At 47.6% G+C, this 121,855-nt stretch overlaps 1 protein-coding gene and 1 non-coding gene across 4 annotated transcripts; both read left to right on the forward strand.

Moving 5' to 3' along the window:
- The first annotated feature begins 566 nt into the window (after positions 1-566).
- USP48 (ubiquitin specific peptidase 48) lies at positions 567-73,665 on the forward strand. Of its 3 annotated transcripts, none has more exons than XM_052659098.1 (27): positions 567-787; positions 21,878-21,998; positions 23,135-23,291; positions 26,690-26,817; positions 27,163-27,287; positions 27,777-27,885; positions 30,116-30,249; positions 30,864-30,946; positions 35,702-35,881; positions 38,969-39,097; positions 39,782-39,931; positions 43,281-43,478; positions 44,263-44,377; positions 44,916-45,046; positions 48,365-48,436; positions 55,238-55,362; positions 55,529-55,651; positions 55,951-56,012; positions 56,284-56,394; positions 57,072-57,202; positions 57,573-57,679; positions 61,468-61,572; positions 64,779-64,934; positions 68,713-68,838; positions 70,280-70,328; positions 72,388-72,414; positions 73,454-73,665. In XM_052659098.1, the coding sequence occupies exons 1-27, from the start codon at positions 654-656 to the stop codon at positions 73,474-73,476; spliced, it is 3,111 nt and encodes a 1,036-aa protein (XP_052515058.1). In that variant the 5' UTR covers positions 567-653; the 3' UTR covers positions 73,477-73,665. The 3 variants fall into 3 exon arrangements, with proteins under 3 accessions (XP_052515058.1, XP_052515064.1, XP_052515067.1); XM_052659104.1 differs by having other exon boundaries at positions 38,972-39,097; XM_052659107.1 differs by lacking the exon at positions 39,782-39,931 and having other exon boundaries at positions 38,972-39,097.
- On the forward strand, positions 36,069-36,173 carry LOC128044085 (small nucleolar RNA U13). The gene has a single exon (XR_008199061.1). It is a non-coding gene; the product is annotated as a small nucleolar RNA U13 (small nucleolar RNA).
- Positions 73,666-121,855: the final 48,190 nt, after the last annotated feature.

Below are 121,855 nucleotides of genomic sequence, written 5' to 3' on the forward strand. Positions count from 1 at the left end.
TTAAATCTTCCAGAGAGTTGACCCTGGTTTTCTTTGGTGACCCAAGTTTCAAGTCCCACCCCATAACCCAGCGGACCTATGGTGTGCCTTGAGTGGCCTCTCGCCTAACTCCTTCACGATTAAAGGAGAAGAACCAGAGGGCAAAAACAGGCAGCTTTCAAGCCTCCAGGCGCCGGCTTGTGAGACTAGTGGTGTGCAGGACGCTATTCTGGAGAGTGGTTGAGACGTCGCTTCCCCCGCGGCGCCGGTGAGGACGTGGCCAGATAGAGCCTCGAGTAGCCGCTTCCCCTTCCTCTGCCCGACAGGAGAAAAAGAGAGGGGCGCTAGAAGGGCGAGAGACAGGCGCGGGCGGCGCAAAGGCCGCTGGGAGCGCGCGCATGCGCACGCCGCAGCGGGGAGTACACCCTCAACGTCTGCGGACGCTGCGGGCGTCGGGTGTCGGCGGCGGCGGCGGCGCTTTGCGGCTGGTCGTGCGGGTCGGGCGCGGGCGGGCAGGCACGGCGGCTGAGGCGCGCACAGGTGATTGACTGGCCAGCTGGCTGAGGCACCGCCTGGTCCTCATTGCTGGCAGGTGGCGGGATCCATTTGGGCGGCGGTGGAGGCGGCGGCGGCAGCGGTGGCCGGGCTCAGGAGGCACTCCCTGGGCCAAGGCCATGGCACCGCGGCTGCAGCTGGAAAAGGCGGCCTGGCGCTGGGCGGAGACGGTGCGGCCCGAGGAGGTGTCGCAGGAGCACATCGAGACCGCCTACCGCATCTGGCTGGAGCCCTGCATCCGCGGCGTGTGCAGGTGAGGCCCGCGCAAAGGCACTCGCGCCCTTCCTCGCGCCGGACCTTGGAAAACCAGACCGTGGGGCAGTGGTGGGGGCGGGGGTGGGGGCTCCGGTTGGGGTGGGGAAGGAAGACGGCGGCCCATTGCGTGCCCCTCTCCGGCTTGGAGACAACCCGGTGGAGGGCTTCCTCCTCTCCGCCTTCTGGGCGACCCAGGAAAGGCACAGCCTTGCAGGGCTGTGCAAGGAGGTGATGATGCTGGAAGCTCTTCAGAAAAGGTTCTGAGTTCTTACCTCGAAGATGGCGGTGGGGATGGTTGAAAGCAGGAACTGGAGAGCTTCGCAGACGTTGGTGGTCGTTCCATCCTCGCCGCGGCTCGGCGTTTGGCTTTAGAAAACTGGGAACTTGGAAGTGCATTTCATCGTTGTCTTGTGTTAGTGTCGACGCTGAAGGCTGGGTCATATTTTTGGGGTAGGGCGGCTTTAGGAAAAAGTATATAGTTAGCCTGCGTCATCGGTACCCTTCATGTCCAGCTGACATCCCCTCTTTCACTAATGTAGTATTTTTTTTAGCTTTTTTTTTTTTTAACCGCCCCCCCTCCGGGGGGGAGGGGTCGTCTCTGACCCAGTACCGTTTTGCCAAGTACACAGTGTGAGCTGTGTTGGTGTTCTCCTTCACTTCTACCTAGCCTTCGAACCTTCTTTGCCTTTCCTTTTAGATCGAATCCTTAGCTGTTTTTTCCACCTTTTAACGCGGGAACTATAGTGTGTTCCGGAGTGTTGTCGAATTGACTTAGCCAAGGCGGGCATGCTCAGTAGCCTTTTAGCAAGTATTCAGTAAAGACTTTTTGGAGTTGTTATATTTCGAGGCAGGACCCCGGAGGAATGGAAGTCAAGGTCTCAGATCTGAAGCTTTAAAGTCTAGTGTGGGAAGTGAAACGAGTTAGGGATCTTCCATAAGGCAAACGAATAATTCCAAGTTCTGGGCGTCTGGCTCACGAGGAGGGCAACAGGCAGTACTGGAATGACATAGCCTGTGTAATGGGTAAGCTTCCGTCAGTTTCTTCACCTAGTTTCCAGAGTAACCAAAAAATAGAAACTGTTTCACTATAATAGTTTTGATTTTAATAGAAAGGAGTAGAAATTGGCTGAGATCACTATAAGGGAAATGTCACAGAGGTGAGTTTTAAGCTGCAACAGTAGCAAGGTTTATATCCAAGCTTTTTTTTTTCCCCTTAAACAACGTCACTCATTTAAAATGTACAATCCAGTGGTTTTTAGTTTGTATATTCACAAAGTTGTTCAGAACACAACTCAATCTGACCTCACTCCCCCACCCCCAAAAAGCCCTGTATCCATTAGTTTGGCCCTTGTAAACCACCTCCCCCACCCCAAGTATGCAAGTAATCACTGATCTACTTTCTGCCTCTAAATTGGCCTTTTCTGAACATTTCATGTAAATGAAATCATACAGTGTGTCGACTTTAGTGACTTCTTTGACAGCATACTGTTGGGGTTCTCAGTATGCTTTTGAACTGTGGTGTTGGGGAAGACTCTTGAGAGTCCCTTGGACTGCAAGGAGATCCAACCAGTCCATTCTAAAGGAGATCCGTCCTGGGTGTTCATTGGAAGGACTGATGTTAAAGCTGAAACTCCAGTACTTTGGCCACCTCATGCGAAGAGTTGACTCATTGGAAAAGACTGATGCTGGGAGGGATTGGGGGCAGGAGGAGAAGGGGACGACAGAGGATGAGATGGCTGGATGGCATCACTGAGTCGATGGCCGTGAGTCTGAGTGAACTCCGGGAGTTGGTGATGGACAGGGAGGCCTGGCGTACTGCAGTTCATGGGGTCGCAGAGAGTTGGACACGACTGAGCGGCTGAACTGAACTGGACAGCATGATGTTTTCAAGAATCACCCATGTTGTAGTGTCTGTCAGGTTTCTATTTCATTTCAAAAAATTGTAAAAGTTGTGTAAAATGCACAATGAAATTTACCGTTTTTAAAGTATACAATTCCACTGCATTAAGTTTCCTTACATATTGTACAAACATCACCATTGTCTCCTTCCAGACTTCTTCCATCACCCTAAAAGGAAACTCCACATCCCATTTTCCCTTCCTCCATCCCCTGACAAGCACTCATCTTTTTGTCTCTATAGATTTCTTTATTCTGGATATTATATATTAAGTGGAAACTTAAAATACGTGGCCTTTTTTTGTCTGGCGTTCACTTAGCATAATGTTTTCAAAGGTCATGCATGTTACACCCATGTCAGTGCTTTATTCCTTTTTGTGGTTGAATAGTATTCCATTGTTGGATATAACACATTCTGTCTGTTCATCAGTTGATAGATCTAAAAGAATTTCCCACAACTTCATGAGGGATAATTGACAAATACTGTTGTACATATCTAAAGTGTACAACACGAGGGACTTTCCTGGTGCTCCAGTGGCTAAGATTCCATGCTTCCAGTGCACGGAGCCCAGGTTTGATCCCTGTTGCGGAACTAGATCCCACATGCCCCAACTAAAGATCCCATGTGCCTCAACTAAGACCGGGTGCAGCCAAATCAATATTTAAAAACCAAAGTGGACAACATGATAATTTGATAGCCACTGTGGATTGATTACCAGAATCAAGGCAACTAACACCTCACAACATAGTTAAATTGATGGGTATTTTGGTTGTTTCCACTTTTTGGCTGTTGTGAATAGCTTTGGTATGAATATTTGTGTGCAAGTTTTTGTTGGAACACCTGTTTTTTTGTTCCTTTGAGTATTTACCTGGGAGAGGAATTGCTGGGTCATGTAATAACTGTGTTTAACATTTTGAGGAACTAATTGTTTTCCAGAGCGGCTGCAGTAGTTTGCATATAATGTATGACGATTTCGATTTCTCCTCATCCTCACAGGTTGTTTTTTTCCTTATAGCCATCCTAGTGGATGTGAATTGGTATCTCATTATGGTTTTGATTTGCATTTTCCTGATGACTAATAAGGCTGAGCATCTTTCCTTATGCTTATCGACCATTTGTAGATCTTTGGAGAGGTCTTTTCACATCCCTTGCCCAGTTTTAAAATTAGATCGTCTTTACTTTTGAGTTAGAGTTCTTCATATATTCTCAATATAAGTCCCATGTTTTTGCATGTATTTTCTCATTCTGTAAGTTCTCTATTTCCCTTTCTAGTTAGTACCCTGTGCGACAAAAAAGCTTTTACTTTAATGTACCATTAATTCTGGGGCTTCTCTGATGGCTCAGTGCTAAAGAATCCACCTGCCAGGCAGGAGTTGGGTTCAGTCCTTGGGTCGGGAAGGTCCGCTGGAGAAAGAAATGGCAACCCACTCCAGTATTCTTGTCTGGAGAATCCCATGGACAGAGGAGCCTGGTGGGCTACAGTCCATGGGGTCACAAACAGTTCGACGCAACTTAGCTCCTAAACAACAATAACAACACAGTAGTTTTATTTATGTTCTGTTTTGGTCACTTGTACTTTTGAAACCAGGCCTGATCTGAAGTCCAAGCAGTTTTTATTTAAATATCAGAAAGATTTCTCCTACCCTTTTTAAGCATTTCTTCTGACTCTTAAGATGAGATTAAATAATTAAGATATTATCAGTATCTTTTAAATACTTTACAGAAAAACTTTTAATGAGATGCCAGAGCTGAAGAAGTGTGTAGCCACAGAGACAAGATGACTCATGACTGTTTACCTTCTGAAACTGCTTAGTACAATCACAGCATGAAAGCTATCTATACTAAATCTTAGGTACAAAGAATTCTGCAAATATTTTGTCTTAATTCTTAAAAACCGGTGAGGATTGTAGTCAAATCAAGTCCCTTTCCCGTGGTTTCCCCAGTGGCTCAGACTGAATCTGCCTGCAGTGGAGGAAACCTGGGTTCGTTCCCTGGAACAGGAAGATCCCTTGGAGTAGGAAATGGCAACCCACTCCAGTAATCTTGCCTGGAGAATCCCATGGACAGAGGAGCCTGGTGGGCTACAGTCCATGGGGTCGCAGAGTCAGACACGACTGAGTAACTAACAGTTTCACTTTCAAGTTCCTTGCAGTAAAATTGTTCGGTAAGGGATATGCAGTTTTCATTTTGACCCATTTTTGCTAGATTTCCCACTAGAGTGATGGTTTCACTTTACATTCCTACTACCAGTGTGTAAGAATGTCATGTTTCCATAATCAACACAATATGTTAGTCATACTTTTTCATCTGATAGGTGGGATATGGTGTCATGTTAATTTCTTTTTGTGACAGTTAAGATCTTGATTTGAATTTTTAAAATCTGAACTTACACTTTTAGTTGTATATAGGAGTGTATTTATGTTTTGTTTTCATCAGAGAAACCAAAACATTTCAGAGATGTAATGCATTCAGGAAAGTCAGTGTTATGCCACTGATTTAACTGTGTCTCATGGCTAGTGGGATCTTAGTTCCGCAATCAGGGATGGAGCCTGGGTCCCTGCATTGAAAGCACTGAGTGTGAACCACCAACCGCCAGGGAATCCCTTGTTAGGCCAGTTTAAGAAACACTTAAGTGACTGCCCCTGGCTCTAGTCTAAACCCCTTAATAAGGACTGTTGGATCTGATGCCTAAGTTTCTGTTGAGCCTTTCCTCTTTGATGTGCTAGTGATACCTTTTCTCTGTTGGTGCACTTTCTCTCTCACGTGACCACTTTTGCCTTGCTAACCTGTCCCTGATCCTCAGAAGAGGTCAGGGAACAGATTTTTTTTTTATTAGAAAAATCTTAATTATGGCAAAATTTAATACACTGAAGTAGGATTTCCCTGCTGTTCCAGTGGTTAAGACTTTTGCACTGCATAGGGTGTGGATTCAATCCCTGGTCAGAGAACTAAGATCCGTATGCCATGTGATGTGGGGGAAAAAGCGAGACGGTATAATGACACCCCACGATCCCATACAGCTTTATCAGTTATTGACCCAAGATGATCAGTTGTTTTGTTGCTGAAAGCTCAGCTCTTTGTACACCTGTGCCAAATTGAATTTTGGAGGCAGTTTTGGGTGAAGTAGAAAAGAATAGCTGTATTACTTTGCCTGGCAAAGGGGGCCACAGCGAGCTAATGCCCTCAGAACCTCGTGTCCCAGCTTGGGGAAGATCAGTTCAGTTCAGTCACTCAGTCATGTCCGACTCTTTGCGACCTCACGGACTGCAGGACGCCAGGCTTCCCTGTCCATCACCAACTCCCAGAGCTTGCTCAAACTCAGGTTCATCGAATCGGTGATGCCGGATCTTAGTTGTGGCTCTCTCTTAAAGCGTTGTGTCTTGAGGATCTCATCCTCTGCCGTCCCCTTCTGCCTTCAATCTTTTCCAGCATCAGGGTCTTTTCCAGTGAGTCAGTTCTTCGCATCAGCTAGTAAAAGTATTGGGAGTTTCAGCTTCTTCCAGTGAATATTCAGGACTGCTTTCCTTTAGGATAGACTGGTTGCATCTCCTTGCAGTCCGAGGGACTCTCAAAAGTCTTCTCCAACACCACAGTTCGAAAGCATCAATTCTTCGGCGCTCAGCTTTCTTTATAGTTTGACTCTCACATAGTTAATTCATATAGTCAAGTCCTTATAGTCTGGCTCTTGGGGAAGATAGTGAGAAGTTTTATCGTAATTATTCAAGAAGGGCGTGCTCACCTTGTGGACAGCCTTCTGAGGGGTTAGTGGGGAGATAAGAGTCACCTTCAGGTCCAGCTGATCTGGGGTCTGCATGCTTGTGGCAGCATGCATGTCAGAGTTGTGTCTGACTCTGCGACCCCACCAGGCTCCTCTGTCGATGGAATTTTCCAGGCAAGGATACTGGAGTGGGTTGTCATTTACTACTCCAAGGGGATCTTTCCCACCCAAGTATGAAATCTCTCATCTCTCTCCAGAGTTGGCAGGTGAATTGTTTACCACTCCGCCACCTGGAAAGCCTTGTGGGCAGTATACCAAAGTTAATTGTTAGCTTCTCCCACCTGGAGGGGCTTTGGGGCTCTGCCAGATAACTCAAAGGTATTGTTGTGTGTATCCATTGACAGCCAAACAGGACCTTGCCCCAAGGCTGCTCTTGACTGTTTCTCTCACAGCCCCGCCCTTCCCTAATTAATGACTGCTCCAGTCTGCCCTTCAGAACGCAGGGAAGGTCAAGGAGACTGAAGGAAGGCTGTTTCCTGGAATCAAAGAAATGGGGGGGCACAGAAAGACCTTGTCCCCAGGAGCCCAAGAGGGCCCTGCAGCGTGTCAGTTTCCTTCTCATTGCATGATGGACTCTCATTACTTAACACAACTTTAAAAATTTCCAATGCGGTGCATGTTACTGGTTAGTAAGTGTTCTGTGTTCTATGAAACCCGTGTCTTTGTGGGGTTTTGTTCATTACGTGTCTTTCTGCTGTTCTACACTAACACTTGCGGGATCACTTAGTCTAACCAAGCTTTGAATGAAAGGAAGAAACTTCTCCTTAATCTCAGGCTCAGCTGTTATTAGAATTTTTTCATTTTCTTTCTGTGTATCTGTTAAATTCAACAAATATTTGTTATATGCCATGCAGAGTAGTCATTCTTTATTCAAAAAAATTTTTTTTCTGGCATCTGTGGTCTAGGGTGGCTCTGAAATAGAGCCAACCAAGGTTAAAGTTCCTTCATTTGCCATTTATTTTAGAGATAAGATATAAACAACATAATAATGTTACTTTCAAAGAAGGAGACAGGTGTTACATAATATACTTTTGCAAGTTGTTTCTATTTGATGGGTTGTCTTTTTCTGCATATATTGGTCCCTATAGATCTGTCTTAATTGTTTTGAATAGCAGTGTGCTATTTCACTGTGTAGAGACAGATGTGTTATAATTTAACCAGTTCTCTCGTTTTCTAAGAATTTTAATTGATGAATTTATTTTTGGCTCTGCTGGGTCTCTGTTGCTCTCAGGGTTTTCTCTAGTTGCCACTGCAGGTCTCTAGAACCTCTTCTAAAGCTTTTAATTTCCTCATCCTCCATCTGAAGATGGACCTCAGCAATGTCCTTTAGAGTCCTGGATCAGTTGGTTGTTTTTCCCCCCAGTTATGGCTAATGCCACAACTAGAAATTGCTTTAAATTTTCTTAATGTATCTTTGCTGTACGGGTCTCTGTTGCTGTGTGGCCTTTTCTGTAGCTGGCGGTTAGCAGGGCTGCTCTCTTTTTGCAGTGCGGGGCTTCTCATCGCCGTGGCTTCTTGTGGAGCTCTAGGGCTTGCAGGCTTAAGTACTTGTGGCACGAGGGTTTAGTTGCCCCATGGCATGTGGGATCTTCTGGGCCAGGGGTCGAGCCCCTGCCTCCGGCATTAGCAGATGGATTCTTAGCCACTGGACCACCAGGCAAGTCCTCCCAATTAAAAAAAAGGTGCCTCGGATCTTAGTTGTGGCTCTCAGGGTCTTAAAGCCTTGTGTCCTGAGGACCTTTCCGTTGTAGCTGATGGACTCTGTGGTTGTGGCTTGGGATCTCCAGAGTGCTTGATGCAGTAGCTGTGGCGTGTGGCTTAGTTGCTCTGCTGCACATGGGATCTTACTTCCCTAACTGGGATCAAACTCGTGTCTCCTGCACAGCAAGGCGGACTCTTAACCACCAGATGACCCAGTTGTTTGGTTTTTTTTTTTAACACTTTGTGGGTTTTTTCCCTTTTGATTCAGAGAATGAGGTACGGATCCATCTTTATTTTTGCTTTTTACTAAATGGGCACTCAGTTTTCTTAAACCATTTATTGAATAATCTAATCTTCACCACCACTAGTTGAGAGGCCGTCTTTATTTATTACTTAGTGGTCCTGCCACAGGGCATGTGGGATCTTGGTTCCCCAGCTAGGGATAGAACTCATGTACCTTCAGTGGAAGCACTAAGTCTTAACTGGTGGACCACCAGGGAAGACTAAAAGGCCACTTCTATTATATGAAAAATTACTATACATATTTGGGTTTATTTCCTGGCTCTATTCCCTTCCACTGATTCTACTCAATATACCTGTACTAGGATAACAGTTCCAGTTACTTGCCAGTACTTTTAAAATATCTGATAAGGCAGGATCCTTCTTAAATTTCTCTGTGAAGGACTTGCCCAGTGGTCGAGTGTTTTAAGACTGAGCTCCCCATGCAGGGGGCCCAGGTTCCACCTCTGACTGGGGAACTAGAGGGCCCACGTGGCAGCCCGACGGGCTCAGCTTTAAAAACTGCTCAGATTTATTCTAGTGGTTCTTATTCAACTGAAATTTATATTTTATGTACAGAAAAGTGCACAAAGTCACGAGATTGACACTGGGTGAATTATCACACGGGGGCTTCTCTGGGGGCTCGGTGGTTAAGATGCTGCGCTTGCACTGCAGGCGGTATCGGTGGTCCAGTGCTTAAGAATCCGCTCACCAGTGCAGGGGACACAGGTTTGATCCCTGGTCCAGGAAGATTCCACGTGCTGCGGTGAGAAGCCCTGATACCGCAGCTATAGAAAAGCCTGCACAGAAAGGAAGACCCAGCACAGCCAAAATTAAAATAAATAGAAAACTTAAAAAAAAAAAGACAACACACTCCCCTTACTTTGAACACCACAGATTATCTGCCTTGTTTTAAACTTCGTATACAGTTAATTTTACATTGTATTTGCTCTGTGTCTGGCCTCTTTTGCTCAGCACTGAGATTCATTCACATGGTGAGTAGCAGCAGGATCTTCATTCTTAGTCATTTGCAGAATTCCATTGTGCTATTTCATACACACGCATGAGGGATCTTAGTTCCTTGGCCAGGGATCAAACCAGAGCCCCCTGCATTGCAAGATGGATTCTTAACTGCTGGAATGCCAGGGAAGTCCCTGCATTCAATGTTTCTGTTCACAACTCTTTGGCCAGAACTTATTTCATTGGTTCTGCCAATCCAGAAAGTATCTAGAAGAAGGTTACTTGGCAAACTTCACTATAGGTTACCACTCAAGGTGTCTGTCTAGCTGTGTTTCGCATTCCTCATATGACAACTTTTCATGCTTAGGGGCCATTTGTATGCCTCTTTCAACAGCTTCTTGTGTCCTTTGCCCATTTTTATTTTGGGTTATTAGTCCTCATCAGTTTGTAGGAATTCTTTTTTTAAAATACTTACATTTTTTAACTATTCTTCCCTGCACTGAGTCTTCTCAGTGGGCTGTGCGCGGACTTTCTCTTGTTGCGGCAAGTGAGGGCTGCTCTCTAGTTGGGGGTGTGCAGGCTTCAGCTGGCAGCGGCTTCTCTTGCTGCCGAGCAGAGACTCAAGAGCGCACAGGCTCAGCAGCTGCAGCTCTCGGGATTAGTTGCTCCTTGTCCTGTGGACTCTTCCTGGATCGGGGATCAAACCCATGTCCTGTGCATTGGCAGGAGGATTCTTATCCACTGATCACCAGGGAAGTCCAGTAGGAGTTCTTTATGTATTAAGAGATTATTTCTGTGACATGAGTTGTAAAAATTTTTTTAATTGTATCATTGTCTTTTTTTTTTCCTCTTGTGGCTGTGCCGTGTGGCATGTGGAACTTCCCTTACCAGGGATTGAACCCATGCCTCCTGCAGTGGAAGCACAGAGTCTTAACTGCTGGACCACCAGAGAAGTGCCTATGCCACTGTCTTTTGACTCACGGATTGGTTTGCCGTTCGAAAAGCTTTTATGAGGTTAAATGAGTGGATATTTTGTGACTTCTAAACGTTGAGTCATCGACTCAATCCTTTTTCATACCAGTGTTTAAAAGAAATTTGCTGATTTTTTAAAAAGTGTTATTGTGGTTTTAATTAATGTTTAAATCTTTGATCCACTTGGAATTTGTACTGAAGTGATACTGTGAGATGAATCCAATTGTATCTTTTTGCAGGTAAGCTGCCTGGTTGCCCTATCCCTGTTTATTAAAGATTATGTCTTGACTCCACTGATGTGGATACCTTTGTTGCATGCTAAGTTACTGTGTTTCTGAACTTTTTATTTTATTACATTGTTTTAGTTTGGGGGTCTTCCTGATTCAGTATCTTGTAGGACTTAATCCTTCCTGATCTTTTTAGGAGTTGTTTTGTTTTGGATTTGTGTTCTGTTCCATAATTTGTCTGCTTGATTTAATAATAATAAAAAAATCTTCTAATTTTTTTTGGACAATTTATAATCCAGGAAGATAAAGACATGCCATGTTCACTCCATGGTTGAGTTTGAGCAGTGTGTCATAAAATGCTTTTTTAAAAAAACCCAAGCAGGAGTGAGTAGATTGTTTTTGTTTTTGTTTTTTTTCTGTTTGAAATCCTTCTGGTGGAAGGAGGAGGGACTCTCCTTAGGGGTCTGGTGGGGTGCCCTATGGTGACCTTTGAAAGGCTGCTTGGGCACTGAGCTGTGTTCTCTTTTTGTTTTCTTTCCTAGCACAGGACTTACTTTGCTTTGGGGATTTTTTTAAACTTGCCTCCCGTGTGTGCGCAATCTTGTCCGACTCTTTGCATCCCTATGGATTGTGGCCCACCAGGCTCCTCTGTCCGTGGGATCCCCAGGCAAGAATTCTGGAATGGGTTGCCATGCCCTTCTCTAGGGACTCTTCCCGACCCAGGGATTGAACCTGTATCTCTTACGTCTCCTGCATTGGCCGGTGGGTTCTTGACCACTAGCACCACCTGGAAAGCCAACACCAAGCCTTGAAAAATTGTAAACGTTTAGATGAAGGATAAGAGAAGCCTTTTTGGTGTTAAATGATCTAACCCTGGGACTCTTTCTCATGAAAAAGAGCAACTGCAGGGCTGGGAAACCTGCTTCAGGACAGTGGCTGCGTGTACGAACGAGGCTTCGCTAGGATCCTGATGCCTCGTCTGTCCCCTGGGCTGTGTGTTTGCTTCCTCTTGTGTCCTTTTGGTTAGAATTCAGAATTTCAAATAAAATCAGGCTGTCAGGTGAGTGTAGACTTAATGAATTTCCAGGTGTAAATATTCTGAAAGCAGCCATTGCTAGTGGTTCCCATCCTGCCTTTAATAAACATTTGAAATGAAGCCACGTGTATCCAACCCTGTTCCTGCCCTCACCCCTCCCCTCCACAAAAACAGTCAGTACCGAGTGCTGTTGGCTGAACCTCGCGTCAGCCGCTACCTTGCGCGTCAGGTCTTGGTTTCCCATCTCTCAGCTACAGCGTCTGTGTTGCTTCTCTGCTTCGCTGCCACTCCCCGCCAAGAGCCAAGATTTAGACTTTGAAAATTTCCCGTTTAAAAAAAAATTAGAAGCTTAAAACTTAGTAAAAATAGGAGGAGCTTGGTGAGAATGGCAGTGATCTGAAAAGCAAAACTTGTGAAATCTTCAGGTTTCTAAAGCCACCTTGCTTGAGAGGCGTAACTAGAGAACCTTTATTTTTTTGTCAAACGGCTGGTAATGCCTTGGTCTTTTTCTTTTCTTTTTCCTGTTAAGCTTTTTATTTTGGGGTATAACCGACATACAACGCTCTGATAGTTTCAGTTGAGCAGTGAAGGGACTTAGCCATACATACACATGTATCCATTTAGAGGATCTTTCTAAAGTTCCAGGCCAGTTCTTTTTCTTCGTAAAATTGTGTATTGGCTCCTTGTTGCTTCCGGAATAAAGTCCGAACTCTTGCCACGCATAGTGTTTGAGGGCTTCCGTGATCTGATCCAGCCCCAACTTCTCTGCGGCCGCGTGGGCTTTCCCAGCCCCCTGCCCCCAAAGCCTCCAGCTGTGGTGAACTGCGTCTGCAGGGAGACTTCCTTGTGAGCCTCTCCAGCCTCTCTCCATAGGCTCTCCTCTCACATGTAGGGGGCTCCTGTGTGCCCTTGGAGACTCCCAGCTTGGCAGCAGCCCCCTCCTGTGAGGTTCCTGCTGAGCGTCCTGTGCTTAATGCCAGCGCAGCGCTTAACTTCTCTGAAGCTGTCCTTTTACCTCGCTGTCGCATCGTGAGTTGTGAGCGCTTCTTTGATGCCTGGGACTTTGTCTTTTATTTTGGTATATCCTGGGCTGGTCGGACACAACTGAAGCGACTTAGCAGCAGCAGCAGCAGGTCCTGTAATTCTTATCCGAGCATATCAACTTGACAGAATGTGTGAACCTGTAGAGTCTGGTTTCTTTTAGAAGATGATAGGGTTTGGCTACAGAGTGACATTGTTGACTTTCACTCAGTGCACTGTGACATATCTGATGCTGATAGCATTGATTGATAGCAACTTGAAACGGTCCCCGCAGCAGCACTCTGAGCACAGATCACCCAGACTGATCACAACCACTGCCTCTTACCCAGCACCACATCTACCCTTGTTTTCATCATCTTCTCTTCCGGCTAGAGGCAGAAAGGGCAGAATAGTCTTACTGTCTCATGTACTTAAGTGTTTTTATAAACGTGGCCTTCTATGGGGATCCAAATTAAAAAGATTAGAAAATTTTAGTGTTCACCTAATCCCATCCCCCTTGTTTTATAAATGAGGAAATGGGGACTTTTTTCTCTGAGCAGAATCATGGCAGGGGGTTGGTTTTGTCTTCTTTCGACTAGCACATAGGACGCGAGGAACCAGGGAATGTTGAGTCAGCCACCAGAGTTCTGGAAAGGGCTTGAAGTTAGGCAGTGACCTGCTGTAGCCTCTCCCCTCGCCCACCTGTCAAAAGATGGGGAGGCTTCTGAATTCCTCCTTCCTTGTTGACATCTGACGAGAGACTGTTTTGTGATTATGAAATAAAATAAAAGAGGGACAAGAATGTTCTTGGTTAGAGAGGACTAGTTTGGAAGGGAGTTCCTGGACCTAACTAATCCTAAGCAACCACCATTCTGGTAAGAGTGGAGACATTCACAGTTAAGAGACGATTTGAAATTTTCAAGGACAATTCAGTCAGTGGTTATTATTGGAACCATTTCAGTAATATTTGTCTAACCTGTTCTCTGCATGTGTGTGTATGTGTACACACACACAAATCACTTTCCAGAATCTGGTGCTGTGTTAGGCAAAGCTTTAGTATGGTCAGGGGTCTTCCCCAGAAGCAGGAGAGTTGGCTTGTTCTTCATTGATTTCTCCCTGGGCTGGGCGTGAAACGAAGCCAGAGAGCCAAGAAACTAAAAGGTGTTGAGGGAGAAAAACAGCGATAATAACTCTTTAAGTGGTCACGCAGAGAGCAAGAGCTCCGCCCTCCACTCGCATCCAGATAATGAATTTTCTCTGAACTGCACAGCAACTGGGTGTTCATTGACTACTGATTTCTGTCCACTCTGCTGGAAGGTGTACTTCTAAATGACAGATGGTTGGAGACCTGTGAAAACAACCCAAACTACCACTCTTAACCTGCAGTGAGTGTAGAAGGAGCTTAAATCATTTGTACCCCTAGGTTCTTAGCCTGCTTTTGTTTGTTTGTTTTTTACCACTTTACAGTTGGTTTTTGTAAATTATATAACTCAACTTGACTTATTTTTTTACACTTTTTATTCTGTATTGGGATATAGCTGATTAAAAATATTGTGATAGTTTCAGGTAGACAGCAAAGGGATACATATACATGTATACACATACATGTATACATTCAACCATATATATGCAACGTGTCCATTCTCCTCCAAACGCCTCTGCCATCTAGGCTTGCCACAGAACATTGAGGACAGTTCCCTGTGCTGAACAGTAGATCCTTGGTTATCTGTTATGACTCTCGCAGTCTGTACATGTCTGTCCCAAACTCCCTAACTACCCCTCACAGACAGTTTGACTTGTGAGAAATTGTTTCCTTTTTTTACAGTTTTGGACATCACTACAGATGTCTCTTTTTCCTTCTTGCCTGCACCCTCTAGTCTGTTCCCAAGTCCTGTTGATTTCATTGCATTGCTATGCTTGAATTCAGCTTTCTTCCCTTGCTTGCATTGCCACCAAATAGGTTTAGGACTTCATCTCTCACCAGGAAAATCGTTGTGTTTCTCTGTTCAGCTTCAGTCCATCATTTACGTTGCTGCCAAAGTGTTTATTGGCCAAAACCACAGCAGGTGATGTCCCAGTTGCTGAGGGTATCAGACCAATCATTTGGGGAACCTGCCCCCTGCCTGCTTCTACAACCACTTGGTGTTCTTGTATCCGTAGCCCCAGGAAGAAAGTAGCTGTTAGAATTCTTCATTTTGTTTCATTGCCACAGTGTCAGACATTCTGTGGACATGTGCCTAAAAGTATTGAAACAAAATGTTGGTGTCATTTAACATTTTGAGATATTTTCTCATCTTTTCCCGAAAGGGTCATGTTTAACCACGACGGACAGTGACTCTCAGTTTACCCTGATTCATCACCAATCTTTTTTTTTTTTTTTTTGCTAATTGTATAAATGAAAACATTTTCCATGGCTGTTTTAAGTTTGCGTTTTTCCAGAGCTGAGACGATTCCCCCTGTGTTTGTTAACTGGTCTTATAGGAAAGCTTAGAGGAGGCTCTTTTTAAGAATTGGGAGATTTGGGAATTCCCTGGTGGTCCAGTGGTTAGGACTCATTTGTACTGCTGTGGCCCTAGGTTCAATCCCAGGTAGAGGAACTAAGATCCTGCAAGCTGCGTGATGTGCTTACTTTAAAAAAAGAACTAGGGGGCCTGTCAGGCTGAAATGGACATTGGCCCTTGAAGTTAATAACAGAAAAAGCTTTATTTAGTTAGTCTATATCTGTTAGGACTTTTAGATACAGGTGCCAGAAACTTGAAACTAACCTCGTGTAAGGGAAGTGCCTCAGTTAAATCTAAGGAGGTGTTTGTTTTAATTCAGGAAAGATTTGAACAAACGAATCAACGCCAGAGCAGAACAAAGCTGGTAGAGGTAATGGAATTCTAGCTGAGTTATTTCACGTCCTTAAAGATGATGTTAAATGCTGCAGTCAATATGCCAGCAAATTTGGAAAACTCAGCAGTGGCCACGGGACTGGAAAAGGTCAGCTTTCATTCCAATCCCAAAGAAAGGCAATGCCGAAGAACTGCTGTACAGTTGTGCTCCTTTCACAGGCTAGCAAGGTGGTGCTCAAAATCCTCCAAGCCAGGCTTCAACAGTAGTATGTGAACCGAGGACTTCCAGATGCACAAGCTGGATTTAGAAAAGGCAGAGGAACCAGAGCTTAGATTGCTGACATCTACTGGATCATAGAAAAAGCAAGAAAGACGTCTACTTCTGCTTCATTGACTATGCTAAAGCCTTTGTGTGGATCACAACAAACTGGGAAACTTTTAAAAAGAGATGGGGATGGGAATACCAGACCACCTTACCTGCCTCCTGAAAAATCTGTATGCAGGTCAAGAAGCAACACTTAGAACCGGACATGGAACAACAGACTGGTTCCAGATTGGGAAAGAAGTATGTCAAGGTTGCGTATTGTCACCCTGCTTATTTAACTTCTATGCAGAGTACGTCATGAGAAATGCTGAGCTGGATGAAGCACACGCTGGAATCAAGATTGCCGGGAGAAATATCAGTAACCTCAGATACACCATCCTTATGGCAGAAAGTGAAGAAGAACTAAACAGCCTTGTGATGAAAGTGAAAGAGGAGAGTGAAACAGCTAGCTTAAAATTCAACATTCAAAAAACTAAGATGATGGCATCCAGGTCCATCATGTCATGGCAAATAGGTGGGGAAAAAAGGGAAACAGTGACAGACTTTATTTTCTTGGGTTCTGAAATCACTGCAGACGGTGACGGTAGCCATGAAATTTAAAGACACTCGACCCTTGGAGAAAAAGCTATGACAAACCTAGACAGCATATTAAAAAGTAGACCTATCACTTTGCTGACAAAAATCTGTCTAGTCAAAGCTATGGTTTTTCCAGTAGTCATGTATAGATGTGAGAGGTGGACCATAGAGAAGGCTGAGCACCGAAGAACTGATGCTTTTGAACTCTGGAGCTGGAGGAGACATCTTGAGAATCCCTTGGACTGCAAGGAGATCAAACCAGTCAATCCTGAAGGAAATCAACCCTGAGTATTCATTGGAAGGGCTGATGCTGAAGCTGAAGCTCCAGTACTTTGGCCCCCTGATGTGAAGAGCTGACTCATTTGAAAAGACCCTGATGCTGGGAAAGACTGAAGGCAGGAAGATGAGGGGATGACAGAGAATGAGATGGTTGGATGGCATCACTGACTCAATGTTTGTGACTTTGAGCAAACTCTAGGAGATGGTGAAGGACAGGGAAGCCTGACTTGCTGCTGTCCATGGGGTCGCAAAGAGTCTGACATGACATAGGGACAGAACAGCAGTAAAGGGCAGGGAAACGCTTGGGCTAAAGAGCTAAGGAGGGATTCGGGAACCTCTTTCACCTATTTCTCATGCAAATCAGCATGTTGATTTCCTTCTTAATGCTGGGACAACTAAGCTTCCAAAGTCCCACGCATCCCATAAGGCCTGACACTGAAGAGGGATTGTTTTGTTTTTTTCCCTTCCCTCAGTTCTTCTTTTAAATATTTTGTGAGGTTGTTTTTAGGTTCTGGATGGGATCTGCGTCTCAGCAGCTCTTGCTGGAACCAGAGGAATGGAGGAACAGTTAGCCCCAAATTGAAAAAAAAAGGAAGGTGGGGGAAGCTGCAGACACCAGGCACACAGAGTGATAGGCATGTGCCACACAGAACAAAACCCAGCCTCGAAGCCCGCTGACAGGCGAGTACGTGAGGTGGTGGAGAGGGAAAGAGCCGGGGGGCGCCAGAGTGACTGCTCTTCGTGCTTTGTTTTTGTGATTCTCTTTTCCCTGATTCCCCTGTAGGCAAAGTGAAGGATGTCTCGGAAGAAGGATAACTGGGCATAGTTATAGAGTTGTAAGAACGTACTGTTTCAGAGAAGATGAGTGGCACTAGTCTACCTAGGTTAAATCAGAAATGCTTGTGACCTTGAAAAATTTGCTGTTTAGGCCAGCATTAGCAAATCCAGATGCTTTCTAGGGTCCTAGTAAGTTATAAACTTTGAGTCGACTGGCTAGGTTATTCACACATCAAGCATGTAAACGTGTGTGCCTAGGTCACACGCGTGTCTCAGGCTCCTTAATCTGCCTCCTGTATGCCGATAAAGAGAAGAGTGGGCTGTTTTTCTGCTATGAGACAGTTGGTACAAACAGGATGATAGATGCTACTTGACCCCCACGCCGCTTCTGCACACACGCTTAGTCGTGTCCAACTCTTGCGACCCCGTGAACAGTAGCCCGGCATGCTCCTCTGTCCATGGGATGTTTCAGGCAAGAATACTGGAGTGGGTTGCAATTTCCTTCTCCGAGGATCTTCCCAACCCAGGGATTGAACTGGCGTCTGCCTGCATATCTTTTTGTGCTTTTGTACAGTTTGTGAGGTTCTCAACGGCAAGTATACTAGGGTGGTTTGCCATTCCCTCCTCCAGCGGATCACGTTTTGTCGGAACTCTCCACTGTTACCCATCCATCTTGGGTGGTCCTGCATGGCATGGCTCATAGCTTCATCGAGTTACACAGGCCCCTGCACCACAACAAGGCCGTGATCCGTGAAGGGGATGTGCTAACCATCGGACAGTTGCATCCATCTCCCACGCTAGTAAGATCACGCTTAAAATGTTGCGTGCTAGGCTTCAGCATTATGCGAACCAAGAACTTCCAGATGTCCAAGCTGGCTTTAGAAAAGGAAGAGGAGCCAGAGGTCAAATTCCCAACATTCACTGGATCACAGAGAAAGCTAGGGAATTTTAGAAAAGCATCTAGCTCTGTTTCATTGACTACACCAAAGCCTTTGACTATGTGGATCATAATAAACTGTGTAAAGCTGTTAGAAATGGGAATACCAGACCACGTACCCGTCTCCTAAGAGATCTGTATGCGTGCAGGTCAAGGAGAAACAGAATCCTGTATGGAACAACTGGTTGGTTCAGGGTTGAAAAAGGAGTATGACAGGGCTGTCTGCTGTCACCCTGTTTGTTTAATCTATACGCTGAGCACATCATGAGAAGTGCTGGGCTGGATGAGTTACAAGCTGGAATCAAGACAGGTGGGAGAAACATCAACAACTTCCGCTATGTGGATGACACCACTCTTATGGCAGAAAGTGAAGAAGAACTAAAGAGCCTCTTGATGAGGGTGAAGGAGGAGTGTGAAAGAGCCGGCGTAAAACTAAACATTAAAAAAACTAAGATCATGGCATCCGGCCTTGTTACTTCATGGCAAATAGGGGGGAAATGTGTGAGTAGTGACAGATTTCCTCTTCTTGGGCTCTGAAATCACTGTGGAGGGAGACTGCAGCCATGAACTCAGAAGACGTTTGCTTCTTGGCAGGAAAGCTGTGACAAACTTAGTGTGTGGAAAAGCAGAGATAGTACCGTGCTGACAAAGATCTGTATACTCAACGTTATGGTCTTTGCAGTGGTCACGTACGGTTGTGAGAGTTGGACCGTAAAGAAGGTGGAGCGCCAAAGATTTGATGCTTTTGAACTGTGGTGTTGGAGAAGACTCCAGAGAGTCCCTTGAAGAGCAAGGAGATCAAACCAGTCCATCTTGGGAAATCAACCTACTCGATGGAAGGGCTGATGCTGAAGCTGAAACTCCAGTGTTTTGGTCATCCGATGGGAACAGCTGACTCATTGGAAAAGTCCGTGATGCTGGGGAAGATTGAGGGCAGAAGGGAAAGGGGATGTCAAAGGATGAGATGTCTGGATGGCATCACTGATATAATGGACATGAACTTGGGCAAACTTCTGAAGATGGTGAGGGACAGAGAGACCTGGTGTGCTGCAGCCCGTGGGGTTGGAAAGAGTCGGACACGACTGGATGACTGAATAGCAACAACGGCCTGCATACCTGTAGCCTGCAGCTGATGGGGATCAAAGGGGCTTGGGGGCACTGGAGACTGACTGGGAGAGATTTTCTGCTATAGGGGGTTTCATCCAGCCGTCTGTACTTGGCACCTGCCGCGCTGCTTGTTTCAGTTCAGTCGCTCAGTCGTGTCCGACTCTTTGCGACCCCATGGTCTGCAGCACGCCAGGCTTCCTTGTCCACCACCAACTCCTGGAGGTTCCTCAAATTCATGTCCATTGAGTCGGCGATGCCATCCAACCATTTTATCCCCTGTCGTCCCCTTCTCCTCCCACCTTCAATCTTTCCCAGCATTAGGGTCTTTTCCAGTGAGTCAGCTCTTCACATCTTGGTGGCCAAAGTATTGCAGTTTCAGCTTCAGCATCAGTCCTTCCAATGAATATTCAGGACTGATTTCCTTCAGGATGGACTGGTTGGATCTCCTTGCAGTCCAAGGGACTCTCAAGAGTCTTCTCCAACCACAGGTCAAAAGTGTCAATTCGGCACTCAGCTTTCTTTATAGTCCAACTCTCACATCCATACATGACCACTGGAAAAACCATAGCTTTGACTAGATGGATCTTTGTTGGCAAAGTAATGTCTCTGCTTTTTAATATGCTGTCTAGGCTGGTCATAGATTTTCTTCCAAGGAGCAAGCGTCTTAATTTTCATGATTGCAGTCACCATCTGCAGCGAGATGCAGTGAATTCCTGTATTACAGAGCAGATTGTAAGCCAGTCATTTTGTTGCTCAAGTTGTTCCAGACTTGGGCACTGGGAGCCCCATCCAAGCTCTTCCTTTTAACATGTCCCCCTCACTCTTTGAGTACATCCTTACTTAGGGGGCACTGCAGTATGTCCATGTATATCTTGTACTTTCCCTGCCCAGCCTTCAAATTGACTCTTTCTCCCAGGAGCCCTGGGTTCTTCCATTGGGGAATATTTAGAAGTTAAGATCTGGTTGCTGGCTGTGTTCATGTTATTGCTCTTAGGTCCTCGGCTGACAAAAAGGCTGTCTAGTTTAGGCTGCCCAATTAAATCCAAATTTCCGACAAATAAAAAATACTTTAAAAATATGAAGATATAATTTATCTGAATTCAAATCACTGCTGTCTTGTATTTGTTCTCACAGCACTAATCTACCTGTTCATACGTGTTAGGACCCATATGGATTTAGATTTAAACCTATTATTCCTAATAAACACTGTAGGGTTCATTTTACTCTCCTCTCATTTGTAACTTTCCTCTCCGAAACTTGATTCCCTTCATCCTCAATATATATTTACTTATTTGTTCAACTGCAGAATGCATAGAAAGTTTCAGATTTGTTAAGCTGTGTATCTTTGGAAAGGGTTGTTCATCGTTTTCTTCCCTGTATCTTGATCCTGACACTGCTAAATGAATTTGCTGATGACTTGAGTTCAAGTTACTTGGGTAGTGCCCCATCTTCTTCCTTTCAGTGTGTGTTACTCAACTAAAATATGTTACTGTTGGTGCTAATCTTAGAGTTCCTTCCAGCCTTCCTGATTTGTGTATAACATTCACATGGCCCCCAGAATTCAGCAATGTATGGAACAGTATGTTCAGGAAAGGATCACACACCTCTTTTTTTTTTTTCCGTCTTAATTCCTCTCATGCTCTTTAGGTAACCACTTTCACTAGTCTCTGATTTACTATTATTTTTTTAAATTGAGCTACAGTTGATATCAAATGTTGTGTTGATTATTGCTGTACAACAGAGTGATTGTTATGCATATGTGTACATTTGTGTTTTCCTTTGTGTTCCAGTGAGCAGATACATACATGTTTTAGTTCCCCATCTTTCTTACACTACAGAGCAGCGCGCTGTAGGTAACTCTTTTGCGAACGCGCTTCACTTGCTCGGTACCTGGAGGCCCTCTGCCTCGTTTCCTGGAGACCGCCACGTGGTTTTGCTGTCGTGGTTGCGCCGCCCTCCACCGTGCGGGGGTGCCGCATTGCCTGTATTTGGTCATTTAAAAGCAGTGTTGTGGTGGATAAGCTAGTGCACATGTTTCTGCACTGCTGGAGATGCGTCTTCAGGTGAATTCTTGGAAATGAAATGGACAGGACGGTGAGTAGGGGTGTGTGCAGCGCTTTGTTAGGAGCTGTGAAATTCCCCTCTGTAAGAGTCCTGCCAGTTTGCATTCTCATCAGAGTGAATGGATTCTCTTTCCCCAGAGCGTCACAAACCAGATGTGATACTATGCTTTTTCTGTTTTGCTAATCTAATAGATGAGAAATAGAATTTTTTAAAAAATAGTATCATTATAGTTTTTCTTTTTCAAATTATATAGTTTTAATTTGCATGTATCTTATCATGAAACTGTGGTATTTTTAACTATACAATTTTTTTCTCATAGACGAAACTGCAAAGGAAATCCAAATTGCTTGGTTGGGATTGGTGAACACATTTGGTTAGGAGAAATAGATGAAAATAGTTTTCATAACATTGATGACCCCAACTGTGAGAGGAGAAAAAAGGTAAGCCGGCGCTTTGTAAGAGATTTCCATATGGTATTCCTGTGTGCTTTGTTTGCGGTGCCTGTGGTCAAAAACCATTACTGATTTCAGGTAGCCTGTGCAGCTTTAAGATCAGTAGTGGAATTTTAGACTCGGAATCACTTGAATTGGAGCAGTTATTAATGATGTGCAGGTAGCTGTAGGTAATACAGTGAACTTTTAAGAATAGTTTTAGTTCAGTGCTGATTCTGTGTTTGCTTTAAGGTAGCATGTTTTCCTTAGAGCAGAGCTCTTTTTAGTCTCTTTAAAGGAGGTGGTAAGTCCAGAGAACAAGCTCCCATAGTGATATGATTTGGCCTCCTTGGGCTTATATTTTTACATGTTATACAACGGAGAGTTCTACTTTTTTTGTAATATACATTAATATTAATCATAAAGCCTGGCGTTTACAATACAGTCACCCGTATAGGTATTTTCTCTCTTAAAAAGAATGATTCTTTGTAAGTTTCAGAATTCTCAGCCTTATCTTTGAAAAAAGTTGTAACTACCTTCTTCTAGAGGCTTCCCAGGTGGCTCAGTAAAGAATCCGCCTGCAATGCCAAAGACATGGTTTGATCGCTGGGTTGGGAGGATTCCCTGGAGAAAGAAATGGCAATTCACTCCAGTATTCTTCCCTGGAAAAATCCCATGGACAGAGGAGCCTGGCAGGCTACAGTCCATGGGATCACAAGAGTCGGATACAACTCAGCGACTAAACAACAGACTTGCTCTTACCACCCCCCGCCCTCAAATCTCTCAGATCTGTAGGATACAAAATAATTTATCTGAAAGTTTCACTTCTGTCCTTCTGACCTCTTAGGAAAATCCTGTGTAACACATCTTCACACTGATGTTTCCTGGAGCTCACGGTTCCCGAGTTACAGGTTTAGGTGGCTGGAGGCTGGTGACGGGCGGTGCTGCTGTCCTGAGTCTTTCACCACTCCTGTAGTCAGCCCACGTGGGCTTTCAAGACCGCTGTCCCTTAACCTTTCCCAAGAGAGGCTTATAGGATTGAGTCAGTTCAACACATTTTAGATGAAATTTTAAAAGCATTTGGCGTTATTTTTTTATTTCAGGAGAAAGTTGATTTTATGACTGTATACTTTTCGTATCCATAGAACTCGTTTGTGGGCCTCACTAACCTTGGAGCCACTTGTTACGTCAACACTTTTCTCCAAGTGTGGTTTCTTAACCTGGAGCTTCGGCAGGCGCTCTACTTATGTCCAAGCACCTGTACTGACTACATGATGGGAGATGGCATCCAAGAAGAAAAAGGTGAGTGGGGATGGGCGTGGGCAGGCCTCACCCCTGAGCTGATTGCCAGCTAGACCACTTTGAGCCAACCATCGAGAGAGAGGAAACCTGAGCTACCAGTTTTCGCTGTAATACACTGTGATTGCAGTCCATTAAATTCTAGTGCTTGATAGAAATCAGTCAATAAAACAGACAGGGTTACTCTTCTGCCTGGTTTGAGAGGCTTAATAAATACTTCAGTGTAACCACAGCCTTTTGTTTTGATTCTCAAATAGGCTGACTTACAAAATACCCTCTAAAATTAAGATTAACCAACCTTGCCAAAGCAAGACACTAATAATGTGAGTACACTTGTTGCAAATTTAGAAACCAGTTTCAAACTGTTCCTGGAATTATTATTAGTTAGTGGAATTATTTAGTTTTTTTTTTTCCTGCATAATATGTGGATTGTTATTTCTAATTAATATGTCTATTTAGAGGTTATTCTCTGAGATGATACAGTGTAAGAGCTCCAAGTTGGGAACTTTTTTGACTCTGTAAATCTGGTACTGTCATTTATGTGATCTGATTTGGGCTCGTGGCCCTTGCCTTTGACTCTGAAAGAGAAAAAATAGAATTCCTAAGCCCCACATCTTCCTTCTTGCTGCTCTTTAGACAACAGTAATAGTTTTAGTCCTTGTTAATAGTAATCTTTGCTTCAAAACAGTGCTTAAAAATTCTTAAGTTTGTTTCCCGAAAGCTATAGTTCTGAATATGTAAATCTAGATTAATGGTACAGAAGGTAAAGGATGAGTAATGGAAAATGGATCCTTTTTAATTTTTAGCATTGTTTTTGCTGAAATATAAATTTACCAATGAGAAATTTATATTGGTAAATATAAATTTGCTAATAACAAGTGGACACTAAATTTCTCTTTTGTAGAATAATGTACCACAGACTCCTTTGGGAATTGTGGTTTTAATATGTGTCTTCGAAAGATGTGATTTTTTTTTTTTTAATTTCTAAGCACTTGTTGCTGTTTAGTGCTTCAGTCGTGTCCGACGCTTTATAGCCCCATGCGCTGCAGCACGCCAGGCTTGCCCGTCCTTCACCATCTCCCAGAGTTTGCTCATGTCCACTGAGTCAGTGATATGCCATCCAACCATCTCGTCCTCTGTGGTCCCCTTGTCCTCTTGCCTTCACTCTTTCCCAGCATCAGGGTCTTTTCCAGTGAGTCGGCTCTCCTCATCAGATGGCCGGATGACCAGTGCTTGAGCTTCAGCATCAGTCCTTCCATAAATATTCAGAGTTGATTTCCTTTAGGACTGTCTGGTTTTTTTTTTTTTTTTTTAATTTCTAAACACTTAGATTTTAATATTCCATCAAAGTCCTTAACCTTGTTCTTTGATAAGAGTGTCCATTTCTGGGTCCTGTTAACAGACTCAGTGCAATGTAGTGAGAAAGCTTTGGGTTGGAAATGATGGGACCTGAGTTCTAGTCCCATCCCCATTCTTGCCTTATTTTACAGATAGGAAAACCATCACAGGATAAGTATTTAAGATCTCAGGTAGGATATAACCTGTAAAATAGGACATTTGGAGTTGATATAGACTTACTTGAATAGCTTTTAATATCCTGTAAAGTCCCTGCACCCCCAGGAAGTAAGATTTCTATCTTTATTTTACAAATGAAATGTTGACTTACTTTTCACAATGGATGAATCACAGTCAGTAGTAAGAGACCCTTCAGACCAGTCAGGAGACAGAAACTACACAAAGACTTGAACAAAGAATTATTAACAGGAAATTACAGTAATAGGGGAATTGGTTAGCAAGAATTCAGGGTGACTTGAAAAACACAGACATAGCAGATAGGGGAGCAGCCACCAACTCTAGGGCTGAAAAAGAAAGCACAAGGAGGAGCCGTTGGGCCTGCTGACCAGCTTTGAGGTCCAGACCTCACTGGAGAAAGCGCTGCCCAAGCTCACTTTTGTTGTTCAGTTGCTAAGGCATATCTGACTCTCTGCAGCCTCATGGACTGCAGCACGCCAGGCTTCCTTATCCTTCACTATTTTTCAGAGTTTGCTCAAATTCATGCCCATCAAGTCGGTGATGCCATCCAGCCATCTCATCCTCTGTCGTCCCCTTCTTCTCCAGCCCTCAATCTTTTCCCAGGATCAGGGTCTTTTCGAATGAGTCAGCTCTTGCATCACTGGATGGCCAAAAAGAAACAGATACCTCAGTGGGTTTCCTTGCCGGAAACGGTCCTCAGGAAGTTACTGGGCCTTGGAATCCCCTGCACGGAGTGTCCGGGTCATTCACAGGGCAGTCATTCAAGAGGAAGTATCCCACCAGAGGCATCCCACTGAAACTACTAGAGGAGTTGCTGTTTAATGAATTAAGAGAGTGTTTGTTGACCACTGCTGGCTGAGTGGGCAGAGCCTGACAAGAGGCCCAGTGGAGCCCTCCAGCGCCCTCTACTGACAAGAGTCAACCTTGCACTAGCTGGCAAAGGAGGAATCTTTGCAGAGCTCATCTTTGTTGGCACAGAGCAGGCAAAGAAGGGTAGATTTGGAGCTGAAAGTCAATTAATTGATAACGGCAGCACAGAAGGGAAAATTCAGATCTTTTAGGGCTCTTGATCCATGCTTCCTATTTGCATGCTGCTGCTGCTGCTAAGTCGCTTCAGTCATGTCCAACTCTGTGCGACCCCATAGACGGCAGCCCACCAGGCTCCCCTGTCGCTGGGATTCTCCAGGCACCTTCCCCCAACTGATGACTTACCTGGTGGCTCAGATGGTAAAAGCATCTGCGTGCCATGCAGGAGACCCAGGTTCGAGACCTGGGTCAAGAAGATCCCCGGAGAAGGAAACGACAACCCACTCCGAACTGTTGCCTAGAAAATCCCATGGACGGAGAAGCCTGGTAGGCTACAATCCATGGGGTCACAAATAGTCGGACACAACTGAGTAACTTCACTTTCTTTCCGCAACTCATTAAAACGTGAAACTAAATTTTAGGATTCTTACCAGTAAATTGTTCTGTTGTTCATTCTGATTTGAATCAATGTATCATTTGCTCTGTGGCAAGTTCACATGAATGGGGGTTATATTAAAGTATTTGGCAAATAGTAAATATGGTATATGGCTTTTATTGGATTGGAAGTTTTGGTGGGCTTTGATACTCTAGAAACTGTAGTCATGATCATTATTGTTGTGACAAGGGTAGGCCCTTGCCTTTAGGGGATGTATATGGACAGCCAAGGTTGCCTCATTACTTCCAAAAGATGTGGTTACTAATTTCTTTGAAAGTTTAAAAAAAATGTAATCAAACACTAATTTAGTTTGGACATAAGGGTTTTTTAATTATGTCCTCATATGACGAGGTGTACATATTTTTTTTAAATAGCAGTTTTTTAAAAACAAACATTTCTTTAATAGATTATGAGCCTCAAACGATTTGTGAGCATCTCCAGTACTTATTTGCCTTGTTACAAAATAGTAATAGGCGATACATTGACCCGTCAGGATTTGTGAAAGCCTTGGGCTTGGACACAGGGCAACAGCAGGTAAGAACTTTTCTTTTAATTATTATTAATTTTTTAATATAAAAAGCATTCCTTTTAATCATTATAGAAAGAAATGAAGGAATTTTTAAAAATTACTTTTCCTCTGGTTTGAGTTAGAGCATTTATTTACTGCTTAGCATATTACCCATTCTCCTTGATTCCATTTCTGAAAATTCATATGTGGGCACAAAATGGATTCAACATTGCTGCAGTCCTTTTTCAGAAATTTTAAGTTCTAAGGACAGACAGCTTCTGGGTTATTCTACTCACTACTGTTTGTAGCAGAAATTGAAAAGCAAGGTATGTTTTGTTTTTTTTTTTAATTAACTCAAACCTGTATTGTAGGATGCCCAAGAATTCTCAAAGCTCTTTATGTCTCTTCTGGAAGATACTTTGTCTGAACAGAAGAACCCCGACGTGAGGAACATCGTCCAGCAGCAGTTCTGTGGGGAATCTGCTTATGTGACTGTGTAAGTGTGTCCCCACTTTTCCATGGTGCGTTTTATTCTGAGGCGGTTGCTTGCGTGCTTTGTGATTTTGACTTCAGGTCCGCGTTATGGCTTTAGTGGCTTATCATGGGACCTGAGATATTTATAGTAATATGTTTCTATGGGAGCAGGTAAACAACTGACCTGATAATTGCAATTGAACCTATGCAGGTGTTGGAAACTGTCTGGTTGAGCTCTTGCTGTTTATTTTATGGCTGTGGTGTGAGCTGACAAGAGTAAAATTGGAGCCTACTCGATACCAAAAGTAAAATGACTCTTGAACATTTTCCTAATCATAAAATGCATGGCCTCATCAATCACTTTGTTTTATTTTTTGAGTATACATAGCGTAGAAAATGTCAGTGAAAGAATTAAGGTAATGTTTCTTTCTGTATCTTCAGTTTATAGAACAGTAAAACCTTATTGCTTTTCCCACTCTGATCATAATGTTCTCGCTCTGCTTTATTATAGCTGCAACCAGTGTGGCAGAGAATCTAAGCTTTTATCAAAATTTTATGAACTGGAGTTAAATATCCAAGGCCACAAACAGTTAACAGATTGTATCTCGGAATTTTTAAAGGTATTCAGATTTTGGCATATTTGTCATTTCTGCTCCTTAACAGTTAAATACTGCTCTGAATGTCCTTTTGATTTAATGGATAAATTCATTGTTTTAACTTTTTCTCCATATGAACTGTTTATATAATGATTTAGAAGAAACTGTAAATTAAAGAAGAAACTGTAAATTTAGAAGAAATTCTTCTAATGATTTAGAAGAAACTGTAAATTAACTGTAAATTACAGAAGCACCTTAACATAATTTTTGGCTATTTCAGGTTATTTTATATGTAGAATTATGTATGTATAAAAGCTTGTGTGATTGGGGTATAGTAGAATAAGAAAGTGTAAGCTATGTTAACATAAGATTAATTTACTGTTTCACTTAATGAGAAATAGAAAGTGTTGAGTGTAATTTTTTACATCAAAATATAACCACTCTTCAGCCCCTCCACTCCATGTTTCTCTCTTTGTGTGTTCAGATTTATGTAGAGACAAGGAAATGGTTCTCTTTTGTTCAGAGTGGAAAAGTTGCTAATCAGAAACCTTTGTAATCATGTAGGAACAGGCACATGGCATAGAAGATAAGCTTATTATATAGCTTACTTTCTTGAAATATTTTTGTACTCTTCTTACCTTTTGTTTTTGGCACAGCCATCAGCAGCTCGAAGCACTCATCTATTGGATTCATTCAGCTAAATACTGACTGTTTGCAGTGTTCAGGCAGTGTTTCCGCTGTTGGGAATAACCATAGTGAATGAGGCAGACAAACATCTTTTGCCTTTAAGAAAGCTTATAATGTAGTGGTATGGGGAGCAACAAGGAACAATAAAATAAATAGAAAAATATCTAATGAGTCAACTGTAATAAGTGCGATGAAGAAAACTAAAGCAGGGCATGGAGAATGTGGAAGGGTGATAAAGTGGAGTAGTGAGTAGGCCAAGAACTGGGGAGAAGATGAAATAACAGGTTCAGAGCATAAGACAGGAATATGTCTGCAGGCTTGAGGAGCAGCAAGGAGATCAGTGTGGTTGAAATAAATAGACAAGGGGGAAATGATAGAAGACGTCATAGTAGAGATAACTAAGGGCCATATCAGAGAGGGCCTGGTAGACCTTTGTCAGAAGTTTGAGTGAAATACAGTGCCCTCAAGGGGTGTACGCTATGTAATCTGTTTCAACAGGAAAACTTTGAGTACTGTCTTAAGAAAAGGCTAACAGTGAGGCAAGGGCAGACAGAAGGAGTTGATGGTGACTTGGACCACGGGTTAACTGAAGAGAGGATAAGAAGTGTTCGGAGTTTTCAAAGTAGAGCTGAAGAAACTTGCCGACTGGATACGGAGGAAAAGAGGAGTCAAGGATTACTAAGGTTTTGTCCTTAAGAACTAGAAGAATGGAGTTGGCGTGACTGAGATGTGAAGGAGGGTGGGAGGAGCAAGTTTGGGAGAGGAAGTAGGAGTCTGCACTGGGGCATGTTAGACCTGATAGGGTTCAGGGTGAAAACGTCAGGGCATAGTAAAATCACCAGGGGCATGAGAGAGGTGAAGACCAAGACTGGACCCTGGGACATTCCGACATTAAGAGACGGGACAGGGGCGCAGCTCGTCAGAGACCCTGAGGGGGATGTGAGTGAGGAGCACGGGGCAGAGTGTCAGTGGAGCAGAGGCAGGCAGCGGCAGTGCTGGTGCTGTGTTACTGTACTGAAGCGCAGTGTGCAACAAAAAGCTGGTGCAGAAACAGGACACAGTTAACAGTAAACCACCGTTCGCTCTAGCATTGAGTTTTTCTGCACTCAGTTTTGTGTCATGAATGCGGTTTAGTAATTTTAACTGTGTGTGCATGTGAAATTTGCATATACAGTTTCATATTTGGTGCCCGTAGGTATTTTCCAACCATTTTCACTGTTTTAAAATTAATTTTGCTGCATTAAAGTACATATGATTTCTTTTTTAAACCTATTTCCTTCAATTCCCAGCAATGGCATTATCAGGAAAAAAAGACCTAAAACCCAAGCATTTTTAAAATCATACATTTCAGAAAGAAACATCAGTTTTAAATCATTGTATACAAGTTAATAATGTCATTGTTAATCTAACTTAATCTTGTGTGTCCTTCATTATTTATAATGACTTGATCTTAACAGCTTGAGTAAAAACTGTTAGCTGAAGTGAAATTGTAATTTGCATCAGAGTTTTGATCATTAAAAAAATCTTTTTTTTTTTTTTTAAACTAATGTGCCTTATTCCTGATTAGGAAGAAAAGTTAGAAGGAGACAATCGATACTTTTGTGAAAACTGTCAAAGCAAACAGAATGCAACAAGGAAGATCCGACTCCTTAGTCTTCCTTGCACTCTGAACTTGCAGCTAATGCGTTTTGTCTTTGACAGGTAAATATGTGCGAGTCGTAGTGTTTAGCTGCTCACTGTGGACTGATACGTACAGATTTTACCATAGATATGATAGTAAAATGCTTTTAATTTGAAACCTTGGATTTTGGGATGAAAGTTATAGATGGAGCCTGTCATAATTAAAAACTAGAAAAGTAGAGAATCCTTATTTTTCTGTAAAATTACTGAAAACTGCAAAGGAAAAGCAGACATTTATCAGTTACCTTAATATTTTATATTATTGTATAAGAAGTTGAGTAAATTTTCTATTCACAACAGTGCAACCCCCATTCCCATGGAAATAGATCTTTTATAATTAAAATCAGACGATTTTTTTTTAACATGTGCATTTCTTCTATATAGCTGGAACATGTATGTTTTCTTTTGTATTAAAATTAAATATCTGGAAATGTGCTGTTTGGAATTAGCTCTTTAAATTCATACTTTTTAGCTTGTTGATTATTTATTGTCCAATTCAATGACATGTTTTGAGCAAGACTGTAAAAAGAAATCTACCTAGCTACTCCCCAGTTTATTTAAAGAAGCCAGTAGAACTGACACATTGTTTTATGGTTGTTTTAAATATAATTACAATTAGCTTTCTTCTTGGTTAGGCAAACTGGACATAAGAAAAAGCTGAATACCTACATTGGCTTCTCAGAAATTTTGGATATGGAGCCGTATGTGGAACACAAAGGTAATATTTTTACCAAGCAGTGATAATTACAGCGCTCAGAGACTGTAACTTGTGATCCACTTGCGTTGAGCTCAGAATAGGAGTTCACCACTAAATTTTATTTGCCAGTCTCTGAGAACAAAGGCCTTTTAGGTGAGTTGAAAGGTTATTTTTATTTTCTATAAGTGAGTACATAACAAAGATTAGATGGTTCATCAATATCTATATAATTAAGGATATAAAAGAATAAAGAATAAATTCCTTCGCTATTCCTGAACTCACTCTTGTTGCCTTAGCCTCATTTCAGTTCAGTTCAGTTCAGTCACTCAGTCGTGTCCGACTCTTTGTGACCCCATGGACTGCAGCACGCCAGGCCTCCCTGTCCGTCACCAGCTCCCAGAGTTCACTCAGATTCACGTCCATCGAGTCAGTGATGCCATCCAACCATGTCATCCCGTCGTCCCCTTCTCCTCCCGCCTTCAATCTTTCCCAGCATCAGGGTCTTTTCCAATGAGTCGGTTTGTCGCATCAGGTGACCAAAGTATTGCAGTTTCAGTTTCAACATCAGTCCTTCCAGTGAACACCCAGGACTGATCTCCTTTAGGATGGACTGGTTGGATCTCCTTGCAGTCCAAGGGACTCTCAAGAGTCTTCTCCAACCACAGTTCAAAAGCATCAATTCTTCGGCGCTCAGCCTTCTTTATAGTCCAACTCTCACATCCGTGCATGACTCCTGGAAAAACCATAGCCTTGACTACACGGACCTTTGTTGGCAAAGTAAACCTTTGTTAGCCTCACTACTATATCTGTAATTCCTCATAAAATTAAGGGTCTCCACGTTGCCTCCATTCATGGTTCTAAAAAAGATTTTATCAGAAACGTTAGATGGCCTGGTTGCAGTATTTATGCTGTAACGTAATTACTTTCTTCTTTGGTAGTCGTCATCTTACTAAACAGGATGATCCTTGTTAGAGAAAAGAAGCATCTTGCCCTTTGTTTCTCTTCTGCCCTTACTAGATGGACCGTTTTACTTCTCTTTTAAGATTGACATTAATGTTCATGAAATTTTTAATACAGAGATTATATCATAACCTCTGTCTCCATAAAACAGTTCTGGTGCCAAGCCATAATCTAAAACCTTCCAAAGCAATGATTGGGAAGGTGGGGAAGTGATATTTAAGCCTTAAATGCATGGTACTCTCTAATCAGTATAGGGGAGGTTAAAATGTATACCTGTGGGGTTTCCCTGGTGGTCCAGTGGTTAAGAATCCGCCTTGCAATACAAGGGATATCAGTTAGATCCCGGGTCTGGGAAGATCCCACATGTTGTGGAGCAGCCAAGCCTATGTACCACAACTCCTGAAGCTTGTGTGCCCAGAACTCACGCTCCACAAGAGCGCCACTGCCGTGAGAAGCCGGCACACCAAGAGCAGCCCCCGCCCGCCACAGCCAGAGAAAGCCCGAGAGCCGCGCTGGAGGCCCGCCCCCGCGCTGCCCCCACGCCACACTCACAGCTGGGGGAGGAAAGCTGCTGCGCCCGGTGCTGTGTTACTGTTACGCTTGCCTGGTTGAGTGAACTTCACAGTCGTTCACTGCCTATAGTAGTTTGCTTCCTGCCTCCTTTGCATAGTCAGTTATTAGAAATTAGAGAAGCCTGGTTACTTAGTGGTTTCTTGGGGGTTAGGAATATAGGAAATGTACAGATTATTCCTTTCACCCCCTTTTTTTTTTTCCCTTGCTGCTTGCAGGACCTTAGTTCCCTCACAGTGAAAGCTCTGAATCCTAACCACTGGACTGTCAGGGAATTCCCATATTATTCCTTTCCTTGACTCCAGTGTATGATTTCGAGTAGTTTTTATCATGATTCAATTTATTATATATTTTTTTCCCAATTCATATCGTAAAGAATAACGCTTCCACTTTCGTATTCTTTTTTTTTCTGTATTCTTATTCCTATGTGTCAGCACACGTATATCCACACAAAACAGAAAAGATAGATCTAAAAAGGTGATCTGTTTTTAAAAGGAGAATTTATTTTTTTAAATAGTGAACCTGCAGATACACAGATGTGTAGACTGAGGGATTCTCATACCTTGAATATTTAGCAGCTTACTAACTTAACTCCTGCCATATTACTTGGGGATTTTAATATCCCTATAGACAACATGAAGTCTAAATAAAATTCATAGACTTTTGCCACTTAAATGTAGTTATCAAAATAGTAAGACAGATTTGTAATACCGTAATAGAAGTGAAGTCAGAGTCGCTCAGTCATGTCTGACTCTTTGCAACCCCATGGACTGTATAGTCCATGGAACTCTGAAGGCCACAATACTGGAGTGGGTAGCTTTTCCCTTTTTCAGGGGATCTTCCCAACCCAGGGATCGAACCAGGTCTCCCACATTGCAGGCGGATTCTCTACCAGCTGAGCCACAAGGGAAGCCCAAGAATACTGGAGTGGGTAGGCTATCCCTTCTCCAGCGCATCTTCCTGACCCAGGAGTCAAACCAGGATCTCCTGCATTGCAGGTGGATTCTTTACCAGCTGAGCTACCAGAGAAGCCCTTTAAATGGGAATAGATATACCAGACAAACATCAGTGCCTTTTCTGTTCTCATACCATACAAAAAAACTCGGAAGGAATAAATGATCTTTTAAATTGTTTGCTTGAGAAACCCACAGCGTAAGGATTTTCATAAAGTTGGAATTTTAATTCTGTACTCTTTCAGGTTATCTGCAACAGTGATAATGTGATAATAAAAACTTGTATCTATTGGTAATAGTCATAGTTACTGCTAATACTTCTGTGATTTATTGTCTTCATTAATAACTTGAGGATACTGCTAGGTGCCACTGTTGTAGACAGTCTTCAGCTGACCTGATAACGACTTCTCTCCTTCAGTGATTTTGCCTTCCACCCTCCCTCAGCCCTTCTGAAGGTCATAACCTACCTGTCTTTCTATAAATACCGTATATTTTGTTCCACTCTATTTTCCTCTTCTTTTAAAAATGATAAAATAGAAGACATCCATAAAAATAAAAATACAGAAATAAACGGTTCAGAGAATTATCACAAAGTGAATATCTTCCTGAGTACCACCCACTCCAAAGCTTCCTGTGTGACCCGCCTGGGTGCAGTCTCCTTCCTCCTGAAATAGAGCCGTTAGTCTGAGTTGCTGGCAGTCACTACTTTTTCTGTGTGTTGGCTTTAGCATTTTGCTGTATAAACTTGCACCCCTAAACATTATAGTGTCGTTCTAGTGTCGTATACTATAGTGTAGTAGTTACAGTGTAGCTCTGCCTCCTGGGATATTGCCAGGTGAAGCCTAACCCATTGTTTAATCTCAGTCTGCCTCCTCTGCTTGTTCATCTGGGCTATTGGTGGCTGGAGAAAAACATCATCGGTGTGTCTGTCTGTATTCTGAAGAATTCCAAGTTTTTATGAACAAAACCTAGTTAAATAATTTGTTCTTTTAACTGGATCAGTTAATCTGTTTACACTCTTGTTAATTTACACTCTTAAGTTTCTCTAATTAAAATTTGCACCACTTTTATTAAAGTGTCCTGTCACTTGCCTGTATTTTCAAGTTGCTCATTTCTCTAAACACAGAAGCCTAATTTTATAATCCATGACTGACATTGTTGGAGTATTATGTAAGTTTCTTTTTGCTGTCCCATTTGGTTATTTTAATGTTACCAGGTCTTCTGTACGTGGTTATCTCTGGAAAACTTTTTATGGTACTTTTGTTTTTTACTCTTGGCACTGTGTGACATGTGGGATCTTTGTTCCCCCACCAGGGGTTGAATCTGAGCGTGCATCCCCTCCCCCCCAAGCCCCCACCCCCACAGTGGAAGCAGAGTCTTAACCATTGGACCAACAGGGAAGTCCCTGTAAAATTTTTTGTGGAGATTCACTTAGGGCTGAGATGAAGCCACCTCCTCAAGAGAGACCTTAGGTTTCTTTCTGCCAGGCTCCCCGGGTCCCTACGGGTTAGGTATCATTGCAGATCAAGTTCAGTGCTTAAGGCTCCCTTGCTCACTCATGCTGTAAGAACCTGGCCAGTTTACTTTTAGTGGAGACATCCACGACTAGTTCCATGGGTTATTTCAGGGCTTTGGGGGGGCGTTGCGCTGGGGCGCTGTCGTGGGGCATGGGCTCTGTGGTTGTGGCACACGTGAGCTCAGCTGCCCCATGGCTTGTGGGACCTCCGTGCCCTGACCAGTGATCCAAACCTCACCTCTGGCAGTGAGAGCGCAGAGTCCTAACCACTGGACCGCCGGGGAATTCCCTTATCTACACCTATTTTGAAAGCACTTTTCTTTAATGATATATCTAATTTTTAAAAAAATTCTCTTTTTTTCCTAGAAGTAATAGCTTTTCGATTTTGCATTCAAATCTTACTAGTTTGTGTGTAGTTAATTTCTGTAAGAAGTTAGAAAATATGACCAGTCTGATTCTTGGTGAGCACACGGCTCAGTCCGTTGGTGCGTGAGGGGAAGTGTACTGCAGGATAACTTCGTGACCCTAAGTGCACAGAATGCTGTAGTTTTGCATCTGTACATATTGCAGAGGGAATAGAGAGTTGACAGAGAGAGGTGATAAAAACAATGACTGCCACGTTATTTTATGAGACTAAATTTTTTAAATCTAAGGTGACATGTTTGGGGTTCAACTGGATGCGTAAAGAATTGTAATCATTACAGTGCAGGCTCAGGATATAAGAAGAAATAATGTCATCTAAAATTTCTTTAACTTTTTCCCCTTCTCCTTCCCTAGGTGGGTCCTATGTGTATGAACTCAGCGCGGTCCTCATACACAGAGGAGTGAGTGCTTATTCTGGCCACTACATTGCCCATGTGAAAGATCCACAGTCTGGCGAATGGTATAAGTTTAATGATGAAGACATAGAAAAGATGGAGGGGAAGAAATTACAACTAGGGATTGAGGAAGATCTAGGTAAAACCTTTAAGTTGTGAGTGCCCTTTTAAAATATAATTTTCTTTTTTTAAACAAAAATGTCTGTGAGAAATTATTATGGCCCAAGATTGTTATGGACTATCAATGCTATTTTCATTTCTTAAACACGTGAAATCTCTGAACTTTCTTAGCAATGCTTGGATTTTTCTTTCAAAAGTGATTTTGGATCCTTTTGTAGTTCATGAGGGTGACGGTTGGGTGTTCGCGCTATTGCGTGATTTGTGCCTCCCTCCACACCTTGTCAAGACACCGGCACATTACCCATCTGACGTGACAAAAAAGAAAAAGGTGATTTTGCTCCAGGGATGGTTCCATACTGTCCTGTTTTTAGCAGTCTGAAGGCGTATGTTTCATTTTCAATTAACAGATTAATTGTGGGCAGCTAGGAAAGAAGGTGTAAGTATTAAGCTAAAAACTATGAGAAAATCCCATGGACGGAGGAGCCTGGTGGGCTTCCGTCTATGGGGTCGCACAGAGTCGGACACGACTGAAGTGACTTCCCTTTCACTTTTCACTTTCACGCATTGGAGAAGGAAATGGCAACCCACTCCAGTGTTCTTGCCTGGAGAATCCCAGGGATGGGGGAGCCTGGTGGGCTCCTGTCTGTGGGGTCGCACAGAGTCGGACACGACTGAAGCGACTTAGCAGCAGCAGTAGCAGCAGTAGATTTAATATAGTAGGATTGGGACTATGTATTTCTCTGGGTCAGGACATATATTTTTGAGAAGTAATAGTAGGGGAACTTTGTTCTCTGAACAGCATCTCCCCTTCACTGTTAAGTATCTTACCCCAACCCTAGAGTGTGGAGCCATGCCTCTGTGGGGATTACGCTGCTTATTGTTTCATGGTAATGAGGTGTGCTATAAAGGGTGCTTCCTGAAATAGTTTCTAGTATATAGTTCTCATCACCTTGGTTTTTGTGGGCTAAGTACCCGTTTATTGTCTAATGGAGTGGACAGTTCTTCCGATAGGAGCCATCTTGGCTGAAGTTTTAATCACTTTCTTACTGTTTGTCACTTGGACTATGAGATGCAAAAAGGGAAAAGGAATGGGAATAGGTGGGTGTCTCCCGCCACTGTCCTTTATGAAGGATCAATACCACTTGCCCAAGTGGAGGACCATGGCAGTGGACATTGGCTTTCAAGGAAGGCATAGGGAATTTTGCTGCAGGTACTCATGTAGTGGCTATATTGTAATTTGAAGGAAGATTTTCTTTTCATTTTCTGTACACTATTTTTGTTCATCAGTTGTACCTCCATAGAGCTTGAAAAGTGAAAGTGGGAGGGGTGAGTAGTGCTCCACCCAGGTGTGATGCTACAAGTATTTTCTAATTTTAAGTCACATTTTAGATATATAGCAATGGCGCTCCCACTTTACCTACGTAATACTCAGGCTCTTAAGCAACATTTGCTTATATTTTTTCTTATTGTGATAATAGGAACAAAATTGACATTTAGCTTTAAATTGTGAATAATTAAACTTTAGTTTTATTTAACGATTCTTTACCAAGTTTTTTTGATCTGTTTGATTTTTAGTAAGAAAATCGTAGGATTAAAAGCATTGTTAAGGCTCTCCATATAGGTAGTCTCAAATTTTAGAACATTTCAAGAGGAAGAGACTTTACCTGTTAGGATCCCAGTCCAGTATTTTAATGCCTCATTATATGCAGCTTACATTGCTGCTTTTATCTGTTTTATCAAAAATAGAAAATCCTTATTAAATTCCATTAGTCATTCATTCGTATATTCTCTTGTGAACGTTTATGAATCATTTTATATTCCACCTTACACAAGTTAATGAACATCTTAAATCTTAATAGTTTTTAGTTAGAAATGACCAACAGCTTTTCCTTTTACATGCTGAAATTTTTAATTTCCTACTACTGTAGTCTTTAAGCTTTTTTGCTCCTGATTCTCTGAGAAATATTGAACAACTTTTGTGTTTCACTGCACACTTTTAAAATCCAGGATTTTTCATTGTATATTTAAGTAGCTCCCAATAGTGTAACTTCTGACAAATTATAAATACTGAAACAAACTGCAGCATTATTACTCTTGTATCCAAATGAAATTATGTAACATAGAGATTCCATACATCGCCATCATTCTTTTCAAAGTTACATGAACTAATATTTTTTTAATGACAGTATTTTTTTTAAATATTTCCTCTTTGTCCTAAACTAGTGTTTCCATACACTGACCCTAGAGAATTTTGTTATGATGGAATATAATAAGTTTTCTATAACTGTAAAGCTCCAAAAAGTTAGAAAGTGTTCTGAGTTTTTTTTTTTTTTTTTTCATTTTAAATAAATATTCCTATATATTCCATAAAACCAATACAGGTTTTAAAAGGATTGAACGCAACAGAATTTTACTGTGAATAAATCTTTTAATGAGATAAGACTTGTCCCAGGATAGGAGCTTATATCTTTCTTTTGTCAAGTGGGAGACATGACTGAAAGGAGAAGTGGAAACCATCAGTGGAACCTCAGCAATTTTAGAAAAGTACACTGGCAGTTGAGGGTCTGGTTCTTGATTTCCTCAGAACTGCCCATGCCCTCCTCCCCATTAGAAAGTTACCCTGGGATAGTCAGACTCAATTTGAAGGTCACCTTCATGTGATATACATGCCATGTAAAACACTAACGTTTTCTCCTTCTGAATTCATAGAGGTTAGTGGCTCATCTTAGAATTTCATTTCATTTGGGGAGCGGGGAGGAAACATTTCATTTTATTTCTTTGTGCAATTAAGCCTAGATTTATTTTTGTAATTTAAGACCAACAGGAATATAAAATCTATATATTTGGTTCAGGTTAGTCATTGTGAAAAACAGTACCTTCTTTGCAGCTTTTAAAAATGGAATATGGCAGGCATTGGGGGTTAATAAACATTCAAAAACATATCCAGCCTGAAAAATTTACATTGCCTTTCAACGTATCTTTAGTTTGTATTTTAGGAATTGTTATCTATGACCACCACCATCCCCACCGCTTTCCCTACCCTACAAAAGAATGAACAAATGATAGGAATTCTAATTTAATCATCTTTTGATTTCTCTTACCTCAGCAGAACCTTCCAAGTCCCAGACACGTAAACCTAAGTGTGGCAAAGGAACTCACTGTTCTCGAAATGCATACATGTTGGTTTATAGACTACAAACTCAAGAAAGACCCAGCACGACTATTCAGGTACCAGGTACGCAATTTTTCAGTATTACTTAAGGCAAAGATTTTTGAATGCCTTGCTCCAAGACCAATGATTAGAACAGGTGACTTTTATCTATTATGATAGGTTGACTGTGTATATGGTAAGTGGTAAAAGTGCATATAATCATGAATTTGATTTAAAGTGATGAATTTTTAAAATAAAGAAGGCTTTCACAGAGCTATTCCACGGACCTCCCTAAAGAAAAACAAAAGCAATTAAAGAAATGCCTGTGGATAATAAAGACGAATTTAAAGAGCAGTTCCATTCTGTTTTGTTCAGCTTGTAAAACAGTTGTGGTTTTAGCCACTTATAAATCTTCTAGGTTTAATTTTTTTTTAAAAAGGAAAAGCCACTGCTTGCCTGAAGGCAGTCTTTAGTTGCCATCTTACCTAATCCTGTGCTGTGCTCCGTGGCACCATTTGTTGTGAATGGTGTTTCTGAGCCATTGGATGTTTCCAGTTGGCTGATATTATGGAGAACCAGGTCGAGGAACCCCCTGGTATTATTAGGGGCTGTCTTCAGCTTTGCTTCTGCCTGCAGGTTGGAGGGCAACCGCAGTATGAAGTTGCTGCCAAAATCTCAGCCAGTGTTTGCTGTAATTTAGAGTTCGGCACGGTTCTTGGTCTTTGGAAAACAGCATAAAGGTTTTTCTGTCTTTTCTGTTCTGAGTAGCCTTTCTTCAGGAGCTGGTGGATCGAGATAATTCCAAATTTGAGGAGTGGTGTGTGGAAATGGCCGAGATGCGTAAGCAGAGTGTGGATAAAGGAAAAGCAAAGCATGAAGAAGTTAAGGAGCTGTACCAAAGGTTACCTGCTGGAGCTGGTCTGTAAGATATTCTGGGACAGCTCTGTTGCCATTAAGTGCCTTGTTTCTTTTATGTCCGCAAATGTATATGAACAAACGTTCCCCTGCCCTTCCTTATTTATAACCCATTAATGCCAGCTTATGCCCTATACACTTACTATGTAAACCAGCGTTAACTTAATGTATAGCATTCCGTATAATTCTTATCATGTACTTTTAAAAATGGGAAGCTCTTAATAAATTATGAGGTTTAGGTCAGGACTCTGCGTATATAACTCTTACAGGTATTTCTAATTTGTGAGACATGAGCTTATTTTTAAAAGAAAAAATCTGATCAGGCTACAGTGGAAGCAACTTGCCTAGTCTGTTTCCTTGCATGCTTTGTGCGCCAGCAGTATTAACAGGCATTCTTTTATATGAGCGCTCTTTTTATGATACTGTTAGATTATTCTGAAATTGAATATCAAATAGTCTAAGAATAGGAAAGCTTTCTGCTGACATCTAATTTCTTAACAATTATCCCACACAGTCCAGCTGATTCTTTTACTCTGTATGTTTATTCAAGTTTATCTAATGCCTCATAAAGGGAACCTCAACTTTTTAAGGCTGGTATGCCATTTGTAATAATATGTTTTCTGTCATTTCATAGGCAATTCCCCATATCCAACTCCTACTTAAAAAAGAGACAGTTTTACTAATTTTAGAGAATAAATACTCAAGCATAATTGTACTTGTGGTTTTGTTGTTTTGATATCTCAGTTTTCCATTACTGGTATAACTTTAAGCAAAAAATGAACATCAGTTGCTACATCTGTAAAAATATCTCTCAAAAGTTCTGTCTGAACTGTACCTTAATTTGACTCTCAGCTTTCTTTGTAATTTGTTATTCTCACTCTGTTTCAAGAGTTGGGATTATCGTAAAGAACTAGACTGACCTTAATTTTATTGGAAATAGTTTGGAAGTGAACATGTAATTAAGATCTCTGAATTTATTGAAAGGAATTGGTACCTCAAAATCTATTTTCTGGACTTTGTTGATAGCTTCCTGGATTCACAGGACAGGAGAAAGGACTTTCTGGGTCTATAAACTAGAATGCTATTTTTGAGACACGCTTTAAAACCTCGTGGTCCAAAGATGTTATGTTTCAAATCTACACTGTGCTCTTGGCTGTTTTCATTCCACCTATAAGAACCTGTACTCATGCTCTCGGAGTATGTATATATGTCATCAGCATTCGCGTTATGCGCTTATTATTTTTCATATTTACAGTAACCATACGTGGTAGAAAGTCCATGTTTTCCTAAAATATTGTCGATCTCAAAATTAACGACTGTGGTTTTGTGCTGCCAATCAAATCTTACTTTTTTTCCTAAATCTTTGTGAATATATTAAAAGAAGGGTCATTTACTATAAAATATGAACCTCACCAGGAACCAGAACACTTTTGGCCCTTTTTATTTAAATTGAAATAAATTATTTTTTAATTATCCTAAATTATCTCTAGGTAAGTTCTTTCAGATATTTTTGATGCCATGGTCTTTCTAGACGTCATCCCTTTTCGAAAGAAAAGTTCCTGTTTAAAATCCAGGCATTTAAAACTGCATATAAATAACCTTGAAGCATAGTATACATTTTCCTTTGGTAAATATTTTGATAGTTTTCTCACTTCATCAGATGCTGAGATTTTTATACAGTGTGTTATCCCAACTTGACAGAGTTCTTCCTCCTGTTTGTTAGTTGATTATCCATGCTTTGGAATCCCAATAATAGAGAACATCTTTGAGAAACTGCCAGGAGTGTTTGTTTAGTGGAGACCCCAGTTGTTAAGGAGACTCTTGATAGAAATTGATACAGCTCTTTCAAGGTTTTTCTGATCTTCATATCTTATATTGATAGCCTTAAAGTTTAACCTATGGGAACTCTCCTTGGGAAAAGATTAGCTATGCTAAGACTTTTTTGCTCTTTTGGGTAGAGATCATTCATTACCATTATGTAGTGTAAAATGCCCCAGTCATGTTACCTGTCCTGAGTCTTAAGGTCTCCACTTTTATATAATTGTGCAAATATACGATTAACTTTTCTGTATCTCTTTTCCTCCAACAAAGCTCAAAATGCTTCACATATCTTATCTTTTACATTCAGCAACATCCCTGTGAGGTAGGTGGAAGGCAGGTATTATTACCTTCATTTTACAAGTAAAAGATCTGAAGCATAGAGAGTTCAAGTGACTTGCTCAAGTTCAGTTTCTTGGTGGCAGAACTTGGACTCAGCTTGTGGTCCCGGGCTCTTCCTCTGCAGCTATGTCAGAGCTGACCAATCAGTTGCGAGGCTCTCAGTTTATGATATACAGTTTTAGCACAAATAAGGGATCCAATTTTGTTTTTGTAAAAATTGAAATGTTTTACACTGAACTTAAAGTGGAAGTTAGTTTTCAGACTTGTAAATTTCAGGGAAGTATGAAATTGGTCAAAATGGGCTTTTGAGTTGAATTGTCTATCCCTCAGATCTCATCAGAAATAGTATCATAATACAAATATATAAATTCAACCTCTGTATGTTTTCTTCTATGTTTTATGCTGGGACTCACTGGAGATCTTTGTAAGTAATCAAAGCTGGCCCTTTATCTTTAATTTTGGCTTTTATGGAACTCTGGGGCTGTGTTTTCCCAAATTAAAACTCATCTTGAGGTGTCTGGCTGTATCTTAATTTTTCCAACTTTGGAATCCATACATTTGACTCTGGTGCACTTCATCCTAGAAGTTGCTTAACATAGCTTAATTTCTTAAAATACATAATATTGATTTGTGTGGGGAAATCAACTACCTTTTAATCAATGTCAGTATCATCTTGGATGAAGAAAAGTTCCGGTGTTGAAACGGACTTGTGCGGTTGTAGCTGAGTGAGGTTAATTTTTTAATTTAAGACCTAGTCAGACTTCTCATTTTAACTTTCAGTTGTGTATCACACATGGATGATAAATATTTGTGAAAATCACTATGGGAGTGAGGCTATGTGATTTGCGAGCTAGCTTCGAGTGTGGCTTGTCACCAAGCTTGGGTGTCCTGATCAGAGCTCTGCTGTGCTATCAAGCAAGACACTTCTCTCTGTGGAAGCCTCTTTTGTAGAATGTGGTTAATAATACCAGCCGATCTTACAGGGCAGTGTGCACAGCTCCTGGAACTCAGTTGAGTGGTAGTTAAATGGTGCTTTGTGCTGTACTCATCAGACATCTTCCCTGAACAATGAGTCTTCTTGGTTCTGCTAACTTTGGAAAGAGTTTGCGTTGCCTTTTGAGGAAAATGAATGTGTCATTCCGTCAAAAGGCTGTAAAAATACATAGACTCTTTCCCTTGCTTTCTTCTTCAGAGCCCTATGAATTCGTCTCTCTTGAGTGGCTGCAGAAGTGGTTGGATGAGTCAACGCCTACCAAGCCTATTGATAATCATGCTTGCCTGTGTTCCCACGACAAGCTTCATCCCGATAAAATATCGATTATGAAGAGAATATCTGAATATGCGGCTGACATTTTCTACAGTAGATACGGAGGAGGACCAAGACTAACTGGTAATTCAAGCTGTCTTCTCTGCTTTAAAAAAGGAGTGCTGCATTAAGTCATCATCATATGATCTTTTTTTTTAAGTGTTTGTTTATTTTCGGTGCTGAGTCTCAGTTGTGGCATGTGGGAACGTCACTGCTCCTCATATGGTCTCCATGATCATTTGACTCAGATTGTGCTTAGACCTCATCTTTCATGTACTTTGCAAAAAGGAACTGCTACCTCAAGTAGAAGTTAAGAAGCATTATACGTGGTATATTTACAACATTAGAAAAGAAACCGATACTGCTTATTCAGCTTTGTTTTGTTTTCTGACAAAGCAGACAAAATAGGATACATTTGAGAAAGCCATCTAGTAGTGTTTCGTTATTTTATTCAGTACCCTTCACAGTATTGGTCTGTGATACCCACATGAAGGGCTTAAACAATGAACATGGCGTTTAGAGTTGTCGGATACATTGATCACTCTCCTCTCTTTCACAGCCTCTATTATTTGATGACGGTCTGGCAGAACTTGCATCAAAATCTTGTAAAAGGTTTTACTTTGTGGCACCGACAGTCAAAGCACATTATAACGTTTTATTACCAATGGTTCCTTACGCAGGATAGCCCCATTGCTGTCTTGATGTTTATGTCACCAAAATAATTTAGGACGTATACCAGTTTGCTGAATTGTCAGCATTAGTGACTTTGGGTTAAAATTCTTCATTGCTTCATGAAGTGCTGAAAACATTTTCATCACAGAAAATCTGTCTGTGAATACAGTCTTTTCTTTCGTTTCCTCTGTCTCAGTGAAAGCCCTGTGTAAGGAATGTGTAGTAGAACGCTGTCGTGTGTTGCGTCTGAAGAACCAACTGAACGAAGATTATAAAACTGTAAATAATCTGCTTAAAGCAACAGTAAAGAGGTATGTTAACATGGTGTATATTGTTTCATAGGCTAAAAAACCAAGTAGCTTATTTATGAATAATAGAGACTTGGGATCTTCGGAAGAAAGAAGGTAATGAGTGATTAGCCATGTCAGATTAAATTTTGCAGTGATCGCCACTGAGGCAAAGATAGAGCTGAGTGGCAGCCCCCCGGCTGTATTCCATCCACTATAAAGGTGGAAGCAGAGATGTGGATCTGAGGCTTAAACAACCCGAGGCCGGGTGTGCCTGTGTCCAGGAATCGGGAAATGCTGATGTTGGAAAACCATTCTAGCAGGCCTTAGGGTGTCCCCTTGAGAGAGGCTGAAGTAAGAATGTTAACAAACTGCACGTCTGACTACCTGCAGTTTCGTAGTGAGGAGTAAAAATGGCCAAAATAGGTTAAGAAAGCATAAATGCACAGAAGCAGATATTGAACTTTTGATTCAGTTTTGTTATGATCTTTATAAGGAAAGGAGGGAGAAGGATATTAAGAATGTTGCTTGCATAGTTTTGCATTCTCTCTTTATTCCACAGCAATGATGGATTTTGGGTGGGGAAGTCCTCCTTACGCAGTTGGCGCCAGCTGGCTCTTGAACAGCTTGATGAGCAAGATGGCGATGCAGACCAAAGCAATGGGAAAATGAATGGCAACACCTTAAATAAAGGTAATATTTATCAATAAAACCTGTTTGTAGGTGGCTGTGAATTATACCACAATTGTAAGCACTTGTTTGTGGTAAAATTGTTTGGGGGCTTCCCTGATGACAGTAAAGAATATGCCTGCAATACAGGTGACCTGGGTTTGATCCCTGGGTTGGAAAGATCCCCTGGAGAAGGGAATGGCTACCCACACCAGTATTCTTGCCTGGAGAATCCCATGGACAGAGGAGCCTGGTGGACTATATAGTCCATGGGGTCGCAAAGAGTCAGACACGACTGAGCGACTAACACTTACACACCTTCAAAATTGTTTTAATTCCTTCCGTGTAATGCCTAAAGTGCTCAAAAATGTCTCAGAACAAATAAAAGATTTGTAAGCTATTGAAAGTGAGCAAGGGGCATTTCTCATAACCTGACCTGCTTTGGGCTTTGGGTCTCTCTAATTAGTCCCAAGAAAAATTATTTTAAATTTTGCTCCAGCTGAAGTTTTTAAGAAAAGTCTGTTTGTTGCAAATTGCTCAATGTATAGCTTATTAGCCATACTGAAAGACTGAGTTTGTTGAGTGAATGACCTTGAACTTCTGCATTTTTCATCCAGGAGAAAAGGCAGGTTTTGAGTAGCATTTTACTTTTAAATTCTTTGAAGATTTCTGAAGTTATGCTTGTAAATAGGAAAAGATATTCATGTCAGTCAATGACTCAGTTCAGTTTTGTAATCAGAATATTATAAGATCATGGAAAGTTAAGGCATTAAAACCTTTTAACTTTAAAATAGAAATTGAACAGTTTATTAATTGAGAGAAACAATTAGTGATCCATAAGAAATTATTTCATGTAACTTTTATCTCTAGATATTAGTATTTACCTACATATATTTTTATTATTTTAATATTCTTAACCTTCTACTGAATTATTCTGTATTTACTGCATTTGAATATTTGTATCATTTTATTTGGTATGGGACTTCTCATGTCACTGCTTTTTCGTTTTAAGAATGTAAAAACACTAGAAAGTGAAAATGACTCAGTCTTATCTGACTTTTTGCCACCCTATGGACTTCTCCAGGCCAGTGTACTAGAGTGGGTAGCCTTTCCCTTTTCCAGGGGATCTTCCCAACCCAGGGATCGAACCCAGGTCTCCCACATTGCAAGTGGATTCTTTACCAGCTGAGCCACAAGGGAAGCCCAGGAATACTGGAGTGGGTAGCCTATCCCTCCTCCAGCGGGTCTTTCCAACCCAGGAATCAAACCGGGGTCTCCCGTGTTGCAGGTGGGTTATTTACCAACTGAGCTATCAGGGAAGCCCAAAGCCACTATTAATTTTAAACTGACTTTTTTTTTTTTTAATATTTAAAAATTTGAAGAGTGTTTTTCTTTTGGTTTATGTATTTTATTGTGCTGTATACTTCATGAGATTAACATTAGTTTCAATTTTATTTTGTATTGTTTTTGAAAAGATAGTTTTAAATATAGTTAATGTGTTATAGCAATTATATATGGTATATGACTTTTACGTTTATCACTATGCTGTCTACTTGAAACTTCCATAATGTTGTACATCAACTACTTCACTAAAAACAAAGATTGAAAACATGACTTTTAATGTGTCATGTGACCTAGGGTATTAAATATCTTGTATTCTTTCATCTTTCCTTTTTTTTTTACATTAAAGTATAGTTGATTTACTGTGTTGTGTTAGTTTCTTGGGTGCAGCAAAGTGATTCAGCTATACACACATGCAACATTTCTTTTTCATATTATTTCCATTGTGGTTTATCACAGGATGTTGAATATAGTTCCCTATACTAAGCAGGAGGAACTAGTTGGTTATCCATTTCATATATATAAGTTTGGTCTGATAATCCCAGACTCCTAGTCCCATCCCTCTCCTGCCTTTCTTCCCTTTGGCAACCACCATCTATTCTCTAGGTCCCTAATTCCCTTTCTGTTTCATACATTGGTGTCCGCGTTCGGGTTCCAGCAAACCTTCATTTAAAGTTTGATGCCATAATAGAAAATGCCTTGGTGTCCTAGATTAAAAACATGCTCATGTTGCTTTCAGAGTAATAAAATGCTTCTCATCTCCCCCTTACTCCATTCAGAGATTTTAAAAGCTTGAAACTAGGTAGAAGTAACAAAGTCTTTCTACCAGATATCCCTGTAAATAGTGGGCTTTCAGAATGATGTTTCCATTGGCACAGTTGTGGATCTTCCTTAGACATTCAGTGTTTTAAAATCTAGCGACTAAATTTCATTGAATGCATATATTTAACATTGAATATATATGTGTATACATAAAATATACATTGCATGTGTATATATAATATAAATCAAATGTATACAATATATATAATATACATTCAGTATATAATATATACTGAATGTATATATAGAATATACATTGAAAGTGTATATATGTATATAGAATGTATATATTTATTTATTTAACTTATTTCAGCTTTTTACAATTAGTTTCTAAATGCAGATGCAGTACCTGCTTCTTTGCCTAATTTTCACTTTGTGTGACCCAGATTGAGAAACAGACCGGAGACAGAGTTACCTGGTCATGTGTTTTTGCCCATTTTTTCCGCTTGAACTTTTTTTCTTTATGAGCTTTTTAATGACTAATTAATAAATTTTAATTTAGATTTATTAACTTAATTTTAAGTAAATGTTCTTTATATATGTTAAGTGTATCAAAAGTGTGTTATGTGCTTAACCTGGAAAATCCGTGGATCACTATTCTAATCTGTTGGTGCTTAGGACTTACTTTATGTAATCCTGTTCCCTGGTATACACAACTACAAATTGACAGTTGTCACAGTGTAGACAAGTAGGAAAAGCAGCCTTTGTAAGAGAACTGGTAATAGGGAAAGGAGTGTTTTAATTATGTATATTTAACATTAAAGGTTGAATCTTTATTTCATTAGCCTTCTAAAGCTTTCTCTTGTTGCTCTAAAGAATCGATGGATGAAAGTAACATGACGTGTATATGATTATCCTGGTTTATGACACAGTATTCTAAGTACCTAGATTAGAATTAATGGGAAGATAGATGAACTGGTTTTCACTTTGAAAAAAAAGGCATATTTTCTTACATAACCCAAATCTTTAAAAAGTAAAACTGCCATTCAGAAATTGTTCTTTCCTTTTAAGGGAAAGATGAAACACTTCTTAGCTCAACTGTGTCAGAATCAGCTGGGTCTAATTTTTAGAATGTTTTAAAGTTTTCTGTGTTTCAAGCTATGTAGAGTAGTGTTTTTGCTCGTTTGAACTTTAAATGTAGCAGCTAGAAGAGTTACTATGTGTATATCTTTTGATTAGATGAATCAAAGGAAGAAAGAAAGGAGGACGAGGAGGAACTGAATTTCAATGAAGACATTCTGTGCCCACATGGTAAGCCAAAAGTGTCAGACTTCCCTTGTTAGTGTTTAGCATATCATAAATATTTTGTTAACAATATTTCATGCTCAGAGATTAGGCCCTAACGTGGAAGGCATGGTAGAGTAAGTGGCTTTCTGAACTGGCCGTGACCTGATGGTTCTGTTCTCTTGCTCTCTTCAGCAGCTAGCTTCTGTGGCCTGCCTTCACGCCAGTGCCTCTCAAACCTTTTCCTTTCTCCTCACAAGAAAGATTGTAAATAATACAAGATGGAATTTCCCCATATTTTAGAGGGGAAAATTTGTCACTTGTCACATTGAAGGGCTTTCTGAGCTTGAAGGAGGATTTCAGTTATTTCCCATTTCTGTGTCTATGTCATTATCCAGATTTGAACACTTTGAAGGCAGCATTTTTATATTCTCCTCAGGACTGTTTCTGGTTTAGTTTCTTAGACATTGATTGACTAGCTACTGTGTACTCTATATACTCTTAGCTTTCCAAATCTTTATTAATCCTGTGTATTTGTTCATGTGTGTTGGTTTTAGTGAGAGCTCACTTGTAATAAATGAGTTTGTTTGTTTTTTTTCCTTTGGAGAGGGACTCCTTGTATATATCGTATGGTTTCCCGTTGTCAGCACTCTGAAAGCCAGAAAGGTATCTCCTTCTCAAAGCCTTCTACTGAATAAGTTCCCCACTGACCCTGCCTTCCTTCTTTGCTCTCACCCTCCCTCCCTCCCCTGGGAAGAACTGGCCGCAGAGACACTCGGATGTCAGTGGTGGATCTCTTAACCCCTGTTGGCATTTCTGGTTGTGTGCTAACATATTGAGAATACTCAGAATTCTCTTTTTTAATTGAAGTATAGTTAATTTATTGCGTTGTGTTACTTTTATATGCACAGCAAACTGGTTCTGCATATGTGAACATGCCCATATATATTCTTTTTCAGGTGGTTTTTCATTACAGGTTACTAAAAGACATTGAGTATAGTTCCCTGTGCTTACAGTTTATCCAGTTTATGTGTAGTAGCATGTATCTGCTGGTCTGAATCTCCTTATTTATCCTCCCTCTGCCCTCCCCCTTGGTAGCCATAAGTTTTACTTCCTGTGTCTGTGTGTCTGTTTGTTACGTAAGTTCGTTCATGTAATTTTTTCTTATATTCCACATATGAGCGGTATCATGCAATATCTGTCTGACTTCCCTTAATACGATAACCTTGGGTCCGTCCGTGTTGCTACCAGTGGCCTTATTTCCCGCTTCACGTTTGGCTGTGCTGGGTCTTCACTGCGGTGCTCGGGTTCCCATTGCGGTGGCTTGTCTCCTTGGGAGCACGGGCTATGGGCACACGGGCTTCAGTAGTTGTGGCTCTTGGGCCCTAGATCACAGGCACAGTAGTTTTCACAAATGGGCTTCGTTGCTCCAGGGCTTATGGAATCTTCCCGGACCAGGGATCGAACCCACGTCTCCTGCACTGGCAGTGGGTTCTGACCCACTGCGCCATCAGGGAAGGGCCTATTTCATCTTTTTTTTTTTTTATGACTGGGATTAATGGTCTGAATTCTTGTCAGTCCTGATCAATTCCTTAGTTCTTCATTGCCTCATTAGGAACCCATACTTGATGCCTAACCCTTGCTCTCATTCACACCTTATTTTTTCTTTTTTGACTGCACTATGCAGCGTGCAGAGTCTTAGTTCCCGGACCAAGGATCAAATCCTTGCCCCCTGCGTTGGACTCACAGAGTCTTAATCAGTGGACCACCAGGGAAGTCCCTAAATCAGTGATTTTGTTAATAAAGATTCCTTGGTGATGGTGTTAGTATTGTCACATGAGTGATATTTCCATGCCTGTCTTTCCAGACACAAACTCACTGCCTGCCTGTGCAGGAGATGCAGGTTTGTTCCCTGGGTCTGGAAAATCCCCTGGAGGAAGAAATGGCAACCCACTCCAGTACTCTTGCCTGGGGAATTCCATGGACAGAGGAGCCTGACAGGTTACAGTGCATGAGGTGGCAAAGAGTCGGACACAGTTGGTGCATTACTAGAGCACAGTAGGAACACAAGTTTGAAGGCAGATGTGTAACCCGGAGTGGTAGACAGATTAAGTAAGCCCTGGAGGAAGGTGATGTGAACAGCCAGAAATAAATTAGCTTTTCTCCTGATGCTTTCATATCAACTCTCTTTTTTTTTAGCCTTTTGCTGTAGATTTGCACACAGCATAAGTGCTTCCATTTTGAGTCTTGAGGAATCTGTAGTTAAATACTAAGTTTCCGTGCTTGATGCTGCTTAGCAGGGTGAAATGGTGCCAGAACACCGATTGTCTTCCTCCCTCGCGCACTGACATTTGCTCTCAGCCCACCTCTCTCATCTTGTCATTTCAGTTTTACAGCTTTGACTAGAAAGCATGGCAGAGCTGAAAGTGATTTCAGGACTTGTGCCATGCCCCTCAGCTTGTCAGAAACGGTACATGAGCTTTTTTTTAGATCTAGCTTGATCTGCAACCCAGTGCCATTTGGTTGCTGCACCTAGTTATCTCGAGTGTAAAAAGCATCATCTCAGCTCTTGTTTTTGGGGATATCACCCCTCAGTGTACCACGCCCATGGCAGCAGGGTTTTCAGGTGCAGAGTGTGGAACCTTGCTGAAAACCCACCCCTCACTGGAGTTGCATTCAAACTTGCTTCTGAGCTGTGGCCATGGTCCTCATAGTACGGCAAGCAGTAAGATGATGGTTGGGCATTTGTTGAGTGTTGTGCCCAGGAGTTTTCTAAGTGTGTAGCTATTAACTTACTGCTGTATTATTATTATACTGATTCTGCTGATGAATAAGCAGACTGAGGCATAGAGAGGTGGGTCGTTCGCTAAAGGTCACCATACTTGATAGTTAATTTTCCCCTAGTTGTGTAATCGTCAGAAATTCTTTTTCTTTGAAAATTTGAAGGACTTCACGGATCTTTCAATGTACTGTTTGTTCAAAGCCCTTCATAGACAATTTTTGTCCCTTCCACTTTTGGCAACTAATAAGATCTCTGTTCACAGCCCTGGGACACTTCCCCCTGTGCAGGTCCCAGCGCATGTACTGTGTGAGGTGCTCTGTGGATGCCTCCCATATGTGCAGTGTGAGGGACCACAGGTTTCCTCGCTTGGTGTCCCCACGGGGCTATTTCACTGCAGAATTCTCAATTTCATTATCTCCTCTCCGGCTGCTCAGATTTCTCCATAAGAGTCTTTCCTTCTGCCTGGAAACCGCAGAGCCGACTGTCACTTCAGGGTTATAGAGAAGAGGGCTTGGAACCTCTGCCTTCTGTACAGAAGCCTTCACTTAGCTGCATGCATCTCAGCACGCTGCCTCACATCTCTGCTTTGCGTCCCCAGTCAGAGGCCCGAGGTTTTGTGTCATCAGAGCAGCTTGTGTCTTCTTTTGTGGGTAGAGGGGGGCAGGTATCTGTAAAATGTATAGAAGAGGGAGCCAGAATTTTCAGTTCAGTTCAGTTGCTCAGTCGTGTCCGACTCTTTGCAACCCCATGAATCGCAGCATGCCAGGCCTCCCTGTCCATCACCAGCTCCCGGAGTTCACTCAAACTCACATCCATCGAGTCAGTGATGCCATCCAGCCAGCTCTTCCTCTATCGTCCCCTTCTCCTCCTGCCCTCAATCCCTCCCAGCGTCAGAGTCTTTTCCAATGAGTCAACTCTTCGCATGAGGTGGCCGAAGTATTGGGAGTTTCAGCTTTAGCATCAATCCTTCCAAAGAACACCCAGGACTGATTTCCTTCAGAATGGACTGGCTGGATCTCCTTGCAGTCCAAGGGACTCTCAAGATTCTTCTCCAACACCACAGTTCAAAAGCATCAATTCTTCGGCGCTCAGCTTTCTTAACAGTCCAGCTCTCACATCCATACGTGACCACAGGAAAAACCATAGCCTTGACTAGACGGACCTTTGTTGGCAAAGTAATGTCTCTGCTTTCCAATATGCTATCTAGGTTGGTCATAACTTTCTTTCCAAGGAGTAAGCATCTTTTAATGTCATGGCTGCAGTCACCATCTGCAGTGATTGTGGAACCCCCTAGAATAAGGTCTGACACTGTTTCCCCATCTATTTTAACCATCTTTTAAACAGACTGTAATCCGTTCCCTTCCAGGTACCCCAGTTTCCTGGGTTTGTGGGGGCCGTTCTGTAGTGTAGTAAATCTGTTTGCTTCTTGACTTTTGTCGATTTAGAGTTCATTTTTCTTGCATCTCGTCTATCCACCTTCTAACCTATAAAATCTGTTGCTATTGCCTCTGTTCTTTTTTATCCTTCATTATGATTTTATGTCTTTCAGTAAAGATCCCTGTTACTGTGGTTTTAATGTCATTTTAAAACATCATTTTAATCTAGAAATCCTTGTTTGAATTTTCATGTTCTAAAGCTTGTGTATATTTATCACGGATTTTATGTGAACTAATCATGGATTACATTCTGTTAGGTAGTTTACGCTGTCACAGAGTTCAGCATTTACTGCGGTTATTCCAGATCCATCAGGCTGTCTTATCCATTTCATTCTACGTTTATTTAACAGTTAACCTTCCTTGTTAACTTATGTTGTTTATTACACTTGTTTACTAAGGAGCTGAGCAGTTTTTTAATTAATCTTTTTTTTTTTTTTTTGCAAATTCTTTGGATGTTCTGTGACCCAAAATATTAGGGTTTGAACTAGATTTTGTCAGGGAGGAGATTTATCCAGAATCTAAACTCATTGTTAACTAGATTTCTATTTTTACCCGAAGAATCTTTGGGGATTACATTATCCTGATATGTTTGGTGAATTAAATCTCTCATGACTCATTTGATCCTTATATTCAGAGATGTTGCTTACAAAATGAATTTAATTTATTGGCTTTCTCTTAAGATTTAAGAGAGCGTTACATATTCCAGGATACAAGTCTGATTTCTAAAAATTCATATGTCTTGAGTAAAAGTTCATTGTTAGGTTAAACAATATCCAGATATATTAAATCATGGTATGTTGATGTGAACCTAAATTTAGAAGCATAGCTAGGAGTAGAGCAAAGCGCTTTATTAACCAATTTCTGACTGTAGTGTATTAAAATACTTTGGTGACTTTTTAAGTAAACTTGAGTTATTTTTTTTTAATTACCTGAGAAATGTACATCCAACATTATAGCCAGTCATAAAGTAAAAGCACCCTTACCCAAAAGAGAGGCAGTGTAGACTCCAGCGCCTGTGGAATCCTGTTTCAAATATGTGTTTATATTATTATTTCCTTCATTCTCTCTCCCTTTCTTAACCAGATTTGTTTATACCACATATATGCAGAGGAAAGGTCCTTTTAATAAAAAAGAAACCACTTTGAAAAGTGTGATTGCCTTGGAATTACTTTTAAAGTAGTTATAGAAGTCTGCTTTAATCTTTTTTATAGCTGCGTTATATTTCGCCATAAAGGTGTACTGAATTGAAGCCTGATTATCCAGTTAGTGTGTAAAATTATAGTAATAAATCCCATAAAAGAAAAAAATAATAAATTAAATTTTAAGAAAATAATAAATTCTATAGTTGTGTCTGAGAGTAAGCATTTTAAAGTAAGTTTTCATAACCTCAGAGGAAGTTTGTTAACCTCCTCTTCAGAAATAAAGTATTTTTTACATTATGACCTATTTTCTCTAGTAGTAAATATATTAAAGCAATGTAATCTTTTCTTAGGATTAATCAAAGCTCACTAAGAGGAAGTGATGCATGGAAGTTAAGAAGATGAATTTTGAGGCACTAGAAACTATGGAGTTTAGATGAGACAGATCTGGTTTTTATATCCCAGCTTCGTTGTTCACCAATTGTGGTGACCCTTAGTGTATTAATTTCACTGATTCTTGATTTATTTATTATGTAAAATATATAAAGCAAAGAATTAAGATAGTACATTTAGAAAGCCCCTGGCTTTCTATCTCTTATTAAACATGTAGGTATCTTGCCAATGGCAGTAGAAACACAGTTTCTTTTGGAAACTTACAAGAATTTTTTTGGGTCATAAAGCATATAGGTCCATGTATGCACCTCGCTGTCTGCTGGGAACAGCTGAAGGAGTGGAGCTAGACCCACAGACAGAAGGAGGGATAGAGTGGGGAGAGTGGCCCTGGACTGGTGGAAGCACCCATGTGAGCAGCAGATCGAGGAGGGGCTGATGGGGCCCAGGGTCACTGCCACGCGGACGTGTCTGTGACCTGAGGAAAGGAGGGTGGTGGTGCCTAGTCCTCTGCTTATTTCTTCTCTTCTTGGGTTTCTAAAGATCCACAGGGTTCAGATGTTTGTAGTAGTAACAGCAAACCAATTGGGTATTGACTGGAGATGGTCTTCCAACTTAACAGTAGATTGCTTTACTATTTAACTATGAGGGTCACACAACATTGAAAATAGCATTTTGGTTCAGGGTGAATTTAGTAAAGTAATAAGACAAAATGGGAGAAAATGCATTCTGTAGGAAATTGTGCCGTTTGAATGTAGGTGGAGATGAAATGCTGTTGGACAACCTCCACGGTGGCACCCCAGAACCTCTGGAAGCCCTTTTATATTGCTTCCTTCACTGGCAGAAGGAAAGACCTAGATTAAGGACAAAGGAATGGCTAGCTCCTTTAGAATTAGATGAAATTTAAAATTTAGAGATTTTGAAATTGGAGAGAGAGAGAAAATTACAGCACTTTGGAACAGAAGGATAAGAAGCGCTACCAATTTGTATTAAGTAGATTTTGGCAGGGTATATATTAACTTTTTTTTTCCAAACTCTTCCCCCCCACCCCCCCACCCCATTTTTTTTCTTTTTGACCTAGGCGAATTATGCATATCAGAAAATGAAAGAAGGCTTGTTTCTAAAGAGGCTTGGAGCAAACTGCAGCAGTACTTTCCGAAGGCTCCCGAATTCCCAAGCTCCAGGGAGTGCTGTTCACAATGCAAGGTACGTGCCGCCTGCAGCCCTGGCAGCTGGGGAGCCACAGGTCTCCTCCCTGGACTGATTTGCCAGGAGGACTGGCGTTGCGCTTTGAGTGGAGGTGCAGGGAGGCGGCAGGTCCTGTGCTGGCAGCTGGCGATGGCTGATCACTTCCTGCTTGATTCTCTTTCAGATTCTAGAAAGAGAAGGGGAAGAAAACGAAGCCTTACATAAGATGATTGCAAACGAGCAGAAAACTTCTCTTCCAAATTTGTTCCAGGACAAAAACAGACCGTGTCTTAGTAACTGGCCGGAGGTATCGTGATTCCCACAAAGGGGTAGAATCCATCTCACCTTTGTAAGGCCCTTGCCAAGTTCCTGAGTGAACAGTGCTTTCAGAATAATGAGATCGTCTCTGTTTGTTACATTTGTATAGTTTTCTAATCTGGAGGATTGACTCTTGCTCATGGTTGCTTGATAGAGGGCTCTATTTCCATTTTATTTATGAGACTTGAAAGGGAAAACCCACAGTATATGGAGACATTTTCTCTATAGGATTTAGGTTAAGAATGCAGTGAATTTAAGAGATACTTTGGTCTGATTTTTCTGTTCCAGGAAACAGATGTCCTCTACATTGTGTCACAGTTCTTTGTAGAAGAGTGGCGAAAATTTGTCAGGTAAATACCAAAGGTTACCTATTTCCTTTTTTTTAAATTTTTGATTACAGTATTTTTAATTCATGAATCGTAATCATGGTACCTTACCTTTTACTATAACAGCCTATACTGAAAGCTTTTTTCCTGAGAATTTAAATGAATAATCCTAAGAAGTACATTTAGTTATTAATATCCATGAAAAATGTCTCTAATTTTTAAATAATCATAAAAAATCTTCTCTTCAGTCATGCCATAGTGAAGTATATTGATCGTCCTTTGCTCCTTTGAGTAGGAAACCTACCAGGTGCAGTCCTGTGTCATCGGTCGGAAACAGCGCTCTCCTGTGTCCCCACGGGGGCCTCATGTTTACATTTGCTTCCATGACCAAAGAAGATTCTAAACTGTGAGTTTCTTCTCTTCATGCGATGTTTGTTTCCGATGGTTGATAGAATGTGTTTAGGAAACGTCTCGTCTAACACAGTCTATTTTAAGAACCAATCTTTTCTTGAATTGTGGGATTATTTCCTCTGGTATAACCAGACGTTGGCTTGTCTTTTTTTTTTTAAAGGCTGCTTCTTGTGCTCGCTGTGGGATTATTTCCTCTGGTGTAACCAGAGGTTGGCTTGGCTTTTTTTTTTAAGACTGCTTGTTGTGCTCACTTTGGCAGCACATATACTGAAAAGAAAGGCTGCTTCTCCGTAAAAGTCAGGAGGCTGCCTGAGGCTACTTGCTCTTATTTCTCCCCTCTCCTTCCTGGAGCCCCGCTTTCTCCTTAGAAATTGCTAGTACCCAGGGCAGTGTCTCTAGGTTACGTCGTTCCCCTCTGTAGCTAATTTCTTGGCTCAATTTTGGTTTTTGAGGTTTAGCCATGTTGATTCGTGTGCCTCCAGTACATTTAGTTTCTCTGCTTTTTTTCATACAAAAGAAAGTCATAGCATTCTTTAATTTGAAAAACTACCATTCCTGTTGGTGTATCTTTTCCTTCTCAATTTTTTTGTATTAAATAGTGGTTTTGATAGTTTTGGTTTACAGATGGATTATGTCCTTGTGTCTTAAAGCATGTTGTGTTTTTTTGCACAGTATAGCTCTCATATGGCCCAGTGAGTGGCAAATGATACAAAAGCTCTTTGTCGTGGATCATGTAATTAAAATCACCAGAACTGAAGGAGGTGATGCAAGCCCTTCAGAAACACAGTATATTTCTGAGCCTAGTAAGTGTTCAAGTCGCTCTTTGTTTATGTAGTTAAAAGTTACAGTTTTAACTGGGAGGGAAAGAGTATGTCAGTATTGTATTCTTTACTTAAAGATCTCGTGGTGGTCCATTCTATATTCCTTAGCTGGAAAGTATCATATAATGACTGTACTTGTATGTTTTTTGACAGTAAAAATTTACTTATTTGCATATAATAAAATACAGCCATTAAAAAATAAGAGGAGTAGTTTGATAAATACTCTCTGGTAACTTTGAAATGTTCCTTTAGATCTTTCCTTCTTTTGGTAGTAATTCCCTAGCCACTGCTATTTTACCTTTTTTTTTTAAAAATAAATAAATAAATAAATAAATAAAACCTTTTTCCTTAGAACTCTGTCCAGAATGTCGAGAAGGCTTATTGTGTCAACAGCAGAGGGACCTGCGTGAATACACTCAAGCCACCATCTACGTCCATAAAGTTGTGGATAATAAGAAGGTACCAGTCCCTCTTGTGGCCATGACTAGTAATGATTAAGCTTGCTTTTTGACTTGTTTGATTTTCACTGAATATTGCCTGGAGCTCCTTTGAAGGGTGGAGCCATTGGACTGGAATGGAAGAGGAATAGTTACATAAATTTATGTGGGTCTGTTGTTCGGTCACTAAGTCACGTTCAACTCTCTGTGGCCCCATGGACGGCAGCATGCCAGGCTTCCCTGTCCTTCACTGTCTCCCAGAATTTGCTCAAACCCATATCTGTTGAGTCGGTGATACCAGCCAACCATCTCATCCTCTGTTGTCCCCTTCTCCTCCTGCCCTTAATCTTTCCTAGCATCAGGGTCTTTTCCAATGAGTCGGCTCTTAGCATCAGGTGGGCAAAGTATTGGAGTTTTAGCATCAGTCCTTCCAGTGAATATTCAGGATTGATTTCCTTTAGGGTTGACAGGTTTGATCTCTTTGTAGTCCAAGGGACTCTCAAGAGTCTTCTCCAGCACCACAGTTCAAAAACATCGATTCTTCTTTATGGTCCAACTCTCAAATCCATACACGACTACTGGAAAAACCATAGCTTTGACTATATGGATCTTTGTTGGCAAAGTGATGTCTCTGCTTTTTAATACAGTGTCTAGGTTTGCCATAGCTTTTCTTCCAAGGACCCAGTGTCTTTTAATTTCATGGCTGCAGTCGCCATCTGCAGTGATTCTGGAGCCCAAGAAAATAAAATCTGTCACTGTTTCCACATTTTCCCCATCTGTTTGCCATGAAGTGATGGGACCAGATGCCATGATCTTAGTTTTCTGAATGTTGAGTTTTAAGCCAGCTTTTTCATTCTCCTCTTTCATTCTCATCAAGAGGTTCTTTAGTTCCTCTTTGCTTTCTGCTTTTAGAGTGGTATCATCTGCATATCTGAGGTTGTGGTTGTTTCTCCCAGCAGTCTTGATTCCAGCTTGTGATTCATCCAGCCCAGCATTTCCATGATGTACTCTGCATATAAATTAAATAAGCAGGGTGACAGTATACAACTTTGACGTACTCTTTTCTCAATTCTGAACCCTTCGGTTGCTCCATATCCTGTTCTAACTGTTGCTTCTTGTCCTGCATACAGGTTTGTCAAGAGGTAGGTAAGGTGATCTGGTATTCCCATCTCCTGAAGAATTGTCCACAGTTTGTTGTGATCCACAAGGTCAAAGGTGTAGTCAATAAAACAGTGTGGTGTAGTCAGTAAAACAGAAGTGGATGTTTTTCTGGAAGTCTCATTTTTTATTTGATCCAGCAGATGTTGGCAATTTGATCTTTGGTTCCTCTGCCATTTCTAAATCCAGCTTGTATATCTGAAAGTTCTCAGTTCATATACTTTGAAGCCTAGCTTGAAGGATTTTGAACATTACCTTGCTAGTGTGTGAAACGAGTGCAATGTACAGTAAGTTGGACATTCTTTGTCATTACTTTTCTTTGGGAATGAAATGAAAACTGACCTTTTCCAGTCCTGTGGCCACTGCTGAAGTGAAATGAAGTGAAGTTGCTCAGTCGTGTCCAACTCTTTGTGGTCCTGTGGACTGTAGCCTACCAGGTTCCTCCCTCCATGGGATTTTCCAGGCAAGAATACTGGAGTGGGTTGCCATTTCCTTCTCCAGAGGATCTTCCCAACCCAGGGATCGAACCGAGGTCTCCCTCATTGTAGGCAGATGCTTTACCGTCTAAGCCACCATGGAAGTTTACTGGCATATTGAGTGCAGCACTTTAACAGCGTCATCTTTTAGGATTTGAAATAGCTCAGCTGGAGTTCCATCACCTTCTCTTGCTTTGTTCATAGTAATGCTTCCTAAGGTCCACTTGACTTCACACTCCAGGGTATCTGGCTCTAGGTGAGTGACCACACCATCATGGTTATCCAGAACATTAAAAAATTTTGTAAAGTTCTTCTGTGTATTCTTGCCATCTCTTCTTAATCTCTTCTGCTTCTGTTAGGTGCTTGACCTTTTGTCCCTTATTGTGGCCATCTTTGCTTGAAATGTTCCCTTGGTATCTCTAGTCTTTCCCATTCTATTGTTCTCTTCTATTTGTTTGCATTGTTCGCTTAAGAAGACTTTTCTTATGTGGGTCTGAAGTGAAGTGAAGTGAAGTGAAAGTCACTCAGCCGTGTCCAGCTCTTTGCGACCCCATGGGCACAGTCCATGGAATTCTCCAGGCCAGAATACTGGAGTGGGTAGCCATTCCCTTCTCCAGGGGATTTTCCTGACCCAGGGATCGAACCCAGGTCTCCTGCATTGTGGGCGGGTTCTTTACCAGCTGAGCCACAAGGGCAGCCTTATGTGGGTCTAGTCAGTTGTTGATTTCGATACACAATATTGATTGAATGCCAACTGTGTGCTAGGAACTGTCTTGGGATACAGTTCGTGCAGAAGACCGCTGTACCTACCTTCGAGAGTGGGGTAGATCAAGAATAAGCCATAGATGCGTAAGATGGTTTCACACAAGAACAAGCATCTTGAAGGAAATCTGCAGAGTAGAGCATTTGACTGACAGAGGTGGAGGTGTCCTGTTAAATAGGGAGGGGGTAGGCAAGACGCCTTAGAGGAGGAGTTGTTTTACCTGAGCATTAGCTGTCAGAGACCCTGCCTGTGACGTGGAGGCCAGGCGGGAGCGTAAGCCTGGTGCCCTCAAACAGTAGAGTCGGTCATCGTGTCTAGAGCAGCAGTGCCCAGTGGACACTTCTGCGGTGACGGAGGTGTTCTTGATCTGCATTGTAGCCACCAGCCACCCTTGACTGTGGAGCATCTGAAATGCAACTGGGCTGACTTGAGGAACCGGGTTTTTATGTAGTTTTGACTTCAGCAGACCTGTGTCACCTCTCACTCCCATAGTGGGCGGCATTGATCTAGAGAGAAGTTTCTCCCAAGGAGGGAGGGTGATGTGTGATGAGGGATCAAATTTTAATTGAATTTTGTACCTCATACCAGGGATTTGGGATCTTTGTTCGAAGCCTAGGTGTAAGCCACTGAAGTTTCAAGGGAGGTCATGGTGTGATCTCACTTATGGTTTCAAAAAGTCACCCTGGCCATTGTATTTGGAGTTGATATGGACAGAACAGAAGTAAGAAAGACCTCTGTAGAGCGTCTTGCATTGGTCGACCTCAAGGGTAGGAGAAACATAGATCTGGGCATATTTGGGAGCAGGGTGTCACTGTGGGCTGTTTCGGGAGCATTCTCACTATGTTAAGTGTTGTTCTTAGGTAGGTCCTGACCTGGTTCTCTGGACACCTCATTAACTTGATTCCAAGGTTTTTGGAATTGAAGACAAAATAGATGCATTATATTTGATGATATTTGCCAAACTTGACATGAATTTTAGAAGGGTACCTTACAGATTATTCTCTGATGGTGTACAGTTCTGCCTCAGAAGTTGAATTAAGGAGGCCTCATTACCTTGTTTCCTGGGGAAATGGAGGAGTAAAAATGTCTGTTTATCCGCTAGTATTTTCTTGTATCTTTTTTACCTCTTAGTACATGTATATATTGATACCTAGTGTGAAATATCCAATTTAGGAAAAGATGTCTTACTATTTTTTAAGTTTGGTAGCGGTATTTCATCCGTTCTCTTTATCCTGTGTTAGGATAAAACTAACGTGTTCACAGAGCACAGAAAACAAGGGCGCCGCCGTGTCTTGATCCTCTGTCTGGTCTGTTACCCCATCACTGATGAAGTTGTGCCGTCAAAGCTCCACCGTCTCCATAGCTCGCCTCCCTAGGGTCTGACCTACTTCTCTCTTTTCCTGGCGCATTCAGGTGATGAAGGATTCAGCTCCAGAGCTAAATGTGAGTAGTTCTGAAACAGAGGAGGATAAGGAAGAAGCTAAACTGGATGGAGAAAAAGATCCAGACTTTAATCAGGTCTGTGTTGAAGCTGCTTTTCACTGTTACACCCTCCGCTGCTCTGAAAGCAGTGGCTCCGAGCTCCTGGACGTCTCTCTGTGGCCTGTGTGCAGGGTTGGTCCTCAGGACCCTTTCCCCTTCTTTTCCTCATTGGCTATCATGCTATAGCTGTCCCGATTTCTCATGAAAAGTCATGGACTACAATACTCCAGAATTAATTGCTATTAAAGAAGAAGCGCTAAAATATACTGTAATGATTAAATTTTTACCTGGAAAAAAGTCTTAAACTAACCATAAGCCTGGTTTGCTGTTTAATCATGGCATATTTATGTATGAAAAAATTACTAACCTCAACTTCTCTCATTACAAACAAAACACATAATAGCATTTATAATACTGAAGTTTATAGAAGAGACTTTCAGGTCTCTAAAGTTTCAAGTGACTGGAAGCAACATTAGTCTTTGATTTTTCATTGTGAAGACCTTAAATTCTTCTATTAAAATTACCTATTTTGCAGATTTCTTTATGATATTTCTACCCCTCTTGTTTGGGAGTATGGTTTAATAATCAGTTTGGAATCTGTTCTTTCAGTGAACTTTGTAAATCAGTTTGTAAAAGTTTTACTTATATATATATATAATATATACAATATACTATATATATAATATAGTGTTCTTATTTATGTCATTTCAGGCTTTCCTTTTCAGCCCAAGGGTTGCTTAGAAGACTGTTAAAAATATTTTCAAGTGATTGGCTTTTTGAGAAGCTAACTTTCTTGAATGGCTAGTTGTGTCCGTTGCTGCCATAGCCGCAGCAGTTTTAAAGTTGCTTCTATACCTCAGTGGCACATGGCAACAGATCTCCCTTTAACAAATACGATAGAGAATGTTTCTTGGAGAACATTGTTTTTTATGCCATAGTTATCTTTATACTTTGAATTTTCTTTTGTCTTTCCTTTCATTCTTTGGATGTTGTAATACTCTTGACTAATGTTTTAAATATTTCACCTTGCAAAAGAAAGTGTAACCTTCCTTTTTGAAAAGAGTAGGTGGTCCCAGAAGAATGTCAAGTGTTTTCAGAATTTCAGACTCCTCAAACCTTTTCTTTGTAATACGTTGCAGTATCTCATACAAAGCTTCTGTAATTGCTGTTTTAAATCCTGTAATATAAAATGGCGCATTTGTGTTTGTCCTTAATGGACAGAAACAAATCCCCTTTCCTCTTTTCTCTAAGCTAGATCAGCCCAGTTCCTTTGACTTTGACCTTATCTACCATTTAGGTTAATAATGCACCCAGTGTTGGATGTTACTTAGGTAATTGAAAGCCTTCTAAAACCAGTGGACTGGTTTTTGTCAGATAAGTTGGATTTAAATTCTATGGGTGTTTTAAAAATATAATTCTAGGGAAGGCTTTTAGACTCATTTAAAAACATATCTTGCTTAATGCTCAGGCCTCTGTTATTTGGTTGTGTTTTATATTTCCAAAGTAAAATTGTAGGTTGTTACAGATATTTTCCCTTATATTTCTGTGAAATTTAGGTCCTATTTCACAATTGAAAAATGCTTGAGTTTTTTTTTTTTCTTTTTAATAGTTGAGCTTGAGAAAAATGTTACCAGCTCCCACATTTTTTCGTTTTTTTGAATTGTTGAGATTGAGAAAGCTGTGTCAACTCCCACATTCAGTGTTTCTTCTGTTGGAACCGCCTGTGTGCCCCTTTAGATTCACGGCGAGAGCTGAGTCAAGCCTTGTGCAGCACCAGCCAGTGGGCTCTCGCCCTCAGCAGATGCTGCTCCGTTTACTTCCTGCCCCTTTCTGCTTTGTGAATCCCTGGTGCTCCATTGATAATGACTGTGTGGCGTCTGTGTCCATAATGACCCCTAAACTGCTCTGATTATGCACGGCTGACACTCAGTGACAACTGTGGAAGCCAGAGCCGGAGCCTGGGGGTTTACCTCATCCAGATTTAATGAAACCCGGGGAAAAGAGTAGTTTAAAAATCTTGTTTCATTCATTCCATGTCTTGGTTAGCAGAAGAATCTTGTCTGGTTGTTAACCTATTGATGAGGCATTTATTAGAGTATTTTAGAGAAATATTTGGTTTTCATCTATTATTTTTTTCTTAAAACTAGTACAGTATTTATTACATATGCCTGTACTTTTTGCTGAACCATCTTTAAATTGTGCGCATCATGGCATTTCACCTCTAAGTTCTTAAACCAGTTCTTATCAAAAAAGGCAATATGCTGTTTACCTGTAATCAGATTTCTTCAGCTATCCCAAATGTGCCTTAAACAATTTTTTCTCCTCAAACCAGCATGCAACCAAGATACACATTGTTTTGTATCAGTTTAGACTTTTTTCCATAACAGTTACCTGGCCTCTGCCCCCTTTTGTTTTCCTTTTTGACGTTGACTAGAGACCAGTTCCTTTTCTTGTATTGAGTAGATTGTCTCACATTCTAGATTCAGCTGATTGCCTCCTTATGTTACTCGTTTTAACTTACTTCTCGCCCCTGTATTTTCTGTGATTTGCGAGCTAGATCTAAATATCTGATTAGTTTCAAGTCAAAACATTTTTGCAATTTCAAAGGCAAACCTTTGTAAGTTTTTTGAAGTGAAGTGAAGTTGCTCAGTCGTGTCTGACTCTTTGCGACCCCATGGACTGTAGCCTACCAGGCTCCTCAGTCCATGGGATTTTCCAGGCAGGAGTACTGGAGTGGGTTGCCATTCCCTTCTCCAGGGGATCTTCCCGACCCAGGGATCGAACCTGGGTCTCCCGCATTGTAGGCAGACGCTTTACCGTCTGAGCTACCAGGAAAGCCCTTTTTAAAGTTCTCAGCAGTTTATAGTTAGCATCTGTGTCATTCACTAAAAGAAGGAAATGTTTAATACACAGATTAGGATTCAGTGTATCATAACTGTTTTTCCGACTTAAGGTCAAACCTTCCGTTCTGCTTTTTTTCTTTTTTTTCTTTTTCTGGCCTTTTCCCCCCGCCCCACCGCTTTTAAATGTCCTTTTTATAATACATACATTTTTAAATCCTGGAGCTTGTGTGCAGTTCAAGGACTTTAATTGCCTTCTAAGAACCTTCAGTGAGTTCCTACTCACTGTTGAAACTGAATTTCAAACGGTTACATTCTGATAAACTGCTTTTCCTTGTTCTGTGACGTTTGAGCAGGGTCATGGTGTGGGTAATTTCAGTGCTTTTTTCTGGATCTTTATAGAGCAATGGAGGAACAAAGCGGCAAAAGATCTCCCATCAAAATTATATAGCCTATCAGAAGCAAGTTATTCGGCGGAGTATGCGACACAGAAAAGTTCGTGGTGAAAAAGCTCTTCTCGTTTCTGCTAATCAAACATTGAAAGAATTGAAAATCCAGGTGAGGAAAGTATAACATCTGTTTAATCATGCTCTGAACTTACGGGACCTTCATGAGTTTCTGCTTTTCACCTAAGTATTGAGCTGTTGCGAGAGGGCATTTTTGAGTTTAGAATAATACTTGTTGGGTCCCCAAATTCAAATAACTCTTCCTTTAGAAAGAGCTTCAAAGTTTTCAAAATTAGCCAAGAATCTGTGAAGAGGGAAAGTATTTGGGGGATTCTGAAACCTTGAGCCAGTTCTGAGTAGCTTTCCAATAATGAGGAGAAATATTGACAGCCATTTAATGGTTCATTTTAGATCATTCCCAGTCTCTTCCCACTCCACCCCTCTTCACACCTCATTGCTTTTGCACATCTACGCAGTGGATTAGTGATGAAAATGCCTCATGGCATTGTTTCCTGGTAGGAACGCGAAAGTACTATAAATGAGGATGCCGACGGTACATCCCAAAACCGAGGAAAGAGAGGCTGATACATGCAAGATGTCCATGAAAAAAGAAAATCTGGCGCCTTATCTGTGGTAGTCTCTGATACAGATCCCAAAAGTTGACCCAGTTTCCCTCTTTGCTACTTTCATGTGGCATAGTTTACTGGTTATGCATTTTTCCTTGTGCTGATATTTATCATTGTAATTGAGGCAAAAATATAGGCTTCCTTTGAGGGTGTTCTTTTCCAGATTGTCCCGGGAACATTATTTCCCTTGGTTGAACCCATGGCTCTGAAAATAAATGCGTTGGCGTAATATCTTTATTCTGTTATTGTAGCTTTTACATCTAAGAAAGCTTGTTTCTATCACCGGCTTTCTGCTTGCCAGTGGTAAACCTCGAAACATTCAAAACCTTTAAATTACAGAAACAGCCCCTGTGGATCAAGACATTGTCAGAGCCTGCGCTGCTTTTATTGTGGACTCGCCCTTTTAAAAGAGTAAATCAAAAGTCAGCAGAAAGAGCTTCCATCTTGGAGCATGTCACCTGCAGACAGTTGTTAGAAGGCAGCAGCTCTGGACAGGAAGCCCCCCTGATGCGCGCGCCCCAGATGGCTCCTCTGCCCTGTCCTTCCTCTCCTCTCCCTTCCTTTCGTGGAGGACCACTGTGATCCAAGCAGTCAAAAGAAAGGGTGGTGAAGCGTAATTCCCCCTCAGTGCTCCGTGGCGTGCTTTCAAAACCTCCCAGTAGATGGGTTTTTGCCACCCTGCCTGAGCACCGTGCCAGCTTGGTGGACATGCATGTGACCCTCAGCTGGTGGTGGTGGGTGAGTTTTCAAGCACGTAGTGCATGTTTTTATGTTTCACGGCGCCTCTTCCCTGGGGTAGACCACATTTCCAGGTTAATAGGATGGCCACCATACCCGTTTATAGTCGCTTAATTCATCCACCTATGAGGCCATAATGTAAATGAAGTACAAATTCATCCCTTTTCTCAAAACATGTTCAGTATTTAATTGTCTTATTCCATTTTCCCTAAGATGGATTTTGAGCAGGTGGTATTGCCTGCCTTAGGAAGGAGGAAATTTTCCTAATTTGCTTATTGCATTTCCTCATTTCAGCCAATAAATACACCTGCACACACGCACGTCATGGCAAGCAACATGAAGCTATAGGAACAGAGCTTTCATTGTTCCTGTTAGGCTTCCTAGAGTGACCGTGCTGCACTCGCTCGTCACACAGACCTGGAGAACGTTAGAATCCTTGCACTTAACGGTTTATGAATTATACTGTAGGCCATAGACTTCCATGTCCTCGGCCTGTTCTCTCACTCTGAAATATCATTTTCTCCTCACTAGGAAGCACGGTTCATCTTCGACAACATCTCTTCTGCAAAACCTGTCTTGGCCTTCAGTTACACAGCGCACTCCTCGCTTCTGTGTGCCCCGCCAGCTCTGTGTGTGCTTTCTGCCACCAGCTTCACTGCTTGTTTTTTTTCCCTCTGGACCTCTCTGGGGTGGGATTACTACTCACCTTTATAGTTCCAGTACCTAGCACAATATTCAACACACGGTGTAATAAATCTTCATTCTGTTCAGTTCAGTCGCTCAGTTGTGTCTTTGGAAGTTGTGACTCTTTGCAACCCCATGGACTGCAGCACACCAGGCTTCCCTGTCCATCACCAGCTCCCGGAGTCTATCCAAACTCATGTCCGTTGAGTCGGTGATGCCATCCAACCATCTCATCCTCTGTCAGCCCCTTCTCCTCCTGCCTTCAGTCTTTCCCAGCATCAGGGTGTTTTCATTAGTTGTTGAATAAATTGAAATGTCCTTGTCTGTGGGCTCAAAATACAAAGTATGAGCCTCCACCCCTGAGTGACGGTGCTCGTGTCTAGAGGTATTTGCTGTTCATCCGTTCTCTGCGATGGTGCAGAGACCCTGTGCATCCCATTTAGGCCCTGTGAACTAGCATTCGTGCAGTCAGGCAGCTGTGACATTGCCTTCGTTAAAGTTGATACCAGAACACCTTCTCCATCGCTGTGCTTTCTTCTTCCTGGGTCATGTTTATGAACCCAGAGCTGTTGGCTCTGCCTGATGCCCATGTGCCGGGCTGGCTTTGGTAGAACTGTCCTTTCTCACCAGAAATAGGCTCAGTTGTTCCATAGAAGGATCGGTGATGATCCCTGTTTAAGCAGACTTTGCTTGCCACTCAGGGCCTGAGGTCCTTTGGAGAAGTCCGGTTATGAATCTGGCCTAACAGGGAGGAGGCCACTGTTGTTATCCCTCTTCTTATTTACTTGTGCGCTATTATTAAAATCACTTTTCTGGTCAGGGTCTTCCCAGCTTATAAAGCTCTTGGGCCCAATTCTATACAGACGTGGTTCAGGGCTTCCTGTTTTGTTTTTCTGGATTTTTTCAAAGAGCAGAATCAAGTGCATAAAAGGGTAGAATGATTTCCCGATAGCATCATGGATATTGGTATAACAAAAGACATGTGTAGTAGAACGCATTCTATTGACTGTGTAATTCAGGTGTGCAGCATAATAAAATGAATACTCTAGAACACACCCAAATGAAGAATTAGAATGTATCGCTGAAGGTATCTATGTGTGCCTCCCTGAGCCCAACTCCTCCTTGTTTCTCTCTGGTATTTACTACCTGGATGTGATTTTAAAACTTTTTTTTTTTTTTTCATTTTTCTGATTTTGAAAATAATGTTTAATATGCACAATAGTCTTTCTGACTGTATTTAATACTTGGCTAAAACTGAGGTGGAGTACATGGTCCCTACCCTTAAGAAATTCATATTTGGCTCCTAGAGGCAAGACCCAATCTAAGAATATGTGGCAGTCCTAACTGCTCAAGTTTGTATTCCAGGCTGCTCACAGAAGGGAATCAAAGAGTCCAGGTAGCCTGCTGGTTAATTTCGAGATGGTTTCGTGAAAGAATTTAGAATTGATTTGATTATTAAAAAGATGTGGGACCTGGGCACAGTGGGAGCAACTATAACAGCCGTGCCCAAGCCTTGTAACCAGAGTGACTGTCAGCGCAGCCCCGCCTCCCACTTCTTTCGTTTCTCCGCACCCCCACCCACCGAGGGGTTGTAAGATGCAGAACAAAAGGACCTGGGGGTACAACTGTCTCCTGATTCTCTAACAGGCCTCCTAAGGATGTTCCCAGATATATTGGGATTACAGTTTCAATAGGAATGAAGCAAGTGGGCTGACTGCAAACCGTAGTATCTTTTGTATTCTGAAGTCTTTTATTTCTTCCTTAGAATTATTTATTCACACAGAGTATTAAGTCTCAGTATTTTGTTTTGTACAAACCTTTGTTTCTTTTATATTGGCACAGATCATGCATGCGTTTTCGGTTGCTCCTTTTGACCAGAACCTGTCAATTGATGGAAAGATTTTAAGTGATGACTGTGCCACCCTCGGAACCCTAGGCGTCATTCCTGAATCTGTGATTTTGTTAAAGGTGAGTAGCGGCTCTGCGCCTGCGGGATTCAGGGGGTTCTCACGTGTAGACTGGGTGCGGCGGTGGTTGAGGTTCCCAGGCCCTCGGCAGGATGTGGCAACAAGCTACTGCTGTGAGTCAGCTGCATCTCTGGATGAGCTATCGGATACTTAGAGCAGGTCAGACAGCCACTTGGTCTGTGGGCTTCTCATAATTCTTGTCTAAAATAATCTAGATTTAACCTCCTCCCTAAATTCTGGATTGGTGAATTACTTAACCGTACTTCTACCTATTAAAACATCCCCCCGCCCCCCTCAGAAGTACCAGCCAGTTAAGCTCGGAAAGAAACATAAGAATCAAGGCTTGACCACAGTAGTCAAAATACTTATGGTTGGCTTAGTGAGATTCTTATCCAGGATATGAAAATTGACCTTGGGGAGAAAAGGTTTAAAAGAAGCAGGTGTGTTTTGGAAAACCGGGGCTTCTGCGACTGTCACGGATGAAGATTGCTTGAGCCAGCCTGCTTAGCCCAGGCCTACTCTCCCTCAGGCAGGGCCTGATCTCGTCACTTTCCTCTGGCTCTTTTGTTTCTGGGTGGCCAGACGCATGCCCCCTGCGTGATGTGTTAGAGTATTCTGCAGGTTTCTGAACTGGGGAGCGTGTTGTTCATAGGCAGAGCCTCAATTCTGGCCAGATAAAAGTTAGGCCCTGGAAGTGGTGATGCAGGTCCATATCTGGCCCTTCACACGCGCACACACACGCCCCTCATCCTGCTCCCGCCCCCTCCCTCTGCTTGGTTTTCTTGGAACTGTAGGTTCTGTGGAATTAACTCTGAAAACCTGTTTGGTTTGCTGAATCAGAAGAGCCCGGTCTAAAATCCTAGAAGCAGCCCGTGTCACTGATGGGTTTGCACTTCAGGTGGGCAACTGGAGTCTGTACTGGTCGTTGTCCTCTTTGCCCTTGCAGCTAATCCTACCACAAGCTCAGACTCAGCACTCTCTTCTTGCCTTTAAAAGAACATGGGTATTTCGTTCTTGATGGTGGGGAAGATGAAAATGTATTTTTAACCTAATTGGCATTTTTCGAGGACCATCCTGATTTTACTTCTTGCAACTCACGCTGTCATCATTGGCACCTGAAATCATATCCATTAAATGAGGATATCTGAACCTTGCTACATCTAAAAAGTATCTGAGGAACAGGAAAGCAATGCCACATCCAGTGTGCAGTCTGTGCAGTTACGGGGGTGATGAGTCTTGGCCCACTTGACAGGGTGCCGTTTGTTCATCCTGGACGTTGCCAACTCTGGCTTGAACGCTGTTTTCCACTGGACAGTATTTGTGTCCGGGAGCAACATGGTGGTCAACTCCATGGCCAGCCTTTTCTGTGAGGAGGTTGGGCGCTCTCCTCGTCCTGGCTTCCATTCCCGTGCGGTTGTGAATTGTCTTCATTTGTTTTCTAGGCTGATGAACCAATTGCAGATTATGCTGCAATGGACGATGTCATGCAAGGTAAAAGACCAGTTTGTTTGGGGAATTGTTGAGGAACTTGCTCAACGATGGTGGGGTTTTAGTTATTGAATCTTTAGTCTACAGTGTCCTTACTTTTAAGCTTGAGTAAAGCTTCTACATGCCAAGGTAGAGTCTTACCGTTAGTACTCTTTTTAAAGAATGATATCTATGAAAATTGGGAAAATGGAGGAAAGTGTAGTAGTAGTAGTTTACTGTAGGAAACTGAAACAGATGTAAGCCTGCAAATAGACGAGGCCAACAAAAAGCAGAGCTAATTCAGATTGCTGAGCATGTGGCAGGCACACAGGAATTAGACGCCCCGGGTGCCTTTGAACATAGGAGTGAGGTCCCAACCTGAACCGGCTCACCACTGCACACAGCCTCACAGCCCTTCCCTTTACATCCATTCAGTGCCCCTTCTTGACCTGCAGAGTTTGTGTTCCTTTGAAGAAATTAAACTAGAAAGGTGAGACTGAGACGTGTTACCTACCAAATAGGGAGACCAGCCCTTTGTTCAAACGCTGGCAGCCCATCTCTTCCCTCCCACAGTGGAGGGAAGAGATTCTCCTCTAGGGAAACCAGAGCAATTCAAGGAAACAGCCTACAGATATTTTTAAAGTAGTTCATCTCCCAGGTGCCTTTGGGTGAAGCCAAACCAGACAGTTTTCAGACATCTTTTTAGTCCCTCACACTTCTGTGGGAAGTGGGACAGCCAGAGAACTCCAGACAGTAGGGCAGAGAACAGCATGGAACCGAAAGACATCAGTCAACAGGCTGGACAGGAGGTAGATGATGCGGGAAGCACAAGAAAGCTTTACAAGTAACTGTAAACAATACGAGAGAAAGAGCAAATCGTCTGTATGTAAGGAACATTCAGAGAACAGAAGACAATTCATGAAAATAAAAACGGGTGCGCCAAGGCCTGGGTACAATTTAGTGCAAATCTAGAGATTAAGATCCTAAAAACATCTAGAGGTATGGAAGGAAAAACCAGTCATATTCCTGAGATGAAGTCAAGGACAAACCAACAGGCCAGTGCCCACAAGAAAAAGAGGAAGTGTGAGCTTCAGTCTAGAATTCTCTGACTAGACTATTCTGTTACACGCATTTGGTTGGCTCTGTGAATATAAGGCCTCAAAAAATTTCTTTCTCACCTACCGTTTACTCTGGGAGGGTGTACTCTGTTAAACAAGAGTAAGAAGAAAGACGTCAACAGTGGAACCTGAAAACAGGGATCCAACACAGGAGCAGATGCCCTGAAGAGGGCAAGGGGGCAGTTCCAGAGCTGCCAGCACGAAGCGCTGCAGGAGGTGCTGAGCATGCCCGCTCCAGATTGGAGCACACTCCCTGGGGAAAGTGGAAGTGACAGATGACTGTCCTGAGGAGTTTACCCTTGAATCAGAGATGGTATAGAGAAAATGAAACACATAAGTAATGCAGCGGCTACCAACCCCAGAGAGACAGTCATGCCAGACAAGAACGATCACCCAGGCACCCCAGAGCGTTCAACCATGGCCGCTGCTAAGGAGTAAAAAAGGAGTGTAACACTGGAGATTGGCTTAGCGACAAAAAATACCAGTGTGTCAGGAGGATGGGCAGGAGCCATGTGTTATGTTAGAGGTGGTTCTATCTTTGAGGAAACTATTAGGTATTACCAAAAATTGTGAATTAGCAATATAAGCATCTAGAAATGCTGAGGTTAAACACCAGAAGACGTGGCCGCAAGGGCAAAAGCGGGGGACAGGAGGCGGAGGCCCCGTGGATTTCTCCAGCAGGTGCCCCCCACCCCTCCCCAGTCGTGCAGAATGTTGGCTCCAGTCACAACCCTTGTTCTTCCCAGTGTTTGTCTTTTTCAATGATGCATATGTATTGCTTTTATAAAAATGAAAACAAAGATTGCCATTTGATATTATCCGTAACTTCAAAGGTAACCTTTATAGGTGAGTAAGGTTATTAAAAGCTGTTTTAAACTTTTTATCCTTCGGCATTGAAGTGAACTTATTGCTGTCTGTAGCAACAGTCTTTTCAATTTGGAATTCTTATTTTTTTTTCCTTCCAGTGTGTATGCCAGAAGAAGGGTTTAAAGGTAAGTTACATTTGTCATGCTTTGTTCATGAGTGTCACAGTCATACTGTAATTTTCTATTAATGTGAAGCCTATAATTTGATTTTAAAATTTAATTCAATCTGAGTCTCATGACTGAAATTAATTTTAGTTAAATGCATTTTTTATTCGCGTCTTCATTATCTGTATCAGCACTCAAGCCTCAGATCGGGCCTGTGTGTTAGACATATCCACTGCCAGATGTCCACTGTGCTTTTTCTATCTCGTTTTGGGGGGAAGTTGGGCACTTAGCTAGTGGCATTTTCATTTTTATACTTAACCTTTTTCCAGTTCCTCTTATCAGTCTCATCTTAGAGCAAAACAGTTTGTAACTGATAAGAATTAGAGGAGAAGAATCTGCTGAACTACATCAGGTTCAGCGAAAAGGTTTCATTTCTCTTTGTAGGATTAAGGCGTCTCTTGGATTATCGCTTTAAATGGGTAAACGGCGATGCCTTCTCCTGCATCCTGGCCACTAGGGTTCTGCACACAGTTGAATTCAGACCTTTGACTTTCACAAATTTAACTGTTGCCATTTTGATCTTTTGTGGCCTAGTCCAGAGGTCCATGACAGGTTGTGGTTTTTGCCAGAGAATGAGTTTGAATCAAATACCAGGGTTTCCTTGCAAACAAGTGAGCCGAGCTCCTGGCCTCAATAAAGCCTCCCTCTCAGTGCAGCTTTCTGAGTACACGTTCCCACTGCAAAGACACTCCCAAAGTGGTTCAAACAAATAAAGCAGAACTTTTTTTTTTTTTTAATGAAAAACGGCCATCAAATGAAAGCTTCAATAAAATTTGATTACCTTGCGTGAAGATAATGCGTACGAGCCGTGTGGCTTTCAACAGAAACGTGCTTTAGCTGAAAGCCTGGAGACGGCGATATATTTTCTTACTTTCAATGTCAGAGGGCTTCTGTGCTTACTCACTGAGTTGAATATTCCCTGTTGGTGATGCAAATGGGATACGTGAACCCTTAACCTTGCAGCTTACAACTGTGCCTCCACATGTGTTTCTTTCCCCAGGTACTGGTCTACTTGGACATTAATCTTTTTGAACACTTGCTGACTGCTCAGAAATGACCAGAAGGGAAGAGGAGTTTGACATGTTAGGGCATTAAAGAAAAGGTGGATTTAAGAATTAAACCATTACATGACTCTTCCAAAAGGCAGAAAACCATTCAAAAAAGTGACTGTTCCAAAATGCCTTATGTCAAATAAAGCAGATTGCACTGAAGGCCATCAGACTTGAAGGAAATGTTTCAAATTTTATATTTAAGGGGGGTGGTGGGAGGGAAAGGGCAAGTAAAAGACTGAACCAGTTTAGTAGCAGTATCAGTAAATCATGTTTACATATGAGATTTATAGTCACGGGAGGGAAAAAAGTTCCATTCTATTTCCTTGCTCGAGTTTCATACCAGATGCATTGGTCCATGAAGAATTTGTATCACAGTAGATGGGACAACATTCTGCTCTGAACTAAAAGTGATTCTTTAGAGACATAACCTGCTTACCAGTACCTGTCTTTGATTCATATTTTACTTTCAATAAAGCATGAAAGTGAAGAACTTGCTGTACTTGTGGGAAAGTGTCTTCAGATCAGACTCCTGTGTCGGCCCCAGGACACCCCCCTCACACGCTGCCTGCGGTCGGTCTCGCTCAGTGTTGGGAAGAGGAGGGGGCACCTGTGTGTCCCCTGCAGTGAGCCAGGGGCTCGTGTGTCATTTTTGTCTCCCAAGGCTGTTCACTGTCATGCCTTGCAGAAGGGGTGGCAAGTGTATTGCACGAGATGGCATCCTCCAGTGCTGCTGTTACTCAGAGGAAAGTGAAAGTCGCTCAGCCGTGTCCAGCTCTTTGCCACCCCATTGACTGTACAGTCCATGGAATTCTCCAGGCCAGTATACTGGAGTGGGTAGCCTCTCCCTTCTCCAGGGGATCTTCCCAACCCAGGGAAGATCGAACCCAGGTCTCTTGCATTGCAGATGGATTCTTTACCAGCTGAGCCACCAGGGAAACCCAAGAATACTGGAGTGGGTAGCCTGTCTCTTCTCCAGGGGATCTTCCCGACCCAGGAATCAAATCAGGGTGCATTGCAGGCAGATTCTTCACCAACTGAGCTGTGAAGAAAGCCCATTATTCAGAAGTGGGAAATCAAATAACACCTTGCCGTTTGGAGAAATCTGACCACCTTATCAGAAGAGTAAAATGGCCTGAAGTCCATTTGGATGATAACACAGATTTTTATATATAAAGTTTCATCTTCCCAGCCTCCAGATCCCATCTCTTGGATCTCACTCCCCTCTCCTCTCTTTTGCCATGTTGCACAGCATGTGGGATCTTTATTCCCTGACCAGGGATGGAACCCACCACGCCCTCTGCATTGGAAGCGTGGAGTCTTAACTACTGGACAGCCAGGGAATTCCCTCACTTCCTCTCTTTTTCAAAGCATTCTTCTGAAATGCCCAGAAAAGATCTTCTACATAACATTATTTAACAAAGAAAAAATGTGTGGATGGAGTGTGCCCTGTTATCCAATTCAGGATTATTGTTGATTAGCAACATAGAAGCAAAACAGTATTCTTGAGAAAACTCGATTTTCAGATGGAATGGAAGACTGGAGCTTGTTTCTGTTTTCTCTGAGTATGTACGTACTCTATAGAGTTTTGGGCCGAGATGCTGACTCAGACATCTCCCTTGCTAACACTTTATTTAGCCTGGGGTTTTGCTAGGCTTTTTTTTTTTTTTTTTTTAAACCCCTCCCTTTTCTGAAAATTTAAGCTGAAATCCTGGATGGGGGAGGCAGGTTTCAGTTTGAGAACCAGTAACCTTGGCAGCATCCCATTGGAACAGCTCTTTTTTATCAGAGTAATTGTGGCTGTTTGGTAAAATTACAACTCCTTGCCTGTGTTTTCCCTCTGTGTTTGCAGTGTCTTTAGTCTGTGCCCCTGAGGAGGCAGGGCGTGTTTTAACGAGTCTGTTGTGTGAGAGCGTGCACGGCACACAGGATCCTCAGAAGCCATCCATCCTTGGAACCAGTGGGTCCCACCCTGAGGTCTCGAAGGGAAAAGGACTCCTGGTTTAGATCGTGAACTACTCTTCTGATGTTTAGATTCCCCTGCCCCACCCCCACCCCCACCTCATGAAGCTGAACATAAAATAACAACATGCCAAGCCCCGCTCCTTGCCCAGGGTAAAGACCTGTGTGTGGTTCACTTTGTGCTTGAGGCAGCTGCTTCCTTCTGCCTACTAAGAAGCTGGCCAGAGAAGGTTCTTTCTGAGAATTGACATAAACTTGTCAGTAGTCCCCAGAAATCTGAGACCCTTTCTCAGTTTGCTGTTAATGGCAGTTTCAAATGTGTTACTTGAGTCCTTTTCCCTTGTGCATTGGTACAAAATAACACCCTGTGATAAAAGTCTTTCAGGCTAATAAGCCAGTACCGGCTCCTTTGTTAACTCTGCAGAATGGGTGGGAGTGGGGTGGGCCCCCACAACCCAACCATGTTCCAAGCGCCCAAGTCAGAGTGATGTCTGTGGTCCCCGTAGGACCAGCAGCGCTGTGAGGCTTTATTAGAAATGCTTAGGCCCCAGAGCATGCACAGGCCACCCCTGCTGAGAAGCCTTGGGCTGGGCTCGCTCTCCCAGCCCCAGTCCCCAGAGTCTCGCAGTATTGTGTACACGAATTTGTGGCCCGCATCACCACCTCACCATTGAGTACGGGGAAAACGGGTACAGCGGGGAACCTGAAATCGCCTCTTGCCTTGTCTGAACTGATAGATCAGTTGTCTTGGCTGAGGAGTACTATAAGGCGCAGAGACTTTTCCCATCAGGTTTCTCGCGTCGTGCGTGTGTTCATTTCTGTCTTTTTTTATTACTTTAGTATGAGAGTCTTCTGTGACAGGTAAAATAAAGCTTGAAGTCACCGCCACCCCCCTGCCCCTGTTCTGTCGTTCCATTCCTCAATCCCGATCTGGTGGGTGCCACATGCCGTTCTGGTGCAGGGTTGTGACCTACCTGGAATGTAGGTCACCATTTGGATGTCCTCATCCCTAGGGGGGAATAAGTATCTGTGTATTAGTTCAGTGTATCAATGAACTTTATTGGTTAGAATTACAGTTAACCTTTCTGCCCAGTTAAAAAGAAGTGAACGTCCCTTTGTTTCTGTGATGTCAGAATCCAGGGGCAGTGTATTATTCCATTTTTAATTCCTTTTTTGAGGGGTGAGGGAACTTGCTGCAGAGCTTCTGAGACCTTAGTTCTCGGACCAGAGATTGAATTCCAGGCCCACGGCAGTGAGAGTGGACCACCAGGGAACTGGAATCTGTTAATACCCTAAATGTCCAGTTGGCTGGTCTGTGTAGTCTTGGGCTTGTTGACCAGGCCCTGGGTAATATTTGAAGTGAATGCTAGGATTTAATAACCCATTTGAAATACCCAAGAGGTGATTTATGTCTGTCTAAACAAACTGCTGAGGTGAAGTAAGCATTGGAGCCTGCCTTTCCTGTTTCAGAAGCACGAAGGAGTCTCACATCCTTTCTCTCTGGCATTTGAATGTTGGCTTACTCAGTGTTACAGGGGACTGTGACCAGAGTTCAGTCTCAAGAACAGCCAGCGCTTTCATTTTGGGAAGATTCTCACCCCTTTGCCAGTGGCATGTGTGCCACCCTGGAGTAGCCCCAAGGGCAGGGTGTGCCACCGACTGTTTATGACTGTGAAGGCTGGCAGTTTGCCACCCCCAAAACCCAGGCAATGTGCAGATAGCAATTTTGGCTGGGGATTTGATTATTAACATGAGTCCTTTATTCATTAAAATACAAGTCACAGACCTTTGTAAAAACGTGACACTTTGTCTGGCATTTCATGGAGCAACAGCTTCATGTCGAGTCCTGAGAGCCAAAGAACCCAGTAGGGAGACAGAAAACTCCTCCATCCCAGACATCTGTGGGGTTTTTCCAAGCCTAGCTTTTGAGCTAATTGGGCTGAGGAGTCTGCTAGCTGTTCAGATCGCACCTGCATGTGTAGGAGAGCATTGGAAGGGCACGTTTGTGAATTTGGGTCACCGTGCTTCAGATAGTCTCAGCATTTACCTCATAATTAAGAAAAGTTAGCTGGCTTTGCTTTGTCTTCCTTCCCGTGTTATCTCTTAGAGCAGTATTTGCCGCCTTGTTTACCCTTCCACACTGAGAAGCACAAAATAATACACTTTTGTTGGAAAAATTACTTTGTATCATTCTTTGTAAGTTGACTTTAGCCTTTGTGAGGAAATGCTATGGAACCTTCTGCAAGTCTTCAAAAAGAGGTCTTGTTAACCACAGAGCGGAGCTGGCCGAGAACTTGAGGACATTGCTTGTGCTGGAAGCTGCTGGAATTTAAATAATGGCTGGACAGGTGTGCTACATAAATATTTCCTCTTGGCCCATAAGGAAAACGAAGCTAATGGGACAGACAGTAAGGCACCTTAACTCTGTGTTTATTTGCAGAGTCAGGTTGAAAGGAATTCAAAACACGTTTAGAATGAGTGTTGACGATTTATGCCTTTGTGATAGGCAGGTTCTGCCCCAGAGCAGCAGCTTCCGGTGTCTTGTTTGTCATTGCCAAGAACATCAGTAACAGGTGCCACGAGCCTCAGAGGCAGAGCTGTGCAGGCGCGAAGCAGAGCAGAAGGCTGTGGCCAGTGCTTCAGGCTCCTTCCTGACCTGAGAGTCTTTTTTTTCATTCATTATTTAACCTCTTGAGACTTCTGGAATAATACTTGTCAAGAGTAGAGTCCAGGGAACAGGTATTTCTTGTGCTTCTGGGGGAAGTTTCCAAACAGATAAGCCCCAGGACCTGTTTTATCAAATGATTGCTGTGTTACTTGCTTACCATATTACATTCAGCACTCTTAAAAAAATGCATATGTTTCAGACAAGCTGGTGACATTTGTTCATATGGTAAGAGTTAAGTCTTTTTTCTGAGGCTCGTTAGAGTTTGGGAAGAGGTTGAATCAAGTCGCCTTTGTAACTTGCCAGGAGTTGTCTGGCCTTTTCTAGGGGATGCTGTTCTCCCTCCATCATTGAGAGCTGCACCAGCTCATTACTGGACTGAGCCACGGCTGTGCCCACCCCGACCGCAACAGAGATAAGACCACATTCCCTGACGAAGTGGAGCCTGCTACCAGATGGGCAGCAGAAACGCGGTGGCTCTTCTCATGCTGCGTTTTCACGCCTTGCCATCCCCCGAAGCTGTCTCAGTTCCCCTGAAGTTAGTTCTGAGAGCTCGTCCAACATAATTACTGTATTGATCTCAAATAGAGGGCATCATCTGTTCTCCCCTCACATGCTTTAAGAAAATTAAAAAGAAAAAAAAAACCTGCTTTCAAGGATTTGGCTGAGATTGCACAGGCCAGGGCCTTTGACGTGAGAGTGCTCTTGGTCAGGGAGGGACCCAGCCTTGTAACAGCAGCTGGAACGGCAGTTTGATTTCCAGATCGGCATTACCGCTGCCAGGAGAGGCCCTGGGCCACAGGAAGTGGGGGGGGCACACCCCGAGGAAGCCAGAAGGCCTGGGCAGCGGCCGTCTGGGCTGAAACGTTGCCGGCTGGCACACGGGCCTCTGCAGGCTTGGATCTTGGTCTCCCCTTCCCCCATTCTCTGGCGTATTTGTTTGTAACCGAGGGAACAGCGGACTGCTACCGGCCCTTTTTATGATCCTGGATAACTATGTTCCCCTTTGTGCCTGAGTGTTGGCTGTAGAAGGAAGTGGGTGTAGAAATTGTGAAGATAGTAGGGCCTCACCTCTTCACCTCCACCTCCAGCCCCACCCACTGCCTCCAGGTCCTGGGAGTGTGTTTGAGAAATTGCCCCAGTGGACCGCCTCTAAGGGACTTGTCTTGTACGTGAGTCAGTCTTGGCTTTGTGTTTGGAGTTTTTGCTGCGTCTCCCATCTGTACATGCACTGGCTCTGGGTGAAGGAGGCTTCAAGCCGTGCTAGACTGTCTAGAACTAGAGTGAGTTATTTACTTTTGTCTCAACTGGGAACCAGAGTTAGGGCTCTGCTGGATCCTGGGTCTGCACCTAAAACCAACTCCAAATCCCAGGAAATGGATCAACCTAGTTAGCGCTGGACTGCTCCAGCTCCCCGAGGGCGGGGGTCCAGTCATTTTCCTCATCCTGTACCCTACAGCGTGGCACATAGATTCCCAGCAAGGAAGAACGGACCCCTGGGAAGCTCTTGTCAGGCCACAGCAGGGTCCCCGGGGGGGGTGGGGGGGTAGCTTTCCATTACTTGGGTGTGGCCAGTGCCGTCCCCACCTTTAAGCTTGACTGTTTTTGTCCTCAAAATGAGGACTTCCTAGCTGTGATCCAAGAGTGGGTCCTCCTGGGTGGCGTCCTCTCTGCCATGCGTCCAGCATTAGCAGGGCAGCACCCCCCGACCCCACCCCAGAAACAGAGGCCTCAGAACATTTCTTGACTGACATGCCCCGGAGCTGACTCCCAGTCCTCATCCGGTTTGCTCTCACTGGAGCAGGACTTTCTTCCAGCCATCCCTGCAGCCCACCCTCTTCACCAGCCCCTCCTCAACCTGACTTGCTGCTCCACGGAGAGCACATGTCAGGGAGCCAACCGTCCGGAATTTTCTCCCTCTGTCCGCGTCCTCTTTCTGATCTGGCCAGGGAGGGGCAGGGGGCAGAGAGGAGAGTTACTTCCATTGCTGTTTTTTGACTCCCTTGTGCATTATTCCCAGCTTACTGTAGTACCACCCACGTTTTCACTCCAGCCTTCTTAGACATCAGGGGGTTTTTTCTTTTCTTGAAGCCAGCTCCCATTTTTCAGCAGCTGGGAGGGAGGGCAGGCTTGGTGGCTGGGTCGTAATGTATTAAGTGTTTGGAAGAGAGAAGGCTTGTGCCCAGAGGCAGCCATGCGTGAGTGGTCAGTCTTGAGTGGTTTGGATTGAAATAGGGCAGAGAAAGCAGAGCTCTGGGGCCTTCATCCAGTCTTCAGTACCCAGGCTCCGTGCCCAGCCCCTTACTGCACGTGCCTGCTGCCTGCTCCCCAGGGCCCCCGACAGTCTCCGCACGTGGCCCCCAGGACACAGGAGAGATCACAGGCCTCTTGCACTGAGGTTTTTCTGTAAAGAGGAAAGTGCTGTAATTGAAGAGCTCCTTGGTTATAAAGAAGAAAGGGAGGCCTGGCACAAAAGAGCCTTCGTTTTAGCAGCTACTCAGCCAGGGTTGGGTACTGTTCAGTCCCTCGGGGACCATGGGCCCTTGGAGAACATGGAGTTTGCTGGTCCAGATCACAGCTGCAGCTCCTCACTCTGTTTCCACACCTCCTCTGCTTCCGTGGGGCCCCTGGCTGCGGCTCACGTGAGGCACTGTGGCTCCATCCTGGAGCCTGGTCTGAAGCGGTTCCCTCAGCAGCCCTTTCCAGCTGGGAGCCCGTGGTCTGTGTCTCACCATACGGAGGGGAAGAGGGCTCTTTTGGAGAGCAGCTGGAGAAGCTGAACAGGCACCAGAATCTTGATGGGAATGGAATTCAAGGGTACAATTCCAGCACCATGTACAAAAAAAGAGGATGGGAAGAGGGGTGCTGCTTCGGAGAACCCTGGAGTTTGTGTGCCCTCCCCAAGAAGCCCAGCTTTGCTCTAGGCAGGTCAGCCCAGTGCATGCTGCCCGGGAAGGGCTTTAGGCTCTCAACCATTATTTCCCAAATACGACTCAGTTTGATTTCACCCAGCATCTCCCGGGACCAATGTCCTGCACAACACGCCCATCTGAGGCAATTGCTGCACTACAGAATCCCTCCTGCACTATCCCCAGAAGCGCCTTGACCAGTCTCATTCGACTCCTTCCCCCTTATTAGAGCTTTGAACCAAACTATAAAGCATCCTGGAGCATCCTGAGAAGGATCCAGGCTCAGGCCTGCAGCTTCGACAGGAAGTCAGATGGCCCCCAGGGGTTGGGGTGGGCACAGAGTGAGGAGGCGCTGCTCACAGAGCCGCTGCAGTTTTCTTTTTTCCTCGACAGCCTTCTTCTGCCAGCACTATTCAAAATGATGTCTCTGGAGACCTCCCTGGTGGTCCAGTAGTTAAGAATCCGCCTGCCGGTGCGGGTGACACAGGTTGGATCCCTGGTCCGGGAAGATCCCTCAGGCCGCAGGGCAACTAAATCTGGGTACCACAACTACAGAGTCCACATGTGCTGAAGCCCGCACGCCCTGTCTAGAGACGCCACCACAGTGAGAAGCCCACGCTCAACTAGGGCAGGCCCACGCGCAGTGAACGAAGACCCAGCACAGCCAAAACTAAATATTGAAAGAAATATAACATCTGTGGCCCTACAGCACCAGCAGTGCTGCAACGCTTTATTAGAAGTTCACCCGGTGAAGCTGGATCAGGCCACGCCTGTGCTCTTAGAAGTTCAAGGCATCCTGATCTGGGAACTCTTTCCCACCCATGGCTGGGGTGAGCCTGCAGATGAGGCCCCAAAGGACTGGAAAGAACATGGACCCATCCCTACCTCCCCTCTGCCTTTTCAGTTTTCTGGGGGTGTGGGGAGATGGGGATGAGGGTGAGGCATGGCCTGCAGTTCCCCCTTAATTCTGATCTCTCTTGGCTGAGGTGAGAGTCTTGGTGGGGAAACGGGTCCCAGCACTGTTGGTCCTCAACACTCAGGCCTGCACATGTCAGATTGTCCAGCAGCGGATGGAAGTGTGGCTGAAGGCCCTGTGTCTTGTCTGTAATGAAACGAAACCCCATAGCTGGGAAAATGTAGGTGGAAGTCATTTGTTAAGCACACAGCAGGTGCTCAATAAATACATTGAGTAAGTGAATACAAGACCTGGAGGCTTCCCTTATGGTTCAGTGGTACCGAGTCCATCTGCGAATCCGGGAGACACAGGTTCGATCCTTGACCCAGGAAGATCCCACGTGCCTCGGAGCAGCTAAGCCTCTGTGCTACAGCGACTGAGCCTGTGCTCCACAGCCTGGGAGCCAGCCACGCAGCTACTGAAGCCCGCCCCGCAGAGCCTGTTTCCACAAGAAAAGCCCGCGCACCGCAACTAGGGAGAAGCCGGGGCAGCAGGACCCAGCAGAGCCAAAAATAAATAAAAATGTTAACAATAGCAAAATGAATGCAAGACTTGAACCCTCCCTAAATCTCTGTGAAACAGGCCTCGCACACCCGCTGATCTTGGAGGGCAGAGGCCTTGCAGGTTTGTCTCCACCCCTTCCGCAACCTCGGTTTCTCCACTTACTAGAGCAGCACTGAGGTCCAGAGGTCTCAACGATCCCCGCTGAAGGTAACGTTCTGCGTGCCCCGGGCCTGCCAAGCACGCCCCCACCCATGGGCCCCCACGGCTCCAGCCTGTAGACACAGGGCCCGAGTCCTCAGTCCGCCTAGAAGGGTTGTCCCTTGGAAGCGAGTCCAGCGCGTTGTGGGCCCCGGCGCCGCTGCTGCCGCTTCTCCCGCGCTTGTGATCTTGGGCCCGGCTCTTCCCCTCTGCGCCCCGGGGGGGTCAGGTTGAGGTCATCTCGGGGCCCCTTCCTGCCCGGCTTTGCACTCCAGCCCTGAGGCCACCTGACTCCTGCTTATCCTTTCGAGCGTGCCCTGAGGGCCGCCATCCCCCCGTTTCCCGGTGAGGCTGAGAGAGGGAAGCAAGTTGCCGGGGCCAGGGAGGCTGTCGGGGGGCGGGGTGGGGCTAGCCGGCTGGGTGGAAGATGGGGGGACCAGTGCGCGGCCGCGGGCAGGACGCAGGCCAGGCGCCTGGGTGCAGAGGATGCGCGCGCGGGCACGGCTTCCTCACCCCGCTAAATCCGGGGCGCCTTCTCCTTCCACCCTGCCCCTGCAGACGCGGGCCTAAGGCGTGGGCTCCGCGTCCGCGTCGACCCCACCTGCCCCAGAAGTTGCCCCCTCTTCCCTGGGCGGGGGGCGCGGGGGGAGCAGGGACTATCGTCTGGACCGCGGGGTCCCCGCCCGGCCCTGCCAGTCGAGCCGTGGAACCTAGTCCTCCCCTTCTCGGGTTCTCAGTTTCCCGACCGGTAAAGTGGGGCGCAGAGCGCCCGCCTCCGGGACCTGTTGTCGGAGTGGGTGGGAGGGAGGCCGGGTGGGGACCTCCGCCGCGCCCGCGGCCCCGGCTCCGTCCGCAGTGAGGGGGGAGCGCGCCGGGAAGGAGGCTCCGCGGTCACGTGACGCGCCCCCCCACCCCCGCCCCGAACTGCTGCTGCGGCGGCGGCGGCGGCGATCGCGGAGCCGCGTCCGAGCAGAGCTGCAGCTGCAGCCGCGGGGACCGGAGCGCCGAGCCCAGGACGCCCCCGGCCCAGGCCCGCGGGTGAGTGCGCCGCGCTCGGCGGACGCGGCCCTGGAAAGGGGAAGGGATGGACGTGGCCCGGGCTCCTGGCGCGGGCGGGCTGGGCAGGGGGATGGGGGCCGCCGGCGAGGACCCGGGGGACGGGGGGAGCGGCCAGCGGGGAGGGGGCGCAGGCAGGGGACGGAGAGGCAGGCCTGGGGTGAGCCGGCTCTGCCCCCTTCCTCCCGGGATGCGTCCAGGCCGCGGCTAGTTGGGGGGCTCGGGTCCCACCCCCCTGCGTAAGTGGGGGGTCCGTGTTCCGCTCACCCTGGGGAGGGGGCGCGGAGAAGTAGGTGCGTTCTCTCAATCCCTAAGGAGGGGCCCGCCCAGCCCCGACAGCCCCAGGAGGAAGCGCTCCGGTCCTCAGAGGAGGGAAGTGGGGGTCCGACGGCCCCAAACTGAGGGGGCAGTGATGTCCTTGCTTCCCACCCCCTCCCCACCGCCGAACCCAACCCCGGCCTCAAGCCGCCGCGGAGCAGGGCACCCGCGTCACGCAGTCGGGCGCCCCCTCGTCGCCTCCCCTGGCTCCGCAGGATCTGAGGACTCGGTGGGAATCCACAGGGTGGGAATCCACAGGGTGGGAAGCCCCGCAGACGCTTTGGTGCCAACCGTGGGGCGCCAGGGCTTGGGGAAGATCTGTGTTCACACACGCACGCGCCCATCCAGACAGCAGCTCAGGGGGTGCGCGCCCGCCCTCTGGGCTAGCGAGACCCCGACCTGTGCATGACCCCGAGTTTTTGCCGGGGGTCCTTCCGCGAGCCAGGGGGTGGGACCGACAAGGACACGCCACCCTTCCTACGCTGGCGTCTGACCCATCCTGTATCCTCCTCCTCCTCCAAAGTCGAGGAGGGGGCTGGGAGGAGGCGGTCTGAACGGGTCAGGGAAGTGAAGGAAGGGGCAGCATCTCCTCCCCAGGCTCCTAGCCCACCCTGTGGCGGGGCTGTGGGCCCTGCTTGCCCAGGCGGCGGGGAAGAAGAAGCCAGAGAAGGTGGGTGGCCCTGAGTTTCCCAAGCTACTGAGACAGAAACCCGCCACAGGGTCCCCTGAACAGGGGGAGGGCAGCAGCTGACGGTGGTCATGCCCAGCAAGCCTGGAGACATTCCCAATTCCTGCATCTGGGACCTCAGTCCGAGGCCCCTCACCCTGGCAGTTGGAGGTTCTGGGGGAAGCAGAGGGGGAGTCTTAACGGCCTCAGAAAGGATTTCAGGGTCTCAGTTATTTCTCAAGTGGCAGAGTGTCTTCCCCACCCACAGCAATATTATTAAGGTGGGGAACTGGGGTCTCCATTGCACAGATGAGGAAACTGAGGCTCAGAGAGGCTAACTGAACCGCCCAAGGTCACAGAGCTGTCTCTGGCTGGCATAGCATCAGCTCTCTGACTCCTGGTCCAGGCAGAGCGCCACAGTGGCGGGGTCGAGGCAGGGTGGCGGGATGGGGTGGTGATCCCCTCTCCCGTGCTGCCTGGGGGAGGGGAGAGGTGCATCTGGATGGAGGAGGCGAAGGTGGGTCAGATCCAGGAGGACCTCACCTTTCTTCAGGGTCCAGAACTTCCCCGCTTCCCAGAGCTCTCCGCCGCCCCTGGCTGCAGCCGTGATGGCGAGCATCCCCTTCCTGGGACCTTCCTACCTTCCAGGCTTCTCCTGTGCTGGGTGCCTGCCTGGCAGGGGTCTCTAGAGACGTCCCTCTATCCACCCTCTACCCGCTGTGAGACACGATCTTTCTTTTGGCCTCTGGTCTTGGCTGGGCTGTCTCTGCTGTTTGGACCTTGCCACCGCCCCCCAGCAGGGTCAGTACAAGCCTGGGGTACAGGAACCCCGAGATCACGCTCCACCTCACTCTCCCCCCGGCCCCACCCCTGCCTGCTGTCCTGTTGCAGATCTGGAGGCCCTGTGCAGACCCCCCGGGGCAGGTTTGTGTCCCACACCACCTGTCTGTCTGTGGAGGCCTTCGTCCTGGCCGTCAGACACCCCTGGGCAGCCACCCGGCTTCACACAGCCAGACACAGGTCCCAACATGCTCCGATCCCACGAATACCGGAGAGCCAGACCCAGGCGGGCAGGCCCCGCACATGTGGGCCGAGATCCCCATCTCTCAGTCCAACCCGCACCGCAGACGAGAGCCAGGCCATGCGGATGTGCAGAGGAGGTGTTGTCGGCCAGGAGAGCCTCCTCCGGAGGCCTCGTCATCAGGCAGATAACGACCCCGTTATCTCCTCCAGGGCACACGCACGGTGCACACACAGGAACGAGCACACCCTTAGGAGGGAACCTGGCAGATAGGCACGGGAAAACACCCACACCCCGGCCCCCGTGGGGGTTCACATGCGTGCACGTCATCAGCTTTTGGTGCGGGGGACTTGAACTGGGTACCACCCCGGCAGGCAGCCGCCCCAGTCTGGCCTCAGCCCGTCTTCTTCCCTCTTTTCTGGGTCACGTGAAGCCGGGTCGGCCGACCCTGAGAATCGAGAAACCAGCTGGCATGCCCCCTCTGTGGGCCTTCCTCTCCTGCCCCCCTTCCCCTCAAACCCACATCCTCCGGGGCCAGAGGAGCCTTTCCCTGAGCTGCCCCTGGACGTGCCATTCCCCAGGGCCCCTCCCGAGGCAGGACACCCCGCAGCCCAGGCTCCAGGCAGCCCTGGGGTCCTCTTTCCTTTGCCAGTTTTCCAGGAGACCTGGCCAAGTCCTGCTTTCTTCTTTGCCTTCCCCGCAAGGCTGGGGGCCAGCTGGGGTGAAGGGAGGGGAGTCCTCCGGCTTGCCCTCTACTCACCTCTGCCTGCCTGGGTCCTGGCGCCCTGGCTGAGCCTCTGCAAGCCTGGCATCCCTGGGTGGCAGCTGCTGAGAGGTGCTTCTAGGGCTCGGATGTCTGCAGGGCAGGCTGATGTAGGCAGAGGACATCAAGGGACTCAGGGCTTTGCCCTGCTCACTTGGGTGCTCACCCCGGGGCTGGCCAGGAGCTGGCTCTGAGTCCAGGCCTGGTCCTGCCTCTGGCTGGCCGTGTGGCTCTGGGAAGTCACTTCCCCTCTCTGGGCCCATCTCCAGTTCCAAGAGGCAGCTCCACCGGGCGAGGGAGTATGAGGTGTGAGGTGGCAGCCCTGTGCCAGTGAGGAAAGTTTGGCTCTGCTGGGTAGAGTGGGGGGCAGACGAGGACCCCTGGCTAAGGACCTCCGGCAGATGGAAAACTCTGGGACCGCTCTACATCAGGCGGGATGCAGCCCTGTGCCAATCAGGAAAGAAAGTTTAACTTTGCTGGGTAGAGTCGGGGGCAGGCAGGGACCCCTGGCTAAGGACCTCCGGTGGGTGGAACACTCTGGGTCCCCTCTGCGTCAGGTGGAGCTGGCAGTCCAAGGAGCTCCCGGGGCAGCCACCCTGGGGTCAGCAGGGGGACCCGAGGGCAGGGGTTGCTGCTGTGGTCTCCATCTGTGCATGTTTTTCTGTGTGCTCTATTTTTAGGGCTGCAGGCTCGTACAGGCAGTGACTCAGAGAGGAAGGGAGAGGAGGCGGAGGGGTGTCGGTGAGACACCCCAAAACAGAGGGGGTCCGCCGGGGCACCAGCCTTCCCCACGGGCAGAGAGGAGTCCAGCCTGTGATGCCCTTGCTGTGTGCTGGCTGGCACAAGGGCTGGGCCCTCCTTTGCACACTCGCGAAGCGTGTATTGAGTGTGCTGAGTGTGTAGTGTGTCCCAGGGTCAGTAACAGACATGAGCTGGGTGTGGCATCCTTCGGTCCCTGACACAGCCCAGGGTGGAGCTTCTGCGGACACAGCTCAGACGAGGAGGTGAGGCTCGAGGAGGTGAGGCTCGAGGCGGTGAAATGACCCACCTGCTCCTCTAGTAAATACCCTGCCAGCCTGGGGCCACCCGCCCTGGGGTCCCCTTTGGGAAGACCTGAGTTAAAAATCTGACTTTGCCACCAGCTAACCACCCAACTGAGGGCTGTTTACTCCATCTCTTTGAGCCTGTTTCCTTTTTTCTTTTTTAATATTTATTTATTTTTGGCTGGGCTGGGTCTCCATTGCTGCCCCGGCTTTTCTCGAGTTGCAGCGAGCAGGGGCTGCTCTCTCTAGTTGCGGTGGGTGGGCTGCTCCCTGTGGGGGCTTCTCTTGCCACAGATCACAGGCTCCAGGCGCGTGGGCTTCAGTCGTTGGGGTTCGCAGGATCTAGAGTGCAGGCTCAGCAGTGTGGCTCACGGGGCTTAGTGGCTCCGCGGCACGTGGGATCTTCCCGGGCCAGGGGTTGAACCCGTGTCTCCTGCATTGGCAGGCAGGCAGGTAGTTCTTTACCACTGAGCCACCAGGGAAGCCCTCTTCTTTTCTATTAATTTGACTTTTGATTTTATATTAGAGTATAGCGGATTAACAATGTTGCGATAGTTTCAGGTAAACAGCTAAGGGACTCAGCCATATACATACCCTGCAGAAGGAAAGGACCGCCCACTCCAGTAGCCTTGCCTGAAGAGTCCCTTGGACCGGGGAGCCTGGTGGGTTATGGTCCCCAGGGCTGCAGAGAGTCGGACACTCTAAGAGAAGCGACTTAGCACGCATGCATACACACACATGTAAACACTCTCCCCAGACTCCCCTCCCATACATTCCATATACCGTGGGCCATACAGGAGGTCCCTGTTGGTCCACTTAAACATTATCCATACAGCAGTGTGTACATGAGACTCTGTTTCTTTATAAAGTGGGGATCACCCATTTCATGTATCTGATGGGGTTGTTTCGAGGGTTAAGATTAATGTAGGCCAACACCCAGGGCAGTGCCCAGCTTGTGGTGGACATTCGTTGGGGACTCAGAGGAAATGCGCTGGGAGTTGCCGGGAGTTCAAGTCCAGTCTCTGCTGTGTGACTCTGCATAAGTCACTGACTCTCCTGGTGCCTCATTTCCGTCTTCACAGGACAGGAGTGATAAGGCCTGCTCTGCCTGCCTACCTGGGAGTGTTGTTTATGCAGATCAGATACGATGGCTGGGAGCTGCGCTCAGGAGATATGAGTGCACAGAAGGAAAAACAAACCCTAGGAACATACGGAGAAAAAGATTTCAAAAAAGAAACTTCAAAAATTTTATTGCAGCAAGAAAAAATAAGCCTTTTATTTAACATCTGGGAGGGACGGGGGTGGGCAGTGGGAATTGTTGCCATAATCTCACATTTCCAAGGCAGTTGGCCTTAGCCTTGTCATGTGAGATGAATAGGTCTCCCCCTTGGGGAGCCAGTGCCTGACACCTACTAGGTGGTCGATAAGTGGTCATGGTGGCTGTGAGTGGAGTTACTAACCGCCACAGCATGAAAAGTGGCAGTCAGGACACCGGTTTGGCTTCACTGCAAGGTGTGTGTAGGGGTGAGTTGGAGTCAGGTTCTCAAGGGCCTTGAATACCAAGCTGAGGAATTTTCTCTGCAAGCCAGTGGGAAAACCACCAGCGGAACTGACTGAGCCTTCTGTGGTCAGGCCTTGGGTAGGAGCTAGTGCAGCCCGGTTCTCCGCCCTGCCCCTGCTGGGTCAGTACGGCTCCATTGCCTGTTTCTCTGGGTCCCCTTTCCCTCCTGTATGCAAAGGAGAGAGCTCCAGCCTCTTCCATCCCAGCAACACGAGAAAGGACCAAGGCACCAACCAGTCAGTCAACTAGGGGCCGTCGTCTGTGCCAGAATCAGGAGGCCTGTGTCCCCCTCTGACCTCATCCCACGAGCGGTGTGACCCTGGGCAGTGCTGGCCTCTGTGAGCCTTCCTTTCCATCGCTTCAATGGGTGGGTGCAGTTTCTGCCTTTGTACTGTGGCTCGAGTGAGGCAGAGAAGGAAATAGCAACCCAGTATTCTTACCTGGAGAATCCCGTGGAGAGAGGAGCCTGGTGGGCTGCTGTCCATGGGGTCGCACAGAGTCAGACACGACTGAAGCGACTCAGCAGCAGCAGCTACTGAGGCGGAGCTGGTGACCGTGCTCTGTGAGCCTCAGGTGTGCCATGTCGCTAGGGGAATTGCACTCTTTCTTGCCACTATGCGTTCCCCAGGCTCCCCTGAGAATCTGGGGGTGCTGGGATCTGCGGGGGACAGTGGGTGAGAACAGACTCCTGCGTGGCCAGGGAGGCCATGACCTTCCCGTGGCCACATGCCTGCCGCAGCCAGGCTGTTGGGGCAGTGGGCAGGTGAGGCAGGTGGCCTGCAAGGGAGAGCTGCCCCATCCCTGCTCAGAGGCGAGCCCTTCCCAAGACCCCACTCCTCTGAGCTGGGGCTTTGGGGGAGTGGGTGGAGGGTGACCTTGGGGACTTCTCTCTGCTTGCGGCAGAACTGTTGGGGCAGCTACAGCTCCTCTGTTTGGGAGGGGCTGAAGGTCGAGGCCAAGGCTGATGGCAGGCCCACCTCTCACGCTGCTGCTGCTTCCCCACCTTGGGGTCCAGAGAGAGGCCACCCACTCCAGCAGCCTCATGATAGCCCAGGCAGCGGGCTACAGATGGGGGAGGGCTGAAGCTCTGGGTCAGTGGCTCCAGCCTGGCCCAGTCTACCACCTGCCTCCACCTAAGATGTGGGAGCTTTTCCAGGTGCATAGGGGTGCCCTTACGGCCCCTTTCCCAGGGCTTCAAACACCCCCGAAACAGGACTGCAGAGCCCCGGGGGACAAAGCACTCACCTGTTTCAGTTGCGGCCAGGGCCCCAGACCTCCCTGGCTGGAGAGGTGTGGCCCTCCGTGGTTCTCTGAGGGGCAGAGAAACCTGGCACCCTTGCCTCCCACCCCTGTCCCCAGCTGCACCGTTGGGGTCTGCCCTGTGTTAGCCAGGGAGGGAGCTGGCTGGCTGAGGGATTCCGGGAGCGTTCCTGGCAGGGGAGAGGCAGAATTGGGGGTGGTGGGGGGAGGCTTCACTGGGTGCTTACAGTCTGCTGGGCCCTGTGCTGAGCGCTTTCCGTGGGTCTGTCTCATTCATTCCTCAGAGCCACTCTCATTAGGCCCACTGAAGCTCAGAGAGGTGAAACAGCCTGTCCAAGGTCACCCAGCTGGCGTGTGGCTGGAGCTGAGACTTGAATTAACGGCTGTTGGATTCCGTTTTTAGCCACTTTGGTGTACTGCATGCAGAATTTGATGGGGAGGGGCCCTGAGACCTAGTTCTAGGCAGGGGGTGGGGTAGGGCTCAAACCCTGGGGCTGCCCCACCTTCGGGACCTAGCCCTGAACCTCCCGGCTCCCTCCCATGCCCTGCACTTTCCCTTCTGTCTGCGGGGCTCAGCATCCCAGGCTAGGTTGGGAGAAGAGGACAACTGGGGAGATTTGTTTGCAGAGGTTCCCAAGGATGTCCAATCCCACAGACCCTGGATTCCCCTGCACACCGCGCCCCTGCCCCCGGCCCCGCACTAGTCTGCATCAAGTCCCAGCTCAGAAACTGAGAAATCCTCGGCATCAGAGCTGGAGAGGAGCCCGTGGGATCCGCTGGTCCAGCCCCCTCATTCTACAGATAATAATTATGATGATTGCAGCCGATGGCGGCAATTCACAAAGGGCTTTCACATCTGGGCTGCCTCCCACGTGCGTGCGCCGGAGCCCTCGGGGCTGGCGGGGCGCGTGTGGCCTTTGTTAGCTTTCTCACCGTGTGGCCAAGGAAACTGGGGTTCAGGGAGAGGCGGAGATGGACTCCACCCCCAGATCTGGCTTCCCCTGAGCCCACTGCACCGTCCCATGTCCCCTGAGACCCACAGCCCACGTGGTGTGGCCCCACAACTGCATCCTGCATTGGGGACAGTGTGTAGGGGGTGCATTTGCTGGGGGGTTCTGCTTCTGTGAGGTCAGCGTGGGCACGAGGCAGGTATCAGGTGTGGCTTGGGGACTCTCAGAGCTGCCCGCCCTCCTCCCTGTTCAGGGGGACACACACCCTCTGTCTGGGCAGAGAGTATATGTTGAGGGCAGAGCTGTTTTCTAGGGGCCTCTCCAGGCTGCCCCCCTTAATCAGACGGAGCAGGCAGCTTGGAGAGCCCTCCTTTCATGGAGAAGGGAGCTGGGGGCTGGAGGGGTGGAGAACTGCCCACGGTCCCGCTGGGACAGTGGCAGAGCTGGACCCGGGTCCTCCTGACGGTCCCCCATGTGGCTGTGCTGATGCAAGTCCCAAGAACAGGACAGCCTGCACTTACTGGGTGCCTACTGTGTGCCAGGGTTGAGCGCTTTACACTGAACTCTCAGAACAACCCCCTGGGTAAGTATTGACACTATCATTCTTTTTTTATTTATTTAAAGAGTATGGTCTCCCAAGCGTTCATTCAACAGACTGTACTTTTCATATTTTTAAAGAAAAATTTTAATTAATTAATTTATTTTAATTGGAGGCTATTTACTTTACAATATTGTAGTGTTTTTTTGCCATAAATTGCCATGAATGACACTATCATTCTCATTGTTGTTGATCAGTCGCTGAGTCGTGTCTGACTCTTTGCAAACCCCCCATTCTTTTCATCACCGTCCCCTTTTATAGATGAAGACGCAGAGGCTTTGAGAGGTTATGAAAATGGCCCAAAGTCACAAACTAGGAAGTGTCAGAGGAAATAATTCAGTCAGGTCCACCTGACTCCCAGCCCACACTGATGTCAATCCCTGTGTGTAATCCGACAGGAATAAAATTTATTTTGTCCTTCCTTTTGTTCATTGCCAGCCTAGGACCCCATTCATTCCCTGAGCGTTGATGGAGCGCCTTCTATGCCAAGGAGACCAGAGAGCTGATCTGGGCTCAGAGGCTGGGGGTTGAGGGTCAGAGGTTAGGCAGTTAAGTAGGAGGATCTCCAGACCCTTCTAAACCAAGGATGGCCACGCTCCCTCTCCATCTGTCCCCATGCCAGCCACAGCCCACATGTTGGTAACCTCTTTCTCTGCCCATCATTTTGCCCATGCTGTATGCTGTAGCCTGATTTTTCCCTCGTAAGAATTGGAGGTGTGACTCAGCAGGGGCTTCTGGATTTCATACACCTCAGAAGACTCTGTGGGCAACAGCAAGGCCAACCACCACCATGCTAACTCTTCATGAGCACAAGGCACCATGGTGACTCCTCTGCCTCTGTGCCCCACCTTGTATGATGGTCACCGTCACCTGTGAGTCAAGAGCTGGTGCTCGCCCACTGTCCAGATGTGAGAACTGAGGCTTACTCAGGCCTGGGCTGGGCCCCACTCTGTCCGGCTCTCAGGCCTGTGTCCTTATCCCTGGCTCACATTGCCCTGCTCTGGATCCAGGCTCTGTGCCCAGGCTGTGTGGCCGTGCATTTAGAAGCCTGGTTCCTAGAAGGCAAGCTTCAGCCAAATACATGTTGAGTGTGCCTTGGGAAGTGCTTTGTGGGGCTAATGCTTGTGAAGATGGAGAGACTGGGTTTTGTTTCTTTGAGGGACCTGGGACCCCATGCAACCACCCCCACCTGCCCCCCTGAGGCAGAAGAGGCTTTCAGGCGTCCAGGGTGTCAGGGCCAGGCGGCGTGTGCTGTCTGAGGGCTTTCTTCTTGGCTGAAATGTCCCTGAGACTGACTCAGAGCTGAGTCACCTTGGGGATGGGGGGAGTGGGGGGGGAGAGGTCTTTTTTTTTTCTATTTGACTTGGGTCTTAATTGGGGCTTCCCTGATAGCTCAGCTGGTAAAGTGTCTGCCTGCAATGCAGAATACCCGGATTGATCCCTGGGTCGGGAAGATCCCCTGGAGAAGGAAATAGCAACCCACTCCAGTACTCTTGCCTGGAGAATCCCATGGACAAAGGAGCCTGGTGGGCTACAGTCCTTGGGGTCCCAAAGAAAGGCATGTGGGTGTGGGATCTATCTCCCTGACCAGAGATCAAACCTTAGCCGCTGGACCACCAGCAAAGTCCCAACCTTAGGGGATCTTCACAGCTACTTCTATTTCCCTGGCCCTTGGGCAGGCAAGCCTCTTAGCCTCTCAGAATTTCTGTTTCCTGGTCTGTGAACTGGGGATGATTTACAGGGTGGTCATGCGGACTGAACTAATCAGAGTGCCCGGCACATGGCCTCAGGGACTAGCAGCGGCTCTTACTGAGCTGGGATGCTCTGTGTGATGGGGGCTGAAGTCTCCCAGGAGAGAGGGGGGTGGGGGAGAGAGATTGGGGTGGCAGGAGAGAGCTGGATCTGCTCTTTGGGCCGGCCTCAGTTTCCCCATCAGCCATGGCTGACATAAAACTCTTGCATAACCAGCCTCAGCGGGGGCTCTTGTGATCACAGAGGTCCCGGGGCGCGTAGGTGCGTCTCCATGATCTGCACACCCAGGGGTCGGCTCCGGGGGGGCGAGGGGGCGGCGGGAACACGGTGGGCGGCGGCACAGGTGCCACCATTGTGGCCCGCAGGTGTGTCATTGTGGGCCGGGAAAAGGCGCTGGCAGTTAGAGCCGGAGATTAGGGGGGGAAAGCGGGTTCGCGGGCCGCCTCCGCTCACGGGGGAGCAGAGGAGGTCGCGGGTGAGCGGCGCGCGGAGCGGGGTGCAGGGCGCATCCTCCAGGCCCCCTCGGGTCCCCGCCCTCTCCGGAAGAGATGCCCGGGGCGCTGTCCCTGGTCCTGGAGCCTGCCCGTTTCCGTGCTGGCCAGTGGAGGGCGCCCGGGACCGCGGCGGATGCGTGCTTTATTTTCCTGGAATGGTATTCCCAGATAATAAGCCTACCCACACACACAGTTTAAAAAAACCAAAGACCAAACTGCCCTCAGAGAAGTAAAAGCCCTCACTTCCATGGATAAAGACTCTGGCGTGATCACACCAGGGGACCTAATGAATTAACCGAATGCTTGCTTCTGCTTGTATATTTTTTTAAAAATTTAGATTTAAGAGCAGAAAATCTTATTGTGGTGCCTGACTTTTAGTTCAGAATGGTTCCAGTTGTTACATCTCTGGGAGGCTCAGTATGTATTCGGTTCAGGTCAGTTCAGTCGCTTAGTCATGTCCGACTCTTTGCGACCCCGTGAATCGCAGCACGCCAGGCCTCCCTGTCCATCACCAACTCCCGGAGTTCACTCAAACTCATGTCCCTCTAGTCGGTGATGCCATCCAACCATCTCATCCTCTGTCGTCCCCTTCTGCTCCTGCCCCCAATCCCTCCCAGCATCAGGGTCTTTTCCAATGAGTCAACTCTTTGCATGAGGTGGCCAAAGTACTGGAGTTTCAGCTTTAGCATCAATCCTTCCAAAGAACACCCAGGACTGATCTCCTTTAGGATGGACTGGCTGGATCTCCTTGCAGTCCAATGGACTCTCAAGAGTCTTCTCCAACACCACAGTTCAAAAGCATCAATTCTTCAGTGCTCAGCTTTCTTCACAGTCCAACTCTCACATCCATACATGACCACTGGAAAAACCATAGCCTTGACTAGACGGACCTTTGTTGGCAAAGTAATGTCTCTGCTTTTGAATATGCTATCTAGGTTGGTCATAACTTTTCTTCCAAGGAGTAAGGAGCTGCCCTGAGGGGAGCTCTGAACATAAGCTGTCTCTCTTCCAGTTCAACTTACCGCTTCTAAACATGGGCGGGGAGGGCCATGCTCTTAGCAGGGGCAGGACAGACAGGCTGGCTGGATTCCAGCCTGTAATGTGTGAGAGGGGATCTTGGCTTCCCCTCTCTTAGGGAGGCAGGAGTTCACACCACTTGATCTCTACCTTTAGTTCTTCCCAGTAGTTGGCTGAGCACTGGGTGTGTGTGTGTGTGTGTGTGTGTGTGTGTGCATGTATGCCTGTGTATATTTTGTGTGATCTCAGTGTGTGGGCCTTAGTGATTTCTCTGCATGAATCTGTTGTCATTGGTGTGTATTCATGTGTGTGTACAAACCCAGCCCTAGTCAGCAGGTGAGCACTCACCGATTTGGGACCTCTGGGTGTGAACTTGACCTTTGCACGTGTGTGGGGGGGGGGGTTTCGACTGTGGGGGCTGATGTTCTGCATGCCTTAGCCCTTGATGTGATTTCTACAGGCACGAGTCAGGCGTCTTTGTGCCTAGTACAAGGGCAGGCAGCATGTGTGACCTGGTGAGGTTTCTGTGCAGGGGTACACAGCAGTCCACACAGACTCTGTCTTGTTCATTCTCTGCCCCTAGTTCTTGAACAGCATCAGACACACAGTGTGTATGTGAGTAGCCGGAGGTCTCAGGAACTCACTCAATGGGACGGGAGGCTCAGAGTCAGGACGGTTTGTTGGTTCAGTAACCTCACCAGACAGCTGCCTGGGGACAGGGTGTGAGCCAAGGCACACCCACTCCTCCCACCATCCGTTCCCAGAGCCTAGGGACCCTCCAGGAGACTCCCTTTCCAGGAGCTCAGGGTTAGCAGCATCTTAGGTTTGGGTGGGTGCAGCTTGGCTAGAAGGGCCATGAGCGAAGGATGCTTTGAACCTATGAAATTCTCTCAAGGCAAATGTATTTTTCCATGATTATGTCTCTAGTCCAGCAAAGTGAGAGTGATGAGTCAACGGAGACCGAGAGAGGAAAACTGGTTAACATGGGAGGCTGCCTGGCCAGGCAGGAAGCCCAGCACTGCCCTGCCCCCTTCTCAGGATACCGCCGCCACCACCTGCCCCTGGCAGATAACCTGAATGGGAATGACAGGGGGCAGGGAAAGCATGGAAGGTCACTGGGGATCCACTGGGTTTCCCCAGGGGCTTAGATGGTAAGGAATCTATCTGCAATGCAGGAGACTGCAGTTCGATCCCTGGGATAGGAAGATGCCCTGGAGGAGGGCATGGCAGCCCACTCCAGTATTCTTGCCTGGAGAATCCCAGAGACAGAGGAGCCCAGCAGGCTATGGCCCACAGGGTCACATAGGATCGGATGTGCAACATAGGATCGGATGTGCAACTAATGCTAAGCCTAGCTGGCGAGAATCAGCCCCACCAGCCCCATCTGGAGCCCAGGCTCTTCTCTTCCCAGGAAGCTGCCCCTCCCCGGGCCCTCACGTGTCCCTGTGGAGTGTTGGGAAGGCAGCACTGGAGGCAGGGGGTGGGACTTTCAGGGTTCAGCCCGGGGTGAACTTGGAGAGGGAGCTCTGCGTCCCGCCACCCCTGTCTGCTTTCCTCCTCCTTCACATTGTCTGGCACCTGTTTGAACAACTCGGGTGCAAAATCAGGGTGGCCCAGAAGAGGAGGCTTCTTCTGAGAAGGAGGGCCTGGTCCCTGGAGGGCAGCCTGGCTCTGGTTTCTAGGAGAGAGGCTGGAGGAAAAGGAGGAAGGCGCTCCATCCCCCTCCCTCCCCCAAAGATGACAGTGGCTTCCCCGAGCCAGTCTGCGAGCCCCAGCTCTGTGCTACCTCCAGAGGACTGAGCACCCTGTCACAGGCGAGTGTTAGACATGATACAGGGAGGCAATGCCAGAGCCAGGGGGGGCACCCCCTGCCCTTACTGCCTCGTGCCAGTGTGTCTGTCTTAGACGTTGTTCCACATGCCCACACAGATCCACCCACCCACCTTCTTTCCAACAGCTGCATATACTGCATGGTGCCAAGGGACCTTAATTTACTTATCTGGTTCTCTCTGGATGGCCATTAGTTTGTTTTGGAACTCTTACTAATATATCTTTCAGTTCAGTTCAGTCGCTTAGTTGTGTCTGACTCTTTGCGACCCCATGGACTGCAGCATGCCAGGCCTTCCTGTCCATCACCAACTCTCAGAGTTAAACTCATGTCCGTGGAGTCAGTGATGCCATCCAACCATCTCATCCTCTGTCCTCTCCTTCTCCTCCTGCCTTCAATCTTTCCCAGCACCAGGGTCTTTTCAGATGAGTCAGTTCTTTGCATCAGGTGGCCAAATTATTGGAGTTTCAGCTTCAGCATCCATCCTTCCAGTGAATATTCAGGCCTGATTTACTTTAGGATGGACTGGTTGGATCTCCTTGCAGTCCAAGGGACTCTCGAGAGTCTTCTCCAACACCACAGTTCAAAAGCAACAAGTCTTCGGTACTCAGCTTTCTTTATAGTCCAACAGTCACATCCATACACGACTACTGGAAAAGCCATAGCTTTGACTAGATGGACCTTTGTTGACTAGATGTACCAAAGTAATGTCTCTGCTTTTTAATAAGCATCTTTGCTAACTCAAAAAAGAAAACAGTGATTTCATGTAGTCCAACCTAATAAAGATGATGCTGGAGAGTTTTATTTAACAAATGCATTTGACTCAAATACTATTCTCAATGCTTTTAAAGTATTAACGTAGTTAATCCTTGGCAAAACCCTTTGAAGTAGGTATGCTTATGTTCATCATCAGCTTTATTTTGCAGATGAAGAAACTGAGGCACAGAAAGATCAAGTGACTTGCCGAAGGTCACACAGCTGACGAGGCGGAGAGTTGGGATTTGAACGCTGAGGAGGGTCATAAAAATGAGGATATAAGCCCTTGTTTTCCTGTCCCTTGTCCTTGGCCGTCCATCTTGAGAGTCACCTGTGCTCATGTAGTGGGTCCATTCTAGGAGGTGCTTCTGCAGGTTCAGAAGAGGCATTAGGTTCTGCTGTGGCCAGAGGGACTGGGGCTGGCCTGGGGGTGGCCTGTGCGTTGTCGGCCGAGGGACCATGACACCTACCCCACCCCACCCCAGCTCTTGCCAGTGAGCCAGCTGCAGCTGGTCAGCGCCCAAGAGTCCGGGCCCACACTGGGCTCTTTGTCTTCGGTAGGAACGCTGCAGCCCCCACGGCCCCTCTCAAGGGCCCACTGTCCCAGCACCAGCAGGGCCTCCCGGGGGCCCAGCCTGGCTGGGAAGCTTGGCACATCGCAGGCCTCCTGGTTACCCTGCCAAGTGGACGTGCAGGGTCCTTCCCACTGAAGGGCCTGAGGACGCCTTCCCACTGAAAAGAGACTGGTGAGCATGAGAGCTGTGTCCAGGCGGGCGCCGCACCCAGGATGGGGCTGGAGTCCTGGGTCCTGGCCCTGAGGTTGTGTGTGCTCCTGTGACCCAGGCCCAGTGCCCAGTGCCTCCTCCTCCACCCCCTGCAGCTCTGGGGGTGCCCTGCCACTCCCACCACTGAGGAAGGAGAGACTCCTCCCTCTTCGGGGCAATCTCAGTGTGCCTAGGGTTGCCCCTCTGGAGCCCGACCAGGCTGCCCCATGAGGAGTGGGCTTCCCACTCTGCCCAGGAACCTGCAGCCCTGCCCAGAGCAAGAGGGGCCTGGCCCCAGCTCCAGAGTGCCCTGCCAAGGGGACTCTCCTCTGAGAACCCAACCAAGGGGGTGGTTCCTGGATCGGGAAAATCACACGGGCCCTTCCCAGTCTCCGAACTCTCAGGGGGCTCTGGAGGGTTCTCCCGCCTACCGGTGTGGAGAGGAGAGGGGGTCCAGGGGGCGCAGAGAGGAGGACTAGGGCAGAGGGAGTTCTACAAGAGAGGGGCATTTGCTCTGAGCCAAGGTCTCCGTTTCTTCGTGTCTGAAAGGAGGAGATGGCTACACTCACAGCCCTGCCGGGGCGAGGCAAGCTGTGGAATCTTCTCCCCAGAGCCACCATTTCCCAGTGGAAAATGGAGCTCACTGAGCCAGGGCTCAGGGCCCAGGAGGAACGGTTCGTGAAAGGCCTGTTAAGAATCCCACCACCCTACAGTTGTGCCCTTGGGTGTCCTTTCTCTCGTCTCCCCCCATTGCAGGCTCTTTGAACAGAAAGCCCCTTGGAAAGTGTCAAGGTTCTGGGGGCCTCTCTGGGTGCGGGGTGGGGGGTGGGAGGCCGACTGGGTGTTCTGGGAGGGGTGAGTGAGTCCTGGGTCAGGGGCAGGCCCCCTGCCTCCTGATGCATCTTTTCTTGGAGCAGGAGAGACAGCTTCCTGTGGGATGCAGCCGGGATCGTGGGCTCTGGGGGAGCTGCGTGGCGTGTCTGTTGACTGAATGCACAGCTGGCTCAAGGTCTCGGGGCCCAGTTTGTCTCTGAAGGCTGCCGAGGGAGGGAACCCAGGCTGGATGCATTTTCGAGAAGAGGGTGGGTCCTTGCACTTCCTGCTCTGCTCCTCTTCACCTGGGCACAGGGGTGATCCCGGGAGTGGGGGATGAGAGTGGGCCACTGGGACTCTGTTCCCCCCTCCACTCATTTGAGAGCAGACTGGCACACAGGGCAGGACTCTCCCAGCTGGCATTTACTGAGCATTTACTGTGGCAGGCCTGGCCCTACAGCTCCACATCCATGGACTCCTTCCGCCATCACGAGGGCCCCAGGGGATCAGTCCTGTTCTGTTGTTACTGTGGGTCAGTCGCCCTGTTTCGTCCGACTCTGCAACTCCATGGACAGCAGCACGCCAGGCCTCCCTGTCCCTTACCATCTCCCGGAGTTTGCCCAAGTTCATGTTAGTTGCATCGGTGATGCCATCCAGCCATCTCATCCTCTCAGTTCAGTTCAGTCGCTCAGTCGTATCTGACTCTTTGCAGCACGCCAGGACTCCCTGTCCATCACCAACTTCTGGAGCTTGCTCAAACTCATGTCCATTGAGTCGGTGATGCCATCCAACCATCTCATCCTCTGTCACCCCCTTCTCCTCCCGCCTTCAATCTTTCCCAGCATCAAGGTCTTTTCCAATGAGTCAGCTCTTCACATCAGGTGGCCAAAGTATTGGAATTTCAGCGTCAGCATCAGTCCTTCCAATGAATATTCAGGACTGATCTTCTTAAGGATGGACTGGTTGGATCTCATCCTCTGACGCCCTCTTTTTCTGCCCTCGATCTTTCCCAGCATCAGGGACTTTTCCAATGAGTCTTATTTTAAATAGGTGAGAAATTCGAGGTCGAGTGCAAACCATTTTGACTCTGGATTCCTAAATTCTGGACCCAGCTCGCTCTGGGCTCCCCACCCCCACCCCCACCCCCACCTCCTGATGACCGGAGAGGGGACAGCTCCGCTCCTGGTGGGAGGGGGCGGTGCGCTAGAGTGTTGCCTGCAGAAGAGGGTGTGCAACCCGGGTCGCCCGGGGTCTGGGGATGGGGGCGGGGACGGGCCTTGTCCTCCCCGCTCCCCGCCCCTCCGCCAGCGCCGAGGCCCCGCCCGGCCCTCCCGCCTCCCCGCCCCGAGGTCCCCGCTCGGAAAGTCCAGCGAATCCCCCGCGCCGTCCCCCTACCCGGCCCGAGGGCGGCGCGAACAAGCGGCCCTTTCTGTGAGCGGCTGCCCCGGACAGCTGGCCTGCAGCCCGCGGGGGCGCGGACAATCCCGGGGCTTGTGGCCGGGGGTGGGGCACCGGGGGTTGCCAAGGTGACCCGGGCTCGGGCAGCAGCTCGGGCTCGGCGCGGGCGGCACCATGAGCGGCCGGAAGCGCAGCTTCACCTTCGGGGCCTACGGGGGGTAGGTGCGCGGGGGTAGGGGAGCGCGCGCGCCCGCCGGCGTCCGCCTCGGGTCTGGGGGCGCCGGGAGCTGTGAAACTGTGTGGATGTGTGAGGTGAGCGGTCTGATGTCAGGGCCGTAACTTGCGGTGTTGGTAAGTCTGTGTGTGTGTGTGTGAGTGCGCGCGCGCGCGCGCTCCGACTGGATACCCCTATGCACGTGCGCGGACGCAAGTGGCCGTGGGCATTTCTGTGTTTGTGTCTAACGCGTGGCAGTGGTAGGTGTCTGACTGTGTGTGTGGACTGACAGGCTGGGCCTGTGTGTGTCACGCCAGGCGTGTGCATATAGGTAGTGGGGGGTGGGAAAAGGCAGGTCCAGGGGAAGCCCTGCGGGGGCCCCCGACTTGGCTCCTGAGGCTACCCAGCCCCTGCAGTGAGGCTTTGGGAGGAGGGAACATATAAGCCGTAGCCACCCCGAACCCCGGGGCACCCCGCTGGCTGCCCCGTCTCAGCCTGCCTGGCTTTCAGGAACCCTCTCCTCTGGGACTGCTGGCTGGAGATCTGTGGGTGGGGGTGAGGGGCTGGAGAATCGAAGTGGTGCCTGGTCCATCTTGGGTTCACTGTCCTTCCCGACCCCAGGTGCCCACCCCAGAGGAGTGCGCAGGTGGGCCAGGAGGATCTGTGTCTTAGGCGGAGGTTTGGGACCTTGGAAGGGAGACTGGGGAGACAGACCGGCTGCTCTCCTGGCTGGCCAGGAAGTTGCATAACCTTCAGCAGGGCCTCCCTCCTGGTGGTCAGAGGGACACCGGGGACCCACCTTCCGTGTGCAGAGCCCTCGGGGCTGCTCACATGTGTCACGCTGCAGACTGTGGGTTCTTTGAGCTGTAGGGATGGTGTCCCCTCTCTAGGCGCCCATCCCCCCCGGGGACCCCGCAGAGGGGCCGGGTGCGCTGGGAGACCCGAGAGCTGCCTTCTGGGCAGGGGGGCTCTGCGGGCCATCAGGCCAGCCCCCAGCGATTGGCCTGGAGCCTCCTGGTGCAGGAGGCTCTCCGCTGACGCCAGGAGGCAGCAGGGCACGGGGCTGCGCTCTGTTGTGTGACGTTGGGCAAGTCCTGGCTTCCCTGGCCTCCCGGGCCCCACCCGCACGAGGTGGTCCCCGGGAGACCCCAGCCCTGCATCCCCAGTTCATGTCTCCTGAGATGGCAGGTCCTATCTGGGGCCCCTTTCCCCTTCTCCTTTGGCCTTTGGCCAGGGAGCAGGGCTTGTTTGTTGCCCCAGCGAGGTGGGAAGGTTGAGCTGCCCTCTACCCCAGGTGCCCTTGGAGGGTGGTGGGGGGCCCCAGGGAGGGGCACTGCCTCTGTACCCTCCCTGATGCTGGGTCTGGAGGGACTGAGGGGAGACAAAGGCTGAGGGTGGCCCCTGAACCCTGGGGGCTTTTCTCCCCCTGGCTCTGCCTCCCTTCCTCCTCACCCCACACCCCACGTCCCTAATGTGACATTAAGGCCCCTATGGCGGGCGGTCTCAGAGCATCAATGCCTCCGCCAGGCCCCTGTGAGGTCCTGGGACCATGTGGGTAGGAGTTGGGGTAGGGGTTGGCCTGATGTGCTGGGCAAGGCCTGGTAAGACGGGGCTGCCCCTTACCTGCCGCCGCTCTTGTTGTGTTTCAGGGTGGACAAGTCCTTCGCCCCTCGCCGGAGTGCATGGTGAGTACTGAGAGCCCTCAGTACTGGGCTGCTTGGCTGAGATTTACGGACACTCCCAAGCCATTTGTTGTTGTTAATCACTAAATCATGTCTGACTCTTGGCGACCCCAGGGACTGGAGCCCGCCAGGCTTCTCTGTCCATGGGATTTCCCAGGCAATGATACTGGATCGTGTTGCCATTTCCTTCTCCAAGGGGTCTTCCCGACCCAGGGATTGAACCTCCGTCTCCTGCATTGGCAACTGGATTTCCTTGAGCCACTTAACCTGGATTTACCCCTGAGACACCTGGGAAGCCCTCCCAAGCCATCACCAACCCCTCTGATACCAGACCAGGCCCCAACAACCCTCCCCTCATCCTCTGCCAGCCTTCAATGGGCAGACCCTCTCACCAGCTCTGCCCCATGTATTTTCCCCCACAGTTCTTTCTAGAGCTCAGCCTTGAAGTAAGACAAATCAGGTTAAATCTCAACCTGCCGCTGCCTGTGCAGCTGTCAGCAAGTCACTCATCTCTCTGAACCTCAGTGTTCTCATCTGTGAAATGGGGATTAACATGCCTATTTAATAGAGTGTAAAGTTGTACCAAAAAAAAAAAAAGGTCAAAGCAGGGCCTGGTATAGTGTGGGCCCTCAGTGAAAGGGTTTCCTTCCTTTTCTCTATGCCTCCTGTCTCATGGTGGCTCCTGGCTGGGCTGGGGGTGCCTTTAACCTTCCCACTGACCCTCAAATGCTCTCCCCTCTCCCACTCCATACAGAGCCTTCGGGACCCCCTCCTCCAACCCATTTCCTGTGTCTGAGGCTGCCTCTCTCGAGGAGGGCGCGTCTGCAGCTTCCCCTACACTGTGAGCAGGAGGTGGGGGTGCAGCCACACCTCAGGATTCACAGCCCCCCGCCCAGTGCCCCCGCAGGTGGGTGCCTCCTGGCCCCCCAGGATGCCGCTTCAGCTCCAGCAGGAGAGCCCCCAGCTGCTCTGGCTCCTGCTTTCTGCCCCTGCTGAGGGCTTCCAGGGGTCCCCCGGCCCTGCAGTGCCCCCCCAGCTGCTGGATCTCTCCCATCAGGCACCATCACCTTACCTGCTGCCAGAGCCCCCCTAGGGAGCCACACCTGGGTGGGAGGCACGGGGTGCCCAGGCTAAGCTTCAGGGCCTGCCCTTTCATTTTCTTTTGACCTTCTCTGTGCCACCTAGAGTCAGTTACTTTCCCTCTCTGGATTTTCTCTCCTGCTGCTGGGCTTCTCCTATGTGCAAAGTCAGTTGGAGCCTTCACCATGTGCAAGGCCATATGCCAAGCCCCGAGCAGGGACAAGGTGGGGAGAGAGACAGGTGGAGGTGAGGAAAATGCCTGCTCCTTCAAGGAGTTTAGTAACAGTGTCCCAACAGCCGCCGTCTGTCAAGCGCCTGCTGTGCACCAGGTCCTGTTCGGTGCTTGACCTGCATCCTCTCACACGACCTTTACTGTGTCTCTGAGTCGGGACTATCGGCCTTAACTGCAGGTGAGAGCAACGTGCAGAGGGGACAAGCGACTTCCCTGAGTTCACGCAGCTAGTCGGTGGCAGCTGGGATTTGAATCTCCATCTTCCAGGCTCTGTGCGGAACCCAGAGTATCACTCGCTCTGCCCCTAGGACCTCCAGGCCAAAGGGCAGATCTGATAGATGCACTTGGAAGATTTGGAGACAGAGGAGTGACTCAGAAAGCTCATTCCAGGGAGGCCTGAATGAAGAGTCAGAGATGAAGGTCTAGGAGTGAGAGTAACTAACCGCTGTGTGACCCTGGGCAAGTCCCTTCCCCTCTTTGGGCCTCGGTTCGCATATTTACAAAGTAGGATTCTGGGAGGACCAGGACTTACCCATCATCCACGATGCCTTGCCCGACCCTGGCCTTGCTGGAGCCGCTGTCCATGGTGCTAGCCCCCAGGCCCTCCCTTCCCCCATCACCAAGCCAGCTGCTTCACCTCCAGCCTGGGCCTGGGCATAGAGTTTGTGCTCTGTAAACGGACAGTCATTTTGACTATTAATTGTGATTTCCTGGCATTCAAGGCCTGTCTCCAACTCAGCTTCCAGCCTGGGACCCATTTCTCTTATGCCCTGTGTTTCTTATTAATGAGAATATGGCCCCCGTGAGCACCACCTCCAGGCTTTTGGTCACATTGTACCCTCTTCTTGACCTGCCTTCCTCTCGCATTTCCACAAGGCCTCCTTTAACATATATATTTATTTGGGTGCCTGCCTGGTGGCTCAGATGGTAAAGCGTCTGCCTGCAATGCAGGAGACCCGAGTTCGATCCCTGGGTCGGGAAGATCCCCTGGAGAAGGAAATGACAACCCACTCCAGTACTCTTGCCTGGAAAATTCCGGGGACGGAGGAGCCTGGTGGGCTACAGCCCATGGGGTCACAGAGTCAGACACGACTGAGCGACCTCATTTTTAGCTGCAGCATGCAAACTCCTAGCTGTGGCATCCAGTGGCATCCAGTGATCGAACCTTCACCCCCTGCATTGGGAGTGCAGAGTTTTAGCTGCTGGACCACCGGAGAAGTCCCCAGCTCACCTTTATCACTGTTTGTTGAGTGTTTCCTTCCTGATCCGCACACCCCCTCTCTCTCCTTGAACGCCTTTTTGCTGCTTACGTGCTTATAGAGCAGATGCTAGTGCTCCCCCCTGGGGCAGTGGGAAAAGCACAGCCTTTGGAGTCTGACAGACATGGGTTTGAATCTGCCTCCGCCACATGCTAGTGGTGAGACCTTGAGCAGGTTGTTTCCCCTCTCTGAGCCCACTTGCTGCTCAACAGTATTCGCTGACTTGGATCTTTCAGTGAGGTGACTGCATATAACACTGTGTCTCAAGGCAGGCTCTGAGGTCCTTGAAAACAGACGTTGCTTGAGTTACTTTTGACTTAGGCCCAGTTTTCAACATGAATCCCCTAAAAGCTGGACTGTACTATTCTCATATCTCTGTCCTCCACAGTCCTGCCCAGCTACCTGAACACAGTAAACACTTAATGAATGATTGAACTGAATGTGTCCAGAGAGTGGAACAGGTGAAAACTTGCCAAGTAGGCTAGGAGGGCTTCCTGGAGGAGGCGAGGTTTTCACCACCTTTTTTTTTTTTTTTTTTTTTTTTTAAGGTTAAGAGTTAGGAGCGTGGATCAAGTGAGCAGTGAAGCCTGGTAGAGGCCAGGTGTGATCATGGCTGGATTCCCCTACCCTCTGCCCCTCATTAGCAATCTGCAGTGGAGGAACACACGAGTGTGCAAATGTTGGAGGAATGACGCCCAGTGGGAGGATTAGGAGGCAGTGTAGTGGCTCTGACATCCAGCCAGAGTGGTGGATTAATCTGGCTCTGCAGCTGTAGTGGACATTAAATATGGAGGCTTCTCTGATAGCTCAGTTGGTAAAGAATATCCCTGCAATGCAGGAGACTCCAGTTCGATTCCTGGGTTGGGAAGATCCACTGGAGAAGGGACAGGCTTCCCACTGCAGTATTCTTGGGCTTCCCTGGTGGCTCAGCTGTTAAAGAATCCGCCTGCAATGCAGGAGACCTGGGTTCTATCCTTGGGTTGGAAAGATTCCCCTGGAGAAGGGAAAGGCTACCCACTCCAGTATTCTGGCCTGGAGAATTCCATGGACTGTATAGTCTATGGGTTGCAAAGAGTCGGACACGACTGAGCGACTTGCACTTTTTCACTTTGCACTTTCAGATTGTGGGGGAGGGGAGATGGCTAAGCAGGGCTGAACAGGGAAGGATGGTTCCAGAAATACCCTGGGAAGAGGGGAGTCAGCTTCAACCTTCAAGCTGGACCCTGGAGGAGGAGGCAGGACCTGGCGAGGACTAAGTGCCCGTGTGCGCTGGGCATTTTGCTCTGGTGGTCTCATTGAGTCATGGTGACAGTCCTGAAAGTTGGCCTTAGTGTCCCATTTTGAAGGTCAAAGCCAAGACTGAGGATGTTGAAGACTGGCCCAAAGTCACACAGCTGGCAAAGGCTGGATGGAGTCCAGCTTTTCCTCCTGCCAAGGAAGCACGTTGGCCAGAAACATGGAAGCCACAGAAATGAGAGAAACCCTGGTTATGGGGTGAGGAGGGGAGACGGAGAGTCAGATGACCCCGAGGACTTCCAAAACAGGGGTCACTGCCCAGCCTCGTGTGTGCCCCCCAGGAAGGCCCATCTGGTTCCTGAGATCCCATGGCAGTCACAGTACCATCTGCTCCCATATATGAAGCATTTTCTGGGTCCCAGGCCCGGGGCTGAGAACTTCGTTTGAATTATTTCATTCACACCGGCTTTACACTGTAGAAACTGTTACTGTGCGTGTCCCATTTTACAGATGAGGAAACTGAGGCTCCAGGAGGGGACCTGGCTGGCCCCGGGGCACAGCTGAGAACTTCGTTTGAATTATTTCCTCACACCGGCTTTACACTGTAGAAACTGTTACTGTGCGTGTCCCATTTTACAGATGAGGAAACTGAGGCTCCAGGAGGGGACCTGGCTGGCCCCGGGGCACAGTCAGTGAGTGGTGAGCCCGGACTGGCAGCCCAGTCAGTCTGAGCCCATACATTTAGCCGCAGATGTCCTGGCGGCTGTGGAGTGGGGGCTTGACTGGGCGGCCCCCGTCCTCAGGGGGCTCCTTTGTATAATCTCTGAGCCAGAAGCTCCTGGGGGCCTGTGCGCTGCTGCAGGAAGCACGAGGCTGGCCTCATTAGTGGCTCTGAAATGCCAGGTGGGCCCAGCCTGCTGGGTCTCCTCATCTATTATGTACCTGGTGGGCAGGCCCCTGGTGGGCAGCTCACAGAGCACAGAACGGGGGCTAGTCGCTGCTTCCTGTGCCCACAGCTGCCACCACGGCTCTGGGCAGGGATCCCCCAGCCAAGGTTCCCAGTCTGGCTGGCCCTGCTTGCCGCTATATCCCAGCGATGCTCAGGCTCAGTCCTTTTGTTCGGGAGGTGCATGGAAAGATAGGGCTTCTGTTCTCAGGCAGATCCGAGTTGAGATACCAACTTCAGCTTTTCTTCCTCGCTGTGTGGCCTTGCCCAAACTACTCTGCTTCTCTGAACCTCAGATTGTCCATGACAGTAAGAACCAGGCTGCTTGCCCCAATGGAGGACTTAGAATGAAATAAGTTCATTGTGTGGGCTCAGTGGATGTTTTTCCTCTCTGTGAGCATTTGCATTTTGAGAGAAAAGACTCGTTAAACCAAAGAGAGACTCATTAAAATTTTTAATGCTCGAATTTTCGGCACTGTGGAGGTGGCTCATTTGAGAAGTGATTAAGGAGGAGACCTTTTTGATATCCCCAAATCTCACAAAGGCTTTCCTCTGCTCAGGGTCTCTCCCAAGACAGTCAGTCATTCATTTAGCAAATTAATTCAACAAATATTTAATGTGGGGATACTCTCTAAGGGCCAACCCAGCTCTGTGCTAGACCCTGAGGTGATGGAAGTGACAGACAAGGCCACGGTCCTCGTGGAGTTCAAGGGCAGGGCAGAGAATAAGGAAACAGCTCTGAAGGTGGGGAGGAGTGATACGTGTTGACGGGGCAGATGTGGGGACTTTCGATAGCTCAGAGACACCCTCCTCCCCAACACCTGGGAATCGGGGAAGGCTTCCTGGAGGAGGCGACCCAGAAGTGGGTTGAGAGGCAGTGTGTCGTGTGCGTGGTAGGGGAGGGAGGGCCACTGCCAAGAGGATGTTCCAATAAGAGGCAGGTCAACAACAAGAAGGAGAAAAGTGTTTGGTGGCATGTGCTGGGTACAGGACTGAACTGGAGCTGGTGGCAGAAGGTGGGCAAGGCCGCCACAGGGTTGTGTCCCTGCCAGCCCTGTTGGGACTTCCTCTGGGCGCCCCAGAGGGTCTCAACCCCCAAGCCAGCAGGGGGCTGCCCATCATCCACTGCCCTCCCCATGGCAGAAGCCACCTGTGCTCTGCTGTGAGTCCCGGGCTGTGGACAGCAGAGGATAACTTCTCCAGGTCTCGTAAAATAAAGACAATAAAAGCACCTGCCCTGAGGATCATCGTGGGGGTTGAGTGAGATACAGCGTGCCAAGGTCAAGAACCAGAGTGATGCCAGCAATCACGGTCACTGCTGTGTTGCCCCCACAAGCTAGCTGGCCCTGGCAGTGGGGGCAGAATCACTCAGGGTGTGGACTCTGCTCTTTGGAAGTTCACCGCCTGCCGGGAAGCGAGACCTGCCCACACGTGAGCACACGCTCAGCCCTGGGCTCTGACCTTGACACTGACCCTGAGAATGCTGGCTTTGCAGCCAGCCAGGTCTGCACCGAGTCCTGGCTGGGGTGACCTTGGGCAGTGCCTCCCTGGCTGAGCCATGGTTTCTTCCTGTGTGCAGAGGGGTTGTTCGTGTCCCGGTCTCGGGGTGAGGGAGAGGGGGGAGGAGGTGCTTTAGAGCCCAGCCCAGCCTAAGAGTGCAGCTCTGTCAGACCAGGGGAAGCCGTGGTGACCTGAAGAATCAGTTCTCTCGCTCTCTGAGGCTCTCTTTCCTGTCTGTACAATGGGAAGGTCAGCTACAAAGCCCTCTCATGTGCTGGGGTTCTCGTGGAGTCAGATAGTTCTTAATCTGGACCCAGTCTGCTGTGTGACCTTGGGCTAGAGGCTTAACCTCGCTGAACCTCAATTTCCACACCTGTAAACAGGAACAGTATTCACCTCACCTTTCAAGGTGCCCACTAGCCACTTGTTCATTGAGCAGATACTTATCAAGTCCCAAGCATGGTCACGCAACATCTCAGAACCAGGGCTACGGCAGCGAACCTCATAGACCCAGTGTCTGGCCTCACACAGGTCGCCTTCCGGGGCGGGAGACGCGCTGCTAGACAAATAATTGGGCAGGGGGCAGTGAGGGGCAGGGCGGGGAGGCACCCGCCTCTGCTCAGGATATCAGGGAGGGCCTCGCAAGGCCTGAATGGGAAGGGGTTGACTGGGAAGGGCACTCCAGGCAGAGGGCAGAGTATGTGTCCAGGCCCTGAGGCAGGAATAAGATTCCTTCCTCTCCCCAGATCTGGAACATTCCAGATCATTTCCTGGCAGCCGGGGGTAAGGTGGCTGAGCCGGCAGCGGGGGTGGGAGGCCCGTCTCCTCTCAGATCAAGAACTGCTGCTCACAAGGCAGGCGGGGAGGGGGCACCGTGGGCACTGTGGGCAGCTATGCAAGGAGAGGCTGGGATCGGGCCTCGGGGGAGGTGAAGGGTGTGGGCAGAAGGGCACAGGCAGGAGGCCAGCTTGGCCACCACCCAGAAGTGTTGAGGGTCGGGTCCAGAGACCCTGGGCTGGACTGTTTCAGGAGGGGTTTGCAGAGGAACTTGGGCAGGCTTTCTCTCTCACTGCAGCCCACATGGGCCTGAGCACCAGTCGGAGTGCCCCGGCCAGAAGTCTCAGATCTGGCCTCCTGTGGGCCAGAGGTTCTCTGAGACGCCACCCCACCCCCCAACACACACATATTCCCTGTGTACACGCCTAGATTTGACTTCAGTCCCTGCAGCTTCATTGCGAGCACACAATTATGTACACATTCATTCAAGTGGCAGACCAGCATCCGGCATCGACGGCACGCCGGGCCCCCAGACAGATCCGGTCCGGGCTCGGTTTCTGGTGGGAGAGGCTGGGAGTATCTGATAATCACACTGTGACAAGTGCAAACCAGACTGACAGATCTGAACAGCCGGGGACAGGCTTCTGAGAAAGCTGGTCAGGGTGGGGGCAGGCCGACCCAGCCTGGGGAGGGGGCTTCAGAAAGACTGGATAAGAGCGTAGCCTGTAGGTGTGGGGTGGGGAGGAGCCAGGCAGGGTGGAACAGGTGGAGGGTATATGGTGTGTGCAAGGGGGCTTCCCAGGTGGCCCTAGTGGTAAAGAACCCACCTGCCAGTGCAGGGGACATAAGAGACGTGGGCTCCATCGCTGGGTCAGGAAGATTCCCCTGGAGGAGGGCAAGGCAACCCACTCCAGTATTCTTGCCTGGAGAATCCCAAGGACAGGGGAGGCTGGTGGGCTACAGTCCATGGGGTTGCAAAGAGTTGGACACGACTGAAATGGCTTAGTACGCACGCCGAGTGTGTGCAGAGGCCGGGAGGGGGGACAGATGCTCAGGGCCTCGTGGGCCACGTGAGGCAATCGAATCTCCACCCTGCACATGGCGGGAAGCCACGAGGTGCCTTTCGGCAGGTGGATGGCGTGATCGGTACAAACGCACGCCTGCAGCCCACGCACGCCCCAGACACGAGCGCTTTCTCTCCCGCCCACGTTTCACATTCCTGCCAGGCCTCCCACCCACGTCCTCACCGCACACACCCTGTCACACCACCAGGCAGCGCTGCAGGGAGGCCTGTGCCAGCTCGCAGCAAAGGTGGCAGCCGTGCGGCCCACCTGCTTGCTGACGGGGTGGGGCAGGGCACTTTGCACGCTCCGCATGTTCACAGACATGCACATGGCCCCCTCCCCCACCACACGCAGGGTCGTAACCCATCATCCTGGCACGTGAAAGGCGGCTTCTAGTTTAGGGAGTACTTTCACAGGCGCTATCTCACTGAATTCTCCCGGCAGCCAGCCCTTCATAGGGTATTTATCAACACCGTTTTACAGCTGAGGCTCAGAGAGGCAAAGCAACTCGCCCCGGGCCACACAGCTAGAGCGTGACCTAGTCAGGACTTGAACTCAAGTCCATCTGACTTGTAGGTCTATCCACTGTCTATGTAGAATCAGGAGCATGCACTTGCCTTCTCTCTAGGCATCTCCTCTCTAGGAGCTCAAGAAGGCGGCAAGGGACCTTCGACCCCAGATTCTTCCAGAAACATCTTGATTGACTTGGAAAGTTATTTAGAGCCCCAGTGCATGCACACTGGTCTGGTGATGCTGAGGCCTTGGGGAGTGGTTCCAGGGGTGGAGTGGGGTGCCTGCCAGCCTGCTAGCCTAGGGCAGCTCAGGGCAGGGACCTGACTCCAGCAGCAGAGCCCGCATTTATTTGCATTTGCAAATGAGGCAGACAGCCTGGTCCCCACACAGGCTGACCCCGGCTGGCCACACTCCCCTGACCTGACAGCTCAGTCCCAGGGAACATCCTGGGCAGCTTCTCTCCTGCCTTCCCTCCTCCCCGCCTGGTGTGGGGGGAAGAGCGTGAGCTTCAGAGTCAGCCAGAACGAGGGCTACAGCCCAGCTCTGTCACTCCTGCCAGGGGTGACCTTGGCCATCGTGGTATTTAACGTCCCTCGGGGTTAGCCTCTCCCTGGAGTGAGGAATATCTCCTTCTCAGGCTGACTGCAGAAAAAGAGTCAGATTCTCAGTGGGCTGACACGTGAGGCTCAGTGTTTTTAATCTGTTTTTTTTTTTTTTTCTGATGGCAAAAATAATACATGCTCACTGTAAAAATTCAAACAGTGCAGAGAAATGTATCCTGTAGACAACAGAAAGCCCCTGGCCGTCCTGTTTCCCAGAGATAACCCATGTGAGCTTTTACCTGCAACTGAACATTTTTCAAGGGAGATTTCTGTGGTGCTACTTGCGCTTTTCACTTGACAACAGGCCTCAAACCCCCTTTTCCGTCAGGACTCGAGACAGCCTTTGTCATCGCCGCATGGTCTTCCGTGGCCTGCGCGTGCCGTGTGTGTTTAACCAGCTTCCAGATTTCAGCCACGGCAAACCCTGCGGCAGTGAATGATCTCTGTCCGCATCATTTTGTGTCTATTTTTTGGTAAGCGTTTCTGGAGGATAAATGCCTAGAAGTGGAGTGACTGGGCCAGAGTGTGCACATTTTCATCTTTAATGGGAGAGGCAGGCAATCCATGTGCCCCGGGAGACCCAGGGAAGTCCATTCCCTTGAAAGAATGTATCCATTGCCTCTGCCCTTGACCACAGGCTGGAGAGTCAAGAGGACTCGATTCCACACGTGGCAGGCGCCTGGCAGGTCCTCTAGTGAAGCCCTGTGCCCGCCTTACTCCTCTGGTTCCCGTACTTTGGAATCTTCCCCTTCACCCCTGCCTGCCTTTGCTCGACAGGCGCTCACTACCTTACGTGGCTCTATCCACTGCACTAGTTCTCACGTTGGACCCTAGTCTCCCATCTCTGGACCCGGAAGCCCTGTCTCAGTCCACAGCAGCCCACAGAGGAAGGGAAAAAAGGAAGAGAGAAGGGAAGGTCAGAAGGTGCTTGTGGTGAATGTCTACGTACTTTACATGTATGAACTCGGGTAGCCCTCATGTCAATGCTTAAAGGCAGACACTGCTGTTATCCCCATATTATAGATGAGGAAACTGAGGCTCAGAGAGGTTCAATAACTTGCCCAAGTCCCATAGCTGTTGCTGTTTTATTTATTTGGCTGCACCAGGTCTTTGTTGCCACATGTGAGATCCAGTTCCCCAATCAGGGATCAAACCGGGCCCCCCTGCCTTGGGAGCATGGAGTTCTGGCTCCTGGACCACCAGGGAAGCCCCCCGAAACAAGCTGTTAAGTGCCAGAGCTAGGATACAAACCCAGGCATCTGGCTCCAGAGCCCACACCTCTGAGGTGATGCTCTCTGCCAGGAGCTTATTTATAATGTATTGACACCTACTGTATACTCAGCTTCCACCCACCAGCGGCCTGGAGCCCATGAGGCGGCAAAACCCATTGGCTAGCAGGGAGAGGGTTGGGTTTACAGGGCCTCCCCTCTGCAGGGTGCAGCGTCTGAGCAGGGAGGCCACAGGGCAGAGAAGAGCTCTGGGCAGTGTCTCCGGGCTTCGCTTTGAGGTGGGGGAGGCCCGGCACCATTGTCTGGCCCAGAGCGGGTGTCAGGATGGGAGTCCCAAGGGAGTGAGTGGCTAATCACCGGAATGTAGAGCACATGAGGGGGTGGGGGGTGACGGAGCGAGCGGGCGAAGGGACGCCTGGAGATGTGGGCAACCCCCCTGGGCAGCAGAGGCTGGGCAAGGACGCAGAGGGAGGCAGGTGCGGGCGCTGGGAAGGGCCCTGCGCACCCTTCCCCTGGGAACTGAGGGGGGCCCCCACTCAGCTGTCCTGTGCCCATGTGGGCAAGGAGGCGGGCAGCTGGGTGGGGCTTCAGGGGTGACACCTCGGGCAAGTCATCGCCTCTGCCCCGCTTCCGTGTAGAATTGAGGTAGTTTTCCCTGCCTCCGGCTCCTTGTGAGGCTGTCGAGAGGGTCGCGAGCAAAGGAAGTCTGTAAACTGTAAAGCGCCGGGCAGGAGGAGCAGATGTTATTCTGGAGCAGGAGGAGGCCCCGTGGCTCGAGGGAAGAACCAGTCCTGGGTAGGCGGAGGGTCAGGCTTTGGGCCGCTGCGGGCCTCGGGCCACCTGGGCTGGGGAGGCGCTGGCGGGCAGCTGGTGGATGGGAGGCCCAGCTCCCGGGTGCTGTGCCCCCGCGTGGGGCCCATCCCGTGACCTCCTCTCGGGGCTGCCAACCTATTGTTTGCTCAGGAGGCCGCCGCCTGGCGCAGCTCCGGGATCCGGGTGTCTTGGCGGTCAGCCAGCTCGGAGCCGGGGTGGGGGCCCCGTGTGCCTCCTTCCTGCTCCCCCAGGACCCTGCCTGGAGCCTCAGGTCCTCTCCTCCCGCCCCCAGTGGCTGTGAGACCCCAGCCCATCTGTCAGCCTCCCGAGCCTGTACTTCCTTGCCTGTGACACAGTGTGACGATACCAGCCTCGATCCGGGTTTGTTGTCAGGATTACCAGGCATCAAAGCGCTGGGCTCCCCACCCTGCACCATTCCCCTTGCCCTCGACAGGCCCTCCTGAGTCCCAGCTGAGGTCAGAGGTGCCTGGGGAAAGGTGATCCAGGAGCAGCCACATCTGTGTCCCCACTCTGTCCCCTCAGGGGCTTCCGGAGGAGTGGGCCAGCCTCTCAGAAACTCGTCCATGGCTGCCCCTGGCCACCTTCCCTGCACCTTTGGCAGGGCCAGGGGCAAGCAGTGCCGGATGGTTGAGCTCTGCAGACAATGGGCCTCTGTGGCCCCCGGGGGCGGGAGCAGTTCCAGGGTGGCCTCTAATCTCTGGTTTCGGGAGATTAGAGTCCCTCAGACCTGATTCTGTGACTGGGGGAACAGGCCGCCTGTGGAGGGGCAGGCCCCCTCCTGAGGGCCCTGTCTCAGAGGCCTGAGGGTCTTCAGGAGGAGCCCTCTGCAGCTCTCCTCACGGTGAGGTCTGCACCTTTCCCCACATGTGTCGCCAGGCTGGTAGAAGCAGCTGGTCTCATGGGTACCAGGGATACCCAGGGAACCCTGACCTCTGGTCACCAGCAATGGGCTGTCCTGGGCTCCTTAGGCCCACCCCAACAAATCCATCTTGGCCGTATGTTCTCGGCTGGCTGAGCCCCTCTTCCGCCTCCCCCCCGCCAAGTCCAGTTTCCCAGCTTCTGTGTGTGCTGTCCAGCCCCTGCTTGGCTCCCCGTCACAGGCCTCCTGTCTGGGTGGTCATGTGTCACCTGTTCTGATCACCAAATTTCCCCTTGAATTATTTTTTTCCATTTATTATTATTATCTTGTATTGGCGTATAGTTGCTTTGCGATGTCGTGTTTCTGCTGTACAACAGCCTCAATGAGGCATGTATATATATCCCTCTTGAACCTCCCTCCCGCCCTTCACAGACCACACCCCCACCCCCAGGTCATCGCAGCACCGGTTGAGCTCCCTGTTTCCTCCCACAGCTCCCCACTAGCCAGGCATGTTACACGTGGTGGCACATACATGCCCCCCCCCAGGTGGGACACGTGTGTCCACCAGTGTCCGTTCCCTGCATCTGTGTTTCTACTCCTGCCCTGAACCTACAAACAGGTTCACCTGTATCATCAGCTGAATTTTAAAGCATGGATAGTTTATCGGGAGGAAAAGAAGGAAAAAGGAGCTCCCGGCAAAGGGCAAAGCCTGTGCAGAGGCTCGGTGGTGGGAAGCAGCATGGCTTGTCTTTAAAAGCTGCCTGCAGCCCAGCCAGGTGAGGGCAGAAAGTGGGGGTGTGTGAGGATGAGGCTGGGCGAGTCTGCAGGAGCCAGGCCCACCGTGGGGGGTGCGGGGAGCTCCATTTGGGGCAGTTCTTGCTGGATGGCCAAAGGGTCAAGTCCTCTTCACGGGATGCCCCAGCCCCTCTCTGATACGCGGAAGGGCGGGGCTGTCTGGGACAGTGTCTAATAATAATAATATAATAATAATAATACCACCACTTCTGCTGGGCTTACTCTAATCCGTGGTTTAGGAGGTGGCTACATGCTCTCTCATTTTATAGATCAAAGAAAAAGACAGGACCCCCTGCCCCTGACCCAGCTCTCCAGCTGGTTAACAGGTGGGAAGCGACCAGGGCAGCATCTGGTCCCCTGTCCTCTGCCTTCCCCGTCTCCCCAGTCACTCTGGGTCTGACCTGAGTTTTTGCAGTGTGTGGATTCCCCCCTAAAATGCACCCCCCCCCCCCAGCCCAGTGCAGCACCTGGGGCCCTGGACTGGGGGCAGCCTGGTTCTAGCTCCCCAGCTGCTCCTGCCTTGCTGGGTGACTTCCAGACGGTTGTTTAACCTCTCTGAGCCTCAGTTTACCCTTCTGGGAGTGGAGGATCCTAGTGACTGCCTTATCTCCTGCTCCAGTTCCGCTGAGACTCCCAGGCATGAGCAGATAAAGATGGCTTTTGAAAAGTACAGAGAGCTGCACTCACGACACGGCAATTATTATTGTTACCTCGATGTGGAGATAAGGGAGGGGGAGGCGGTGCAGTGACAGTTGCCAAGAAACCCGGGAGCTGTCGGCAGGCTTCCGGCCTGGCCCATCCCGCCTGGGAGCCCGCCGCACCCTTTCGCGGGGGGAGACGGGCACTCCAAGGGGGAGGGGAGCCGGAGCCAGCTGGCTGCAGGCCACACACCTGTAGGGCCTGAAGGTGACCCCAGAATGTACCTGGCCCGGACTCCAGGCTGGCTCTGGCTCTCTGTGTGACCTTGGGCAAGTCACCTCCTTCCTGGCTGCCGCCTATTACTGTGTCCAGGAATGTCCTGTACCTGCAGGCAGGTGTCCAGGCCAGACAGGGCAGGATTGGAGCGGGACCTCGGGAAGATGCTTGGTGGCGGCCGGAACCAGGGGCTGCTATGGGGAGGCCGCTGGGGGCTGGGTAACGCTGGGGTCAGCCTGCCTTGAGAGCAGCAGGGGTGGGTGCCGTAGAAGAGCCCTGAACTAGAGGGAAACCTTGGCACTGCCCTTTCCCTGGTATGACCTTGGGCTTGTCCCTTAACCTCTCCGAGCCTCAGTTTTCTTATCTGGAAGAAGGCTGATAATAATCCAACCTCAGAGCTGCCGTGGTGATTGAGACAGTGCCTGTGCCAACTGTAGAGCGCTGTGCAGCTATGACTGCAGTCCTGGCTGGGGGAAAGGAGAAGTGGCGAGAGTTCCCCGTGTCCCCCGTCAGCCCCGGGCACCTCCCAGCTGCTGCGTGTGTGGGAAGAAGGTAAAGCATTTTTAAGCCGAGCCAGGAGGACTTCCCTGGTGATTCAGTGGTTGAGATGCTGCGATCCCACTGCAAGGGGGCTCAGGTTCAGTCCCAGGCTGGGGAACTAAGATCCCACATGCCAGGTGGCATGGTCAAAAAATTAAAGAATAAATAAAAAATAAACTGAGCCAGGCAGGTTTCCAGAGAAGGGTCTGGAAGGTTTCCAGAGAAGTAGGGAGGGGCAGAGACCAGGGGCTGCATGTGAACAAAATGATGGAGACCAGGAGGAGACAAGGGTGAGACGGGAGGGAAAGGGGAGGGACAGAGAGATTCAGGTTCCTGAGAGGGAAGAGCATGACCAAATAGCAGGAGGAGTGCAGAGATCACAGGCAGAGAAGGAAGGGTGGGCTGGGAAGGGGGGAAGGAGTGTGTGAGAGGTGGGGAAGGACGAGAGGAGGAGGAGGAGGCATCAGGCCGCAGAGGGGAGGCAAGCGGCTGGGTTTATTCATTTCTCCAAAGGTATTTACTGAGCAACGGCTGTTTACTGTGAGCGAGTGTGCTAGTCGCTCAGTCGTGTCTGAGCCTTTGCAACCCCATGGACTGCAGCCCACCGGGCTCCTCTGTCCCTGGAATTCTCCAGGCAAGAGCACGGAAGTGGATAGTACAGTGGAGCATGAGGGCAGCGTCTCGATCCAAGTTCAGGGGTTCGGATCCTCTGTATTTCACTTACCGTCAGCCTGACCTTGGACCTGCTGCTTAACCTCTGTGTCTTGGTTGCCTCCTCTGAAAGATGAGGAGTAAATGAGGGGATACGAGTGAAGCCGTTGCAGCCGGGTCTGCACACGGTTGGTCCTGTATCAGCACTGGCTGCCGTTGCTGTTGTTACTGTTACTTCACCGACCCGACCTGCTGGGCCCGCAGGGCTGGCCGCCCATGCTCCAGAGTCCGGGTCCTTGGCTCTGGAGTGGCAAGCCTGGGTTCAGATGCCTGTTCCGCGCCATTAACTGTGTGACCTTGGGTGAATTAGTATCCCTTTCTGAACCTCAGTTTCCTTGTGGTGCAAAGAAGCAGGTGGTTTGGAGGGCTTTCCTCGTGGTCCAGTGGTTATGACCACGCTCCCAGTGCAGGGGGCCGGGGTTCCATCTCTGGGTCAGGGGACTAGATCCCACGGGCCGAAACTAAAGGTCCCATGTGCTACAACTGAGACCTGGGGTTATTTTAAATATTTATTTATTTATTCAAATTATTATTTAAATAAATATTATTAATTAATTAAATTATTTATTTAAAATAAATATTAAAAAATAATAAAGCAGGTGGTTTTTGAGCACCTGCCTCTTCAGGCAGCTGTGAGGATTAAGAAAAATCACGGAAAGCACAGGAAGGCTGTGGCTTTCGTTTTTGTGGTCTTTGAATCCCTGCAGTGCTGGGCTGGGTGGGGGCAGGCATGGCCGAGAGCCTCAGACCTCCTGCTCTGTCCTCATCCCGGAGGCCTTCCCGGCCCCGGCATCTTAGGCCCCCGGCAGTGACCTTGTAGGTGGAGGAGTTGCCCGTGAGGGGGAGAATCAGGCCCGCCAGGAAGCGGAGAGCTAAGGGGCTCGGCAGAAGCCAGAGCCCGCCTGCCCTGAGAAACCTACCAAGGACTGTACCAGTGTGAGCGGTCCTGTGTGAGAGAGGCAGCGGGACATGGGGAAACTGAGGCCGGTGCTGGAAGAGGAGCGTGTTAGGGAGCTGCTGCCGGGCTGACCTGCAGTGGCTACAGCCGGAGCCTTGGGGTGTGGGAAGCATCAGACAGAAGCAGAGCGTCAGAAACGCTCGGTCATGGGCACACAGCAGCCAGAGCTCCCAGCACAGTGGTCCTCACAGTCAAGGGGAGCTGGCATCCCCTGGCTTCAGCTCTCGGACTTCCAGGTTCTGCTGTCCGTCCTGCTGGCACTGGCCCTGATCGGTCTAGGGCATGGGTTTTAAATTCTGTCTTTGTTACCTGCTTGCTCGGTGATGTGGCTTCATCTCTCTGAGCTTTAGTTTTTCCATCTGTAAAAAAGGTGTGTGTGTGTGTTTTTTTTTTACAAGCCCCTTTTGATTTACAAACCCCTGGTGGTTTAGTGGCTAAGGCTTCACGCTCCCAATGCAGAGGGAGGCTCCATCCCTGGTCAGGGAGCTAGATCCCACATGCTGCAACTAAGAGTTGGCATGACACACTAAAGATCCCGCATGCTGCAAGGAAGATCGAAGATCCTGTGTGCTGCCACTCAGACCCAACACAGCCTATATATATATATGTGTGTATATATATATATTAAAAAGGGAGGGATAAATAATGCCGACCTCCCTGCAGAGTAGTGAGGATGTAATGTGCCTGACTCAGTTCCAGGCACTCGATCCGTCTGCAGGGTCCCCGTGGCAGCCTCAGTGGAATGTGTCTGGACCATTTCTGTGGGCCTCTCTCCACCCACCCTCGCTTCCCAGTCTCTCCCCACGTCACTGGGCCTTGTGATCTACAGAAACCCGTGCGGAGGCCATTCTTTCTCACAAACCTTTAATGCCTTCCTACTGCCAACATTCACTCATTCACCCACTCATCCGTTTAACAAATGCTTAATGAAACCCTGATGTGGGAAGGCAGAGTTTACCACGAGTGAATGAATCAAAGAAAGGATTCATTGAGTGAACACCTTCTAGCTGCCCAGGCTCTAGGATGCCATTTGTTTTTTTCTGGAAACCAAGGCTGAGAGGAGTACGTCATTGGTTTAAGGTCACGCAGCAGGTAAGTGCCTGGGCATACCTCCCCTACAACGATGTCACGGGCCTCAGACGCCGCTGCCAGCACGTCTGTCCCTGTGCATCGAGACCGCCCAGTGCAGGGTCCCCTGGGAAGACGCTAGCCCACCAGGGCCATGGACAGTCCCTCTGAGCCTTCCTCCCTGAGTAGCTGGGCCCAGGTGAGCCGGGAGGGGGCTCAAGCTTTCTCGGGGTCTCCTTCCTGGGTCAGGCTTCCACAGTCCCTTCCCCTCTTGGGGTGTGGCGGTCTCAGCCTTGACTCAAGCGGGCCGTGGGCTGAATGACTCACCCTCCCAGGAACCAGCCTTGATTGAGGGACTGGGGTGGGGCAGCAGCCACGTCAGGGTGGCCCTCGGCGGTGGGTGGAAGCCGGGCCTGCTTGCCTGGCCTGGGCCACCTGGGTCCCGGGAGCCACTGGGCACTTCCTCCCCTTGACCCCAGAAGCTGCCTCCTCGGCAGTCTTTCTAGGGTAACAGGAACTGACTTCACCCTCGCCAGACCTGCTTCCTCTCCTCAGGAGGGTGTGGGTGTGGGCCGAGAGTCTGGGCTTGGAGTCAGTCAAGCATCACACAGGTGCTGGTTCGGCCACTGACCAGCTGTGCAACCTCCGCATACCTCTGGGGCCTCACCTGTACACTGGGAATACCAGTGTGATGACTTCTTGTGCCCTCGGGCCTGAAAGAGGGTCTTGGCAGGGGGCCTGGCATGTCGTTGGCCCAGTGAGTGTCTGTTGTTGTTATTGTCATTAATAATAGCAATGGCCCAGGTGGCCTTTCAGCCTGAAGGCTACTGTCTCTTTAAAGGCTCAGGGACGGATGTACCTTGCTTAGTCCAGAGGTCAGGGCTCAGCCCTATACAGCAATCTCCAACCCCTGCCTCAGTCTGCCCATCTTTAGAGTGGGCTGTGGACAACCTCTTGGCTGGAGTATGAGTTCAGTTCAGTTCAGTTCAGTCGCTCAGTTGTGTCCGACTCTGCAACCCCATGAACTGCAGCACCCTAGGCCTCCCTGTCCATCACCATCTCCCGGAGTCTACCCAAACTCATGTCCATCGAGTTGGTGATGCCATCCAGCCATCTCATCCTCTGTCGTCCCCTTCTCCTCCTGCCCCCAATCCCTCCCAGCATCAGGGTCTTTTCCAGTGAGTCAACTCTTTGCATGAGGTGGCCAAAGTATTGGAGTTTCAGCTTCAACATCAGTCCTTCCAATGAACACCCAGGACTGATCTCCTTCAGAATGGACTGGTTGGATCTCCTTGCAGTCCAAGGGACTCTCAGGAGTCTTCTCCAACACCACAGTTCAAAAGCATCAATTCTTCAGCACTCAGCTTTCTTCACAGTCCAACTCTCACATCCATACATGACCACTGGAAAAACCATAGCCTTGACTAGGCGAACCTTTGTTGGCAAAGTAATGTCTCTGCTTTTGAATATGCTATCTAGGTTGGTCATAACTTTCCTTCCAAGGAGTAAGCGTCTTTTTAATTTCATGGCTGCAATCACCATCTGCAGTGATTTTGGAGTATGGGTTAGGGAGGCCTAATGGAGAGTTTACAGGGACACTTTGTCCATATCTCTGATCTCTGGGAAAAGTTGGAAGCCCTGCTCGCCTCCTGCCTCCTGGGGAATCCAGGTTCCCCTCCTTTTTGAAATCTGTTCCCCTAACATCCCCCAATTCTGAGAATGAGTCTTCCTCCCAAAGTTCACAGATCTCCCAACTTGGGGCCCTCCCTGACCTCAGACTCTTTTTCTCTTCCAGGAGGAGTGATGGGCAGAACCAGCGCTTCCCCCAGGCACTAGACCTGCCAAGAGTGGACTTGGTTCCCTCTCAGACTGCCTCATTCCACCCTAAGGTAAGTGCTCGCCTCCCTGTGGCCCCCGGTCCAGAGGACCCCCCCGCCTCCCAGGGCCAGGAGACAGCTAAGAGTGACTGCTGTGCAGAGGCAAAATGTTTGGCAGATGGGGCTTGGGGTTTAGCCCCCCAAGGGGACACCCCGATGGACCTGACCCAGTCTCAGAGGTTCAGGGTCTGTAGCAAGGTTGGGGGCAAA

The sequence above is a fragment of the Budorcas taxicolor genome, chromosome 2 (assembly GCF_023091745.1).
Source record: "Budorcas taxicolor isolate Tak-1 chromosome 2, Takin1.1, whole genome shotgun sequence".
Lineage (NCBI taxonomy): Eukaryota > Metazoa > Chordata > Mammalia > Artiodactyla > Bovidae > Budorcas > Budorcas taxicolor.

Excerpts from the sequence above, each read along its gene's own strand:
- USP48 (XM_052659098.1), top strand. The coding sequence starts at position 654 with ATGGCACCGCGGCTGCAGCTGGAAAAGGCGGCCTGGCGCTGGGCGGAG. Across the intron at positions 21,999-23,134 it reads ACTGTGAGAGGAGAAAAAAG|AACTCGTTTGTGGGCCTCAC; the intron begins GTAAGCCGGCGC and ends TCGTATCCATAG. Across the intron at positions 27,288-27,776 it reads GAATCTGCTTATGTGACTGT|CTGCAACCAGTGTGGCAGAG; the intron begins GTAAGTGTGTCC and ends GCTTTATTATAG.